This window comes from Phoxinus phoxinus (genome assembly GCF_949152265.1).
Source record: "Phoxinus phoxinus genome assembly, chromosome: 2".
In the NCBI taxonomy this organism is placed as follows: Eukaryota; Metazoa; Chordata; class Actinopteri; order Cypriniformes; family Leuciscidae; genus Phoxinus; species Phoxinus phoxinus.
The window spans coordinates 38,619,797-38,731,084 of record NC_136877.1 but is presented as its reverse complement, the minus strand read 5'-3'; the positions used below and the strand labels follow the sequence as shown (position 1 = coordinate 38,731,084).

The following is a 111,288-nucleotide window of genomic DNA, read 5'->3' as shown; positions in this document are numbered from 1 at the left end:
ACAGATTACGGTTTTCACAAGGCATAAATACAAACTAATTGTGGTTATAAACTAGCGTGTTTGGAACCATGACAGCAAACAAAACAAAGACACCATCGTCCCATAATGAGTGCATGATAAAAATATATTTTCCATGTTCCATTGTGTAATTTAGTCATATGCCAGTCCCATCCCTCTTATAAAAAAAATATTTTTCTGTGTCACTTTTGCTGTACATTCAAATAGTAAGTAAATTTGTCTAAAAAAATTAATTCTCCTGACCATAGATCTTCTCAGTACTTTAGATGAATGGCTACGCTATTTTTAATTTTGTCATTTCATATGAATATCACCATTTGGGAGATTTTGTCTGCTGAAACAGTTTTGAGGTTAACTGATCTAATTTTGTGTCTCTGAAAATAGTGATCTATGACATTGTATTTTTGTCTATTTTATAATGGGGATTTGTGGACATATCAATGTTTTTGTGGAGTAAAAGTTATAGTTTTTATTTTGAAGTGAAAAGGTAAAATTAGACCTTTGGGTAAGATGACAGTTTTACATTAACGTTACTTTAAATTATATATAATATTATGAATTATATAAAAATGTTGATGTCAAATTTATTTCTAGAGCACAGTTTAAAACAACTGAAAGTTGACCAAAGTGCTTTTGAACAACATTCAAAACAAACCAAAACAGTAAAAGAGAATATAGCTGCAAGTAGCGATGACGGGCCCAATCCCTGGCACCACCGTCTCCCCGTTGGCTTTAGGACAACTGTGCACTGCGGTCAATGTGCATTTAAAGCGGGTAAATGTAAAAGAATTACATCAAGCCACATTTACTGCAGCAGCTGGTGCCTCTATGATCACGAACCACAACAGCCACATCAATGAGATCTTTTCAATTTCTGTGAATTTCATGTCATAGGATGTTATACTGGTGAAACTCTAAAAATTAGAATATCGTGCAAAAGTTCATTTATTTCAGTAATTCAACTTAAAAGGTGAAACTAATATATTATAAAGACTCATTACATGCAAAGTGAGATATTTCAAGCCTTTGTGTGAGATATTTTGAGCGTAATGAACCCACCAGCAAGGGTAGTGAGAGTGGAGTAGCTTCGGACAGTAAAAGGGGCCTTTCACAATTTCTACACATCCTCATCCACTTCCGGGAAGAAAGGCACTGGGGCAGAACGTGGCTGTGAAATGCCCGCCGCACCCAGGAACCAATCATTTAATCACGAGTGCTCAGGACAAGATGGAGGGTTCCACCCGAGTTCAATGCCTGTGGCGGCCCGGGCAAGCATGGCCGTCAACTCTGAATCCAATTCAGAGTGAGCGACCATCCCAGAATGGGGAAGCTCAGCTTCATCTTCCTCTCCTGAGGAAAATAGCCCACTCTAATATGCAGCTATCTACGTCTGATCCTCATCCGAAGAACCGAAATGACATGCTGGGTCCACCACAGGAAGGACACGCGCCATCATCCGGCAGCTCGGCGGCACATGGCATGCTAGAGGAGTGAGTGGTCAGAGTGGGGACTGGCCAGGCGGAAGAGCTCCCACTGTAACCCTCAAGTCTCCCAGAGTGTTAACTATATACAGCCTACCACATATATATAACCAGAGTCGTGACCGCAATGCCAACACGGTCATCCATCCATCACAACTCAGAGGTGATTGGGCCTCCCGAATGAGACCCCATTTGCCAGTCTTCGAGGTAATGTTGAGCGTGACTGACAGATAGGGAACTTATAGTATGTAAAGCAGACCATTGTTCTTAAAACATTAAAATTGTGAGAGGAAATAAAAACTTTAGCATGTGCTTGAATCAATCATATATAATAATAAATGAAACAGAAATAACTTGTATTTGAGTAATATTTACTGAAAACATTGCTGTTTAATTTCTCCCCATTTTTTTAAAACTCTAATTATCCCTTTTCAGAACATTTTTGTCAGTCTCTCTCTCTCTCTCTGTATGCACTGTATATATCTATTGCTGTTACTTTAAATTATATTTATCCATTGAAATTGAACATTTAATCATTTGGATTTATTGGGGAATGAAAGAAAAAAAAGCAACCCTAACAATTATACTGAAGGTGCTTTGAAGGTTATTTTCAAAATCATTTTAACATTCTCTTGGCATTTTGTGGAAATTGTGCTTGTTTCAGTTGATGCATTTTATATAAAAATATTGTATCAGCTAAACTTTGAAGAGCATAATGGAGAAATTAAAAAAGCACACTTACAGTAGTTTCACATTCTCCGTAAGAAGCCACAAACGGCAAGCTAAAGCTGATTAGAGCCCATAGTTACAAATTCACAATATGCATATAGTATAAGAAGCTAACCTATTTGTAGTTTTTGAATATCTTACTTTTGTTTTGCCTAAAATGCCAAATCAAACACGCATTTGCCTTAATAATTTATTATTTTGCTGTAACAAGAATGTGTTGTGTAACAGCTGTGTTCCTTCAGTCAGCCATCATATCCAAAACATGAAAGTTTTTCACAGCGTTATGATGGGCTAGTCAGGGAATATCCACCAGTTTGTGTAATATCAGTTTATTATAAAATTATGTTGGGAAATATGTAGCAACGTGAAATGGTTAGAGGAAGAAATAAGTCTTTAATTTTTTATCAGTGTTTTATGATCTGTACAATCCCTCTCTCACAGTGGACTATGATACACAATTAAAGCTTTCAGAATGTGTGACTAATATCTAAACCATGTACTTGGGTCAGTAAATCACATTGAGTTGGACATTTGAAAGTGCACAAGCTGAGATGTTAGAGGCTACACCTGTTAAAGACTGAGGCTCCAGTGTATTATTTTTCATGTGTTTGGATACTGGCATCATTTGGGGAAATGATTGGGATAAGCTACACATCTTCATTCATTTTGATCCTGAGTCTGTCTCTCGTTTCAGGTAGGGAGAAAAATATACATCAAATTGTCACACTTAGTGTGTCACTTTCTTTTTTCTTTTATTTTCCTTTGTTACCCATGTCCTTGGTTTCTTTCATTTTCCAGCTCTTTGTTGGTTTTTGATTCATTGGGACACCTGTTCATTTTTGAGTTCCTAGTCCCTCAGTTCATTGTCCGGTATTGTTTGTGCCATGCAGGCAAACATGTTGTGTTTGCACCCATATGGATATCTGTTTTGCCTTATTTAACAAAACCATGCTGCTGTTTTGAAATACTTTGACTTAAAACATTACACAAATATAAATCATTGAGTTTATAAAAATATAAATAGTCTGGCCGAAAGAGATAAAGATTGAAATTCGAATTATTGTTTCAGACAAATGAGAGAATAAATTAGAACATTAGTAACAATTAAAAAAATCTATTCATATTTGCTGGCTTTGAAGACCTGCAAAAAGTTGCCCAGCATTAGTTATATCAAAGAAAATCTTGAATACAAAGTGAATTCTAATTCTCATGATGTAACAACAGAACACAGTGTGCTGTGCACGTTTTTAAAAGGCTAGTAATATTTGGCACTAAATGTTTTGTCTGTCAGATCTGTTGTTAAATACAAAAACAGTAGAAATTCTGTAAAAATATAATTTAATACAAATAAAATCTTGATATAAATTTGGATGAACCAATTAAAAGGACCAAACGTTTTGTTGATCTCATACATTGATTCATCCAGAAACAAGACTGCATGGTCCTGAAAGGGTGTTTAAAAGGAAATAAAGTCTGTCTGTTAAAAACAAATGTGTAGGCATACCATATGCATACTCTCAGTCAAATACAGGTGCTGGTCATAAAATTAGAAATTTATTTCAAGAATTCAACTTAACAGGTGAAACTAATATAGACTCATTACATGCAAAGTGAGATATTTCAAGCCTTTATTTGTTGTAATTTTGATGATTATGGCTTACAGCTTATGAAACCCACGAAATCAAAATCCCAGAAAATTAGAATATTACATGAAATCACACAGTAATTACACAGTAATACCATGGTCATTGAACCAGGTTTTGGTTCTTTTGGCAGTGTGGGCAGGTGCAAATCCTTCTGGAAAATGAAGGAAGCATGAAGTGCTCTGAAAATGTCCTGGTAGACAGCTGCGTTGACTCTGGATTTAATAAAGCACAGTGGACCAAAGTCCTCTTTTCTGATGAGAGCAAATTTTGCTTGATCATGCGAAAACGGATTTCCCCTCGGAGAAAAAAACACTTGGTCCTGAGCCACCACTGCAGGGGTCTCCAGTACAGAAGGCCAAACGTAATTACGTTGGACACAGCTGCCATGAGACCCAACAGTCTGAAACTGTTCCACAGTGAGTGAGTGGCCTAATAGAAGAACCCGATACTGGTATGCTTCGCCCCGTGAAAGCAAACCTCAGGAACCTCCTGTGATGAGGATGGATAAGTAATGCCTGTTTCAGATTACACGATTTTAGCCCGATTTTGGCACGATTCGTTTGACGTAGGGTGTCGTGGGGATTCGTAAACGACAACGGGCGTCGGGACGCAAGATTTGATCGTTTCATCTCGTATAGTGTGTCATAGTGTGCGACAACCTACACCGCGTCTATGATGCCTCACGACATCACGACAAAAAGACTAGTATGTTCGATTTTTTTTCCCGGTCCTCCACGACGAGAGTGAGTGAGTGAGCGAGAGAGAGTGTGTGCTAGTGAGTGAGTGAGTGTGTGCTAGGCTATTTCGCGGGACACGAGGGAGATAACTTACTATTATTATACTAGGTGAATAAATATTGATTTTATATTAGATGTCTTTATTGCTAATAGGCTTTATAAAAATGTTATAAAAAAAGTCTATGACGGCGCTGACCGGCGCTGTGAATGTCACTAATAATATAAAACGCATTTTAACAGCACAGGTCTATTCAATTTAAATAATTAAGTGAAAATAATAATCCAATCGCTAAAAAGCACATCTCCAAATAAGCACATAAATTCCATTAGGAAAGACTAGACAGATTAAATGCGTTCTTACCGGATTCAGTAGCCTATATTTGTGTGTCTTTTCCATGCATACACAGCAATCTCCTTTTTTATGGTCACCTGTAACTGGTTTTAACCATGTATATTTTTTCTCCCATTTCTTATCATAAGTACAAAGATGCTTTTTCTTCTCGGGAGCTCCGGATAGATCCATTTTCTGTTGCAGATTTAATTTTTTTCCTCAGTGTTTGTTTTCCCGCTCTGGCTTCTTCTAACATTTTTATTGTAGAATTGTAATTTAAAAGGACGATGAAATAAAATGATGCATCACAATTAAAATGCGGGACACTGCTTATGACTTGCGGGACAAAGCTTCAAACTTCGGGACTGTCCCTCACCCTAGTGTGTGTGTGTGTGTGTACGTGTGAGTGAGTGAGTGCGTGTGTATATGACATATAGCCTACTATACAGTGGTGTAGTCTAGTTTTTTGTAGTGAGTATACTGTGACTGCCCCCACCTCGAGACAGCCCTACCCCTCCACGTGCACGAGCAAAACAGAGGGAAGGGGTAAGTGAGGGGGTAAGGGGTAGAATTGGGATTGGCCTTAAGTGTTATCAACATGTCAATTTATTATAAGCAACACAAGACTTTAACAGCCAATGAAATTTACAGATGAGGAGACTGGACTGATTTTCTACATTTAGCCTTAGATGTTATATGAATATGGTCCCTGAAGCACAGGTTTTATCAGCTGACAATAAAAAAATAAAAATAAAACATTATAGGCACAAATACAAATTTACTTTTAGAAATGGTGCTTTTGAAAGAAAATTGTGTCATTGTTTTGGCAAGTTTACTGTTTAAATTAAAACATGTATGAAAACTTGTGTGATATTCCTTTTTAAAATAAGTTTTAATAGATTTCATCATTATTATAATTTACAGTACATTTTACTGTGCAATTTCTTTCATAATTTCTTTGAGTTTATACCGAACTTTTATTTTGACAGGTTGTCGTAAAGACATTACAGTTTCTGTGTGTGTATGATACTAATGAATGGCGATAGTTTTATCAAATGAAATGGTGAAATTCTCATGAAGTGACTCTCATAGCAGCTCTGTGATGAAGTTCATATGTGTCATGTGTAGCCTACATCATGTCCTCACACATAGCTACAGTGAAGCGCTGACACAAGCACATGCTTGCTTCAGTGTGTGTGTGTAGTAGTAGAGCACACATTGAGCGCTCATTCCCAGAGACGCGTTGAACAACTGCAGTCTCTTTGAGTTTTTAATATTCACGCGATTTGATCTGTGTCCATTGCAAACACAGGCGCGGTGAATTTATGAATGAAAGTGTGAAAGTTCTGTCACAAAACGAAGTTGTTACGTATCCTCACGCTTTTTTTAGTGGGTATACGGAAATACTTGGCATTTCCTAGTGGGTATACGGCGTATACCTGCGTATCACGTAGACTACACCACTGCTACTATAGTATATGTGCGAGTGAATGTCTGCGTGTGAGACGGCACGCGATGACTGGTCAGAAAGCAACGTGTAGTCTGACATGTTTCTTGTCCACGACACGACAAGATTTTCGAAGTCAAAATCGTGTAATCTGACACAGTGACTATCGTAACAGACAAAAAAAATGTGTAATCTGAACCAGGCATAAGCGTCCTTAAAGTCTATTGTGACAGACCAGTCCTCGGGCTAAATCTGTGACACAATCATATTAGGGTAAGCATACTTTGAACATGAGATTCTGAAACCTGCTGTTTAATTTACGCAGGTCTAGAATAGGACGAAACCCTTCATCCTCTTTCGGAACAATGAAGTAACGGCTGTAAAACCCTGACTGTCTGCCGGGAGGAGGAACCCCTTCTATAGTTCCTTTTGCAGAAGTGTCAGTACTTCATGCTCCATAACCAGAGCCTGGATTTATCCCACCCGAAATAAAACGAGGGTAGGGAACAACACAACGTTTGAATTCTTGTTTCTCCATAATATATATATATATATATATATATATATATATCTAGATACTGAGACAGACAACAATAAATTGACAGGAACAGTAATACAGATAGCGCTTGCTGAAGGCAACAGAAGCTAGCGCGGTCTGATCTCAAGGGTGCTTTATAGCTTCCTGGTCGATGACGTCACCCACCTATGACGTCTCATTTTTCAATTGGACTGATTATACACGTGCCTCACGACGCAATCACACCAATCGACGCAGCTCGAGTTCCCTTGAAAGGGAAACATAAGTGGTCAGACAAAACAGAAGCGTAAATAAGAAAGCTGAACTTCTTTGAACTTGACAGTGTATCGCAGCGCTCATGCGTGAGACAGCGCAAATGTCATGTCATTTGGTGTTCTAATTACGTTTGTTAATTGACTGGACAATTGAGAGCATGATCATCATGGTCCACATTTACATATGCACAGAATGAAACCCAAACCCCAAATTGTGACAATTAACTGTACATTTTCTTTATTCAATATAAAAAAATAGATTTCAAATTCAAATAGAAAAAATATATACCTCTTAGGGAAAAAATAGAACCCTAGGCTTCTTCTTGACTTTATTTTGACTTTATTTCTTGACTTTAACAGCTAGTACAACAGGGATTTCCGGTGGAACTTCAGGAGATCCTGCTACAACTACAGTCGACACCACTTACACACCAGATATTTCAACAACTATTGAAATCACAGCAACCAGTGAAACTTCAAATACAGCAGAAACCTCTAAAACTCCAGATGAAAGTACAACAGGGATTTCCGGTGGAACTTCAGGAGATCCTGCTACAACTACAGTCGACACCACTCACACACCAGATATTTTAACAACTATTGAAATCACAGCAACCAGTGAAACTTTAAGTACAGCAGAAACCTCTAAAACTCCAGATGAAAGTACAACAGGGATTTCTGGTGGAACTTCAGGAGATCCTGCTACAACTACAGTCGACACCACTCATACACCAGATATTTTAACAACTATTGAAATCACAGCAACCAGTGAAACTTCAAGAACAGCAGAAACCTCTAAAACTCCAGATGAAAGTACAACAGGGATTTCCGGTGGAACTTCAGGAGATCCTGCAACAACTACAGTCGACACCACTCACACACCAGATATTTCAACAACTATTGAAATCAAAGCAACCAGTGAAACTTCAAGTACAGCAGAAACCTCTAAAACTCCAGATGAAAGTACAACAGGGATTTCCGGTGGAACTTCAGGAGATCCTGCAACAACTACAGTCGACACCACTCACACACCAGATATTTCAACAACTATTGAAATCAAAGCAACCAGTGAAACTTCAAGTACAGCAGAAACCTCTAAAACTCCAGATGAAAGTACAACAGGGATTTCCGGTGGAACTTCAGGAGATCCTGCAACAACTACAGTCGACACCACTCACACACCAGATATTTCAACAACTATTGAAATCAAAGCAACCAGTGAAACTTCAAGTACAGCAGAAACCTCTAAAACTCCAGATGAAAGTACAACAGGGATTTCCAGTGGAACTTCAGGAGATCCTGCTACAACTACAGTCGACACCACTCACACACCAGATATTTCAACAACTATTGAAATCACAGCAACCAGTGAAACTTCAAATACAGCAGAAACCTCTAAAACTCCAGATGAAAGTACAACAGGGATTTCCAGTGGAACTTCAGGAGATCCTGCTACAACTACAGTCGACACCACTCACACACCAGATATTTCAACAACTATTGAAATCACAGCAACCAGTGAAACTTCAAATACAGCAGAAACCTCTAAAACTCCAGATGAAAGTACAACAGGGATTTCCAGTGGAACTTCAGGAGATCCTGCTACAACTACAGTCGACACCACTCACACACCAGATATTTCAACAACTATTGAAATCACAGCAACCAGTGAAACTTCAAATACAGCAGAAACCTCTAAAACTCCAGATGAAAGTACAACAGGGATTTCCAGTGGAACTTCAGGAGATCCTGCTACAACTACAGTCGACACCACTCACACACCAGATATTTCAACAACTATTGAAATCACAGCAACCAGTGAAATTTCAAATACAGCAGAAACCTCTAAAACTCCAGATGAAAGTACAACAGGGATTTCCAGAGGAACTTCAGGAGATCCTGCTACAACTACAATCGACACCACTCACACACCAGATATTTTAACAACTATTGAAATCACAGCAACCAGTGAAACTTCAAGTACAGCAAAAACCTCTAAAACTCCAGATGAAAGTACAACAGGGATTTCCGGTGGAACTTCAGGAGATCCTGCTACAACTACAGTCGACACCACTAACACACCAGATATTTTAACAACTATTGAAATCACAGCAACCAGTGAAACTTCAAGTACAGCAGAAACTTCTAAAACTCCAGATGAAAGTACAACAGGGATTTCCAGTGGAACTTCAGGAGATCCTGCTACAACTACAGTCGACACCACTAACACACCAGATATTTTAACAACTATTGAAATCACAGCAACCAGTGAAACTTCAAATACAGCAGAAACCTCTAAAACTCCAGATGAAAGTACAACAGGGATTTCCGGTGGAACTTCAGGAGATCCTGCTACAACTACAGTCGACACCACTCATACACCAGATATTTCAACAACTATTGAAATCAAAGCAACCAGTGAAACTTCAAGTACAGCAGAAACCTCTAAAACTCCAGATGAAAGTACAACAGGGATTTCCGGTGGAACTTCAGGAGATCCTGCTACAACTACAGTCGACACCACTCACACACCAGATATTTCAACAACTATTGAAATCACAGCAACCAGTGAAACTTCAAATACAGCAGAAACCTCTAAAACTCCAGATGAAAGTACAACAGGGATTTCCAGTGGAACTTCAGGAGATCCTGCTACAACTACAGTCGACACCACTCACACACCAGATATTTCAACAACTATTGAAATCACAGCAACCAGTGAAACTTCAAATACAGCAGAAACTTCTAAAACTCAAGATGAAAGTACAACAGGGATTTCCGGTGGAACTTCAGGAGATCCTGCTACAACTACAGTCGACACCACTCACACACCAGATATTTTAACAACTATTGAAATCACAGCAACCAGTGAAACTTCAAGTACAGCAAAAACCTCTAAAACTCCAGATGAAAGTACAACAGGGATTTCTGGTGTAACTTCAGGAGATCCTGCTACAACTACAGTTGACACCACTCATACACCAGATATTTCAACAACTATTGAAATCACAGCAACCAGTGAAACTTCAAGTACAGCAGAAACCTCTAAAACTCCAGATGAAAGTACAACAGGGATTTCCGGTGGAACTTCAGGAGGTCCTGCTACAACTACAGTCGACACCACTAACACACCAGATATTTTAACAACTATTGAAATCACAGCAACCAGTGAAACTTCAAGTACAGCAGAAACCTCTAAATTTCCAGATGAAAGTACAACAGGGATTTCCGGTGGAACTTCAGGAGATCCTGATACAACTACAGTCGACACCACTAACACACCAGATATTTTAACAACTATTGAAATCACAGCAACCAGTGAAACTTCAAGTACAGCAGAAACCTCTAAATTTCCAGATGAAAGTACAACAGGGATTTCCGGTGGAACTTCAGGAGATCCTGATACAACTACAGTCGACACCACTAACACACCAGATATTTTAACAACTATTGAAATCACAGCAACCAGTGAAACTTCAAGTACAGCAGAAACCTCTAAATTTCCAGATGAAAGTACAACAGGGATTTCCGGTGGAACTTCAGGAGATCCTGATACAACTACAGTCGACACCACTAACACACCAGATATTTTAACAACTATTGAAATCACAGCAACCAGTGAAACTTCAAGTACAGCAGAAACCTCTAAAACTCCAGATGAAAGTACAACAGGGATTTCTGGTGGAACTTCAGGAGATCCTGATACAACTACAGTCGACACCACTCCCACACCAGATATTTTAACAACTATTGAAATCACAGCAACCAGTGATACTTCAAGTACAGCAGAAACCTCTAAAACTCCAGATGAAAGTACAACAGGGATTTCTGGTGGAACTTCAGGAGATCCTGCTACAACTACAGTCGACACCACTCACACACCAGATATTTTAACAACTATTGAAATCACAGCAACCAGTGAAACTTCAAGTACAGCAGAAACCTCTAAAACTCCAGATGAAAGTACAACAGGGATTTCCGGTGGAACTTCAGGAGATCCTGCTACAACTGCAGTCGACACCACTCACACACCAGATATTTTAACAACTATTGAAATCACAGCAACCAGTGAAACTTCAAATACGGCGGAAACCTCTAAAACTCCAGATGAAAGTACAACAGGGATTTCCGGTGGAACTTCAGGAGATCCTGCTACAACTACAGTAGACACCACTAACACACCAGATATTTTAACAACTATTGAAATCACAGCAACCAGTGAAACTTCAAGTACAGCAGAAACCTCTAAAACTCCAGATGAAAGTACAACAGGGATTTCCGGTGGAACTTCAGGAGATCCTGCTACAACTACAGTCGACACCACTAACACACCAGATATTTTAACAACTATTGAAATCACAGCAACCAGTGAAACTTCAAGTACAGCAGAAACCTCTAAAACTCCAGATGAAAGTACAACAGGGATTTCTGGTGGAACTTCAGGAGATCCTGCTACAACTACAGTCGACACCACTAACACACCAGATATTTTAACAACTATTGAAATCACAGCAACCAGTGAAACTTCAAGTACAGCAGAAACCTCTAAAACTCCAGATGAAAGTACAACAGGGATTTCTGGTGGAACTTCAGGAGATCCTGCTACAACTACAGTCGACACCACTCACACACCAGATATTTTAACAACTATTGAAATCACAGCAACCAGTGAAACTTCAAATACAGCAGAAACCTCTAAAACTCCAGATGAAAGTACAACAGGGATTTCTGGTGGTACTTCAGGAGATCCTGCAACAACTACAGTCGACACCACTCACACACCAGATATTTCAACAACTATTGAAATCACAGCAACCAGTGAAACTTCAAGTACAGCAGAAACCTCTAAAACTCCAGATGAAAGTACAACAGGGATTTCTGGTGGTACTTCAGGAGATCCTGCAACAACTACAGTCGACACCACTCACACACCAGATATTTCAACAACTATTGAAATCACAGCAACCAGTGAAACTTCAAGTACAGCAGAAACCTCTAAAACTCCAGATGAAAGTACAACAGGGATTTCCGGTGGAACTTCAGGAGATCCTGCTACAACTACAGTAGACACCACTCACACACCAGATATTTCAACAACTACTGAAATCACAGCAACCAGTGAAACTTCAAGTACAGCAGAAACCTCTAAAACTCCAGATGAAAGTACAACAGGGATTTCCGGTGGAACTTCAGGAGATCCTGCTACAACTACAGTAGACACCACTCACACACCAGATATTTCAACAACTACTGAAATCACAGCAACCAGTGAAACTTCAAGTACAGCAGAAACCTCTAAAACTCCAGATGAAAGTACAACAGGGATTTCCGGTGGAACTTCAGGAGATCCTGCTACAACTACAGTCGACACCACTAACACACCAGATATTTTAACAACTATTGAAATCACAGCAACCAGTGAAACTTCAAGTACAGCAGAAACCTCTAAAACTCCAGATGAAAGTACAACAGGGATTTCTGGTGGAACTTCAGGAGATCCTGCTACAACTACAGTCGACACCACTCACACACCAGATATTTTAACAACTATTGAAATCACAGCAACCAGTGAAACTTCAAATACAGCAGAAACCTCTAAAACTCCAGATGAAAGTACAACAGGGATTTCTGGTGGTACTTCAGGAGATCCTGCAACAACTACAGTCGACACCACTCACACACCAGATATTTCAACAACTATTGAAATCACAGCAACCAGTGAAACTTCAAGTACAGCAGAAACCTCTAAAACTCCAGATGAAAGTACAACAGGGATTTCCGGTGGAACTTCAGGAGATCCTGCTACAACTACAGTAGACACCACTCACACACCAGATATTTCAACAACTACTGAAATCACAGCAACCAGTGAAACTTCAAGTACAGCAGAAACCTCTAAAACTCCAGATGAAAGTACAACAGGGATTTCCGGTGGAACTTCAGGAGATCCTGCTACAACTACAGTCGACACCACTCACACACCAGATATTTCAACAACTATTGAAATCACAGCAACCAGTGAAACTTCAAGTAGAGCAGAAACCTCTAAAACTCCAGATGAAAGTACAACAGGGATTTCCGGTGGAACTTCAGGAGATCCTGCTACAACTACAGTCGACACCACTCACACACCAGATATTTTAACAACTATTGAAATCACAGCAACCAGTGAAACTTCAAGTAGAGCAGAAACCTCTAAAACTCCAGATGAAAGTACAACAGGGATTTCCGGTGGAACTTCAGGAGATCCTGCTACAACTACAGTCGACACCACTCACACACCAGATATTTCAACAACTATTGAAATCACAGCAACCAGTGAAACTTCAAGTACAGCAGAAACCTCTAAAACTCCAGATGAAAGTACAACAGGGATTTCCGGTGGAACTTCAGGAGATCCTGCTACAACTACAGTCGACACCACTCACACACCAGATATTTCAACAACTATTGAAATCACAGCAACCAGTGAAACTTCAAATACAGCAGAAACCTCTAAAACTCCAGATGAAAGTACAACAGGGATTTCTGGTGGTACTTCAGGAGATCCTGCAACAACTACAGTCGACACCACTCACACACCAGATATTTCAACAACTATTGAAATCACAGCAACCAGTGAAACTTCAAGTACAGCAGAAACCTCTAAAACTCCAGATGAAAGTACAACAGGGATTTCCGGTGGAACTTCAGGAGATCCTGCTACAACTACAGTCGACACCACTCACACACCAGATATTTTAACAACTATTGAAATCACAGCAACCAGTGAAACTTCAAATACAGCAGAAACCTCTAAAACTCCAGATGAAAGTACAACAGGGATTTCTGGTGGTACTTCAGGAGATCCTGCAACAACTACAGTCGACACCACTCACACACCAGATATTTCAACAACTATTGAAATCACAGCAACCAGTGAAACTTCAAGTACAGCAGAAACCTCTAAAACTCCAGATGAAAGTACAACAGGGATTTCTGGTGGTACTTCAGGAGATCCTGCAACAACTACAGTCGACACCACTCACACACCAGATATTTCAACAACTATTGAAATCACAGCAACCAGTGAAACTTCAAGTACAGCAGAAACCTCTAAAACTCCAGATGAAAGTACAACAGGGATTTCTGGTGGTACTTCAGGAGATCCTGCAACAACTACAGTCGACACCACTCACACACCAGATATTTCAACAACTATTGAAATCACAGCAACCAGTGAAACTTCAAATACAGCAGAAACCTCTAAAACTCCAGATGAAAGTACAACAGGGATTTCTGGTGGAACTTCAGGAGATCCTGCTACAACTACAGTCGACACCACTTACACACCAGATATATCAACAACTATTGAAATCACAGCAACCAGTGAAACTTCAAATACAGCAGAAACCTCTAAAACTCCAGATGAAAGTACAACAGGGATTTCTGGTGGAACTTCAGGAGATCCTGCTACAACTACAGTCGACACCACTCACACACCAGATATTTCAACAACTATTGAAATCACAGCAACCAGTGAAACTTCAAATACAGTAGAAAGTACAACAGGGATTTCTGGTGTAACTTCAGGAGATCCTGCTACAACTACAGTCGACACCACTCATACACCAGATATTTCAACAACTATTGAAATCACAGCAACCAGTGAAACTTCAAATACAGTAGAAAGTACAACAGGGATTTCTGGTGGAACTTCAGGAGATCCTGCTACAACTACAGTCGACACCACTCACACACCAGATATTTCAACAACTATTGAAATCACAGCAACCAGTGAAACTTCAAATACAGCAGAAACCTCTAAAACTCCAGATGAAAGTACAACAGGGATTTCTGGTGGAACTTCAGGAGATCCTGCTACAACTACAGTCGACACCACTCATACACCAGATATTTCAACAACTATTGAAATCACAGCAACCAGTGAAACTTCAAATACAGCAGAAACCTCTAAAACTCCAGATGAAAGTACAACAGGGATTTCCGGTGGAACTTCAGGAGATCCTGCAACAACTACAGTCGACACCACTCACACACCAGATATTTCAACAACTATTGAAATCACAGCAACCAGTGAAACTTCAAATACAGCAGAAACCTCTAAAACTCCAGATGAAAGTACAACAGGGATTTCTGGTGGAACTTCAGGAGATCCTGCTACAACTACAGTCGACACCACTCATACACCAGATATTTCAACAACTATTGAAATCACAGCAACCAGTGAAACTTCAAGAACAGCAGAAACCTCTAAAACTCCAGATGAAAGTACAACAGGGATTTCCGGTGGAACTTCAGGAGATCCTGCAACAACTACAGTCGACACCACTCATACACCAGATATTTCAACAACTATTGAAATCACAGCAACCAGTGAAACTTCAAATACAGCAGAAACCTCTAAAACTCCAGATGAAAGTACAACAGGGATTTCTGGTGGAACTTCAGGAGATCCTGCTACAACTACAGTCGACACCACTCATACACCAGATATTTCAACAACTATTGAAATCACAGCAACCAGTGAAACTTCAAATACAGTAGAAAGTACAACAGGGATTTCTGGTGTAACTTCAGGAGATCCTACTACAGCTATGACAGATCCTGCTAAAACAACAGATGATTCCACCATTACAGCATATATAGCGACAACAACAGGTACAATTACGACTTCAACTACTAAGGATGACACATCTACGGATAATACTGCCACAACTACAGGAGATGTCACCTCTACTTCTGCTAGTGTCACAACTACAGGAGTTATTGCTACAGGAGACACCAAATCCACACCAAATCCTGCCTCAACTACAGCTAATGTCACAACTCCAAAAGATCCTGTTATAACTACCGTTAATGTAACAACAACAACAATATCTACTCCGTCAACGACTAAAACCACAACCGCCAAACCTATTATATGTGAACATGGTGGAACTCCACTTGACAACAACCTGGCTTGTAGGTGTCCGATTGGTTATACGGGGAGATTATGCAGTAATGTTAACAATGAAATTGAAGTCAAAGGTTTGTGAAAAAAAGTCTATCAAATATAACAAATAAATGATTGTATGATTATTAACCTTTATCTCACACATGTAAGTGGGCTTGACATGCCAATTTCTTTGGAATTATTTTGCAACAATGTCATCTTCAGAATGAAAATTCTTGCAGTTGTTTTTCAAGTAAGATTGGTCTCATTAATGTGGTGTATTAAAATTTCTTCAAAGCTGAATGAAGCTGCGGCTTAATAAAACCATAGCTTGAATTAGCTTTTTTGTAATTGCATAGAAACCTAGTCACAAAACAATGGCATCTCAACTACATGAGATGGGCAGGATGCCCTTTTTAGTTTTAATTAGTTGTTACATTTTATACTTGTACTTTCTGTAAATTTTACAAACTGTTTTCTGAAAGTCCTATACTACTTTGTTTTCTTAAAATGTCCTCTATTTTTATTTCAGAGGACATTGAAAGGACAGTTCAAGTTGCGCTGGACGTGGAAGAAGTGTTTACTACTGATTATGAAAACTCATCATCTACTAAATATAAAGTTTTTGTTACAAAATTCAAAGAACAGGTAGATATTGTGGATTAGATGCCCCCCCCCCCCCTCCTCCAATTTTAAAATAACATATAACTTAAAGGTATAGTTCACAAAAATATGAAAATTCTGTCATCATTTACTCAACCTAAAGTTGTTTCAAACCTCTATGAATTTATATTTCTGCTGAACACAAAAGAATAAATTTTGAAGAATATGGGTTACCAAACATTTGATGGATCCCATTGATAATAATAATTTATAAAATAATAATAATTCCTTAATACTATGGAAGTCAATGGGGCCCATCAACTGTTTGGTTACCAACATTCTTAAAAATATGTTATTTTGTGTTCAGCAGAAGAAAGAAATGCATACAGGTTTGGAACAACTTGAGGGCGAGTAAATAATGACAGAATTTTATTTTTTGGGTGAACTATCCCAGTTTAAGTAAAGGCCTTAGTCTAAATTGTAACAGCACAATTACTTATTTTTGCTGAGTTGACACAAGGAAAGTTATTAACATTAAAATTTCTACAATTCTGCCCTCTATTCATTTTTCTTGCAAATGTGCTTTATCACTTACATATTATTACCCATAAATTTGGGGAGTGGATCTAACTGCATATATTTACAAAAAATCAGCTTGGGACCAGTTGGTGAAAAGTAATTGCAGTGAAGTTAATTTAAGTGAAAAAGTGAAGTTAACTCTGAGAAAAGCTATAGCTTTTAATCATTTGTTTGCAGATGCCTCTTTGTTTCATACGTTGTTACCTATGCAGTAGGCTAACATATATTTTTTTAAAGTTACATAAGTATCTAAAACTTTCACAAACTATTTTGAACAGTGGAGGTAATTTTTTTACAACTTGAAATATAACAGATACATTTTCATTCTATTATAGGTTAACCCCTTTTATTCCCGTATATCGAATTTTGTGAGTGTGGATAACATAATTATAAGGTAATTCATCTACTTTGATAGCACAAGCTATTTTGTAATTATATTTATGCCCTTATAATGTACGACTTTGTCTTATTGCATTTTTTCTTTTGTCCTTTCAAAGTCCTGGTGGACTGATAACACAAAATAGGCATAGAGGAAAAAGAAGCTTGCCTTTGAAGGCAGATCAACGAAGGTAACAATGCAAAATGTAATAAACCAAACATGTATAATAACTTGATTTATTGTTATGTATTATATCCACAATTAAAAAATAAACTTAATTATACAGCTTGAAAACACAAAAAACAAACAATTTAAGGACGGATTTTATATTTTTGTCTATCTCTCTCTCTCTCTCTCTCTCTCTCTCTTTAAATCATATGGCTAGTCTGAAAGTTAAGCATGATGCTATTTTTATCATTAAAAACGAGGGAAATGCAGCCAATGCTTATGAAGAAATATTTAAAGAGGTGGATAAGGTTCTCGAAGAATTACAAAACAGTTCAGGTAGGTTGTCATGCATTTCCTCCCTTTATATATTCTGAAGTTATTAGATGCATTGTTAATATATGTTTGTCCTTTTTTCTATTGTAGGAAACATAACTGATACCTCTTCATCAAAGTCTGAAATCAATGGTGAGTTTTCAGTAAACGTATTGTTCTAGGGGCAAGAAGAATAGTGCTATTTATATAGGCTACTGTTAATCAGTTCTGTCATTTCATTGAATTGCGAGTCTAGGCAAAAAACAAAAATCTTATTTTTTAAGTACTGAGTGAACTACTGAAATAACTGAAATGCGTTTTAATGTGTAATGTTTGATGTTGAAATATTCAAAACATTCTGCATGTTTTCAATCACAGTTCTGCAAAAACTTAAAGTTTACACAAATAACTTTCAACTGGCCACTGCATTGTATTTTAGAGATAAAGCACAAATGCATAAATCAGAAAAAGGGCACAATACATTATCAATGAGAATTCACATTTTTTAATAATTGAATTGTTACTAGAAACCAAGACACTACTTAGAAAAAGTCAAAAAAGGTTCTAAAAGGTTTCAGTGAACAAAGGAGAGAATTGGGAGGTAAGCTATACAGAGAGACCAACAAATAATTTGGGGATGCCAAAAAAAATTAATAAAAATACAGTAGCATATATTTTCTATTAAAATCAGGCAATTGATTATACTTTTATTTATTTACTTTTATTGTATTTATAATTTATTTTGACTGTCTCTTTATTTCCACGGCCAAAGAGGTGTGTCTTAAGGCTACACAAAATCTTACTGAAGCCTTCCGAAAGCATTTTGTTCCTGTTCTGTCGGAGGGCAAAGTGACTGCATGTGTGACTGCATGCAATAACAATCATCCTGAACCAAAACTGTGTATGAACAAAGGCACCTGTGCAGTTGATGAACAAGGTCCAACCTGCCAGTACGTACTATCATAACTATATTTAATTATTTATCTATATAGTGGTGGTGGTTAAAAGATTGGACATCTGTCCCCGAGTTTGATTATAGAAATAGAAATATATGCTTAAATTGGTGTGTAAGCAATATCAAAAGTTTGAATCCTTCTGATAGGATGAAATATTTCATGTGATCAAGATCAATGATTGGTGCAAGACCAGTCTAAAGAACTGGAATGATCTAAATGAAACAAAAGCAATTACAAAGCAATAGTAACAAATATGCACAGATGTCTTTATGAAAATTGAAAAGGACTTATAATGCATCTTTGCTCTAGTTGCCACCAAACTGAAGTTAAGTGGTACTTGGGAGAGGACTGCAGTCTCCAGGTGCTCAAGGTTGGATTATATGCCGGATTGGGAACAGTGGCAGCCATTGTAGTAATAACTATAGCATTCCTGACAGCTTATCTCGTGATAACCAAACGGACGGTGAAAAGGTAAGCTATTGCATGAAACTTCAGAACTGTTCAGTTTAGCAATATTTTTGGAATATCCAGTCTGAGTCGCACTCAGGGGCGATTCTAGGATTTAGATTTTAGGGGGGCTCAGCCAATGAGTTTTTTTTTTTTTTTTTTTTTTTTTTTTTACAATAAGTTACACTTTAGTTTAGGGTCTACTGCTTACAATTAACTAGTTTTATTAACATGCATATGACAGGGTTTTATAATCACTGAGGTCCCGAATGTAAGGTAGGCTAGTTAGGGGGGTTCGGGGGCTCCCCCGAGAAAATTGCATTTAAAATGCTTAAAATGCTATGTGCATTTTAAGATGTTTTTAAGGCCAAAAAATTGGACAGGTTGAAAACCATGTCAGTGGGCAGCTGATCATTTTTCTCTCCTCATCAGCATCACACTCTTTTTCTCTTTGTTTTTCTCTTGCCCTGGCTCTTCCCCTCCTAAAGCTGAGCTTTGGGCCGTAGACCGGGCTTTATAATCAAGGAGGTCCTAAATTTGAGGTTGTTAGGGGGTTCGATTTTTTTTATTTATCTGATATGTGCAGTTCAAGACATTTGAAGGCCAAAAAAAAAAAGGGATAAGAAATGGCTTTCAAACAATAGCGGACAGAGTAGCCTATATCATTTGTCAATACCTGCCCTCTCCTCATCTCCATCACTCTTTCTTTTTCTCTCAGTCTCCTCATCTTGCCCTGTCTCTTCCCCTCCTAAAGCTGAGCTTTTTTAATTTACTGAAGGCTACAAATTGTATTATATTCATTCTCAACATGTACAGATTCATTATTAATCTTGTGCCTTACATGTTGAAAACAGCTTTGTTAATGTTTCTTGTCCCCTCACAATGACAATAAACTAATTATTAGGCCTACATTACATGAGTCACGGCCTATTTTCAGATCAAAATGTTTATTAGTTTGCCTGATTATTTTTGTCATTCGTTTAACATTTATGACCTTAAAAATGTTCAAATATGAAATGTTTAGTTTAGCTACTTACATCTTATCTCGCACTTGACCGTAAGCGTCGAGTCGCTCTGCTAAAATTCGCGCTCAGCAGCTTCTGACTGTGAACATAAAGCACGCCTATTTTGATTTGATTGGTTATCTCAAATATTCTGACATTGACGAGCAGTGACAGACCAATGAGGCTCAGATGAACACACACACACAACACCCTGTCATCTGTTTCTGACGTGATGTTTCGCTCGGCGCCGCCGCGCCGCTGCGGATAAAGATGAAGAACGCGCTGAATCTGATTATAACAAGACTAAAGCGAACACGAATTTGTGTAGTAGCCTACACAAATTTTTAGGGGGGCTAGGCAGAAGTTTAGTGGGGCTGAAGCCAATTTTCAAATACTATTTGTTTATTTAGCGGTATTTATCGTGTAGCTGAGGGCTACAATCCTGTCATTAAATCTGTGGACTGTTCAAAACTTTCTGACGGTCATTCTAAAAATCTGGGATATGCAATCTCTCAGGTTTAATGAAAACAGCATATTTTCCAAATGTGTATTGGAAAAAAGACGGTGTTCTTATGTTTTTTTTGTCTTCTTGTCCATAACTCTATTTCTTTGACTTACAGGAATAAAGACATTAAGCAAGAGCTAGTGAAAGAATGGTTAAATGATGACTTTGAGTGGCCACCACAAAAGAAAACATCAGGTACCAAAAAAATAACTGAACATTTGAATCATTCACCAAATTATTGTTGTGCACAATTAATTAGTGTTAACAGTAGTGTTATCTCAGAAAAAAAAAAGTTACATAAAACACATGGTATTAACCTGAATTGATAGGTAAACATTCATTTATTCATTCCCAATCTGTTTGGTATTTCAGATACAGAATTTTTTGCTACTAGCAAAAAATAGAGCAACTCAAAAAGAAAGGCGCAGTCTTTTCTGGGCAGTTCGAATGCATGCATTATGGGAAATAATATTAGCGAGTGTACATTATTTGCACACCATAAATCACTCATTTACACCCATAAACTATGGAGAATTAAAGACTTAGATCTCTACACCTCTACAAATATATGTTTTCATTTTGCCTTCCTGTGCAATAAGAGCACTGTAGTCTGATCTAAAATAAACTTACGTTGTGTATAGACCCCCGTTTGAGTATAAATGTAATTTTTTAACAAGTCTCTGATTAGTCAACATACCTTTTTGTATTTCCAGCTGGCACGTATGATAATCCAGAATACTCACAGAGGCAGGACAGTTTAGGAAGAACAGATTTCTCTGCGGATCGATTCTACACCCAGAATGTATCACCTGATCCTGTTCCTCTCCGCTATCTTCAGAGAAATCAGCCTGTGAGTACTGACAGGATACACAGATAGACATGTATCAGCATATGTTGTTCATACAAACAGTCAGTATAAAGTAAACAAATTTAAAACTACTATTTGCAGCCATAGGGTTGATAAAGGATACATTTTAATTTATGACTCCTTTTACTGCACAACTGCATGATGTCCAGAAGGTATACCTGTTACAAACAGCCAGTGATTTTTCTTGCACTGTTTTTTCTTTCTTTCTGTAAGGATTGTAGCATCATTATCATTGTTTTTAGAAAATTCCTCATTATGTCTTTTGCTCTTAACAGCTGAAAATGGACAGACCTCAGATCCGGTCATCATTTGAAATTTAAGTGGGATATTCTAAATGCATGGAATTTAACACAAGTAGGACGGCTCTGTTTGACATATTTAATATATTTGTTGCTTTGATGCTTTAAAAATATCCAGTCTTGATGTATTAATCTCAATTCAGTCGTTAAAAGAGTTCTATTTATACCATAAAATTTTGTTTTACAATTGTGCATATTTTCTGTATCTCAGATGTGTGACAAACATTGTCCGAACATAGTGTTTTATTACATGATGAAGAGAAGCAGTGAAACTTCAGAAATGCTCTGCTACCCTTCAGATATGTTATTAAAATAACGAAGGTGGCAAAATAAGAATGTAGTGTAGAACTATATAATTTTACAGGTTTTACTTTGTTAGTGCTCCTTCAGGTGTCCTTATGTTTTATTATTGTTGTTCATTATGACATTGCATTAATAGGAATTGGTTTGTAAATAACATATTAACCACAAATTATTTATTATCATTACACTCCACAAATTATTTATTATCATTATACTGCACGCGTTTGTAAATTAACACTTGCTTATGTTAAAATAAATAAATATCTATATTCTCAATTGGTTTAGGTGTCTTGTTTTTTTTAACCTAATCGAATACATGAACAACAACATTATATTCTTGAGCTATTGTGTACTGAGCAATAAGAAAACATCAAATAGAGATTTAAACATTAAGATTTTGAACACATCATGAGCTAACAGAGTATCTTCATTAGTTATTTGTACTTTTCAATGTTTTCCAATTTACAGACATGCAACACCCCTTTTTCTTCCGAAAGCACTGTTCATAGGGCTTTCTTACTCTACATTCCACCACTCAATCTAGTCCTTTCGGTTTACATTATTTTCTATTCCCCAGCCTATAATGTTTTGCATGTGAGTTTCTTTATCTCAGATATTTCATCAGCAGCCAGTCAAACAATGTGAGGGATGGTGAGTTATACAGGCCAATGTGGGAGCGGAACAGATAAGATAAGAGCTTTAATATCCTTTTATAACATTGCAAATAACATCACTTAACTTGATGTGACCTCTGTTGCAATGGAACTCATAGGTCATTGTATAACCATATTACTCACCCGTGTATTGATGCTTAAAGGTCATTCTTTATTAGGGGTCCATGCACCAAAGTATTGTGTTCTGTTTTACCAATTATTCTTTTTCTGGCCAAAAAGCATCAGAGACTGTAAGTCATAGAGATCTCAAACTTGGTCAGCTGGTTCCAAATCCTCCCATTACTCAGCTACCCCCACACACATCCATCCAACATTAAGTTGCACTATAATATGCAGATTGGCATTTTGGTCTGGAAGAGATTGTTTCTAAAAAATATATTAAAAAAAGGGTTGTTCTCATTTGAAGAAAGATTGTCATATATATCTAGGATGGCATGAGGGTGAGTAATGACAATTGAAATGATTTTTTTTTAAAACACTAAATTAAGACGTTTAATATACAATAATACAGTGATAACCACAGCTCGCACAATGAGGAGATGAATGGAAGAATGACTAGATGAACAAACACTGCTTAGTTAACTAAAACTAGACATTGTACATATTTTTCTTCCTTAAGAAATGACATCTCTTAACTGACAATTTTTTATTTGCATTGCATTCAAAATGAGAAAAGTATACACTGTTGTTGTTTTTTAGCAAATGAAAACTCAAGAACACTAGTGGTGATAATACTGAAAATATACAAACTGCAATAAATGGTTGTTTACATTCACAACAATTTGAAGATGTAGACACTTTAAATATTCAATGTTACATTTATATCTTGTGTTTTATGTCTTGGATATTTATTTATATAAGAAATGTATTTTAACAGAATCATTAACTCAAATGTAGTGAAATAATAGGAATACTTTATACACACACATTTCCCAAACAAAACAAAAGAACAAATCTGAACCTGTAGAAAAGTGAAACATAAGACCCACACAGGGTGTTACTTAGGCTCAGCTGAATTCTGAAGGGGTTCAGATAAGCATATCATTTCTCAGAATCCAGAGACAGTCTTTTCAGCAAGGTTACTGGAACTAACAATGGATTGAGAGGACAGGTGCCAGCCGTAGCCCAGTCTTTGTCCTTTGCTGGTTCTGTGACAGACTCAGTGGAGGATCCAGCAGTAGTCCTAAGTTTCTGTGTTAATACAGTAGAATCAGCTACATTCGCACATGGGGCGTTTGAAGAAGAAGCCGTTTTGGAGAGCTGCGAGTGTAACTGGAGGAGGTGATGTTGAAGTTCCTTGCAGTCCAGTAAGGGGAGCTCCTCAGGCAAACACATCAGCAAATCCAACAGCACTGCACTCTCTGAGGACATATCAGATAGAATGTGCAAAAATATGAGGAAAAATAAAGCTCTTTTCACATATGTATCACCTAGTTCACCTGGTTCACCTAGAATTAAAATTCTGTCATTATTTAATTATCCTCATGTCGTTCCCACATGATCGGCTGACTGACTTTTATGAAAGTCAATGGGGTTCAAAAACAACATTGATCCTCATTGACTTTCATTCTAATCTTTTTAAAGACAAAATAAAGGATGAGACTTTTTAAACTGTGTTTAAGTTGATCTAACTTCCACATTCCAGGGACAGTGTGTAAAATGGCCACGAAGAGTATCATTTATTCCACTTTTTAATATCATAATAGAATATTATACGTAAAATGTATCATAATAATACATACCCATAGAAGTAAGGGCTGAATTGCCAGTTGTAGAGCCAACGCCACTTAAATATTTATAAATCTTGTCAAAATTCATAACACACTTCAGCATTCTTGGTTTGGATAATAAGTTATCGTGATCTAACAGTCCCAATCTAACTGGATTGTGACTATTTGTGGAAACTGATGGTGACACTGGATCAGTGGAAACAGGACTGGACACTGTTGATTCTGCTTCTGATTGTAGTAGGCTTGGGCTTCTTGTCATCTGCGAGGATGTTGGTGTTTCAGGTGTGTTAGGCACTACAGGCGAACTGCTTGGTGCATTATCCAATTTGCCAATATGGTCAACAGCATTAGAACTAGAGTCAGGCTGGATAAGAGATGCAGCTGAGGTAGTGAAAACGCCAGGATTTGGGCTCATGCTCGAGGCGGAAGGCCGAGAGGGGGTTTTAGGGGACTGAACTGGGTAAAGTCTGGAGAAAGCAGGTGTTTGGCTGGTGAGGTGTGGAGGTTCAGAGTGCATCAGGCCACAGGGCTCTGTGGCAGCAATAACAAGCATCTGATGACAGAGTACAAAATAAATAAAAATTGTTAACATTTGATCTGCTTTACGGTGATAAAAGGCAATAAAGCAGTAAAATACAGTATACGGTTTGTCATAAATAAGAGTCATAAGAGATTGATCATTGACAGAAGAATCCATTGCTGAACTTCAATGTGCATCAATGTAACACACCTGCGTGTATCATTGTAGTTCAAAAGTATCATAAGTAACACAACCTTATTGTCAAATATAAACATTATCCATCATTAGCCATCTTGCAATGTTTTCTAATGACTTCGACGTCACACCGCTGTCGTCATCTGTTTAGGCGCAGGCCAGAGGCGAGCTATATCAGATACACCGATGTGATTGGTGCAGCTCGGCTACAAGGGCATAGTTAATGAGTGTCATCACTCAATGCCAGAGTGACTAGCTGAGCAAATTTAAATTGTGCTCTCGTGAGAACTCTGGATTTCCAGGGTAGGTGTCAGGTGCATTTCCACATTGAAATGTCAAATACAGACCTGGGAAAAGGCAGAGGAAATAGTCTTCTCATGGGATCTGGAGATTTTCTGAACCAGCTCTGCCCAGATTTCAATGGGAACCTTAGTCTTGTGATACTCCCTCCTCTGACTCTGAACCTGAAGATAAACCTTCTGCAGCATACGTGACTTCAGGGACTTTATCAGGTCTTCAATCTGAAACCAAGCAGTAATTGCATTACAATGGACATGTGCATGTTCATCCGGCTTAATCTGTTTTGGGTGATGGCAATGAGTTTACCTCTTTGAGAGAACGTTGGGGAACTTTCTTTTGAAGCTCAGTCAGATCTAACTCCGCTTCAAAATTATTCTGTAGTTTCAAAGCTTGCAAAAAGCTCTGTAGATCTTTGCGAGCCCATCCTTTGTAGAATGATTTGTCTCTCACTGTCGGGTTTTGCTCAATGCTCTTAAAAAGAAAGCGTGACGGTTCCGTTCGCTGACGAAATGGAGGTTTCATAGTTGCTCATTAGATAAAGTTATGTCCAATGTACCTTAAAATTGCCTGCTGAATAAAAAAGAAAATGTTCACATTTAATATTTAAAAACTTCCCAGTAAGCTGAATCTTTGTTCAGGTGCACAAAATAATGGGAAAGCAACATTTTATATTAATATAGCCACAAGTGGCAATCATCAGAAAATTAACAATTAAATGTATCTTATGATGTGGTTTTTATAGCAAAATCCATATTGAATCTTTACTGAAGTTAGGGTCTGATCATATGTGTGGAGCATTTGTGGACCCATATTCAACATTTAAATTTAAAAGGATGACACAGGACAATTTCAAATTAATGTGAAGATACCTTCTGTGCTTAGAGCCCTAAATATCAATGGCTTATTTATTTTTTAAACCATAACTTACATTCCTTTAAGAAAGACTTGAAGAGGAAACTTTCAATTTCAACAAGAAAAGCTTTGTTTTCAAAGATTCTATGTGGTACAAATTCTCTTACAAATGAATCTAGGTGTGTCTGATTATTGTTGTTGGTCAGGCACACCTGGATTAATCAGTTTGTCCAATAATGGCAGACAAGAAACAAAGGAGCTGGCTAAAGTTCAGGAAGTAAGTTAAGTTATTGGAGCTGTACATAAAGCCCATTGAAGTAATTACAGGAATGTGTATAAACATCAAAACAGGCTACAAATGCAGCAGCAATGCCCCAATAACCTCACACCGAATATTTTCTATCTCTGTAAAGTACGCCAAAATGCTGAAAACGTGTTGTCTCTAAGAGCATTCCTAAAGCCACTGCTTATTATCTATCTAAATGGCTTTCACACCACATGACATATTTTCAATAAGTAAGCTGTAGGGCAGCGCTTGACCAACGGACTATTTATTCACTTCATTTACACAGCTTTAAGGAAGGACTGCACGGTAACTATCATATAAAATGACTTACAATAAGCTAGATGGAAAGTCAAAAGATTAGAAACTTCCGTCACTTACTAGCTTGTCACAACCATAGACTGTAAAAAAAAAAATAGGTCACAACACAAGTCCAGCGGGTTTCGGTAGGGGCAGAGCCAGAGCTATTAGGGGTGACGTAAGTACCCGTATCTCACTACGAGCCACTAAGAGGCTCAAAAACCACGAAGCTGAAATGCGTTTTCACATGTCCGATTGCAAAGGCTGTTCCCGTTTATTATGTCTAACGTTACTTCAATATACACGTTACATATGTATATATTAAAATTCAATGAGTAAAAAGATTATTGTAAAAGACTAAGTGGTCGTTAGCACTCACTTTCGTTTATTCTTAGCAGATAAGGGCAGGCCTACAGAGTTTGCACCACTTGTCATTCGTGAAACACACCACTAGAGACCGCTCAAACTTTTCACACGAAAACGAATTTCTCACTGCAGTAATTTTAATATACTATGCACTTTAAATACCGGTATATTATCACACTCGGTCGGTATTTGTCTAAACCTGTTATAGTGACAAACATTTTTGAATTTTTTTTTTTTTGCAAACCTTGGAACCTAAAAGCAATATATCTTATTCTGTATTTTTTTAGTCTAGAGAAATATCGTTCCACCAACAATAGTATCAGTAAGTTGAATATTAATGGAGCTATCTCTGAAGATCATCGTAAAATATCAGAGTTTTGTTCAAAATTTTATAAAGACTTGTATATCTCAATTTAGTCCAACTGCATCTGATAATTTTTTTAACTCCCTTTCAGTGAAGATGATAAGCGAAGAGGATAGAGAGCACTGTGACATCATGACATGCCTATATCACTTGAAGAAGTACAGCAAGCTATAAACAAACTAAAAAATAACAAATCGCCTGGGTGTGATGGGCTATCCTCCGAATTTTATAAATCTTTTATCGCTGAACTGTCCCCTTTTTTATTGAAAGTTTTCATAGAATCTGTTGAAAATGAAGGCCTTCCCACCTCTCTGACCCAAGGAATAACAGTCCTAATTCCTAAACCAAACAAGGACAAATTATTTTTAGATAATTGGCGCCCAATTTGTCCTAGCTCTCTTATTGGCTAGAAGATTACGGTCTGTTCTGGACTCCATCATAGACGAAACACAATCAGGCTTCATGAACAAAAGGCATATAGGAAATAACATTAGGCTCATTTTAGATATTTTAGATTACCCAGAATTGGTAGAGGAGGGTGGGCTTATGCTGTTTGTAGATTTATACAAAGCATTTGACACTGTTGAACATCCATTCATTTTACAGTCCCTTAAAAAATTCGGTTTTGGTGAGTTTTTTCCCTCAGCTATTAAAAGTCTATAACAATAGTAATAGCTCAATTAGACTAACAGGTGGTATGTCTCCCAGGTTCAATGTCTCTAGAGGCATCCGACAAGGGTGCCCGGCTTCGCCTTACCTCTTCATATTGGTAGCCCAGCTTTTGTCTGATCATATTAAATCAAGTGAGATAAACGGCATCAATATAGTAGGTAGAGAGCTTATTATATCTCAACTGGCGGACGATACCACTCTTTTTCTTAGAGATGAAAATCAAGTCTCTGTTGCAATAAATACCATAGAAAATTTTTCCATGGCCTCTGGCTTATGGCTGAATATCAATAAGTGTGAAATCATGGCTATTAAGGACTGCACGAAATCTTCCATATGTAGTATCCCAGTCAAATGTGAACTTGTTCACTTAGGTATCACAATTACCAAGGACCAACAAAAAATGACTTTATTGAACTTCAACCCTATTATTCAAAGAACCAGAAAAAAGCTGAACCAGTGGCGGTTACAGGATCTCTCCCTCAGAGGCAGAACCCTGTCTAAGGCAGAAGGTTTATTACGGTTAACATATCCAGCTCTATCTCTGTATGTGGACAAAAAACATATTACTGAGATTGACAAGCTACTTTTTAACTTCTTATGGAAAAATAGAACTCATCATGTCTGTTCTAACAAATGACTATGAAAAGGGTGGATTAAACTTTATCGATTTCTGTACTCTTAATAATACTTTTAAAGTAAATTGGTTGAAACATTTCTTTAAAAACCCTAATTCCATTTGGAATGTCATACCATGTCACATTCTGTCAAAACTGGGTGGGTTGAGCTATTTCTTAACCTGTAATTATAATATTGATAAGGTCCCGATAAAAATGGCATCCTTTCACCGCCAGGCCTTCCTTTCATGGTCTCTTGTTTTCAAACACAACTTTTCACCCAACAAATATTACATATGGAACAACAAAGACATACTGTTTAAACACAAATCTTTATTTATTGATTACTGGTTTAATAATAACATTATTTTTGTTGACCAATTATTTAACAGAGATGGTTGTCTTTACTTTTATAATGAGTTTCTAGAAGAATACAAAATTCCTGTGTCTCCTGGAGATTATGGCAAAGTTTTTGGAGCAATCTCTTCTGGTGTCTGCATGTTATATAGAGCTCAACCAAGATTGGACACACAACAACTAACTTTGTTATCGCTGACTGACACTTCAGTTGGTAAGATTTGTTTTTTTTTGTAACAATGGTAAGAACAATAAACTAATTAGATCCCTGTTCAAAACAGATATTATCACAGTCCCATATGTGGTTCCATACTGGAATAAATTTGTGCAAAACATTGACTGGAAGAAGGTCTGGCTCTTACCCAACCGATATTTGCTGACCAATAAAATTAGAGAAATATAATTTAAAATAATTCATAAGTTTTACCCGTCTAATGATCATATTGTTAAAAAATGTAAAAAAGACATTGATGTAATGTGCACTTTCTGCTCTATGAGTATTGAAACAGTTACCCATTTGTTTTGGGACTGCCCTTTTGTCCAAAGTTTCTGGTTTGACATTTGTAATTTTATTGCAGAGAAAATTGAGAAAGATTTCAAGTTGTTTTGGAAGGATGTTCTTTTTGGCCTTTATGATCTCAACAGAACTAAGACTAGGCCTAATGAAACTTTCATTATTAATCTCATTATTCTCTTGGCAAAATTTTACATTCATAAATGTAAGTTTACGCATTCCAAAACATCTTTTATCGCTTTTAACATTGAGGTCAAGCAATATGTTAACACGATTAAGTTTTCTCTTAATCAAAAGGCAACAAAAACTGTGAATGTGTGTAAATAATTTGATATTTTTTTGTAAATCCGTACTTCCCCTGGCAAATGTGATGATGTGAGTCTTTTGTTTATGTTTTGTTTATGTTAAAACACCTGCAATTTTGGAAACTGCACAATATGTTATTGTTATAATGGGAATGAACGTTCCTGTAAACTGTGCAATTGTTGAAAAAAAAAGAAAAGAAAAAAAGAACACTTCCGGGAATTTTAACCGTTCTTGCCATTATGCAAATTTGTGTATTGGGACAGTACTTGGGCCACAAAAGATGACGTTTCACAAGAACACAAGAACACAAGTACAGACGAGAACACAGATTGAGAAAGGCCCACTGACGCCACATATGACATTATAGGCCTACTCAGTTCCGCCTAAACGTAGAATGCTTGTCATGAGACTGAGCTTTAAATGGTATTTGCATTACGGCTGCTGCTAGCCGTAGCCTACATTCAAAAATATTGGCAGCGGTGGGATTCGAACCGACGCCCCCGAAGAGACTGGAGCCTTAATCTACCTACGAAGAGCCTTTTCTAAAAATGAGTTTCAGTACTTCCTCACTTCGTATCGCCTTTTAATTATTGTCCATTTTTTTTCTTTTGTCATTAACAATTAAATTATGCCCGTTGTTAATATTGACCACAAATGTAATCATATTTCACATGTATATCGTTTTTGTGAACACCAAAAGCACTGAGGTCACCTTCCACTGGTTCCCTTTTTCCTTTATTTGTCTATGCTGGCCATTTCTTTATTCATATTTTTCGTGTGTGCACTATAACCAGATTCTGGTATCAGCACCATGGTTTAAACCACATTTAACTAAACACAGCTCCATGTCACTGTGTTCAATTTCGATAGTAATATTAAAATACCCAGCATAGCTGAATAGGCTACGGGCCGGTGTTCTGACGGAACACCATACCCATCAGAATGGGATACCTTCGGTTAATGCGCATGCGCAGCAGTGGAATTAGTGGAATTGCGCATGCGTTAAATTTAAACCATCATTTCAGCATACCAGATTACAAGCGGTAAGTGTTGGTGTATTATATCGCATATTATATACACATTACCTAATTGCATTTGTATTAAACCAGGGGCCATCAAAACAGCATACCCCTTTATAAACTGTATTTTTTATTAATATACCCCTTTATAAACTGTATTTGTATTAAGCCAGGGGCCATCAAAACAGCATACCCTTTTATAAACTGTATTTTTATTAATATACCCCTTTATAGACCCTTTGCAAACACGTGACCACGACCACGTGACGACGCCATGATGGACGGCAAAATATCTGGACGCACAGGCTAAACAGTAGTAGACGAGCGGGAAATTTTATTAATTTTAAACAGTATTAAAAAGATACCACTACACTTTATGGCTTCTTCTATTGATGACATTACAGTGCCGTTATCGGTAGAGGTAGGGCATCTGGTTGGTGTTCACAAAGAGCGGTATTTGGAGAAGTTGGAGATAGCAGGTTTGGATAGCGACCCTTAAGTTCTTCCACTTAGGTAAAGTTGGTTTTATATTCGCATATTCGCACATTCGCGGACTTCCGCGTTCAATAACTCGTGAACTAAACGTTGTTGCTACACAAAACACCTATCACATATAACTACACATATAACACCAGAAGCTACAACCTATTTTTCCTCAAAACGATCTTTCCTTCGCAGTGGACAAAATACATTGATCTCTATGCGCAGGCTTCTAAGAAGGGACCATCTGCAAAGTGCAAACCTGAAGGAAAGCTCGTTTTGAGGAAGAATAAAATATTGAAACAATGTTATTTGTGTAGGAACAATATTCAACTCACGAGATATTGAATATCTCAGTGAATATCTGAATATAAAACCAAATTTACCCAAGGTTCAGACTGGATCATGACCTTCAGTACCACATACGTGGACAGCGCCACGAACATAGTCAAGTTTTCAAAAAAAAAAGTTGCCAAATAGGGTAAACATAGTTTTAGGTTTGATATTTGATGCGTATTCACCTAGACTGCTTTAGTTTACTTTTGTGTATTCTACATACAGTACGCAAATATTTTTATGTAAAACTTACAGTAATTCACCAAATGGATTTTTTTCATGTTCCAAAGGTTGTAGTACTTTCCTAGTGACCAGATTGACTTACTACAGGTCAAATTGTGACAACAACTCCCTTACTGTACGTACAATTGACAATTAAGTTTATGAAAAAATTATTGTGATTCGCTGTAAGTATTTTTTCGTGTTTCAAAGGTTGTAGTACTTTCCTAGTGACCAGACTGACTTACTACAGGTCAAATTGTGACAATACCACAATACTGTACGTACAATTGACAAATATGTTTATGAAAAAATTACTGTAATTCGTTGTAAGTATTTTTTCGTGTTTCAAAGGTTGTAGTACTTTCCTAGTGACCAGACTGACTTACTACAGGTCAAATTGTGACAATACCACCCTTACTGTACGTACAATTGACAAATATGTTTATGAAAAAATTACTGTAATTCGCTGTAAGTATTTTTTCGCGTTTCAAAGGTTGTAGTACTTTCCTAGTGACCAAGACTGACTTACTACAGTGACATTTTGACAATACCACCCTTACTGTACGTACAATTGTCAAATATGTTTATGAAAAATTACTGTAATTCACCTAAAGTATTTTTTCGTGTTCCTAAGGGCGTAGTGCTTTCCTAATGACCTGACTGACTAACTACAGGTGAAATTTTGCCAATAACTCCCTTACTGTACATACAGTGCACAAACACTCAGGCTAACCATAAGCTACATTAGCATTAAGCTAATTTAGCTTGCTAATCTGGTTAACATGCTTTTGTGTTCTCATTCTTGCAGTGAAGCCTCTCCTCGGCAGTTTAGTAAGACAGTGTCAACTGAGTGGCACAAGCTGCTAAACCATGTATCACGAGCCCCGAACCATTCCGGTCGTGGGTTCGAATCCTGTGTGGCACATGCCCAGACCGCAAGAGGTACTGTGGCCTTAAGTGGTGGAAAAGTTGCTTCTTTTCCAGATATGGTGTCTATATGTGAAGGAACTCAATAAATACCAACATGCAGCAAATGTATATAAAAAATTATAATTTTTAGTTTTTTCTCACTTGAAGTATGGACCTTATGCACAAAAACACAACTTCCCAGTGGCGCAATGAGATGAGAGTCAGGCATTTGACCCAGAGATAGTGGGTTCAAGCCCGTGTGGAACGACTTTATAAAATTGTGTGTAATGTTGTGTCATATCGATTCCTTTATTATTTAACATCGTACTAATCTTTCTTCCTCTTGGCTTAGAAATAAGTTTGTCTTGTTCATTATGTGTTCATTCTCATCTGAACTTCTGTTCATTTTGAGTTAATTTTCACCTGTACTTCTGAACCAGCTGTTTTTTCATGTATGTTCAATTTCTGCTGTTTTTACTCTTCCTGCTCTTGCTACTGCTTCAGGGGCTTGGCCCCGTATCGCTGCTTGCAGCTATATTTCCACTTGTTCCTTAACCTGTAACCAAGAATACTAACACACACAGATACAGTTTCTTCAAGATTGGATTTGGCCAGGCTTTAACAATAAACAGGAGAGTATTCTCAAAACATCAAGATAACATGTTCTTTCTCTCACACTTTAAATCAACTGTAAAGTAAAGACTTTAACTAAGAAATGGTCTCTCAACTATAGACTTCAATGACCCCTGCTGAGACCATTGCTATCAGGGTACCCTAGTAAAGCAGATGGATGTAGTAACACCTGTTAAAGAAGTCCATATTTAATCTCTGGAAGCCGGGCTAAATGAGCAAGCACTGTTACTGCATTCCTGGCATGGGCCAGACCCTTCAGTCACCCTCAGATATCAAATACAGACATTTAAAGGATACATTAAATAACATTTTCGATAATCACACTGGTAATTTCTATAACAAAGTAAAATCTCATAAGCCTAGAGAAGTCATTCAACTCATTTGATATTTAGAAGGAAAAATATTGATTAATACCTTGATTAAAATCACTCATTAGAATCCAGAATCCACTTCTTCGGGACTTCATAACAAAAACTAAACTTGAATCATTACAATAAGGGTGTTGCTTATTTATAATGTTGAAAATATGCTTAAGCTAAAATCTTTACCGTTATTTTAATCAATGAAATAAATGTGTTGTACAAGGAACAGCAGTTCTAATACTTACTTTTATCTAAAACATTTATCAAAATGAATTGAGTAGAGTGATCACTAGGAACATACTGTAACCTTTGGAACATGGAACAAGCTGAAATTACAGTAATTTTTTCATAATAATATGTATGTACTGTACTTACAGTAAGGTCGATATTGGCAATATTTAAACTGTAGTAAGTCAGTCTAATCACTAGAAAAGTACTACAACCTTTGGAATATATAAAAAAACATTATAGGTGAATTACAGTTTATTACATAAACATATGTAATAAACATGTAATAATGTGTATTACATAAACATATTTGATGATTGTACAGTAAGGGAGGTATTGTCAAAATGTCACCTGTAGTAAGTCAGTCGGGTCACTAGGAAAGTACTACAACCTTTGGAACATGAAAAAATACTTACAGTGAATTACAGTAATTTTTTCATAAACTTATTTGTCAATTGTACGTACAGTAAGGGTGGTATTGTCACAATTTGACCTGTAGTAAGTCAGTCTGGTCACTAGGAAAGTACTACAACCTTTGAAACACAAAAAAATACTTACAGTGAATTACAGTAATTTTTTCATAAACTTATTTGTCAATTGTACATACAGTAAGGGTGGTATTGTCAAAATGTCACCTGTAGTAAGTCAGTCGGGTCACTAGGAAAGTACTACAACCTTTGGAACATGAAAAAATACTTACGGTGAATTACAGTAATTCTTTCATAAACATATTTGATAATTGTACGTACAGTAAGCGAGGTATTGTCACAATTTCACCTGTAGTAAGTCAGTCCTTTCACTAGAAAAGTACTACAACCTTTGGAATATTAAAATAAAATCACTATAGGTGAATTACAGTTTATTTCACAAACATATGCAATAAAAATATGTAATAATATATGTAATAATATGTTTATTACATAAACATATTTGATAATTGTACAGTAAGGGAGGTATTGTCAAAATGTCCCCTGTAGTAAGTCAGTCTGGTCTGTAGGAAAGCACTACAGCCTTTTGAACACGAAAAAAAACTTACTGTGAATTACTGTAATTTTTAAAAAAACATATTTGTCAACTGTACGTACAGTAAGGGAGTTTTTGTAAAAAATCTCACCTGTAGTAAGTCAGACTGGTTACTGGGAACATGCTACAACCTTCGGATAGTAAAAAATCCCTTTGGTGAATTAATGTAATTTTATTCTAAAAAGTACTTATGTACATTATGTACAGTGAGGCAGGTTTCCTAAATACAATCATTATAATGCACTTTTTATTGTTGCTAAAGTACAATCAATAGCATTAGAACACATAATGTGAGAGATATTTGCTGGTACATCTGTAGTTTGCAAAAATGTAGTTGTCTGTTTGCACACAATGAAAAAAAAGACAACTTTTTAGACGGTCCCTATCTTGTTTACCGCACTACATTGGACATTCAGTGAACATTCGCAAGTTTGTATGCCATTAAAACAATACTTGCCCATTTTGATCGATTGTGGAAAATGTTGTAGTTCACCATCCTTGTCCTAAAGATCATATAGCTGCTTTTATTTTGCAAAAATATGCTTTATTGCATATGTTATTGAGACACTTTTTAAGCAAAAAAGTGTGAATGTGCGAATATAAAACCAACTTTACCTAAGTTCTTCTTCCTCCCTCAATTTTCACGGACCTAATTAAATCGCCGAGTCTGCCCGACTTCAGCCCACACGATTTGTACCACTATGTGGTAAACGGGGTATCCCCATACACTGGTTCTGATCTTAAAGCTTTTAAAAGTCTGGATGCTTACCAGTTCTTTGTAGCTGGCTGGGTTACAGGTACGCGATGCTACGCTAACGGCGCGGGGAGGTACCTCATAATGGCAAAGGTAAGACTTCAATCGATGGTTTATTTTTTTATTAACATCTATTCTTTACTTAAGTGAAGATTTATATAGCTAACACGTAACTTAGCCTATGATTTTAGAGGACATAGTCGGCCGTGGCTTTTTAATGACGCCTGGACGCATCCCAGCTCTGGGAAGTGCCGTCATTAATTATCGATCACACGTCAATCCATGCAGTAAATCACGGAGTGTCTGTAATCAATAGTAACCACATAATTGTAACATCTATCCATCTTCTTATCTGTGATTATATTCGCTGTAGCCTGTGTTAAGATTCTACCAGTTAAAATCAGCGTAGTGATTAAGATGTAAATTATCCACAAGGTGCATTTATGGTGTCACTGCAGCAGTAAACAATAACATTCATGTAAAAAATAATGTATTTATGCCACTTTCTGTAATTGTAGGTGCATCATAGCCAGTAAATCACGGAGTGTCTGTAATCAGTAGTAACCACATATAATTGTAACATCTAGCCATCTTCTTATCTGTGATTATATTTGCTGTAGCCTGTTAAGATTTGACTAGTTAAACACAGCATAGTGATTAAAGGGATAGTTCACTTTAAAATTAAAATTCTGTCATCATTTACTCACCCTCAAGTTGTTTCAAACCTGTATTAATTTATTTCTTCTGCTGAACCAAACAGTAGACTGTAGTACCCATTGACTTCCATAGTATTTTTTTTTTCCTACTATGGAAGTCAATGGGTACAGTCTACTGTTTGGTGTTACTGACATTCTTCAAAATATCTTCCTTTGTGTTCAGCAGAAGAAATAAATTAATACAGGTTTGAAACAACTTGAGGGTGAGTAAATTATGACAGAATTTTAATTTTAAAGTGAACTATCCCTTTAAGATGTATTCACTAGGGGCATTTATGGTGTCACTGGAGCAGTAAAAAATAACATTCATGTAAAAATAAAATAATGTATTTATGCCACTTTCTGTAATTGTAGGTGCATCATAGCCAGTCACTCTCTGAAACCCAACTACAACCATGGGTATCTTTGAAGAAGGATGGGACAGTCTTGTGCGGCCACTGTACATGTAAAGCTGGCCTGGGAGAGGTGTGCTCCCACGTAACAGCTCTGCTGTACGCAATAGACTCTGCTGTTAAACATCTGGAAGACAAAAGCTGCACTGATGGGCCCAGACAGTGGGGACTTGCTCCTTTGAAAGCGGGCAAGGCTTTGTACAAAGAGGGATCGGGAATTGATTTCTCAAATCCTGCCAAAAAGCGTTGTGGTGTAAACAACCAAAGCCATTCAGGTTGTCCATCTGGGAAAAAAGTGGGTGTGTCTGCAGCAGCTATAGAACAATTCTACAAGGCTCTGGATAATGCATCTCCAAACCCTTCAGAGAAGAGTGGCATCCTACGCATATTGCCGCACTACTGTAAACAGTTTCAACCAAAGGTGGTGTCTCTGGGTCTACCACAGCCCCTGACTGAGTTATACAGTGCCCAGAACCGGAAGCTGTCTGCCTCGGACCTTGAGAAAAAATGTGATGCCGTATTCAATGATATGGAAGTCACACCAGACCAGGTATAGTCATCCCTCTTAATCTCATACGACCAAAATGTGCTTGAAGGTGTCATGTCATTAATTTCATCTTCTATAATTTACAATGTTGTAGGCAGTAAAAGTTGAGGAAGAGACACGACAACAGGGAAAGTCAAGGCTATGGTTTGACATGAGGGCTGGTAGGGTGACGGCATCTAGGTTCAAGTCAGCTGCAAGGACAGACCCTACAAATCCTTCCAAATCCCTAATTAGGCAGATCTGTTACCCTGACCTATGCAGATTTTCAACAGTTGCAACCAGGCATGTGACATAATGACACAAACATACAGTTTCTGTTTTGAATTTCACCATAGTGTAAGTGAGTAAAGAAATTAGATGTGCTTTGAAATGTTATGTTTCAACTATGGAAATGTATGCAATACATGTTGTGTTCTAAGGTAGAAGGCCCCTGCTTTTTAAAAAAACCCATCAAAGAAACAAACACAAGACAAAGAAATGTATTTATCATTGGAATATTTATTAGTCAATATTACAAATTATCAACATTATTACAAACATGAAGACAGAGTGCATCCCTCAATCTCTTTAAGTGCCCTTATCTATTTTTATTCACAGGTGTATGGTGGAGGTCCTTTGCCTAGTTATTCCTAATCTTCCTTTTAAATGGTTCCTGTTGTATTTCATTTACACCTTTTTAAAGAGATATTCACTTTAAAATGAAAATTCTGTCATCATATACTCACTCTCCAGTTGTTTCAAACCTGTAAGAATTTTTCTTCTGCTGAACACAAAGGAAGATATTTTGAAGAATGTCAGTAACCAAACAGTTAACTGGTCCCATTGACTTCCATAGTATTTTTTATTCTACTATGAAGTCAATGGGACCAGTTAACTGTTTGGTTACTGACATTCTTCAAAAAATCTTCCTTTGTGTTCAGCAGAAGAAAAATTCTTACAGGTTTGAAACAACTGGAGAGTGAGTATATGATGACAGAATTTTCATTTTAAAGTGAATATCTCTTTAAACTACTCCTGTGATATCTGTGATAGAATATGATACAAGAGAATATTATGTGCTATTAAGATTAGGCCAATTTTGGGTACTGACATATATAGTACTTATAGTTTTAAAGGAAATGGGAGAACAAATCCAATGAAAAGGGCACTCAAAGAGTTACGATGATTTAACATTATTTTTCTAATTTTCAGATGGGGATGTGAACATGAACAAAAAGCCAGAGAGACGTATGAGGCTTACGCTGCACAACAGCATCAGGACCTAAGTGTTCGTGATGCCGGTCTCCACATTGATACCTCCCGTCCCTACCTTGGAGCATCTCCAGATGCCTTGCTGTCCTGCTCCTGCTGTGGCGATGGTATTTTGGAAATCAAGTGCCCACACTGTGCCAAAGACACCGGAGTCCTCAGTGCCACTGAAAAGAAACATTTCTGCATTGAGAACACAGATGGTACACATGCACTTAAAAGAGATCATCAGTACTACTACCAGGTGCAAGCCCAGCTGTTTGTGACGAGGCGGAAGTTTTGTGACTTCATGGTGTGGTCTACATCCAATTTTTTCGTACAGAGAATTTTGCCTGATGCTGACTTTTTTACAGAAGCAGTGCAGAATGTCGAAGCCTTCTATAGGTCAGCCATTTTATCTGAGTTATTGGCTAAGACGTATACATGCCCAGATAGACTGCTGTCAGACAAAACACAGTCCACCGACTCACAAGAATTGGAGTAGTAGGGAGTTGTTCAAAACATAAAGTGAATTTACTAGAATTGTTGGGTCTTTGTAAATGATATGATTATAAAATTATATATTATATGTGGTCTAGACCTACTCTATTTGTAAAGTGTCTCGAGATTACTCTTGTTATGATTTGATACTATAAATAAAATTGAATTGAATTATTTAGTAAGAATTGCCAGTGCGTTATTCTACATACATTTAATATCCTTTTATAAAGGACAACAACACTGTCAAAAGTTTAAGGGCTGGTTTATTTTACAAAAACATCTTTCAGCACATTTATAAAAGCCAACCTAAATTACATAATGTACACTCATATACAACTTTTATAACGTTTATCCTGCATGTATTAATTAAATACAAAGTGTGAATGTGTTGGGGAACTGACACAAGACAATTTTAAGATGTTTATAACAGCAGAGTGACAGCTTAATTTTGGTGAAACCGTGTGATATAGACAGAATACTGACTAAATAGGAGACGTTGATAAATGCTCTACTTTTCCCGGTGTTTAATACTAAAGCACAAGCCGATGGTTACATCTCAATCAAAAAGATGACCCCTCTGCAAATTCATCAATCATACAGGTGAAACTTAAACTAGAATATCATACAAAGTGAGATATTTCAAGCCTTTATTTGCTATAATTTTGATGATAATGGCTTACAGCTTATGAAAACCTTTTCACAATATTCTAATTTTGAATTTGGGGTTTTCATAAACTGTAAGCCATAATCATCAAAATTATAGCACATAAAGGCTTGACATATCTCACTTTGCATGTAATGAGTCTATATAATATATTAGTTTCACCTTTTAAGGTGAATTACTGAAATAAATGAACTTTTGCACGCTATTCAAATTTTTCAAGTTTCACCTGTATATGTTTGTTGTTCAAGAGACCGATGATGAGATGCCATGCATGGCAAAGGCCGTCACCAGGACCCACTGAACACACCATCTTACATTACACAGCCACTAGCCTGATACATAACTTTTTTGTTTACGTTGCCTCTAACTTAAGTTTATGAGCATCAGAGAAGCAGACATTTAAGTGGCACCAAAATCTGGGTTGTTATTTGTGTCAGATATACAGATGACACTGTTTAGAGACGGGTGATCAGTGTGAATGGGTAGACAGCACAGCCCTATCACGCTAGCTGGTAGCCTACTTGCTTATTACAGAGGTTACTCATGTTACAAATGACAATTTGACTGGGTCTCCATCTGGACATGGATGACGGTATGGTATTACACAAATTAAGTACATGTAACTGGGAAATACATTAATCTTACCTTGTAAGAAATGCTCGCTGCAAATCCTGGAGTAACTTAACGTTACTTGGAGGGCTGCCAGTCCTTTCGGCTGATAGCAGCAACCCATCGCTGCCTTCTCTCACCATCAAATGGCACTCGATAAAAAGATACATTGGCTTTACCTGGCCTATTAGCACAGCCCACTGCACAACACGAAATAACCATTTTTTTTACACGTTTTACGTTTTTAGACACAAACACGTACTCGTTTGGCTTGCCGTCCGTCTACAGAATAGCTCTTCCGCCGTCCGTCATGGCGTTCAGAATTCGCGCGAGTAGAGCGTGACGTCACGTGCAAAGGGTCTATAAACTGTATTATTATTAAACCAGGGGCCATCAAAGAAGCATACCCTTCACAAACACTGGTATGCAGTTTTGACAAAGTAGGCTAAATTGACAGACCCCGCTATAAAACTCAACTTCCGGTATGCTATTCTGACAAAGTATGCTACATCGACAGAACACCGGCATTCTTGATATGCCTGCATTATTTTTAAGATGAAATCCTCCACGTGAGCATTGTAAACGTATCCAAATTAAAACCCAAAAGAAAAGGTAGACAGATAGGCTATAATACGTCTATAAACCGAGAATTAAGAAAGATAAATGAAATGCAAAAGGAAGCATGAAAAAATGGTAACCTGTGCTTGGTAAAGATGTAGGCCTAAAGAGGTTTGTCAGGAAGATCGGAATCATCGGATCAATTCTGTGGTGATTATGAACTCTGCTGGTGATTGCGTGACATGATTTTAGTGGATGTAGTTTTTTTTCTGCAAAAAACGGAGAGATACCAAGACGTTTTAATGATTGATCGGATAAAACAAATTAAATGAATGTGTATATGCTTTGACTGTTTTTGGATATTTTATTATTTATTATTTTTATACTTTCTTTATTATTTAAAAGGGAGAATGGAAATTGTGTCATATAATTTCAGATAAGTTGTTATAGCCTATTTTACTGACAAACACTATTGAGTAAAAAAACAAACAAACTATCCAACCCGATCTCACGGCAATTCGTACGAATTTTACGAGGTGGCTAATTCGTACCAATTCATACGGGTCAAATATGGACAAACCCAACCGTTGGGTTAAATTTTTAAATTACATTTTTAACCCAACGTTTGGGTTTGTCCATATTTGACCCAAAATTGGGTTGAAACAACCCAGCATTTTTTAGAGTGTACGAATGTACGAATACTGTAACATGTCTGATGAATTTACATGCATTACAATTTACTGTAAATGTAATAGTAATAGTATACATCCACCACACTTACCGGTTTTCTTGGCAAAAAGTTTGGATGATAGAATTGACAGTTGATCTTTTTAGATTTGGATCAACTAATCTGGCAGCCTCTGCCATAGTAAGGCCTCGTTTCACCACATGATCAACGATGATGGGCCGGACTTCATTAGAGACAACAGTTCTGCCTCCCTCTCTCTAATGACCAACCATGAGACCTCTCTGTTGGTGCCCATGCCCACCTCCCAGACCTCTCTGTTGGTGCCCATGCCCACCTCCCTGACCTCTCTGTTGGTGCCCATGCCCACCTCCCTGACCTCTCTGTTGGTGCCCATGCCCACCTCCCTGACCTCTCTGTTGGTGCCCATGCCCACCTCTCTGACCTCTCTGTTGGTGCCCATGCCCACCTCTCTGTTGGTGCTCATGCCCACCTCTCGGACCTCTCTGTTGGTGCCCATGCCCACCTCCCTGACCTCTCTGTTGGTGCCCATGCCCACCTCTCTGACCTCTCTGTTGGTGCCCATGCCCACCTCTCTGACCTCTCTGTTGGTGCCCATGCCCACCTCCCTGACCTCTCTGTTGGTGCCCATGCCCACCTCTCTGACCTCTCTGTTGGTGCCCATGCCCACCTCTCTGACCTCTCTGTTGGTGCCCATGCCCACCTCCCTGACCTCTCTGTTGGTGCCCATGCCCACCTCCCTGACCTCTCTGTTGGTGCCCATGCCCACCTCCCTGCACAGCAAAATCTCCAGTGTTGAAATCCTGGTGTTAAAGAGTCCTAGAGTAAAGAGTTACTTTTCTGGTGTTGAATTAACACTGCTAGTGTAAACCGCACCCTCTGGCTGGTGAAAATATGTAGAGTTAAATCTATAACACCGAGAGAGTGTAATTAGTTACATCCGGGACATTTACGCGCTGGGCGCGACGAAACGAACTGAAACTTTTTTCAAAGACGCCATTTTCTTTGACTCGCGCCGCAAGGCATATAAGGAGGGACAACGCAGATATAATATCATATTAAGTGTTTATGTATGCATTTTATATCATTTTATTACATCATATTGTTTTATAACAATATTTATGTGCTGTGCACGGCTAAACCGCTCTCAGAAAGGCATTTCCGTCGACGCGCGATGAGGAGCAGACGAGGATGAGGTTGCTTTTACACAGGGAAACGACGAAAGTACGTGTTTTGTCTAATCTACAATATGTATTTTTTTAACATATTGATTTATAGCGATATTTAAATGCTCTGCGCGCTGAACCGAGCCGAAACTTTTCTCAAAGGCGACATCTTTGGCTCAATACGGAGCTGACGACGACGAGGATTGCTTGTAACATTAACAGGGAAAACTCCGAAAGTAAGTGTTTTTAACCAAATTTAAAACATGTATTTCATGGCATTATATTGTTTTATAACGATATTTATATGATGTGCGCGCCTAAACCTTTCTCACAGACTAGGCCCGTTACATCTTTGACTCGTGACGCAGTGCAGACACGGAGTTTGCATTTAACAGTGAAAACACAAAGTAAGTGTTTTAACTCATTTACAATACGTATTTCATAATGATATTTTTTATGACAATATTTGTGATGTGCAAATATCATAATGTATTTATCCTCAAACTATCTTTTACTCTCGTTTGCCAGCACACCTATCTTAACTGAAAACAGAACCTCAACTCCACAAACTTCGGACCAACAACGCACGGGAAATTGCCACTTTATTTCCTTATTTAGAGGTTCACGTTTTTTTAAATGGGTAAGTAATTCTTTCAGATTCAATATTTATGCAAAATGTATTTGTCAGATTAAATTTAGGTTGATGTTTGGATAAGCTTTCACGTTTAAATGTATTGATTTAGCTATTTGTGTTTGCTAGGAGCATTTCTATGATGCACCTACCAGGCTTGGTGTATACTAGAACCTAGTGAAGGTAAGATTTAACACAACATATGAGAGAATCATGTGCATAAAGGTAAAAAAATAATCATTGTTTTGTTGCCATTTGGTATAACTAGATTTTTTTGTTTCATGACACTCATTTTGAATTTGTCAAATTACTTTACAAAAGTAAAGGCCATTGCACACTGAGTCCGAAATTTTCGTATATGTGTTTTTTCGTCAAAGAAAATTTGTCAAAGCACCATTCAAACTGCTTGTTACGGATGCGAAAAACGCAGAAAATCAAACCCGTTTAGATTTTTTTAATGACGGATGAAAGTTTCGGAGGCAGTGTGCAAGCGTGATTGACATAACGTGAGGTCGTATTTATTTTTTAACTTGTGGAAATTTTGGATTTCTTAATTCTTTTTTTCTTTTCTTTTTACTTAAAACGAATTTTCAAGCCAATTGTTTTCATGATTTGACAGGTAGATGTTTTCTTGCTTTTTAATTTTAGACTCAACTGATTGGGAAATCCCTGCCCATCACCTGCCCCCAACATCACAAAGCCACCAGAAGGAACAAAGATTCTTCCGGCAGCTGACCATTTAGTGAGATTTCGTAATGTGCGTGTCTTAATTTATTCCTAAAGGGTTATTTCACCCAAAAATGGAAATTATGTCATTAATTACTTACCCTCATCTCGTTCCAAACATGTAAGACTTTCTTTCATCTTCACAATACAAATGAAGATATTTTTAATGAAATCTGAAAGCTTCCTGTCCCTCCATTGACAGTCCACGCAACTACCACTTTCAAGCCCCAGAAAGGTATAAACGTATATCATTAAAGTACTCCATGTGATGCCAGTGTTTTAATATCAATTTGACTATGCAAGTGCTGTGTTTGCAGCAATAAAACATTTACCACTTAATTTATAAAATATTAATTTCCAACATGCGTTCATGAGAACATTACAACTCGTGCATGTTGTTGACGTGAGAGCAGATGTTAAGTAAGCGTGCATTGAAGATTAATAATTTGTAAATAAAGTTGAGTTTTTTTGTTTGTTTTTCGTGCAAACAAAGCACTCTTGTTGCTTCGTAATAAAAAAAATTGAGGTTAAACTTGAGTCACATGGATTACTTATGATTTCTTTTATACCTTTCTGTGGCTTTGGAATTTATAGTTGAAAAGGCTGTTGATGAAGGGACAGAAATCTCTTAGATTTTATAAAAAATATCTTCATTAATTGTTCTGAAGATGAGCAAAACTCTTACTGGTTTGGAACAACATGAGGGTGAATAATTTGACAGAATTTTCTTTTCTTTTTTGTTGAATTAAGTATTTTATTTACTTGGAAAAAAGTAAATTCAAGTCTTAATCTAACCAAAATAGTTTCTTGTTTGAGTCACAAAAGTCTAAGATGATTTAACTTTTTCCACCATAAACTTGTATTTATAAAACACAAGTATTAATTGTAATTGGTCTGGTTTTGTGTTGTGTAGGGAACCAGCACTCCAGGATATTTTGATAAAGTTGGATCTGCACGGCCTTTCCTGCTCTGTGAAACAACTATATATGCACTGAACTTTACTGTTAGCAACTGGACACAACTGATCCACTCATATCCTGCAACTGTTGTTCATCCGCTGAATGTTGTGTTGACTCAAGTACTGCTGTACTGTTGCAAAGTCGAAGGTACTCAACTTCACAGGACTTGCATTCACTGACATGTACAGGACTTGAAATATTACAGAGATACAGACAATTTGATGAGCAGCTTTCACATAATCATGATGACAGAAATGCCTTTATTGTGCCTTCATAATTTATTTTAAAAGTTAACCTATGATGTAAAGGGGCTTGTTCGTTAATAAAAAAAACTAGTTTGTTAAAACAACTGTTTGCATTTTGCCTTTTTTTAACCTTACAATGAAATGAATTCTACTATGTTCCCAGACTAAGGTTACAATTTAACTTTCTGGATTGTTTTGATGTGCATTCAATGTTAGGTTAAATTATTTGCTTTTATACTCAATTTGAGTCCCATTTAACACTCCTGAAATGTATATATGACTCCCTCCATTTTGGAGTTAAAATAACACTTTTGAAAGTGTGAAATATATACATTACTCACGGAATACATTTGAACACTGTAAGTGTTCAAATGTACTCCATGAGTGATGTATATATTTCACACTTTCAAAAGTGTTATTTTTAAACACTGTAAGTGTTCAAATGTACTCCACGAGTAATGTATATATTTCACACTTTCAAAAGTGTTGTTTTAACTCCAAAATGGAGGGAGTCATATATACATTTCAGGAGTGTTAAATGGGACTCAAATTGAGTTAAATGTACACTGGCGTTTTTGCTGTGTGACCTCTCTGTTTGTGCCCATGCCCACCTCCCTGACCTCTCTGTTGGTGCCCATGCTCACCTCTCTGACGGAGCCCTTAATTGTCCACAAGCTCTTTCTATTCCTTGCTGTCTATCCATGTTGAAAGAAATTGCTAGTGTTTACACCCCCACTTATAGTGACCAATTGTGGTTACCACTATGTTAATTAGCAATAATGAGTATTCATCATGTGTGGTTACACGTAATTTATGTGTTCGTACAAACACACATTTTATTTCTGTAGTTCTCAAAATCCATATACTGTATATTGCTGAAATGAAAATCTATAGGTTTACCAAATGGTTCAGTGATTAACCATTAAGATCAGTTGGATTAAGGGTTGGTCAAATGTATTTACGCAAATCAGATGAGAAGCATATCAAAAGTATTGTGAGCATTGCATTGTGAAAGACAATTACTTCATATGAAAGGTATTTCTTTGATGACACACTGATTAGGTGTGGTGAAAAAGTGAATGTGTCATTTTGTGCGTTGTTCTTAGTCAATTGAACATGTGATCTGTTTTGAGTTTTGTACCAACAGTTGTTAGGTTTTACCACATACTTGCGATAATAGTACCAAAGCGAATAAAAAAAACTGTTACAAAAATAAGAAGCAAGAGTTCAGCTAAATGTTTCATTGTGCCAGCCTACTTTAAAATGATTAAAATGTACATACAATTTAAATGTAGCCTAATGTACAAGTATATGATCAGGTATATAAATATTTTATTATGATATACGCATGCTACTATAGGCCAGTAAATGCAACACTCAGTTTTGTTCATATATAAAATATGTTGGATTCTTTTGTAAAAGCCGGCTATTCGGCCCAAATCTCCGGCCTACAGGCCTATATCCCTCTTAGCACTGCTGTGCTGGAAATGTCTGAGAGAAAAGCAAATGTCTTTGTTGGTTGGAAATAATCTTGGATTATTTCCAACCTTACACTTTCTATCTGCCTAAAGGGACCTTGGCCTGAAAAAGGTCACCAATTTCGATACTTGTCCGAACACCTGTGCACCATCTCTTTTGTATATTCAAAGCACATTTACTCTGACCTCTCTGTTGGTGCCCATGCCCACCTCTCTGACCTCTCTGTTGGTGCTCATGCCCACCTCTCTGACCTCTCTGTTGGTGCTCATGCCCACCTCTCTCTGTTGGTGCTCATGCCCACCTCTCGGACCTCTCTGTTGGTGCCCATGCCCACCTCCCTGACCTCTCTGTTGGTGCCCATGCCCACCTCTCTGACCTCTCTGTTGGTGCTCATGCCCACCTCTCTGACCTCTCTGTTGGTGCTCATGCCCACCTCTCTGACCTCTCTGTTGGTGCCCATGCCCACCTCTCTGACCTCTCTGTTGGTGCTCATGCCCACCTCTCTGACCTCTCTGTTGGTGCTCATGCCCACCTCTCTGACCTCTCTGTTGGTGCCCATGCCCACCTCTCTGACCTCTCTGTTGGTGCTCATGCCCACCTCTCTGACCTCTCTGTTGGTGCTCATGCCCACCTCTCTGACCTCTCTGTTGGTGCTCATGCCCACCTCTCTGACCTCTCTGTTGGTGCTCATGCCCACCTCTCTGACCTCTCTATTGGTGCTCATGCCCACCTCTCTGTTGGTGCTCATGAGTCATGCCCACCTCTCGGACCTCTCTGTTGGTGCCCATGCCCACCTCCCTGACCTCTCTGTTGGTGCTCATGCCCACCTCTCGGACCTCTCTGTTGGTGCCCATGCCCACCTCCCTGACCTCTCTGTTGGTGCTCATGCCCACCTCTCGGACCTCTCTGTTGGTGCCCATGCCCACCTCCCTGACCTCTCTGTTGGTGCCCATGCCCACCTCTCTGACCTCTCTGTTGGTGCCCATGCCCACCTCTCTGACCTCTCTGTTGGTGCCCATGCCCACCTCCCTGACCTCTCTGTTGGTGCCCATGCCCACCTCCCTGACCTCTCTGTTGGTGCCCATGCCCACCTCTCGGACCTCTCTGTTGGTGCCCATGCCCACCTCCCTGACCTCTCTGTTGGTGCCCATGCCCACCTCCCTGACCTCTCTGTTGGTGCCCATGCCCACCTCTCTGACCTCTCTGTTGGTGCCCATGCCCACCTCTCTGACCTCTCTGTTGGTGCCCATGCCCACCTCCCTGACCTCTCTGTTGGTGCCCATGCCCACCTCTCTGACCTCTCTGTTGTTGCCCATGCCCACCTCTCGGACCTCTCTGTTGGTGCCCATGCCCACCTCCCTGACCTCTCTGTTGGTGCCCATGCCCACCTCCCTGACCTCTCTGTTGGTGCCCATGCCCACCTCCCTGACCTCTCTGTTGGTGCCCATGCCCACCTCTCTGTTGTTGCCCATGCCCACCTCCCTGACCTCTCTGTTGGTGCCCATGCCCACCTCTCTGACCTCTCTGTTGGTGCCCATGCCCACCTCCCTGACCTCTCTGTTGGTGCCCATGCCCACCTCCCTGACCTCTCTGTTGGTGCCCATGCCCACCTCTCTGACCTCTCTGTTGGTGCCCATGCCCACCTCCCTGACCTCTCTGTTGGTGCCCATGCCCACCTCCCTGACCTCTCTGTTGGTGCCCATGCTCACCTCTCTGACGGAGCCCTTAATTGTCCACAAGCTCTTTCTATTCCTTGCTGTCTATCCATGTTGAAAGAAATTGCTAGTGTTTACACCCCCACTTATAGTGACCAATTGTGGTTACCACTATGTTAATTAGCAATAATGAGTATTCATCATGTGTGGTTACACGTAATTTATGTGTTCGTACAAACACACATTTTATTTCTGTAGTTCTCAAAATCCATATACTGTATATTGCTGAAATGAAAATCTATAGGTTTACCAAATGGTTCAGTGATTAACCATTAAGATCAGTTGGATTAAGGGTTGGTCAAATGTATTTACACAAATCAGATGAGAAGCATATCAAAAGTATTGTGAGCATTGCATTGTGAAAGACAATTACTTTATATGAAAGGTATTTCTTTGATGACACACTGATTAGGTGTGGTGAAAAAGTGAATGTGTCATTTTGTGCGTTGTACTTAGTCAATTGAACATGTGATCTGTTTTGAGTTTTGTACCAACAGTTGTTAGGTTTTACCACATACTTGCGATAATAGTACCAAAGCGAATAAAAAAAACTGTTACAAAAATAAGAAGCAAGAGTTCAGCTAAATGTTTCATTGTACGCGCCTACTTTAAAATTATTAAAATGTACATACAATTTAAATGTAGCCTAATGTACAAGTATATGATCAGGTATATAAATATTTTATTATGATATACGCCTGCTACTATAGGCCAGTAAATGCAACACTCAGTTTTGTTCATTTATAAAATATGTAGGATTCTTTCTATCTGCCTAAAGGGACCTTGGCCTGAAAAAGGTCACCAATTTCGATACTTGTCCGAACACCTGTGCACCATCTCTTTTGTATATGCAAAGCACATTTACTCAAATTCAGCTGTGTATGTACAGTATCTATTTAAGTTGCAAAAACCAAGGGGAGCAAAGCATGCACTGAGTCAACAGAACAGCACTCTAGTGTTCGGACGCATTGGGAGTGAGGGTGAGAGGCAGAGGGAGAGAGAAGAGAGAGGTCGATCATGATTGGGTGATGGTTTAGGGGGTTGGCATACCTCTCTGCTCCTTACTGGGGGATGGGGATGTGGATGGGAATTATGGGAGGGGCTTCACAGTGACCTCATACTTCATATATTGTAAGCCTGAACCGGCATTACCTAAAAATTCTTCCTTTAATCTAACCGCAGTGCAACGAAATCTTACATCTATTCAACATCTGCCAATCTGACCTCTGTATTCTTCACCGGTCCGACGCACGACGTAGAGGTAAGTGAAATGCTCCTCTGTGTCGGCTAGAAAGGATTTTGCTCGTGCCGCCTATGCATGGCAAGGGCTCGGCGCGGTCGAACAGTCATTGTACTTGGATTTTTTTACGTCTTCAAATTGTCATGAACATCACGCATTTGCTGTATTGTCCTTCTCACCCTTTTATTAAGTCTCACGGCTATTTTGCACGGGCCAAATTAATACATCGTAGAGCCGACAAGGCAATGAATGAAATGTAAAGAATTCGCCGGGAACCCCGCAGTATAGGTTTTGTTATATGTTGGCATTCATGTCGAGCAGCCTATTTTCGTGTGGTCTCTATGCGTGCGACGTTTTTCAATTTATGCCGGATGCCTGGACGGAATTTGTGGAAAATGGAAATGTATCGAATAAACCAGTTATAATATTAACAATGGAACTGTTTCGTTTATAGATGATAGGAACTCCTGTCTAATGTCTCCCCGCTTGACATGTCAAAACGTTATGTAGGCTAAAATGCACAACAATATCGATGTATTATTTATTTATATTAGAATTTACAATATAAACATTATATGAATGTATATAGACCTACTATTGCACCATTAGAGTGAGATCTAATAGCAAGATTTTGTGTTAGATCATTGCTTTAATTTCTGTTTCGAGTGGGGGCGGGGCGAATCAATAGGGTCGGATTGCAGTGATGCTGCTGAGAACACGACACGGCTTTCACTTGAAAAGATGCTGAATGCATCCATCGTTACATATATAATCATATATCTGTTGTATTTATATAATAGGCCTATTTATTGAAATGTTAATTGCTGACTTTGTTTTTTGATAATTCTAAATCTAATGTTAGTCAGTCGAATGTAGGCCGATTCTTGGTTAACCGATGCAGTGCTTATGTCCTGTTCGTGTTTTGTAGTTCTTGCTGGTGAAGTCGGCAGGCTCATATCATAGTTATTTTCCACTGGCACGTGAATGCCCATGCTGACGCACCATAGCCTTCCTCCAGTGTACATGACATAACCGCGAGAAGTAGGAGAGACATATGGCATGCCCTATTATTAATGGACATGGTGTGCAGGCAAGCTGCTGCAGTGGTGCAAGGCATGTACCAGTGTCATGCTTAGCCCATTTTATCATGCTACTTTTGATTTTTGATTTTGCTCCACATACCGCAATACTGCATTTAATGAGCTATTTTAAGTTCACTGCACACGCGCCCACACACACACACACACACACACACACACACACACACACACACACACACACACACACACACACACACACACACACACACACACACACACACACACACACACACACCTAAGAGAGATATGTGGGGTTTTTTAAATACATTTTTATCTGTCAAGAATAATGTTTCAAGCATGCAAGTTGTTTTTGTTCATTATAACATTGTCAAGAATGACTAATGAATAAAGTGATAATTCACCCACAAATAAAAATGCTGTCATTCTTTACTCACCCTCATGTTGTTCCAAATCTATTATGTTGTATTGTTATTTTTTTCCCATGGAACGCAATAGATATATTTTTTTAAAGAATCTTTACACAGGTGTTCTCCATTCATTTATAGTGACCATGGGTGTCATGCTCCAAAAAAGGACAAACCCCTCCATATAAATAGTCCCTATGCCTTGTGTCATATGATAGCTTTGTGTGTGGTTGGTTACCCCTAACCCTAACCATGGCATGTTGCACCAGGTTTGAAGTCAAAAAGCAGATGGTTCTAACATGTCTTATTGTATGCAATGCGCCAAAAATAGCAGGATGGAGAATAAAATTTAAGGAGTAAAATCCAAAATTTTGTTCTATTCCTCGCACAAATAACTGAAATGGCTCTGAATATAGCGCACAAATAATAAGGACTGTTGTTTTTTAGGTCTTTTTGGAATTTGACACTATTTGGTTACTATGAACTTGCATTGTATAAAAAAGAACTGTGTGAAAATTCTTCTGAATTACTCCTTTTGTGCTCCACAGAACAAAAGAACACATAAGGAACGGCATGAGGGAGAATAAATTGTGACAAAATTGTTTTGAGTGAACTTTCTGTTAAATTATTCTTCTCTGTACTCTAACTATTGTCACCTTTATCTTCACGTATTCATACAGAGCTTGCTGTGTTGATTCCACTTTGTTATCACGTTCACCATGTGACACGACAGAACTTGCCACTGACCTAAATATGTGTTCAATATGTGTTCCATAATAAAATATCGACAGTAAATGTCAATTTGCTTTTATGCTGACATGAGACGCCAAAATGACACTGCATAAAGAAAGAGAGCAATTAAAACACAAAAGCATTGCGAATGAACTCATTTAGGAGTATGTCTTTTGTTCATCTTGTATCGACGGATTCGTATTTAACACTGATGTGTTAGTTCATTTCTAAATCTATTACACATTTTCTTACTGAATTGTATTGCAGGCATTTAAAATGGAAATGTTATGAAAGGCACATTATTTTTCAAGGTTATCCGCTCCCATAATCTGGTCTAATGAATTATGACAAATATGGGAGAGGAAGCAACAGAATGAATGTTTTGTCATTAAGACGGGAATTTAAAAGAGATGAAATTAATTGCTATCTTGTATGATGCATGAGAATGGATGATGAATAGTTCATCTAGTCCAGAATTATTTACCATTCTAATATTTTTTTTATTCACATTATGTATGATGCTCAGATTAATCTATAATGATCTTATATTTAAAGCAAAGTGCTGATAAACAGAAATTTTTTTTAGTGATGCACCGAAATGAAAATTCTGGGCCGAAACCGATACCGAAAATTTAGGATGCACTTGGCCGAAAACCGAAACCGAAAATTTAGGATGCACTTGGCCGAAAACCGAAACTGAAGCCGAAAATGGCTTCTTTTAAAAACTTTAATATATATTTATTTATATTGCTTAATTTTTAATGGATCTGAAATGAAAAATCACAAACCAATAGAATAATCATCAAACTTTTATTACCACTAACAGTTACATAACAAAACCTTAAATATTTTATATTACATGCGCTTCATGAGGCACACGATAATGCCTCTCTCTCTCCCTCTCTGCCGTGCACGCGCTACACGGTTTGGAGCACAGTCTCTGTCTCGCGGGCGCGCTCGCTCTAGATTCCGGAGATTTTAACTAATTCGCGGGCATCAGTGAGCCGCTATCAATATGCGGGAGACTCCATAGACAGTCCCGGAACTTCCGGGAGACTTGGGATGTCTGTATTTCTATACTGAAATAATATCGGCATTATAATTATTGATTTTTCATGACGCATTTTTTTGGTGCCCTCTCAGCTCATGCGCGTGGTGGGAGCGGCGGCGCTGGTTGTCCTCATCTAAAACTTTAAAATACTTCCATACCGCTGACATGCTCAATCTTTGCAGACGCGTGCAAACAGCTCGACCGTGAGTGAAATCTGCTTGAGCACGGAGGGGAGGGGTGGGGTGTGTGACGAGTGACAGCTCAACCGTAATTGAAACTGGGAGGGGCGCGGTTGACATTTTCGGCTGGCTTTTTTATTTCGGTCCGAAACCGATAATGCCATTTTCGGCGACCGAAATTTCGGTGCACCCCTAAAATTTTTTTTCTTTGAATAGGATTTTTTCTGCTCAGATTATGTAAATGTGCCACAATACGCTTGTAGAGAGAACATAATGCTGTAACGTTCCTTGTAGATTACACTTTCATTTATGTCCTTATGACCTTCTCAGTATGCCAACCTCCTTTTGTCTTGATAATATTTTTTCCCCATAAATTACATAAACATATCTTAAATTTTTCCCCTTGCATGATTGTTTTGCATTTGACCTAATTGTGATTCTTGAATGAAAAAAAAAAACTAGTTAATAGGCCCTATGCACAGCTGCACTACTTCCTGAATTTAAGCAGGGTTTTTTGTTTCCTGTCTGCCAGGATTGGCCAAACTGATTAATCCAGGTGTGTCTGACCAACAACAATAATCAGACACACCTGGATTAATCAGTTTGGCCAATCCTGGCAGACAGGAAACAAAGGACCCTGCTTAAGTTCAGGAAGCAGTGCAGCTGTGCATAGGGCCTATAGGCAGACACATCTGACCTTTGTTATATTTAATTAATATGATGTTGAGATGTAAAACCTATTGAGGACCTTAGCCCAAACGTGTGACTTTTTTTCATTTTCAGCTTTCTTTTCCATTTAATTTTTAACAGGTGGCAAGTGTTTGCCTGACTACAGTAGTGAAAATAAACTATAATGGGTACAATCTCAATCAAACTGAAGCTCACAGAAGCCCATTATTTGGCAGTGCCAAATTGTTGGTCAGGTCAGACACTACATCATACTAGTATGCATCAAATCAATTGTCTTTGTTAAAGGTTGTAGGAGCATGCATCTATAAAACTAAGCAGTATGCAATAAACTCATGAGAGCCCACTTGACCATAACAGTATCACGGCTTGAATAGAAAGTGAGAGCAGGGGTTAACTGGGTTAGTTGTGTTAATTTAAGTATGTAGTCCTAACAGACACTTATTCAAACCAATGCACAGTACATTTATTAAAAAGATAATACCTGGAATAACGTGGTTATGCTACAGCCCACTGATCACTCCTTGCAATGTTTGAACTTAGAGCCTTTTGACATTACCAGCCCAGATCTATAACAGCACTGGGGCCCGTGAAAATTCTCACAGTAGAGCAACACCAACGTCATGGTTCCCAGGGAATGCGTCAATTGATAAAATGTATACTCTGAATACAATGTAAGTAGCTTTGGATAAAAGACTGAAAACAAAGGGCAGATTCAAATATTCTGCTCAGTGTCTCTGAAGAAGTTGTTTATCTGTGCAGTCAGATTCCAGTACTCCATGGAGCAGTCAGTTGTAAAACATACAGAGAGCTTTATTTGTAGAATACATTTACATAGTCTTTCTCGACCGGGTCCTCATGATCTACTCAACAATGTGATTGTTTTCTTGACTTCATACTTTATGCTTGCGGGTAAAATATGTGTATGATGTTATACTTTTTTTCACATTCATCCTCTCCTTCAATGTGATGTAATTGTAATAACTCTGCCTGAGGCAACTTTAAAGTCTAACCCATGGAGAGATGACAAGTCGAGCACTATGATATAACAGCAGATAAGGACTTTTTTGCAATTGTATAACACATCTCATTGAAAGATGTCATGCACTATAACTAGATGTTCACAGACACTAATTAACACATTGGTGCTAAAGTCCATTGAGAAGTTATATATTTCATGCATCTTCAAAAGAACTAAATAATTAAAAAGAAATCACAATTGTTTGGAACTCATTAACGGACCGTTATGCAGCCTCACAGATTGCACTAACCTGATGGAATTTGCTAATTGGTGCTTTGATATTTTTTTGTTCTCTTATTTACAGAGATAAATTCATTTGGGGTTAATGAGGGTTACCTAGACTGACCGAGCATGAGTTAGGTTAGGGAATCTAGGGAAACACATTGATCCGGCCCAATGGAAATATCAGACATCTGTTGAGTTTAAGCGAACTATCCCATTTCAAATTGAAGGGCAAATGAAAGACTAAGAGAGACAGTCACATGGAAATTTGGAAATCGAAAATTGCATAGCAATTGGCAAATGAACCATGAGTGAATAGTTTTTGTCACAGCATCACAAAGTGCTGTCCCATACATGTTTGCCAAACCCAAATAAGCTTTCAGACATGAAGGGTTTTCCCATTACAGTAGTGCATCAATGGAAAAGTACCAGGGCTTTCTCAACCGGTAAGGGCCCAAGGGGGTGCAAACAATGTTTGCTCTGTGACTTGTTCGCAGTGTTGTTCCCACTGCACGGATTTTCTGCCTTTCAATCCCTGACACTCACCACCCATATATGCGTGCCTGCACACATCTGCCTACCCATCCGCTCCACCTTCCCCTGGATGTCTCACGCCATTATTTCCCAAGTCCTTTCAAAAAATGTGTTTATTTTCCACTGGGAACCAGGGCAATGCTGCTCAGTGAGAATTAAAAAAGGGATTAAGGGTTCTGGCAATAGGAGGTGGACATGTCTGTGTATGTGCGTTGGCTGAGGGGCGTCTGTCTCGCATTTGGGCACGGTTACAAGCTGCCGCTATTGATGCCAACCTGCTGGCGTGTTGGCAAGGGAAGATAAACACTGCGACATGAAGCATAAACCTTGCACTGTACTGAGCTGATAAGGACCCTCACATGATTTTTTTTTGTAAAGTTCAATCTTGACATCCTTGAAATGTAAAATGCAGGAAATAAAATTTGCAAAGGGACAAAATATTGAATGTCACATGGAACCTCTTTTTGGGTCACAGATCATAACGTGATTCTCAAGTAGAAATCTCATTGTAAATCTCTTTCCATGATTGACTGTGTCTACAGCTCTAAGGATGAAGATTGAAAACGGCCTGCCTTGCTCTCAGCTCCCCGAGGCCCCTCCTCAGACCGGCCTACAGTTTACGGTGGCGACGGAAGAGGACTTTGATGACATCATGGCCATGAGCAAGGATATCTATGGTGGCCTGGACTATCTGCCCTCCCGCTATCAAGCCTGGCTGCAAGAGACCAACCGCACTGTCATTTTGGCTCGCAAGCAAGGCAAAGTGGTAAGAAAGCGGATATGGAGAGATTTTCTGCAGTGCGTGTTACACCCTCATTCCTTCAAAGGGATAGTTCACCCAAAATGAAAATGATTTATCCATCCCCATGTCATTCCAATCTCACATGACTTTCTTTTTTGGGGGAAACATGTAAGGAACATACAGGATATTTGAATAAAACCATAATACCTTCTGCTAAAACATCCAGGCAAAAGTAATAACAACAATTATAATAATTGGTCTAACTTGTATTTTTCATTTATAATTAAATGTTTTAATTAGAGTTAATTATAAAAAATAAAAAACATTTTTATATTTGTATTACTATTGTATTAATACAATACAATACTTTTTAATATAATTTATATTTATATATATATTATTTTCTTTACTTTCAAGGGTAAACCATCCAGCTTTTTTTTTATGCAGAAAAGACCTTTTAGTTTCTATGTTTAGTTGAGAACAGGTTGATAATTACAACTCGAAAGGCTAAAAACGTCTGTCCACAAACATTGTGTCTTCTGAAGCCAAACAGTGATACTTTTTTTTTTTTTTAAAGGTACCCTATCTAACTTTTGTGGTTAAAAAACAAAACTACATGCATTTTGCGGAAGAACATTGTTTTGGTTGTGCTTTGACTCTGCATGACTGTGCGGATGATTTTGGTTACTAAAACTAAAAAAGAGAACGATTATCCTACTGCTCAAACATTCACTACAGGTTTAAGAGATATAACCAGTTAAGATGGAAAGGATCTCAAGCTGGCTAGCTGAAGATGTTACTGTAGCTATACACATTAATAGACATGGTACTTCCTTGAAAATAAATTCCAGCACAACGCTACAACAATCCATATTGAAATGACCCTTCACAGTAATGCTTTACAATAAACTCTGTTAGAGAGCTACATATGGCAATTTATCTGTTCAGTAAAATACCTTATTCAACTGCTGAGTTACAAAAAAAGGCATTTCCGCATCGCTTTTACATTTCAAATCCCTCAGTTCTCGCCATCTCCAAAAAGCCAAGCAAATGTTGATTCTGGTTTTATTACGAGCTCTTTCACGCTCTCTATTTGCCAACAGACTCTCCATCAGACTCAGCTTTTTTTAAAACGGTGATTCCCCGGAGGTTCGAGATTTAACAATCTCCTTGTCAACCTTTTTTGTTCTTTGTGACAACTATCCTATGCCAGTCCTACACCATACGCATATAAAAGTAGCCGTAGTAACTTTTCCCTATTTACGGATATAAGGAGACAAGAACGGGCGAGTGACGTTGGTACGCAATTTCCTGTGAAAACCATCCCTCCCGGTCTAAAATATAAACACTTACAATAGGCTATAGTAAATCATTATTTAAATTGTGTTTATTTTAATAGTTACAAAGTGTACCTTTAAATTTATTTATGCACTGAAAATTAAACAGCTTGACAGACCCAGCCTCATTCATTCATATTATATGGAAAAGACTGACCAAGACATTATTCAAAATATACCTTTTGTGTTCCATGAATGAAAGAAAGTCATGTAGGTTTAGAACAAAATACAGGTGAGTAATTTATTTTTTTAAACTATCCCTTTCCTGTATTGTAGATATAACTTAGGTCTGCTTTTTATGCAACTACATTTTCCAGATTGCACTGGAGTCAGCGTGTGTTATTGATGATGGTGAGACCATGCTGGTGGAAGGGCTTCGTGTTGCCCCACAGGAGAGGGGGAAAGGTGTGGCAGGGGTTCTTCTTCGGTTTTGCTCTCAATTGGTTAAGTCCAAGTTCCCTGATGTTAAAGTCAGCAGATTGACAAGAGATGACCAACTGGGACCAAAAGACTTCCAGAAATACCGCCTCATCACCAAACAGGTAAGAACCATTTACATTAAAATATAAACATTTTGTTTAGGTAAGGTTTTATCTTGAATAAAACCAGCTAAAGCCACATTGTCTCCATTCTGTCACCAAATTCAAACGTGAAGGGAATCCTCCTGGTGCGCTTCCGTGCTGAAGACCTAAAATTACGCCTTGCTGATCTTGGGCCTAATATCACTATATCAGGGGAGAGTCTGTCCACCACAAACATCCCAGTCCGTTTGGAGCCAGCAGAGGTGCACCAGCTCTTCTTAAGCGATGTTCTAATGCAGGGTGTCCTTCCCAATGCTACCATCGTTCAAGATTGGCAGCCCTTCAAGCCTCTGTCTAGCAACATGGACATCCTGCTGAAGAAGGACATTGATTGGATGGTTGATGATGCCAGGCGCCCAACCATGGCCAGCTTGTGCACCTTCCCGTTCCATGTGCCAATCGGTGATGACTGGTACTACCTCAACATCGACATGTTTGGTAAAGACCTGACACTGGCCATACAACAGCTGTTGTGCCACCTGAGGCGCCACACTGGCACTCTGAAGGGTTACGTCATGTGTCAGGTGTTCCAGGAGCCCGCGCTGTGGAAGCCGATGGCCGAATTCTTTAGGGAGACCCTTAAAGTGGAGCTGGTGAAAGAGTACACAGAGCAGTGTGTTGTGGAGTCTGATGTCGTTTAGTCAAGGAGCCTCAGAAACAACTTCCTTTAAAAATTAGACACCAAACTTGCATAATGAGAGGAAACATCTCCTTCAAATATGGCACCTAAAAAAACACCTAAAATATCTACTTTAAAGGGACAAAAAAAAAATCAGTTCTATTCCGCTTAATGAAAATGCTCTCATAGGACTTAATTTATTTTAACAGCAATTAATTAATTAAAATAAAATGCATGTAAGTGAACAAACTAGAATAAATGTGGTAGATGCTTGTTTAGGTTACTTAATTTATTTCCATATGCAGTACTGTAAACAGTGGCGCTGACAGGACAGGGACTGGAAAAGAGGGAGCAGTTCCAGATTATATAAAATTAGGGACCCAAATTGTTCCAGGCCCTTTCATTTCTGTTAGCATCGCTGACAGTGAAAGCATATTTACTCATGCTGAGTTGAAAAGAAAACTGCACAATCTTTAGGGCACTTTATGAAAAAAAAAAAATGGGATCTCACTTTAGTGTCTGTTGCTTTTTCAGAATGTGGCACTGTAGCTGCTAGAGTATTTAGAGGGGGGAAAAAACAAGAACAACATTTCTTTTTTTAAAGGGACTTTATGACAGGCTACCCATATGCAAATCAAAATGGTTTTTAGTTTTAATTAACTTGAAATGACTAACATTACCACATTGGGAAAATGTAAACCTTTCCGATTTGCTCGTCGAAAAAATGGCCTTTAATAATATTTCCTCTAAAAGTACTTTGCAGTGCTTTAAACTCTGTATCAAATGGTAAATGTCTGGCTGAGAACTTGCTTATACACTTAGATTACAGTCTCAAGTTTTTGCTTTAAGTACTTGAACCTAAAATTAATTTCTATCAGTATTTGTTAACTAACTGTAGATTTAAAGTGCAATTTCAATTACCGTATAATACACTGGAATATTGCTAGAAGTACATTCAGGTAGATACGATTAATAACTAAAAATGAAACGGACAAGTACAATTGTTTTTTTTATTCAAAATTTATTTAAAATTATTATAAACTGACTGATTGGATCACATTTAAATACAAAATGCAGAAAATATAACTTTCTTAAATAGTTCATTAAAAATCATTCAGTTATAATTTAATGTAGGCATCACTATGTAGTGATTTTGTTACATTTTACATATGATTCAGAAGAAACGTGATCTTAAGGAATTTTCTCCACATTAAGCTCTCCAATGAAAAAAAAAAAACACACTTCTGCGATTCACCCATGGAATCATGAAAACAAAACCTCATATTCTGGACAATTGGAAATCTGAGCAAGACAAGTAACAGCCACTCATCTCAATGAAGATTTTTATTTTTTTAAAGTTGACAGACAGACACAATTTATCCGGTGGAAAAGAATGGATGGAATCACCAGTGCTCCTTTTTCTAATGAAGATAAGGACACATCATCTCCTTCTATTGGCCTTGTCTTGGAAGAAAGAGAAGCGAAATATTGCCAACACAGATCAAGAAAAACAGAAAAAAAGCCTTCAGACCCACATTTAGTTCTTTTGCCCCAAACCCAGATTGCAGCATGCTCTTTTCCTGAAGAACTTTGCCAGAATGAGAGACACACAGTCCACACTAGCAAATGCATCGCTGTTTGTTTATCAAATGGCAAATTTTCTGGCACTAATCGAAAGGTCAAATGAAACAAATGTTCTATTAATTTATAACTTAATATATATGTAAAAAATATAATATAATATAACTTACAGTTTCAGTCCTCACAGAGTCCACTCCTATTTTCAGGCAGATCTGAAAGTCAATCTGTATCCACTAAACTGAAACCCTGAATTTCTTTACTCTTATTTACTAATTATGTCTGGCTTGACTTGATTTGGTGGACTTATTTTGTATCCTTGTATATGAACTCTCAACATCCACTGATGAAAAGGAGGCCACGTCTCCTCCATTTGGACAGCTGCATGTGGGACTTGTATTGCGGTCAGTATACAGGCAACCTTTTTGATTCTGAAAGTTAAGGCATTTTGAAGATTATTAACTGCATTTCAAATGTCAGTTTATTGCATTTGTATAGGTGTACATACATATACACATTTATGTGGTGATTTGAAAGGGAATTTTTGATCAAAATCTTTCGTTGCTGAAATCTCGAAATCCTTCATGTCTGCTATGTGCTTTCAGAGATAATGGTCAAACTCAATTTAAAAATATGTGATCGAGAAGCACAAGGAACATTAATGCTTCAGTTTCCCATGGAAATGAAATTTTCTCAACTCAAAACAGTGAATATTGGCCTTTAAAAAGCTACAAATTATGTTAGAGTCAAGCATCCTTGATATGCTATTTTTAATTGGCCTTTTTCTCCTCTCTAAAGCACTCGTCATATTTAGACATGATCGATTAGAGACCCAAAATGTGTACGGTTTGTGTTTTCTCTTGTACATAGTGCAGTGTATTTAGATTTAAGTGTTATGTATTATGTCAGTTTACCCTAGGCTACGTCTACATTAATCCGGATAGATTTGAAAACGTAGTTTTCGCTTCAAAACGTTCTCCATCCACACTTAACGTTTTCCAAAAGTTTCTCATCCACACTGAAACGTCGGAAAACTCTAATTTCACCTTGCAATGCATGCGCAAACCCTCATAAAAGTTCACTAAGGTGATACAGACAGAACAAGACATAATCAAGTTATCACGCAATTCTTCTGGCAGGATCCTTTTATTTAGCTAAATATCTCACCATTCACTGATGCGTCCAAGTCGCACTCACTCACCATTATGTGTTTGGTCTAAAACGCAACTGCTCTCATGTTTTGCCACAGGACAGCAAATGCGAGTGAATGTTCTGTCATCTTTGCAGGACTGTGGATATGAAGAGTGTGCAAAGTAACATATTTTAGCAGCAGTGTGAAAGGGAATGGCACATAACAGGCACAATATCGGTATAAACATGAATATCTATTGGTACAATATGCGTCACATGATTAAACATGCGTCATTGTTTTCAAATACCTCTGGTTTCACAGTCCACAAACAACAAGAGAACAGCGTTTTCAAGTGTGTCCAGTTTGGAGAGCATTCTCAAAAAGCTTCGTCTTTGTTGCTAAAAACGCCATTACAGTGTGGACGGGCCAAAACGGAGAGAAAAAAAGAGATGCGTTTTCAAACGAAAACATATTAGTGTGGACAAGGCCTTAGTGGTTCGGTCACTTGCCTCTATATTTAGCTGTTACTTTCTTTTGTCATTTTTATCTGTGAGACATTTGCTAATCCAGTAATCACTAAAGAATATTTCTCTTTTGTTGTTGTTTTGATCTTTCAGCTCCATCTTTTAGCACTTTTGATGTCTAATTGCCTTTCCAAGTATTTGTGAATTGTGCAGGAGGTTGTAACTCTATATTTTACACAGGTCCCAGTGTCAGGGCAATGAGACTATAAAAGGTTAGAGGCATGTGACCACCTGATGGTGCCGAGATGTAAAGGATACGTTGCCCCTTGTTTTGCTGGCACACGTGTAGTGAACTTTAAACCTATTTCTTTCAATTATGAAGTGGCTTTTCACTTTCTTTTTCTGGAATGGAAAAATAAGAGGGAGATGAGGGATGAAGCTGCGGCTATGCTAGGAATAGGTGGCGAGGAGAGGACATGTGATCCAGATCATGTTACCACTCTAAAAATGAGTAAACATTCATTTTGTATTGTGCAGATGATCTTTAGCAAGAGAGGCGATCAGGCCTTGCATTTGTAATTTATTTAGGAAGACAGTAACTGTAGTAGACAGACCACCCTGACCAGCATATCTGGTATTTCCCCAAGCTCTGGTTTGTTAGACTCAGCACTAAAGTAATACTTCGAGTGCTAAGACATACAAAGCAAATGTATACATAGGCACTTGTTATCCTGTATGACTGTGGGCCAGTTAAAGTTTCAGGGCTCGTCTCCGAGTAAGTGAAACTGGATAGCGAAAGTGTCATCTTGCGTAGAACAAGGGTTCACCCCAGACTCCCTTTACCTTCCACCTGATCCCCATCAGCTTGACACATGGAAATAGTGAGCAGGAGAGGTTAAAGTAAGAAGATTCAAGGCTTTAAGCCTCATCATATAAATGCCCAGTCCTTTGCCACACTGCTCAATACCTATTCCTGGTTTTTGTTGTCTATTTCAGGATGGTATCTTTTATTTGTCATTTTCCTGACTGCTCTGTAATGTAATGTAATGAAGGGCTTTACGTGTATTAGAATCAGCTGTGTATTGTATGATTTTGTGAACGAAAACGAGAGGAAAACCACCGGGGAGATTAGTTTTTATTCCAAGTCATTATTCAAAACTGAAAACTTAACTGAAAGCCTTATGCAGGTGATATCAGTTGAATTGATGATTTGCACTACCAGAGCTTCAACTCTGCTTCTCCCGTTGTTGTTTTCCATAGAAGAAAAAAAACATATACTGTGTCTATACACAGATGCTTCTGAAATGGCTAAATCACACAGGTATTTTCACCTGTAGTGCACTAAGCTATTTTGTTACATTTGATCTATAAAATCGCATTCATTTGGAGGTAAAAATGCAACTAGATCCCGATGCAAATGGTATTTTATCTCATGCCATGTCAGAATCATCCAACTCCGATTGGATTAACCATTCATCTAGCTGTTCTGATGTGCTGCACTTTATACTGTAGATATGTAGATATTCCAAAGCACAGTGGGGTTTCTTCATAAAACATCAGTGTGTGTTGCTGTAACAGTCATGGTCATTCAGTGGATAACACTATATTTTTTTGTAATCGAATAGGAGCGTAGGCCTATCTGCATAACATTTTTAAATTCAAGGATATTTTTATGTGTGTGCTCCTCACTTGATAGGCTATCCATAGAAGTAATAAAGCTCCTACTTAATGACCATGGTCTGAATAAACCACACTGTACCTGTCTGAAACCGCTGATGGACATATTTACCACTATCAGCAAAGCAGGGACCATAATTTCTACAGACCTCAAAAAGTTGGTGGTTTGAATGTCCATGTCATCCATTCTCTTGATGCAGCAGTGGCTGTTGAGTTTGTTTTCACGCAAGTCTTCCCATTAGCCCTAAAAACAAACTGGGTGTCATGTTTTGTGTGTTTGTGCAATTGGAATACCTATGATGGGAAACTAATGCTTATGGTTGAGATTTTTAAAAAGAAAAAGAAAAAAGAACTCATGGCCAACTGTCAATCAAGAGGGTGTATACAGTTTCAATGCTATAGAGGCATTTTGATTATGATAATTGTTTTCCTTTTTTTTTAAAGATTTCTTTTTTTTGATCACCCAATATGACTGCTTATTCTCAAGCAGTGATGTGACAACTAATGGAAAAGTATTTTAGTATTTTGTTACCTGTTTCTTTTTTCAGAGATTGTGAGAGATGCAGAACTATTTTAAATACAGTAATTTTTTAAAAACCTTATAATCCATGAGAGGTTTTTGAAATGTGCATGTTGTGTGAGTGGGTGGGGAAGGGCTTTACAACGAGCATGAAACTAGATTTACACTGAGCACAAAGACCCTGTAATGACATTCAGAAACTGTCAAATTGAAATCGATGATAACGGACAAATTATTGGTGGAAGTTTAGACAGGGTATTTAAAAATGGTATGGGTAAAACTTTCTTTTCCCCCCTTTTTTTAGCCATGATATACTTTTTTTTTGTTTTTTAGAATTGATAGCCTATACTTCGTTGTGTATAGAAGGATTTAAAAATCTGATCACGGATCAATTTGTTCCTACTCTTTTTGCTAGCGATATTTTATTGTAACTGTGTGCATCTCTATATACGTATTTCTTTGTAGACTTAACAAATAGCTCAGCTTGAATATCTTAACATACAATATATAAGAAATGTATCCAAAACTAGAAACTGTCACTTCTTAAAATCATTACAGCAAAGGTCATAATGTGTAAACTGTAGGCAGTGGTTTAAACTGTACTTGCTATATTTTTTGTTAGTATTGCTATTTTATATTGTTTTTATTTGTAGTTTTTTTTTCCTTTTCTTTTTTTAGATGACAGATTTACAGGTCTAGATCAATGTTAAATTCGAGTACGAATCCTGGCTGTTATGTTATAAGACATGTGCAAAATTAACTTCATTCCCTATTTAACTCATTTAACATACATTCCCTATTATTTTAAAAACAAGAGTATAAATTTGCCTTTACTAAATGCTAAATGTACCAACGAATGTGAGTAGTAACTTGTAAATGGATGGATGATCCAGAAGCAGATTAAAGTGTGACTATAGGCAGATGGTATGAAGGGACCTTATCTTACTTACTAGTAGCGGATATGCCAATGGCCATGAAACTAGTCTATGTGCTCTATCGTATATTGTTACATTAAATGACAATGAAATGTGTATGTTTATAATGTATAGGACAAATTTACTGCACGTAAGTTTTTGTTTACCTCTAACATTGAACAAAATGTAAATTTATGTAAAAATCTAGAACGTCTAAGGTCCGAGCTATGTCTCTGCTGTCAAGTGTGATGAGTAATTCTATTTACAACTTCCCAAAGATCACATGTTGAATGCAGTAGAAAACCAGGTGAAAATACGACTGTCATGTTTCCATATTCTGCCATTTAAAAAAAGCCCAAAACCATAAGATCAATACGGTGTCTTTGACAAGACCCCAAATGTTGGAATTCTGTACATTTTCCATTGAGATACATATTGGACTTTTTGGAGCTCAGTTTTTATGACTGCAATATGTGATTGAAAACAAACAGTGTCACTGCAGTCTTTTCTTGGTTAATGTCACCCTTTTTGTTGTGTTTTTGTATTGCTTTACCTTGTGCATAATCCTTTAACATTTTTAACCTTTTAACTAGTGCTTATGTTGTCAGAGTGTTTGTCATTACCATTGTAACAACGTAACCGTAATGAGCTCTATCTTTAATGGCAACAGATGTAATGCAGTAATTCCTTTGCAAGAGTGAAAATATGGCAGATAACAAATGGCTTTATATGAAGACTTGTGACTAATATTGTTGATCAAATGCATTTGTAAAAGGACTGGTGAGGTTTTAGCCACTTGCTGTAGTTGCAATGCAGTATCAGAATGAACAAAATGTATCTAAATAGCATAGTTTAGATGTTATTCGCTAAGTGATGTTTTGAATTGATGTATTAGAATAAGTGTTTTATTTTCCAAATTGTTAATCAAAACTTAGTGTTAGAGATATTTGTGTGTGTGTGTGTTTACCTAACTGTATATTGTGCTATTTAGCAATAAACAAACAAACAAAAGAAAAAAGAAAAAAAAGAGAGAAAAAAAAGAAAAAATATACCTAAAACAACCCTTAAACAAACAAGGCATAGAATGAATTTGAAAATGTTAAGAAGAAACCCCCACAGGAAGTGAATGTTGATGCCAGTGTTAAATGGCAGTTAATCTGAAAAAAATGGGAGCCTACATTAGGTTTTTTTATATATGCATAACGATGTGTATTAACAGAAGCTCAGCAGATGCTTTCAAGGTGACCTACAGTTCAACACAGAACACAAATCACATTACAGAGAAATACCAGGACAAGCAGCTGACAATACACAATGCTTGCCAAGCTAGGCCTTAGTCACCAAGAAGAAACTCCTTACAACTGCAAGTATAATAAAACCCTGCTTGCTAATTACTTTAACTCTTAGCCAGGATGCTTGGAATGAGGGCAACTAATTATGTTTGTTGTTTGTAAAGCGTTTAAATTTCTTTCCACAAGGATGGGGTTTTTAATTCTTTGATGAGCTGTTATTATTGATGGACTCATAAGCCAACACTTGCAAAATGTGCAGTACTGCACAGTGACAGTATATTAACCATCCCAAAATAGGGCTGTGTCTTCGGGCCCACTATTATCCATAAAAACGATTGCACCATTATATTATAGAGAACACATGGACTGGCTTGGTAAGCAACAAACATGCAAACATCCACACCGAAGAGGGCTATAGAATGGGATAGCGTAAGATAAGTGAAACAAAAGCAGTGCTACGATAGTCGAGGAAGGATATATATATACACACACACATATATATAAGGCAATGACAAATGGAGAACGTGACAAGCTTCTTTGCTGAACTATGCTGACACGAGGAGCAGCTGTCACTGCAGCCTCACATTATTGACCTCTATTTTACTACTGCGCTAGATTACAATAGTGTTTTATGGATGAGCATTTTTTTAATAAACACACTTAGGAAAATGTGAATGTCTCAAATGTTTGGTAAAAATGGTGGCAGACAGAACATGAGAGGTGGACAGCTGCTAAAGATGGGTTTGAAGAATTAAACTCACGCCACCTGTTCTTGGATTACAGAGAACATTTCAGAAATTCATTGCACTCCAATTCAGATAAGTAAATCAGAGGCAAGATTAAATAAAATGAGTCTAGAGTTTGACATCAGAACTCAATTAATTCCTAATATTTTTTTGGCTCACCCTACTTGGTTGCTTTTGGAAGAGGGACATATTTAAGAGTAAATGAACAGTAAGCAGCATTATTTAATCGCATGATTAATTTAGGTAATTTTATGATGACAAGGAGAAGAGAAATTATATTTGACTTGGTTTCCGAATTAAGTGCGTCAGCCTAAAAAATCATGGCGAGAGTTGGGATTAAAGTTGAATGCTGGAAAAAAAATTCTGTTTTTATAGTTGGAATTCAGGTTCTAAAATGAATGGGGGCTTTGGGCAAAAATGACACCAACGTGAACAAAATGTCCCCCAAATTCAATATATGTTGGCAAAAAAATGCCCCTGCACAATTAAGCTAGATCTATTGAAATTAATAAAATGTGTCGATTTCGGCATTCGACATTTACAATGGATTTGTTGCGTCAAATATTTTTTATGCATGGGGTGCAGCGTTGAACATTATAACCAATCACACAGTTTTTTTTTTGTGTAAATACATGTAGATGAGCAGCATTAAAAGCCTGATGTTGAAAAATATTTGATTGGTAACAGTCTATATAGTATTGTGATTGATTGAACTGGTTACATTTAAGTATTTGACATAAAAAAACAACAACACAGGTATATTTAATGAGGTAATTGAAAAAAAATACTACAAACGTAAACTGACCCATTTGGAATTATATTGAATGTTTGCTCCAAAACATTAATAAGGTGTTCAAATCAAAATAAAATCATCATATTTGACCTTCATAATACTAAATGAGGTGGGATTATGTGGTTGCAAAAAGGATGTGATATGAAATGGTACTGCATGTACTAAAAACATTAAACCATTCTAGAAAAAAAAAGAGAGAGAGAGAGAGAGAGAGAGAGAGACGAGGTCCTTTGTGAGTTATATAATAGCAATGGCCTAGACAGCGTCAGAGTGGAATTTACCCAAACTCTATTTCTTGCTATGCAGAGCTACAGAGGGGGATGGGAAAGCACAGTGTTGCAGTGTAATAAAATGCAGTGAGGTCAGCCTGTGTGTTAAAGTGGGGGTGGGGGTTCAGGGTATAAAACCCCATTGGGATATTGAAAGTAAGACTGGGGTTAAAGGAGAAGAGGTGGGGGGAAACTGGATCGGGCACACAAGCTGGCTTCATCTTTCTCCTCAGTACACAAACCAAACACATGCTATTGTATTCCAGGAGACAGAATATAGAAAAGCAGGGTGATGGATATGGTGTTACATAGATGCATTATGCAACACATCCCCTGTGAACGGTTATAAACACACACACACACACACACACACACACACACACACACACACACTTATTATTTATTTGTAATATTTATACATATTATATATCATATTTTTTATACTTATTCATATGCATGTATAAATGTGTGTGTGTTTGTGTGTGTGTGTGTGTGTGTGTGTGTGTGCGCGTGTCAGGTTGCATAAATTATATTTACAGCAACATATCCACAGTAAATAGTGTTAGCTAGCACATGATCACATGCCACACACAGAGCGCTGAAACCTCTGTATGTACACCTGTCCATCTGACAGATGGGAATGGGGGAGGGGTGGAGAGAGAGAGAGAGAGAGAGAGAGAGAGAAAGACAGTAGGAGAGAAAATGGGTCAGAGGAAGAAGCAGAGGATACAGAAAAAGAACACACGTGTAATACAAATAGAAACGGAAAATAATCAAGCAGACAGAATTTAAGAACAAAGCCACAAAGTTAATTAGATGTTATTTTAAGCTCATACACTACAATACAACACAATCTTGATCAGATGAATCACATTACATCATTTTTGTAAATGACAACAATATCAGCGTGCTAAAAACATCAGTGCGAATGTGTCTGTGTAAGTGTGTACCTCAGTCTTGCCTCTAGAAATCTAGATTTTCCTGGTTTAGTCTCAACTCTAATAACAGTCTGAGGCAGGGTTTGTGTGAAAGCAGGGTTCGAAATAAATTCTGCAAGAAGAATCTTACCATGGTATAGACAATCACGTTTCAATTTTTTTTCTTTTTTCGAAAGCTCTGAATAGTCTTTAAGGGGAGCAGATGTCAATGGCTCATAAATAACTCAAATGGATTTGTTGGTCAGAGCAGGGCAGATGTTTATGTGTAAATGTGTATGTGTGTCTATATGTGTGTGAGAAAATGGAAGAGAGAGAGAGCAACAGAGCACATGGTGTGGACAGAGTGTAAATTAGGACTAACGCCATTAATAGGAGGAAAGGGAAGGTGGTTTTATAGAAAGAGGACAGTGTGACCTACACACTCACAAAATGACCTGCTAAGAGAATTGCTTTTCTTGCAATTTAGCTTGGTCTAAACTTCTTATGAACTTAGCCTTAGTTAAATTAGGACATTTAGTTTAGACACAAAGTAGTTTTTTTAAAACGTGCCTTAAAACCACATAACTGATGTGCATCTTGAGACAAAACAATAGCACTGATAAGATATATCAGAAGTTGCTTTCAGTGAAAACAGCTCAAACATGTATTTTAGTCTGGGACTAGCTTAAGCCTCATCTGTGAAACCGGGGGTTATACGTATAGGTGAGCAAGCAAGACTTTTTAAGTGGCTTCTAAAGTGCAATGTGCAAATAAAGTCTTCATCTGAATAATATTAATAATAATGGAAGATGTCATATTTAACAGATACACAATATTTTTAATTGGTTACAACAAACTAGGAAATGAACGCACTCAGTTGTCACGGCCGTGGTTGCAGGTATTTATGAGGAAACTGATCTAATCGCAGCAGCAATGATTTACTTCACCAAAAAAAAAAAAACATTTAGGGAAAATTACCCGGCACAGAACAACCGGGTATATGCAACGAGAAGAGACAAAGCACTGAAAGAACTTTAAACTTAAATACAAGACCAAACGACAGGTGCACTGATAATCAAACTCTATGAAAACCCATGGGAACATCGAAACACAGGAAACTAAACAAAACCCACCCAACCAGACATGAAACACAGATGATCCCATACATCAGTGAGTCTGGGCTTTTTGTTTAAAAGTGAATCATAGTAATAATAGAGAATTTAATGATATTAATGATAATATTAAATTATAGTAAAAGTAAAAATGAACATCTTTATGGTTTGGTGGCAATGTACTTCCAGTCTTACAGATGGGGGGAGGGGGGGCATAAGACAAAAACTGGTTGGCAAACACTGCTCTAGAACGTCAGCACAGCCATAGCTTGACATTTATGTGTGTGCGTGTGTCTGGTCATCTCAACTGTCACCTTGTAGTAAAATTCTTTAACTTCCTGTCTGGGCAATATATATTATGTTTAAGTATGGCATTATTTCAATGTGGATTAAAGCTGCCCTGAGAATGGAAGTTGAATCACTTGCCACTTGATTTGTTTCCATTATTTTGTCTCTCTCTTGCAGTTTCCATTCAATGATTCCATTTCCTCTAGATGATTTTTTTCTTCCATTTTCTAGTGCAATTTTTTTTCATTTGGTGAGCATGACTTTACTTGCAGTTTTTGCATATTAATTTTTACATTAGATAATACACTAGCCTTATACTTTTAAACATTTTCATAAAATTTCATTTGAGTGCCGTTTCTGGGTCGAAAGACATGCTTGGTGGAAACTCCCACGTTCACTAAGCATCATTTCCTTCTTAGAGACATCAAACATCTGAGTTGGCAATAAAAGTAAAAAAAAAAAGAAAAAGAGAGGAAAAAAGAAAGAAAGAACAAAGCGAATTCAAAATGGTTGATGGTAAGATATACAGGTCTAGTGTGAAGTCAGTATAACAACACGCTAACAAAAAAAATCAGACGAAGTAGGAAACAGGCGGAAGAGAAAGTCAGTGTTGGTTAAGTGCGTCAACCATGAACAGCAACTTTCTTAGTGCTCTTCTCATACTTGGCTTCCTGGAATCAGGTAAGTGAATATAGTGTTATTAGTTTGAACAGAGGATGACACATTTATTTATACATTCGACCGGTTAAAGTCAAATATACAAATATGATTGTATGGTAAATGAGGCTATCATGTATCAAATATTTTCAGATATTTATAACACACTAATGCTGACACAACACCTTCACAGCACTTTCACTGACAGCCACTCTTTCAGTATTATACCCTTCAATGAATGGGTTGCTTTTGAAGCATATTTCATTTTCATTCTATGATTTACTTGTAGAATTTACATTATTGATTTATTTATCACGATTTGATTTTGCATTTATTATTTTATTATTATTATTATAAAAGATTAATAAATGTAATAGAGCGAGTTAATTTTTTTGTTTCTAAACACAGCTTGTATTGTGGTTTCAACATTCGTCATAAACTTGTCTCTCTAAAACATTGTTTAGGGCAATACATATATTGCGGTAGGCCTATATAAACCACTTCTGAAACTAAATATAAAACAAACACCTCCATTGTGGCTTCAAAAAGCCATTGCATTATTTTTATTAGTAAATAAGTTTACAAATAATAAAGCTTTACTGGATAGGAAGATTAACTAAATAATCCATTAAAAAAAAAGTTAATTTTATTTATAGCCTATATATTTACACACCTTTTTTTTTGGGGTCAGTAACAACTACACCTGTCACGATAACAAAATTTGTGCTGACGATACAATTAATAATGATTAAAGATTTCATTGTTTTGTTACTACAGTGTAAGCCTAATTTGTATATATAATAAAAATATAATAATATAGGCCCATATGATTTACTTGTAATGTTGTGAAATTGAATAATATGTGACCCTGGATCACAAAACCAGTCACAAGTAGCACGGGTATATTTGGCAATAGCCAACAACAATACATTGTATATGGGTCAAAATGATTGATTTTTCTTTTATGCCAAAAAATCATTAGGATGTTAAGTAAAGATCATGTTTCATGAAGATATTTTGTTAATTTCCTACCGTAAATATAAAACATTTCTTTTTGTGAGTGAACGCAGCACAATCACGAACATAAATGGACAACTTTAAAGGCCGATTTTCTCAATGTTTCGATTTTTTTGCACCCTCAGATTCCAGATTTTAAAATAGTCGTATCTTGACCAAATATTGTCCTATCCTATAACAAACCATAAATCAATATAAAAGCCTATTTATTCAGCTTTCATATGATGTTCATAAAGAATTGACTCACGTGACTGGTTTTGTGGTCCAGGGTCATATATCTCCACATATCTTATAAGTATTTATATAATTATTTATAATATAAATATAATATAATATAATGCAGTCTGGTTAAACACACAAGCCTTCATTTCATATGAAGGAAGACCTTTGTCAACTTTATAATAGCTTCTCTCTACATTTGATGGCATTTCTTTAAGCGCTTAAATTTGCTTTATTTGGATGGCACAAATGTAATTGAAATTTAAACTGCACAGTTATTGTGGTTATCTCAAATAATTGTGATTCATCATACGATTAATTAATAATCGTGACAGGCTTAGTAACAACACTAAACTCTATTTTTCTGAATGTAAGCATTTAGCCTTTTACTAAGCATTCATTCTCAGTCTAAGACAGTGATCCTTATAATCTCTGCATGTTTTTCATTGGTGTTCTTTAACAGGCAAATCAAACAGTGATGTTTCTATCAGTCACAGTCGTGATGGAGATGGTCAGAACATTACCTGTGTCCTCTCAGGGGACGAAAATATGACACAAATCAACTGGGAGATGCTAAGAGGCCCTAATCGCACCAAACTGGGCACGTATCATCCATATTTTGGAACTTACATAAATGGTGAATATGAGACTACAGTGAAGATACAGAAAAAAACCTCTCCATGTCAATCATCATCCCTTCTCATTGAAGTAGCGTCAAATGAGAGTGTGCACATCTGTTGTGCGTTCATAACATTTCCTTCTGGTAAACTGGAGCAGTGTACTGATATCAGTAAGAAAGATGACAGTATCAACCCGTCTACGATAAAAGGTAATGCTTGCCCATGTGGTCCTACACATACTCTGCCAATAAATTTGAGATTTTTTATTTCATTATGATATTTTCGTCATAGATTTTACTTACATGGAGCAAAAACCAAAGCTGGGATTACTTGGACGTTTGGGTGCAATTATCATTGGAACGATTCTTTCCCTTTTTATCCTGACCATCCTATTCTACTTATGCAGAAATAACAACTGCAGAAGGTATAGAGATCACATCTTACAGAGGTTTACGCAAAAACAATGAAGACTAATATTTATAAACATATACATTAAAGATCAAAACATATAGCAAAAAGCTGCACATAAAACGAGATTTGAGAGTAATTTTAATGGGAAATTTGACCTTGCAGGAGGAAGTCTTATGAAATACGAACACACCAGACAGACTCGCCGTCTGAGGTAAGAATTTAAAGCTATAAAGAAAACAATGAATAAATAATTAGAGATAAAGTTTCGGTCGTTAAGAAGGTGAGTGAGGTTAATAATTAACTATTCTTCTAAACAGTCATTCTAAACATGCAAACATTAAGGGGCTCATTCGTTACAGTTCCAGAATTATAAATGCTAAATGTGACTATTCACAAAAAGCATATCAACAGCAGTCACAGTTGAAATGCTCACAGAGCAATCTTGAATTTGCAGTGCAAAAGTGTAAAAAAGTGGAGTGCAGTGCACTGAATTTTAACTGTGATTACAGTACATTAAAGGTATCAGTTTCCTGTTATTTTCTAAGGAACTGCATGATGCATGGTTGCGGTTAAATTTTGAGTGCTGCTCTGCATGACCAATTCCCACGACCCTTGTTTTCGGCAACATCGATATATTCTTCATATTGTTTTACCCTTTTTTAATAACAATAATAAAACCATCCTAAAAATGTAAATCTCTTACTTTAGACACATGCAGAAGAATCAGATGATGCACCAACTTCTCAAAGTTCTCCAAATGGCTTTGACCCCTCAAAACTGTATGCCAAGATCAAAAAAGACCTTTTCTATGGCCGGCTGTGGAAGTCTTACCAAGGCCAACCCAAAGCATGGACACAAGGTACAATGACTGATCAAGGACATGTTTATCACCTGTTAGGACAGAGTCCCTTACCAAAGAGAAATGTAGAGGGCAGCCCCTTGAGGCCAGATACAACTGAATGATTATTTCAGCAGTTGATATTCATATCAAGAGAAACCTAATCATATTTGTGTAATTCTAATGTATTGCATATTAAAAATTATTTCAGATTTAGAAACATGCATGTTTTTATAACTGAATAATCTCATGAATCTTTTACGGTTACAATAGGCTATAAATACAATCTAACATAACATTCACATCTTGTCTTTGCCACAAGTCCAAATATCACATTCATAATGCCTAAGTATCTTATTGTTCATCAAGTCATGCTAAAAGTGTATTTTACTTACATCAAAGAGTCATTTTACTATTTAATACCTTTTAATACTTTGGTAAATGGTAAACTCTGAAATACCTTGAATGATTTGTTAAATAAAGAATCTCCCCTCCCCTACAAATCTATTCTTTTCTTTCTATAAATGCCAAGTCTAACTATTATGATAAGTGATAGACTATATATTACATAGGACAAGGAAATGTTATGCACTTCCGTTATCTAGATGTTGTACTGGTTTTATACTTCCTGCCCGTGGTTGTAAGTTTCCATAACATTACATCCTCTGAGTATAAACTCTTTTTTAGATATGCCTCAAGACTGCAATATCACCTTGTACCCACTGGGTGGGGCTGCGATACTGTTTTTGAAAAGGAAATGGCTGAGGCTAATTATTATTTAATTATATTTTTATTTACTTAAAACGTCTTAAAGAATATATCTGTGCCCACTGTATCGAATGTTGGATAATTATTGACACATGATTAACGATGCCAACAAAACAAAAGAAAGAGGTTCAACTTCAGACTGTATAAAGGTTGGATATTTTAAACACAAAGGCCTGGTTTCACCATAGACAATATATAAGAGGGTTTCACAGACAATAGTTAAGCCAGTATTAGGCCTTGGTTAAATTAGTAATTTAAAGTAGCTTCTATAAACGCCTACCTTAGAATTATTTTTTTTACTGGTGTGCATCTTGAGACAAAACAATGGCACTGACATATTTTAAGATATGTCGGTCCAAGTTGCTTTCAGTTAAAAAAGCTCAAACATGTGTTTAGTCTGGAACTAGGCTTAAGCCTTATCTATGAAACCGGCAACACAAGTTTAACAAGCCTGCAAGAGTAAAGTCCACGTTCGTCCGGGGAGGAATGTCATATTGTCTTCTGGAACACATCGTCAAAATCACACGACTGTCGTCGATAGGCTACTTCACGCGGTAAGTCCTGCAGACTGAGAGTCGTTTACCATCAAATACTACATTACTGAAGAAATCTTCTGCTCGGCTTTTGGTGTATCGCTTGTAAACTTAGATCAGTAATGCTTTGCTTAGGCTATGTTTTTGAAAGTAGGGTGTAGTTGCACTTTTATCAGTGCTAATCATTGTTGGGGGAAATGCACAAGTAAATTTGAGTTACGTAGTCAGATTACTTTTTCAAGTAACTAGTAAAGTAACGCATTACTTTTAAAATTTACAACAAAATATCTGAGTTACTTTTTCAAATAAGTAAAGCAAGTTACTTTGTTTTCCCATTTATTGACTAGCTCTCATGTCCTCATGAGACAAATCAAAGTGCAGAGGCTGTGTGTGTGTGTGTGTGTGTGTGTGTGTGTGAACATGATGTTTATTGTAGTTGTAGACTCATCTCACTTGCACAAAAAAAATATTAAATATTCCTCAAAATGAATAAAATCAGTGAAATGCAGAATCAGAATACTATGAAAACCTCCAATAACTTAATATGTTAATAAAACATACATTTTTATGCATTTAATCTCACTTTATTGACCAATGTACTTGCTTTTGACCTTCGATGATTCCGTTAAATTAGCAAAAATGACTATAGATACAGTAGATAGAAAGGTTTGCTTTCCTCTACTGTACACATTTCCTTCAGCCTGAGGATTATTATTTCACTTTTGGTGTGAAAGGCCAGAAAGGGTCTTTACATTTCCCCAAAAAACTTTTGTGTTATAAAAAAAACAAGCCCAGCCCAGGTGGGGAAAAAAAGTAACGCAAAAGTAACACATTACTTTTCTAAAAAAGTAACTAAGTAATGCAATAGTTACTTTTTAAGGGAGTAACACAATATTGTAATGCATTACTTTTAAAAAATAACTTTCCCCAACACTGGTGCTAATAGGCCTAAGTGGTTATAGTGATCACATGATCATAGCATGTCCACTCTCTTCTTAGTAGACAGTAATCCAGAATGATATTAGGTTTTTGCTTAATTATAATGTTATCCACACTTAGCAGTTGTGGTGTTTGAATCATAAGTTGCTTAATACACTTCGTCTGCTAAATAGGCTAAGTAGATTGTATCTACTTTAGATTGCATATTTAATCATTACAATCAATTTAAATAAGGCATTTTAGACTTTTATTGTTGTTTTAATCTGTTTTTATTTGTATGAGACTAGACTAGACACACAAAATATACTGTGTTTTACAGTCCACGGTTAACCCCCTGCAGAAGTAACAATGGATTCACACTGTGTGGGTGAAAGTGATGGACTGATCTTCTGTCTGGCCAGACCAGAAGATTACGATGACGTGATGGCCATATCACAAGACATATATGGTGGCAATGACTACCTTCCACATCGCTATCACTCCTGGATGACTGAGCCAGGGAGAGTGGTTATTATAGCACGGAGAGATAGGAAGCTGGTAAGCGATACACGAGTAAAAAGGTTTGACAGACAGACCTCATGTGTTTTCTGATATTATATAGCTTTAACCTCAGCCAGAAGCCATGAGAAAATATTAAATAGCCTACCGTTGTTGAATTGTAGGTTATTTTTCCTCAAAGCCTAGACACACAATATAGGCTTACATTATATTATATTATAAAAAAGAAATGAACTGTTACCAAAGCTTATTTATTTCGTAATCTAAACCTGAATGTTACTGAGGGACATGTTATATCAACATTTAACATCTGTGTTTTTTTTAAATCACTAACCGCTATAGGAAAAATGATAATGGTTAAAGAATGTGCTGAAGTGTCTACTGATCAATACAATGCTTGCAGTTCTCAAGGAAGACAACATTTTAACTTGAGGCTGAAATTAACCACATCAATGCCTGTGTTCTCTGCTGTGCACATATTGATTGACTCATATACTTGTACTCTGGATATGACATTTCTGGACAGCTTCGCTCTTCATATAGGCCTACTCTAGTCTAGGGCATTAAAATAAGGCCAACACAACTGTAATTGTTTGATATTAGCATTACAAAACTATTATATTGTGCTATTACACAACACCAGTGAACCTTTGCTGGTGGCATGCATTTTGAGGAGCATTTTTGCAATTAGCAGATTACAGTTTTTCTCAATCGATTTGACACATGTCTCCAAACTCCAAACTCTTAACTTAGCCAAACAGTTCAACTTTACTGCATAATGAAGCGCTGAATTTTTATCTGGTAAATGCTATCATCAAAACAGTGTTCTCTATTGATTTTATAAAATATTCAGCTATAGACACAGGTATTTAAATTTTTTAGCCTAAAATAATTATTACTATGTGCCTTTAGGTGGCGCTGGAGTCAGGCCTGGTGGTTGATGGAGGTGAAACTGTGATAGTTGAGGGATTAAGAGTGTGTCCGAATGAAAGGGGCTGTGGTCTGGCTGGAGTGATCCAGACATTTGTTGATGGCTACATAAAGAAGGTCTACCCCAATGTGAAGACCAAACGCCTCACCAGAGGAGATGACCCAGGGCCCGAAAAACTGCGCAAGTTCACACTGCAGGCCAGACGGGTGAGTTAAATTGATGCAACTTGAAAAGTGAAACATATTTCACAAGTCACCTTGGTAACACTTTATATTACGACCCGCAAACAACTGCGTAAGTAAACCGAAATTACGGTGTACATTTCTGTAATTATAGTGTACTTCCGTGTAGGTATAAGGGAACAAAAAATAAGTTTTGGGTAATAAAGGGGTAACAAGCAGATATACAACCTGCAAAGAACTTCGTAAGTAAACCGAAATTACAATGTACGTTTCTGTAATTATAGGCTAGTGTACTTCTGTGTAGGTATAAGGGAACAATATGTTAAGTTTTGGTAATAAAGGGGTAACAAGCAGATATACAAGCAAATTATTTATAATGTAATTATTTTAAAACTAACAGGTACCTATTCTGTTAATATATTCCAGGCAAAAATTGTACGTCTGTTGTAGGCTATATAAAAGTTATCATCACATTTCTGCCAAAATATGTTCCTGTGCAATGTAGTTACAGGGTAATTTTGACATCTGTGGATTGTAAATTAAACTTATATATATAACTTATAACTTACCACGGGTAACAAATACTACTTACAATACGAAACAACACTATTTGCACAGTAATTACAGAGAAAGGTACTCTTATTAAGAAAAAAAAATAAAAAATAACGTTTTAATACACAGTATATTGCCCTGACATTTAAGTGTCATTGCAATACAATGTGATAAGGTAAGTACTAAGTACTACATGGTACGTTCTAAATTAAAATCATAGCAGAAACTATTTTTTTGGGGCTTTAGTTTAGTAAGAAAAGCCAATAAATTTAAATATAGCCATATATATAGGCCTATATATACACATAAGTTTAATTTACAACCCACAGATGTCAAAATTACCCTGTAACTATACATTGCACAAGAACATATTTTGGCAGAAATGTGATAAAAACTTTTATATACAACAGACCTACAATTTTTGCCTGGAATATATTAACAGAATAGGTACCTGTTTTAAAATAATTACATTATAAATAATTTGCTTGTATATCTGGTTGTACCCATTTATTACCCAAAACGTAACATATTGTTCCCTTATACCTACACGGAAGTACACTATAATTACAGAAACGTACACCGTAATTTCGGTTTACTTACGAAGTTCTTTGCAGGTTGTATATCTGCTTGTTACCCCTTTATTACCCAAAACTTAATTTTTGTTCCCTTATACCTACACGGAAGTACACTATAATTACAGAAACGTACACCGTAATTTCGGTTTACTTACGCAGTTGTTTGCGGGTCGTAATAAAAAGTGTTACCAAATTATTCAAAGTTCTGCTGTAAAGCAGCTCTAAAAATAATATAGTGTCATTACTCATCTGAAATCAGTGTTCATTCAGTTCGAAGTTCAATAACTGTGTAAAGTTCATATGGAATGAGTTCAATTCGCCTTTGGCTAAGCCACGCCCTAGAATGTAGATTGACCAATCACAGCGCAGCCAAGAACGAGCTCCCACAGAGGGTCCGACACTTTTTCACGGCGCTCCATTGACTTCAATGCAGGCGGCTCATATTTATGGTCTCGGCAGGCTATTACGTCGTCGTTTTATCAAAAATATGGTGAAACGTTGTGCCTGGGGCATTTGTAACACAGAATCAGATACGCGTTTCCCAAGTCAAGTCAAGTCAAGTCACCTTTATTTATATAGCGCTTTTTACAATACAGATTGTATCAAAGCAGCTTCACAGTGATAACATGAAAATAATACAAAAAACAATTTCATCATCGTCCACCTTTAAGGCAGATCTATAATATTGTTGAATATTAAATGTCCCCAACTAAGCAAGCCAGAAGGTAAGGCAACAGCGGCAAGGAACCAAAACTCCATCAGGTGACAGAATGGAGAAAAAAACCTTGGGAGAACCCAGGCTCAGTCGGGGGCCAGTTCTCCTCTGGCCAATGAGTGAACAGTGTATGATTATGATTCAGGAGCATTACAGGTCAGGTTGGATATGATATCATGTTGTTCCCAGAGAGGTTGGAGGGGGTGTCCGTTTTTTACCCTTCCCAAAACCGAAGTTAAATACTGTTAAGTGTCGTCTTTGGATTAAACTGTGTGGACGTCCTCACAGTCAGCGAAACCCCTCAAGATCAACAAGCTCACTTTTGCTCTAAGATACATTTAGCTTTTAACCTTACTGTGAAGTTATACTAGTTAGACAGTTTTATGCTGTTTAGGTTATGATTTCGGTTCTCTGCCCTAATTGTTGATACGCTAGCACACGCTGCTAATAAATACAACTTTATACTCGCGTAGTCCGTTTGCTTTGTAAATAATAACGATTATAGAAGTGAATAGAGACCTACCCAGCTTTCTTAGTCCCAGCCTCCGTCTCGATTAGGATATGCTGTGGTTCATTTTTTGACTGTGACCGTTATGCTTTTGCCTCTATTTGGATGCCTTGTTGTTGCTTGCGTTTCACCGGTATGTCTTGAATATAGCCTTCGAACTATAGAGCCCCTTTTGCCTACTTCTATCGGACATTTTATTTGCTACTTTATAAAAGTTTGATAAAATTTCAGCAGGAAGAGCTGTCACAGCATAAGCCATGTTGATACCAAACCAGAGCTCAGATGAAGTTGTCGGAGGTAGCAACAGTAACTAAGGGGGGCGGAGCTTAGCCAAAGGTGAAATTCAGCTATAAAGACATCCCTGTTTTGTTTTCAGATCAGCTTTATAGCTGAATTTTAAGTTATGTAAACTTTATTTAATGTTTTATGAACAAACATTAATTAACGATGAACAATAGTATTGTTAGGTCATGATATCTAATGCATTAACTATGTTAACAAATTGAACCTTATTGCAAAAGGTTACAAAATGACAATAAGTAAAAAACATGTTGCAGCAACCCTTATCAATCATACTTTCCTTTTAATATGTTCTAAATCAGTTGCAAAAGTAAATTTAGACCTCATTGTTTGATAATCAAAATGGTCAGTAATCTGCATTTCTTATATCTTTTGATATTGTTGTTCTTAGATGAATTATGCACTTCACTAAATGTCTTCTTTCTTCTTGACTCTCTCTCACCCCCTTTTGATCCTTACCAGAGCCACATTTATCAGTTTTCTCTTTCTGTCTTTTAAAACAGGCTATTCTCTCTCTGTTTGGGAATTCTGAGGGTTTTGATAGCTTTGTCTCAGGTCTGAAGGAAAAACTGCTTGCGTCAGATGGGTCCAACAGCAGCCGTCCTTTAGTGTCAGTAAAGGACTCGGGTGCTCTTAAGGCCCTTCTCTTGGATTCAGACCTGCCTCCCAGACTTCAGCTTCCAGGGAATGCTATCATCCAGGACTGGCAGCCCTTGAAACTCATGGAGAGTAACCTTCACATCTTGGCAAGGCGAAACTTGACGTGGTTTGTAGAAGATGGTGTGAAACCTCTGTTCATGAGCCTCCACACACCTCTCTATCCTATTCCATTTAACGGAGGGTCTCTACGTTTTAATATCGACCTGTACGGGACTGACACTTCTTTAGCAAAGAAGGCATTAACAGCTCACCTGGACAGTGTGATAAGTGAGATTCAAGGAGTAGTTGTGGTTCATATTTATATGCATCAGAATCTATGGGACGATTTAAAGCAGTTTTGTGATGGCCATGACACAGTGAAGCAGCTCCAGGATTACTGGAAGCAGCTGTTATTGGAAAGAGAGTTCTAATGATATCTTTAGAGGATAAAGAAAAAATTATGATTGATTTTGTATTGGCCATAATGGAGTTGTCAGCTTTGTTTAAACAAAGCATTTGTTCAGCACGTTAAATCGGTTAGTCAAGTTATTATAACAATATTGTAGCACTGTTTGACATTTGTGCCTGAGTGAAACAAGGCAAACAAACTCGGTGAACTCATCACAATAACAGGTGCTGATGTCAGAAATATGAGGCATGTACTAGTTCCTCCATGCCTCATGAGTAAAGGATGATTTAAGAATTTAATGTTTAAAATGAAAAGTACTTCAAACTGATTGTTTGAAGCATCTCTAATATTAATGAATTAAAAGAATGGCTTTGTGACATTTATAATACACTACCATTGGTACATTTTTTTAATGTTTTTGAAATTGAAGTCTCATAAAATCAAAACAGTAATAGTGTGAAATGTTATTACAATTTAATATATATATATATATATATATATATATATATATATACATTCAACTGTATATGTTTGTATCTTACACTACTATAAAAATACAATTTTATAAAACTGTATAAAAAATAACTTCAAAATTAATAAAAAAGAAAAAAAAAGAAAAAAGGAAAGTCTCTCACTTTATGTACGATACATTACAGCAGTTAGGCAACTGATATTGGCAGAAAACTGACCAGAAAAAAGAATGTTAACACTGTGGAAAATCAGCCTCTTTTTCCACTAGGGTGTTTTGTAATTGCCTTTCATGATGGGAAAGCGGACGAGGAGTCCTTGGAGAAAATATGTGACGTCTGAGAAACAGGCAACAGTGTAATGGATGTTCTGAGAATCTATCCATCAGCAAATTATTCTTCTCCTCTCACCATCTCTGCCCCCCCCCCCCCCCCCCCGCCCCTCCCTCCCTCTCTCTCTCTTTCTCCATCACCATCACATTCTTTCCTGTTGCTACTCTTTCCTTTGTAACACACACTCTTTACTTTGCAACCATGATTTATATCTTTCCGGCACACTAACCCCTTCCACCATTCTCACTATTCCACCTCTGTCCTTTCGTTTCTCCTCCTCCATTAGTTTCACGTCACTCTTGCTCTGCTGAAGCACTTGCCTTGTCGTTACACTCATTTTCCAGTTCTGTCTCTCAAATAATGTCCATCTGTTCCTCGTATTCCAGACCTTATTACAGAGCGTCTCATGACAGAGCAGATCACTTTCTCCCTCCCTCTTTTCACGAGCACACATGAAAACAAGAAACCCATCCAAACACAATTTCCACCCTCAACTTCATTAAATGGAGACATCTTGTGATCTCTCAAAATTTTACATCAGAGGTTTACACTATTTCATGCATGCTGTCATTAAAAACTTATTTGACATTTCTTTAATCAGATTTCTAACTTTGTCACATTCATACTGACACATCCTTTCTGACATGCATTACATTTGAACATGGACCGTGTGAGACTGAATTATTAACATATGAGAAAGGCTCAGTCATAATTTCACAACTGCGTCACTGATTAACTCATTAGCTAATCAGTCACAAACCGGTTGGTATTCAGTGAAGAAAACATTTCAGTATGTTGGTGAAAAGAGCAGAAGATAGGAATGAAAACTGCCCTAAATTAGTTAAAGTACTTAAATTCAGATAGTCAGCATACCTAATGTGTCATCACTGTGATTTCAATCATATTTATACAGCTAAACTCTTGGCTAACAGTTTTCAAAATGTTTTAATTGTACAACATTTTTACTCTGATCTGTAATGATGAATGTTAACACTGACAGTTAACACTGTTCAGCACTTTTACAATTAATTTACATTAGCTAAATTTATTTTGTATTTTTTTGTATGTATTTATTGATATACTGTGTTTTAAATGTATTTAATATGATGTTTATTTAATATTTTTAAATATGTTTGTATTGTCTTCAAAACTTATTTAAAATGATACAAAAACTTAAGCTAGCAATAACCAGAAGTGTGTGATGACTTTTTTTTTTAAGTTGATGCTCAGACTTCCAGCATTTTGAGCCAGTTTTCCAGACACAGATTAAAGGCCAGGACTGAGATTGGGACTGCTATAACTGACAGTGAAATTTAATCTTGGATTTGACATAATCTGCGTCTGAGAAGCAGTCCTTTGTGTGTATTTTACTATCAGGCACAGAGCAGACAGGTTTAAAATAGGCCTCTTTCGTGAAGCTTTTATGAATGAAATTCAGTTCACTAAGCATCCAACATGCTGAGGAAAACATGCATTATCCTGTGGTCCCAATATATAAGAATATGTGATGCAAAATAAAAGATTTACTCTGTATTGTGCAGCACACAGCAGAAAATACTGACTAAAATACAAAATACTAAAACCCACTAAAAAGAAAATATAAGGGAAATGAAAGATAGATAGATATATATATATATATATATTTTTGGTATTAGAATATTTTTTTTTATATTATTTTGCACACATATAAACAACTTTAAATTAATTTGCCTCAATGTCAGTCATAGTTATAGACCTTGTGTTAAATAAGATCACTGATTGCTTTATTACTATCTCTCTGGACTGAAGGATCTGCAAGTCCAAAGTAATCCTCTCTCTCTTTCTCTTCTTCAACAGCACAAATACAAACCAAAAATACGTTTGAACTGCAGATGGTCAGTGGCAGGGTAATGTCTAATAATGATGGCAGGATAATAATCTGTATACATGTTATACAGTGAATCACAGTAATAATTCTGTTAGACTAAATTGAATTTTATGGGTCATAATTGTCCTTGGGGGAATTTCATTAATTCACTTTATTCCTGCGGATCTTTAATTCTCCTCTCAGTGTCTGTGTCTTTGCACATGAATGAGGGTTGCAGCAATGCAGATAGTGAATCCATAAAAATAAGACTGGAACTGATGCCTAAAGTTTCTCCAGTAGAAAAGACTGCAGTTCCATGTTTCAACAAAGGTAGGCAGCACTGAGCTTCCTGTCGTGTTCATAATGAAATCCAGCTCTGTCAGTCAGACTGGGAAAAGCAGGGGTGGGTGTATGTGAGTACGGACACAGTTCTACGAAGCGCTTTTGCTGGTGAAGATTCGAGTAAAAGAGATTTTAACTTTTTTAAATATGTGCAAGCAATGCAGTTTAAAACCTCTGGAAGTACAAAGGGCAAGACTCAGCTCTCCCCTGATTTGAGTTAGGCTACATGATTTGCCTTCTATAGAATGACCCAATGCTTTATGAGGTTTCTTGCTCTCATTTTCTCTTTTTTTCCCCCACTTCCTGGCACTTGTATTTGACCTAGCCATATGACGCATCTCATAAATGGAAGAGAAAGACAGAGCGCAGGTTGCTGCTGGAGCAGATCATTATTATCATGATGATGACGATAAGACACTGTGTTAAATTTGGACTTCACTGAGCTTCCGCTGTAGATTATCCTAATTTTACCCCCCTGTGGGCCACTATCAGTGTGTGCGGGTCTGCAAAGTTAGTCATGGGCTAAAGGCCTAAAGAAGCGATTACCTGAAAACGAGGTACTTCTTTCAAATTTTGCCAAATAAATGACACATTCAGATATATTTAATGTGCCTTTGGCATTGTAATGATTGTACTACAGCAAAGGCATTTAAAATACTGTGAAATTGAGGGTGACAGAGGTCATTTAAAACAATTTTGTGCCACAGAGGCTGTTCAGAGACGCTCTATGAAACAGATATTTAAAAGTGTTAAAAAACTATACTGTGATGATGATCAATTTGTTTGACAATTATGTAGCCCTAATTACAGTTCTGTCATGATAACTCTCGGAGTGTTTGGCATGCTAATGGAAATGACAATGTTGATATGTTTGATCTTGGCAGAATCTGCTACGCTGCTGCTGTTATTGTTGCTGCTGCAGAGCCAGAGCAAGTACGGGACTTGCTACTGCTGATAAATATAGGCTATGTATACACGACATGCCGCTGTAATGCCGAGTTCACATGCACGTTATATTTCAAAGTAGTCGGGTCACTGTTCTTTTCGCACTGCACAACTATCTGAGGTAACATTCAGTTGCTGCTGTTTGCACACTGCACGATGGATCTGCGACAGGGGTTTTCACACTGCATGACTTTACAAAAGATCATGTGTGCGTGAGACCGGTGTTCTCGCGCGAGACTGAAATTGTTATTAAAAATGATAGCCTGCAAGAAGATTTGCGATCCAAATTGTCTGTGCACTGATTTGCAGCGAAAAGGAGAAAAAAATTGGTGGAGGAAATGGTTGGGGAGACGAGACGAGGGGAGCAAGGATGTGTTCTGCAAAGAGAGTTGGGGGTAAATAAATAATTTTGCAATGTGCTGCTGTTGCTGCTGGTCAAACAAATGTTTGTGCTCTGTTTCTGTTTGATATTTTGTAAATATATCTATCAAAATACTGATATTCTTGTCTATAACTCCTCCCGGAACATCCTGCCGTCCTTTATTGCTCTCTCATTGGCTGTAGTTTTCAGTCAGAACACATTCATTTTGAATCGCCTGCAGATATTTAGCATGTCAAATATCTCACGGGCGTCAGGGATTCGTCGCCGATTCTCTTAGATAGTGTCTTTGATAATTCACACTGCGTGATTGTCACTCACGTGAACGAGCACCAATTTGCCTATGATTTCGGGCTCCCAAATAATCTCCCAATCTTCGGCGAGCGAAAATCTGGCCAAAAATCATTCAGTGTGAACTCAGCATAAGACATGCTACTGCTGTACAATTAGGTGTACATGAATTACCCTTAGCAGATCTATACAAGTGGAGCTGGGGAAGGGGGAGGGTTTCTGAAAGCACACTGCAACTGCTACAGCCAATGATGACCACGAATTTGAAGGTTAAGCAAGCTCATTGGCTACTGATACAGTAGGAGAGAATGATGTAATTGCAAGAGCATATTGAGTTAAGGATCAGTCAATGCCATCTAGAGTTCTATGACAGAACTTTTTTTACTTGTATTGAGCAAATTTCAGATACAAATAGTTTAAATATTTTCATACAAAATTATTCTACTAGAAAAACTGTTACTGTACTATTGTACTGTATTATGATGAATTTTATTTATAATATTAAATATTAGATTTATTACAGGAGCACAGGAGACTTTTTTACTGAAACTATTCTTTTCCAGCTCATGCTTAAATTAGAATATATTGACATTTTAGATTTCAAATATTAGATTTAAATTTAGATTTAAATACTAAATATGAGATTTATTATGTTACAAGAGCATACTGAAACTATTATTTTCCAGCGCATGCTTAAAATAGAATATATTGAAATTAGTTTTAACTATTTTATTATCCAAGAAAATATGCACCATTTTGCTTATGAATGGCTATAATTTTTGGGGGGAGTTTGCCATTATAAAAGCATCAAACCAACTGAAATAACAAAATAATATTGTTAGAGTGGATGATTTATCAGATTTCCACGGTTATTAAATTGTTCTTTTTACTTGCAGATTAGTGTCTCTCCTTAATGAGTAAACAAACTCACGTCACAGATAGGCAAACTTTATTCCACTTTGGTTTTGTTTCCAGATGCCAAATACAGCATTTAAGAGCAGCTATTAATTTACTCTAATAACCCCCTCATCGTGACTCAGCCTCCCAATGAATGTCCAAATGTCTTCCTCAACCTGTTGACTCAGATCCGATTGTCCGAGCAGCAAAGCCCTCTAGTAATTATACAATGTTGCACGGACACATCATACAAAACAATACAGCCATCAGTGTAGCTTTACTTAAATTTCAGTTTAGTGCTTCACAATTAGTCTGCTGCTTGAAGACAGAGGACAGGCTTTAATTGATAAACATTGGGACAAAATTATACAGAAGCAACCATGATGCCATGCAGTTCTTAATCACAGGAAATAAGCATACAGTAGGAATGGAGGATGATGAGTGCCATTACGCCCAGAGCATGCTGGGTAAAGAAGCAGCTATTAGAGAAACATTAAATTAGCGTAATTCTCACTCACAAAGGAACAGTCTAGAATGTGTGTGATGTAGTCACATCAAAATCAAATCAAAATTAGGAGGGAATGAGTCAAATTAAAGTGCTTAAAATGGCAATCGGCTGGTTCTGTTGTCAAAAACTTTCGAAGCACTGTTATGAAACATAGTAAATAAAAAATTGTATTGCAATAATACTTCACAACTCTTTCTTACTGTATTTTTTATCAGATAAATGCAGCCTTTGTGAGAATATAGAGTAGAACAGAAGACAAAATATTTATCTACAGCATCAGCTGTAAGTTGGGCTACTCACACACACTTCTAAGTATGAGGTAAAAATTGTTCCTTTATTCTAAATGAATAGATTATGATCCACAAAAAAATTTATTCGAAAATAAATATATTGATATCTACAAATATATGTTAGGAGTTTCACAAAAAATGAATTAAATTCACAAATAAATAAAAGTAGATTTGCACACACAAAAAAAAACATTCACAAATGTTTGTCAGAAACGCAACTCTGGCAGACTGTACACATTTGTAAATCGCTTCCTGTAACGTTACATTCATGGATCAACGCACGCAACGCAGGAATAATTCCCATCTAGCGGTGAAATTGTATTTTGCATTCAAACGAATAGTGCTCTCTAGCTCCTCGCTTTTTCAAATGCGTGTTGCGACTACGGTAGCCGTTATGTACCAAGACGCTATGACAACAATAGCCCTTCGTCGAGTTTAACTATAGCCTACGTTACATGTGCTACTGTTATGCTGCCTAATGTTATATAATTAATTACACAACCAATCAATGAAAAAAAAAAGCTTGTAATTTAGACCGTAACATTGACTTACCCGTCGAGAAGAAAGCAGGCAACTTCAGAGTCTCTTTCAAAGTCTTTCTTCTTCATTAGCTGCTAGCTCTTTCCAACTGGGTAAAGCTATCCAGTTACCCTCGGTTTTTTATTATTATTTCCTTTTAAATTCAATTTGAGCATTTCTCCTGTGGCTCTGCATAAGTATGATCCTGATTTATGAAGTACCGTGCAGTGCAACCTTTCAAATTTACCGGGGCAGTGACACCCCCATACGCCTCTCTCATTGTCCGCTTCAGGGTTAACGTTAGGTGTCAGTCACGTGACGCTGGCTCTGGACGAAAATGCGTTGTGAAAACGCGATGAGGTAGCCTAGTGCTTTTTGTCCCTCTCTCTGCTATTATAGTTTTTCAAGATGGAGGAATGCCATGGAAGCCTCTACTGTCTATGGGAAGCCTCCGTGGACTGGAGTTGCCTGTCCCATGTAAATAAAGATAAGAAATTCTTCGTGTACGAGCCGAGGATAAGTCGGATCATTGGGAGAGGTAATTGTACACCATTGAGTACATATTTATGAATAAAGACATTGATTTTAGTTAATAAAATACTTAAAAAAACTACACATTGTCCCTTTAAAGCTGCAATAGTTATTATTTTTTATTCTTACATGCAAGTATATTGTTTAGCATGATCTAAAAAAACAACAACTGCTTTTTGTCTCAGCCTATATAACGGTTAAAGGCAAGAGGTGATCATGAATTTGCAATAGTTGGGCCTAGGCTCCCCTTAAAGGGACACTAAGTAGGAATTACTCCCATCTAGTGGTGAATTCGTATTTTGCATCCAAACTAATTTTGCTCTCCAGCGCCTTGCTTTTTCAAATGCGCATTGCATCTACGGTAGGCGATATGTACCAAAAAGCTTTGACAGGATGTCTTCTAATAGCACTTCGTCGAGGGGGGGTGTTTTGAAACATTGTTATTCATAAAAATAAATCATGAGAACATGAACTTCATCACTGCATGTGCAGGAATTGTAAAATCTTTTTTTCTTATTAACTGAAGTAGCCTAACGCAATATTTTTACTCTAATAGCTTATCTTTCCCCACACATATGAACTGTGATCATGCAATATTGTTAACTTTACATCGCGATGCTGAGCTACAGTGAAATGATAGAAAAGACATTATCTGTGATAGCAATTCGACTCATTCGCACAAACTGGAGTGGAATGAGGCTTGCGTCTACCGAGCCTCGCTAAACACCGCGCCGCAGGACCTCTAGACGCGCATAAACGCATCTGTACATTGAAATCACTCGCGCCAGACGCTCAAGAGTGAGTGAGTAATCATTTTAAAATAAAATTTACTTTAATCAAACCACGGATCCGTGATAAGTTTTGTGATCCGTCTGTTAGCACTATGATCACTTTGAGGGGAGGATAAATTTATCCCCACCGGGGATAAAAATAATTAAGCAGATACATTGACCAGAAAGGGGGAAATCCCACGCATTTTACGTTCTATTTTTGACTTTTTTGGCGACGATGTTTTCTTCTCCTGTGGCGCGGCATATGTATGGTCCATAATAACAATGCAATCCAGACTTTTAAACTTGCCGGTGCAGTTTCAAGCGCCTCTCACTGCTCTGCACCTGCGTTTCTGCTGGTTTCGGCTGGCTCTGAACGAAAACGCGTTGTGGAAACGTGTTGGCTTAGTACTTTTTGTCCCTTTCTGCTATTATAGTTTTGCAAGATGGCGGAACTACATGGAAGCCTCCGTGGACCTACCCGTCCCATGTATATAAAGATAATTAATTCTTCATTTATAAGGATAAGTCAGATAATTGGCCGATGTATTTGTACACCATTGAGGACATATTTATGAATAAAAATATTGATTTTAGATAATAAAATACCTAAAAAGATACTTAGTGTCCCTTTAACTGTGAAAACATCAAATTCTGCTTAAGAGTTTAAATCTAAATTGAAATCTTTTTTTTTTTTTTTACTTTGGCTTTTTAAACTTTCTATGTTAAAGCGGCAGTCCGTAGGTTTCCCTCTTTGTCGCCATCTCTGTTCGAAATCTGCAATTGCAGTTATTCGCAGAATTATCAACTTTACGTAGGTTGTGCCTCGGCATGGCACAGCATGGATGAATCCAATGTTTTGAGGAGAATGTGCGACTGTACGTCATCGCGCCGGTGTGGATACTGTCATTCAGAATCACAGATTCTACTTTTGGGAAGTAAGACCAACATAAGAATTTTCACCGGAAAATATCATCTGAACAAATAACATACACTTTTGTTCTGACCAACTAAAGGGAGAAAGTATTGCAGTAAATCGCGCTGATTAATGTTAACATCAGCATTGCGTGACTACATTTATTGTGTATTAGGGCTATCTGTAGTTCAGTTTCCATTTCTGTGCAGTCTAATTTCTAATTGTCATACCAACAAATTAATGTTCCTCAGAACTGGTTCTCTTTGAAATACAAACACACGTATATCTGTAATCAGATGCATATTTAAAACTGGAATATAATAAAAAATGTACCTTTCAAAAGCCTTTCTGATATTTATCCTTGTTTTCGCATGTCCCGGTTGCAGTCTCTTTTTTTTCTGTAGCCACTCCGAAGTCCAAAGTCTTTTGCATTTTACAACGGGTGAATCTCCAGTTGTCACTGGTGATTGTCATTTGAACCTTTCTGGATCCGCCATCAAATTGATAAGTTTAATTATATCAAGTGCTGTGAGAAAATGCTATAAATCTCCACCTTCAACATCCTCACACGCAATATAGCCTACTAGCCGAGACACCTTCTTTATGTGTACAGATGTGACGTAATGACACCAAGACATGCTTGAATTTCCCGCAGAAATCCACCAGTACCACTGGAATTAAAAACATTATTACAAGCTTACCGTTTTGAATCAAGCTAAGGCACTCCAATAATAATTACTCCGCCCAAGTAGCAGTGCTTCGCCTTCTGAGAATATAGTTCCCAGTATGTATACGGTTAGAAGATGGCTGTGTCTCAAGTGACCTTGTTATTTGTACACGCTGTGACTATACAAATCACAACATGTAAATAGGAAAATGTTGGTGTTAGGCCTATTTTGTCACTTATGGGAGCAGTATGCTAGCTGGAGCCATTTACCTCCAGTCTTTGTGCTAAGCTAGGCTAGCGGTGGGTGCGTCAGACAGTTACAGCACACACAGAAATTAAAAGGGTATGCATGGACTTATCTAACTCTGGGGGATACAGTGAATAAGCTCTTTTCCCAAAAAGTCCCAAGAGGCCGGAGGAATCTTGGGTTTGCCTTAAATTAAGCACAAAAATAAAACGAAACAATGTGTCTGCCTCAAATGTTACACACACTACTTTCCCTGAAATCTGTTACCCCGACTATAAACAGGCCCACACACGGAGCTGACACATAAAGCTCATTCACACTCTCTCTCTAGTGCTGCATAGTCCATAAAACAGTGGATCAGACACCCACCGACCATGAGAAAAACAGTATGGCAAAAGAGTAGTATGTCTGAATTCATTGTATTTAAAAAACAGTAGGTGAAATGTACCCGGATGACCTATACGCCTACCCGAGATTCTGGAGTGTGCGTTCTAATTTGGTGGACACTTTACTAGAGGAAAGTAGTTAATTTTGTTTGAAATATTATTTTATATTTATCTAAAAAAAGGTAGTTAATTTTATTTTAAATATTATTTTATATTTATTAAAAAAAAAATTAATTTTAGTTTTAATATTTTATATTTATAAAAAATTGTTTGTGAAATATTAAGTTTATTTTGATCTTTGTTTAATTAAACTATTTGTTTGTTTGTTCATTTAGCACTTATGATCTTGCAGTCAAATTTGATTTTCCCTTATATTCACACATGCCTTTTCACTAATTGATCCTTTTCTGTTTCACTTTTCTACTCTAGTCTCCACATCTGTTCATGGTCTAGTAGTGAGCGAACAAGACTGCAGGCATTAAACCTCATTACTGGGAAGAGAGAAAGAGCAAGACAGAGACAGACGCATACAGAGAACAAAAAGAGGGACAGCTTGAGAAATGAGAGGAGAACAAAATGAAGAGGGGCGACAGAGACTATTTAAGACAAGAAGCAGGTGAAAAAGTAAAAGAGAAAGGACTGATGGAGAAAGATCAACAGGAAGAAAAGCGAGTCTTTGTCAGTTAAAGATGTTTAGTCCCCCTGTAGTCAATAATGGTATCCCTTAAAACTAATCTTTGATCACCAAAATGACAGCTTGAATGTAACTCTACAACCTTGCTTCATTTAGTATACATACATATACATTCATTTTATGAATATGCAAATGAGCCCCACCTCCACTCACTCGCACCAGCTCAGAGATCCACTTGCTCAACTTTACTGAGGTAAACGCTGCCCAATGCTATGCTCTTTACAATGTCTGACACATAACAGTAGTTAATATGATTAGCCTTTTGCTTGACTTTGTTATCAGACAGCTAATAATGTGTTGTTAATGTTACACAAACCATGTTCCCATTCGCCATTTCTGAGTCAGACAACTGCCTTGTTAAATCACCAGAACAACTCAGAACATCAGTGGAGAAAGGCATATAGTTCATCAAAACATCGTAATATACATCATACACCCGATATACTAAATCTACCCGATTTTTCATATCAACAGAAAAATATACTGGGATAACCTGGCTTCTCTCGCGACTCCCCTGTTAATGATATGCTAAAGCACGTGGGCACGTTGGTGTGATTGGTTACAAGTTTGTGATGTCAGACGCGTTTTTGAGACTGTCTTTGGTTCACCGCAGTTTTACGGAGAAAATACTCAGCAATGGTGTTGACTTATGAATTGGCACATGGTTTGTCTTGTCTCATAGCACATTAAAGCACCACATGGACATATAAACACTTGATTTTCACCAGGGGGACTTTAATATTGCTCCTCAAGAGTGAAAGATGTGAGTAAAGGCTTTTTGACCCTCAGTAAAAGTGATAAAGTCAAGTCACCTTTATTTATATTTAATAAACAGGTAAATAACAGAATCAATAATGCAACCTTCATCAAATATTAGACAAATTCTAATTCTGCTGTAAAAAAATACATTGGTGCATTAATCAGCTCAAGTCAGGTTAGTGTTGGTTCATTTCAGTTCAATAATGGTACAGTTAATCAATTATAGAACAAGCCATAAGCAGATCTATAAAGACAATAGTGGCGTTATTCAGCTCGAGTTTTGTTCTCATCCGATAGAATCAGTGTAGTCAATAGAGGAACATATACAGGTGCTGGTCATATAATTAGAATATCATGAAAAAGTTGATTTAATTCTTGAATTCCATTCAATAAGTGAAACTTGTATATTATATTCATTCATTACGCATAGACTGATATATTTCAAATGTTAATTTTTTTCATTTAGATGATTATAACTGACAACTAATGAAAATCCCAAATTCAGTATCTCAGAAAATCAGAATATTACTTAAGACCAATACAAAAAAAGGATTTTTAGAAATACTTGCCAACTGAAAAGTATGAGCATGTACAACACTCGTGTTGGCGTGGCATGGAGTCGATCAGTCTGTGGCACTGCTCAGGTGTTATGAGAGCCCAGGTTGCTCTCATAGTGGCCTTCAGCTCTTCTGCATTGTTGGGTCTGGCGTATCATATCATCCTCTTCACAATACCCCATAGATTTTCTATAGGGTTAAGGTCAGGCGAATTTGCTGGCCAATTGATACCATGGTCCTTAAACCAAGTACTGATAGCTTTGGCATTGTGTGCAGGTGCAAGTCCTGTTGGAAAATGAAATCTGCATCTCCATAAAGTTGGTCAGCAGCAGGAAGCATGAAGTGCTCCAAAACTTCCTGGTAGACGGCTGCGTTGACCTTGGACCTCAGAAAACACAGTGGACCAACACCAGCAGATGACATGGCACCCCAAACCATCACTCACTGTGGAAACTTTACACTGGACTTCAAGCAACGTGGATTGTGTGCCTCTCCTCTCTTCCTGCAGACTCTGGGACCTTGATTTCCAAATGAGATGCAAAATTTGCTCTCATCAGAAAAGAGGACTTTGGTCCACTGTGCTTTATTAAATCCAGAACATTTTCAGAGCACTTCATGCTTCCTTCATTTTCCAGAAGGATTTGCACCTGCCCACACTGCCAAAAGAACCAAAACCTGGTTCAAAGACCATGGTATTACTGTGTAATTACTGTGTGATTTCATGTAATATTCAAATTTTCTGGGATTTTGATTTTGTGGGTTTCATAAACTGCAATTCCACAATCATCAAAATTATAACAAATAAAGGCTTGAAATATCTCACTTTGCATGTAATAAGTCTATATAATATATTAGTCTCACCTGTTAAGTTGAATTCTTGAATTAAATAAACTTTTTGATGGTATTCTAATTATATGACCAGCACCTGTATTGCTAACCAGTCTCTGTGTGGCTGAAACACTGACACACACACACACACACACACACACACACAAAATCTGTTTCATCACAAATCAAATTCACCAATGCAGATTGCATTAAAGATGGCTGATTGCAGGCTTCAGCAAAAGGTTCATCAGATGACAAACTCACTATCAAACCATCTGCTAAAACTCCACCTCATTTTGCAATTCTTTCCAGACATCTACAGTTTGTCCACCTCATTTGTCACGGCTTTGCCCCAAATGCATCACCATGAGAAAAAGTCTACTGCTGAGAAAGGACTGTTCTAAAAGGGTTGGGTATCAGATGAAGCACACCACCTGTACAAGTAAGACTAGCTCAGTCATGTCACCAAAAACCTCTGGCAATTTACCACCCTGCGATTTGTTCTGTTTTAAACACAAAGCCATTTTGATCCATCTGCTAATGCGACACCCTTTAGTTGAGTTTAGGGTTTAGTCATTTACCATCCACTGTGTGTCCCTTGATAAGCACTATTTCTTTTTTAAGCCTGACGACCAAATGTGCATCATTAATCCTGCCTTCCTCTCCGGTTGCACTGATTAAATCCGCTACATGTTGGCAGCAACAGGCTCTTGTAAGGTGCAATGTGACAGTAATTGAGATTATGATGATGCACTTCTTCATCATGCTGTCATTATTAATCATGTAAGTGCTTGTTGCGTTAGCATGGTGTCGGTCGCGGGATCCACTCAGAGAAAAACAAACAGGGAGCGTCACTGTCACTGCAACAAGCTGTTCTTTCAGCTGGTCCAATAGCAGTTTACTCATATAACAGAGGTAGCAGCCAATGCGATGTGCGTCTCTCGCGCACACTGTCAGAACGAGCATGAGCAACAGCAGCATACAGAGACAGCAAAATGCCCTCGAAACGAACCATGCAATCTCATCCACTTCTAAAAGCATACCACATACAAAAAAATCTAAAAGCATACACACACTCAAACACAAAAGGAGCAGCAGTTTATTTATAGGCTATTAAGTTTGGAGTCTGTATTTTAAATGTTTTTTTGAAAGAAGTCTCTTGTGCTAACCAAGGCTGTTAAAAATACAGCAAAAACTGTAAAATGGTAATGTTTAATTATTTTAATATATCTAAAAAAAAAAGTAGTTTATTTCTGAGATGGAACATTTTCAGCAGCCATTACTTAAGTCTTAATTGTCACATGATCCTTCAGAAATCATTCTAATATGCTGATTTGGTTCTCAAGACACATTTCTTATCAAAAACAACAACAAAAGAATAGCAGTTATTTGAAGCAAAGATCATTATAAAAACACCCTACACATATTTCATATTATATACAGTATATCTAAATATATACCTGTGGCATTTTAGTGTGTAGTTTGAAATAAATTAAAATAAATATATATATATATATTTGAAAATGATTTGATAATTATTCATTAATTAACAGCACCATTGTTTCCAAAGGCCTCATGAAAGCATCTATTAGCATGATAGCAGATATAATTCATGTGCCTCTCTTAACATGTTCTGATACATTGGCACCACCGAGGACGCTCTCACCTCATCAGTAATGATTTGTTTTGGGACTACATCTGTCCACGCTAGTGACCTGATCAGGAGGTGTGCAGATAAAATCATGCCTATAACCTTCCCTCCTCACCACCTTCCATTTGAGCACCGCCTTATAACAATCAGTTCAAGTCAACAAATGGCACGGTGTTTTTGAATCTGCCGCGGAGCTCACTAACAATTCGTTTTGTATGCATCTGTGAAATGTGCAATTTTGCTAATGTTTTAATGATTATAGATTTTATAAATGCAGATCTATCTTTGCATAGTTTCATTGTTTTATTCATGCATTGCACTTTATGGCTTTAGCGGTCCGTATTAACACTGATTATGGTTACCTAACAGGCGAATATGAAGAAATAATTAGACCTATAGGGGCTACACGTGCTTGTTTGTTCACTGGCAGTCTTTTTCTCAATATGGCCGATGTCTGTTTGTGCAAAAAAGAGCATGTTTAACCTTTTTCTGTCAATCTCCACATCTGTCCATTGATTATGCATGTGTGTGTATCACTACAGTGCGTATAAATTGGCAGGCCATAATTAAATGCACAGACCTCTCCACTATCTCCACCTCCAGCACCGCGCCAGTGACGCACGAGCCAGCAGCAGGAGAGTGAGTCATACAGCCCCCGGGGAGCCGCACCCCTCCTTCCTCGATTTTTCTCTGCCTCTCTCTCCTTCTCATTCATTCCTTTTGCTCTCATTTTTTTCCTTGTCATTTTTCTCTGTTGTCATTTTACTCACTTTAGCATTCGGCGTATCGCTAAATACTCTCATTTATTCATCATCCTGCTTTTTTTCTGTTGTTTGTGCCTTGTAGTTCTGCTCACTCTGACTTGCTTCCTCTGACATACACACGCATCAGTTGTTTGTATAGCGTTTATCACAAATAATACATATTGTTTCAAAGCAGCTATACAGAAAATGCTTTTCAATGTTACAATTAGGAAGTATTCTAGTTTTTTGTGTGTTAAAGTAATGTCCATATGACAGTAATGTACAGATAAGATAATACATTATGTGGTTAACGTCCTTTCTTCAGTTAAAGGTGCAGTAAGCGATTTCTGAGAAACGCTGGATCGTACAGACTGCCAAAACACACTTGTAGCAATCAGCAATAAGGGGTGTATACACTCATTAGGGGGAGGAGCCTGTGTTGCATAGTGTGTTCGTGAATTTGGGGGCGGAGATATCAAGATAGGTGTTTGTTGATTTCAAATATCAACAGCATCTTTCTGAAATCGCTTACTGCACATTTAAGCAGATGCAATGTATGTGTTAGTCCCAGCTTGTGCCCGTAATAATTGCAATAAGGATAACATACTCTTATAAATAAATAAATAAATTTATATACAGAAAATATACTTGTTTTCTGCCATGACATTCCCAGCATCCAAATATGCTAGGTGAAAAATAGTACATGAGCAGAATAGTATGTCCAAATTCATAAAAAAAAAATACCCGGATGACCTACTACTTCCTGCCAGTTTCAATCCGATGGACACTTTACTATCCCTTAGAGCTAAGGCCACAGGAGAGGATTTGTAAATGGCAGTGAAGTGATGCAACTGATGCTGGTCACATGACAGTGACAACATGGCTAATATAGTAGGCCTATGTCCGAATTTCCTTCATACATATGTAGAGTGTACTTTTTAACAGTCGTAAAGTTAGTTTCAAACCAAATGTAGTACTATACAGTAGCCTAAGTATGCAATTTCAGATGCAGCAATTGACCGTTCGCAAAGACCCGCCCCCTATTTACTGTTGCTATATGTCCGACAAGCCACGCCGCTCTCTCTCACGCCCCACCATGTTCTCACACAGTGAAAAAGAAATTGCGGAGCAGAGAGGACACTCACAACGCGCTGACAGACAGGACAGACCAGGTTACTTTTGATATTAAACAGTCTCAACTTTCAAATTTGGTCATTTTTTTACGAAATTTAGACAATACATACCGTTTTGAGCTCTTTAATGTGTCGTGACAGATCGCTGTAAAGCCTCAGTTAAAGATGCTTGTGAACCGATCATCTATTCCTTCTAGTTAATTTATAGCATCAAATAAACATGAATGAACATAATAAGGAATGTTGTTTTAACCGCGGAAAGACGTCAGTACACTCCGTTTTTCAAGTTCAAATCAAGTTCAAGTTAATCTACTCTCCTGACTGCTTTTTCGGACAAAATGGCGGATTCGGCAGATGGTGGATTATGATTGGTCAGATCGCCTGTAATACAATGTGCAGTTCAAAATACATGTAAAACACCTGTGAAAAATCAATACGCAAAATGATATTAACACAGTTCATTGGGCCCTATTTTTACAGACTTTTCTGAGTGAAAACATACCCAATGCCAAACCAGAGAAGCATCTCTCCAGCCTCAATGAAAAAGTCAGAGGGAGTCCCGTTGTACTGACAAGCCCCAGGATCTCCTGCCAACTCTTCTAGGTCTTTCATATTGACTATTCAGGAGCAAGGCAAGCGTATTTTCCAGCATCACATAAACGTAACCCGTCCTCGCAGCTCAGTAAGAATCACTGACATCCTATTGATGGTTGATGTGGCAATATGCAGGGTGAGAAGTATGTCCAGGGGTGTGATATCAACAGATGACACACCATCTGTAGGCTAAAGGTAATGGCGAGATCAAGCACATGGCTGCACACATTGGCTGCCGCAGAGTCTTTAAAATGCTCATTAATCATTTCAGATTTAATTAATAAAATTCCATGAAGCAATATTAATATGACAGATGTGTGGACTGTCCTAACAGAGTCTTAAGGTGTGAGTGAGTTTATGTGTGTAAAAGGGCTTGTGAGATGACATTGAAAAACTGTGTAGACAGTCTTAAGAACTGCAGTGGTTCTCTCTCTCTCTCTCTCTCTCTCTCTCTCTCTCTCTCTCTCTCTCTCTTTCTTTTTTCTCTCTCTCCCCGCCCACACATGTGCAGTGGGGGGTAAAAGTGTGTGGGAGTGAGTCCGGTTCCAAACAAGGCGGTAAATCGTCAGGTCCAATAACATCAGCTCTATAGCACTACAACAAAACCACAGAAAGAGAGAGAGGAAGAGGTAGAGAATGAGCGAGGGGCTGGAGTCATCAGACTAATGCGCATTAAGATTATAGGGGATCTGAAATTAAAATAGTAAAGAAATCTGCATTTTATATTTTTCTTTTCTGTTTTAAATGATAGGCTTTTCTTAATGTGAAAAAAAAGTATAATCTGAATTTTTTCCACTATAAAGAACCTTTTGTGGATTGGAAAGGTTCTAGATATTAAAGGTTTTTCATGGAACCATAGATGTCAATAAAGATTTTTTATTTTAAAAGTCACAGTAAAACAGACATGGCTACAGATCTGTTCTCTTTTTTAAAGCAACTTCACTGTGATAAATGGGAAAGCAACAATGATTGATGCAAACTTTTCTTCCATATTGTGATTTACCAAGTGTATGACATTATCGAAAAGGAAAAGGATGTAGGGTGGGGACTTGGTTCTATGGATTGGTTGTTTGGACTTTATGATGTGGGTTTTGCACTCAAAAGCAGAGGAAGATGAATGCGAGTTTGCAGGGGTGAGGTTTCAGCTGACTTCGTTTTCACCGGCAGGTCAAGTTATGACATTTTGATCAAACATTACAAGGAAAATCTCTTTTAAAATTACACCTATCGACGGACGAATTTGTAACAATAAAATAACATGCATTTAGAACATGCATTCTTGCAGATTCAGACTGCAGTCAGTGAATAGCAGATTCACTGACTGACTGGGTGTGAAGATCTGCATTTGTAGAGAGTGCGAGCGTCTATATATTTGCCCCTGCCCGCATTATTTATCTTTTCACCAAATTACACTTAACTTTTCATTCATCTCCTTTACTCCTCCTCTGTCTCCCCATCTTTCTCTCTGTGCTTCCGTCACACCCCACAGAGCCCCCTTCTCCCCTTTCATCATTCTCCTCTTCCTCCCAGAACACTTTCAATTTCAGGCCCCTCCATTTTTTCCTCTGTTTACATTCACAATACATCATTTTTTTCAATCAATGCTAAAAACGTGGACCTCAGACTCAGATAAAGCAAGCTAATCTTACAGGGATAAAGCCCAGAATAAAAGTCAATAGAGTTTATCATTGCATTGTACAGAAATTGGCTTTAAATGTCAAAATCATTTCTACATTTGATGTAACAAAATGCAAAGGTGATGAAAGTGGCCTCCGAGATTTAGAAATCAAAGACGTAAGCTAAAAATAGAGTGTTTTATTAAGATAAGTGTGAGCTTAAATTTTTTTTAAGTGACAGCTGTTGAAACATAGAGAGAAACTTCTATCTTTTTATTTTATTTAAATATGTGAAATCGAAAAGAAATGGAACAATGTTAAATCCTTAGTTTTCTATCACTTTGCTTTAATCCATCTAAAAAGCGAATATAAACTTTCCAAAGTGATCATCCTCTGTTGCCATGCTTACATTTAACTGACATTACTTCAAATATTGTTTGTGTATTAGGATATGCACATTGTTTCAATGTCTCACTACACTGTAAATCTACTGTTCTGCTGTAGAGCAATATGTATACATCAATATCAATGACACTAATAAGGGCACTCGGTCTGAAGCCTCAAGGGGAACAAATGAATCATTCAGCATGTTTTTACCCTCCTTGATACTGTAGCTGCCTTTGTCTGGTTCAGTCCCTATCTGCTTCTAGCTGTCAAAACATCAGTGCTAAAAGAGTATTCAAATGGTGCACCGGGACCCCAGACGTGTCCAACGATATTCTGTAAGCCATGTTTTTCATCTTTCAACATTAATATCATGTAGGCCATTCATCAAAACCATGGATGCTTATAAATCACATCAGGCTGTGATTTTTCACTCTAAATTGAATCTGCAAGGAGGTAGTAAATGGCTTGCTATTTCCAAGTCAAGTAGCCATACAGGAAATATAAACAGCTTCATAAGTGTCCGGATGCACAAAGCACTGAAGTGCATTGTAAATATCAGTTTGTCAAATTATTATATTAGAAAAAAAAGGTTACAAATAATATGTTCCTATTCACAGTGTTTTTCTATATGATACTCTTCAAAAGAAAAAATAGAAAGAAGAATTATCAATTTAGTGGGAAAGAAGTTTTCATGTGGAATCCAAATGAAAACTGTTTCAGCTGTTCAAGTATGATAAACACCACAACAATGTTTATTTGTACGATGAGAACATATAAAGACTATATGCTCAGCTGCTGTAAAATCTTCAGAAGATGGATCTCACTCCCTCCCATAGGTTGTGGCCTGCTGCCCAGCTCTAAAGCAGTTACATAAGCACTGCCAAACACTGAATATTTCATTTATATGAGCACTGACTAACCAAAGTCTTTGACTTTTAAAAAAACATACAAACCCCTCATAACAAAAGGTTTACTATAACATTTGAACAGCTTTGCCCATATAATTAATGAATGAATCTTTAAAAAGCACCAAGTGTCAGATTGTATATATCCAGATTGCATATTTTTGCAGTGTTAGTCTGAATCACATCATCCATGAGTGTGTCACATTGCTGGTAGTTTTAGAGAAAAGTTATTATTGCATTTTAAAGATCATTTAGTGTGGACTTACAGCTGTTGGCTCACTCTAACAATCTAAAAAGATAATGCACATCTGCATATATGCAAATATCACCACTGATGTGTACTGTAAATGGATCTGCATGTGTCACTTCATTGGCAATTTTTCCCAAAATTGGTACAATATTATTTATTCCCATAGCCGAGCACAAATGTGCAACCATCCACAAAGCACACATTAAAACCATGACATTAGCTTCATTGAAACGCAGCAATTGACTTTTGATTATTAGGAGTAAAATATTATCATCATGATCATATAAGACTGTGATAACATGAAATGACATATCATGACTAACTAGGTGTTTTCAAGTTATTTTTTAAGCTTGCCCGAATTATTAGGGGCCAAGCACTGAAAGTGCGGAGGCACCTATTGTTTTTGTTGGCGTTCTTATTATTATTAGGGGCCAAGCACTGAAGGTGCGGGCACCTATTGTATCTGTTCCCGTTCTTATTCTGCTTCTTTTTCTTTTTCTTTTTCTTTTTCTTTTTTTTCTTCCGACTGGGCGTCTATGGCAGCCTATAGAACCGTTTGCGGGAAACTTATGAAAATTGGCAGAGTGATAGAGGACAGCCTGAACTATCACCATAGCAAATTTGGAGTCTCCAACTTATTCCCTCTAGCGCCACCAGCTGTCCAAAGTTTCACTCATGTTTATGCTAATAACTTTTGAACCACAAGGGCTAGAAACAAAATTCTTTTTTCCTCTGATTCCTGAGCTCATTACGATTTGACTGCACCCTATGACGTCATTTTCCGTCATAAAAGTTTTCCCGCCATTTTGAATTTTCCGAAAAACCTACTTTTGCGAACTCGTCCTAGGCCGTTGCTCCGAATTTCACGAAAAATGAACCAGATCATCTCCAGACCTTGACGACCAAAAGTTATGGAATTCAAGGGCTAGAAACAAAATTCTTTTTTCCTCTGATTCCTGAGCTCATTACGATTTGACTGCACCCTATGACGTCATTTTCCGTCATAAAAGTGATGTTTTTTGGTATGCCATGCACAAAATGGCCCTAAGGGACAGAAATCCCTGAAATAGTGACACATCACCCCTGTTTCTGTGGCAGCCCTATACAGATAATGAAAAAGAGAGACATATGCAAGTGGATTTTAAATGCATTTTTTTAATGCAAATTTATTTGCGTGTTTATTTCAAAATATGTATATATAGCCTAGCCATATATAGAGAGCATTTTTATTAGGGGCCAAGCACTGAAGGTGCGGGCACCTATTGTATCTGTTCCCGTTCTTCTTCTTCTTCTTTTTCTTTTTTTTCTTCCGACTGGGCGTCTATGGCAGCCTATAGAACCGTTTGCGGGAAACTTATACAAATTGGCACAGTGATAGAGGACAGCCTGAACTATCACCATAGCAAATTTGGAGTCTCCAACTCATTCCCTCTAGCGCCACCAGCTGTCCAAAGTTTCACTCATGTTTATGCTAATAACTTTTGAACCACAAGGGCTAGAAACAAAATTCTTTTTTCCTCTGATTCCTGAGCTCATGACGATTCGGCTGCACCCTATGACGTCATTTTCCGTCATAATAGTTTTCCCGCCATTTTGAATTTTCCGAAAAACCTACTTTTTCGAACTCCTCCTAGGCCGTTGCTCCGAATTTCACGAAAAATGAACCAGATCATCTCCAGACCTTGACGACCAAAAGTTATGGAATTCAAGTTGATTTGAATTACCGTTCTCGAATACCGCGCAAATAAATTTTACGTAGCGCTTGCGAAAACAGACGTAAGGCCGTATCTCCACAACGCTTTATCGGATTCAGACCAAATTTGGTACATGTCATACCAAGCATGACTTGAGGCTACATGCTGCGTTTCGGCACAGCGCCACCTACTGGTCCGGAGATATGAAGAATTTATGTTTTTGCTTATAACTTCTGAACGGTTTGTCCAAAAATCACAAAAGTGGTCTCGTTAGATTCAGGGCGTCGTGCTGAGTTGACTGATATCCAATTTTCCCATATCGGCCATTTTGGCTGTCGGCCATTTTGAATTATGTGCTAAAATGCTGTATTTTATGAACGCATGAACGTATCGTTACGAAACTCAGTATGGGTCATCAGTACAACGCCCTAAAGGTACTCAAAAATTTATGAGACACCGCCACCTTTTGGTCAAAAGTTATAATGAAATTTCCAAAAATGCTAATAACTTTTGAATAAATTTGCCTATATTAATGACACTGATCTCAATAGATTCCTTGGGTTATGCTGAAAACATAGATACCAATTTTGCCATAGTCAGCCAAACTTCCTGTCCGCCATCTTTATTTTCTTTTAAAACCTACTTTTTCGAACTCCTCCTAGACCGAAGGTCCGATTTTCACCAAAATCGGATCGTGTCATCTCCAGACCGTGCCGAGTAAAAGTTATGGATTTCGTGTCGATAGACAAAACCGTTTTCGTATACCGCAGTGGCAAAGTTGAGGCATGATGCCAAAATGACTATTCAGGCTTTATATCTGCAATGCCTTGACATATTGACACCAAACTTTGTAAGTGTCATTGTCACTTCACTCTGACCACATCACATCAGTTTCGTAACTGCGCCACCTATTGGTCGAAAGTGATAATCATATTTTTAGTTAATGTATGTGATTTTTCAACCATTTTGCCAAAATTCATCTTTAAATGTCTTCAATTGCTCCTTGCTGCAGTTGGTCTTTCACTTCCAGCCACTTTGGCATGTCTTGTCGTCTTGCTTGCGCTTGGCCCCGGTGATTGCTGCTTGCAGCTATATTTAGGGGCCAAGCACTGAAGGTGCGGGCACCTATTGTATCTGTTCCCGTTCTTATTCTTCTTTTTTTTCTTTTTCTTCCGACTGGGCGTCTATGGCAGCCTATAGAACCGTTTGCGGGAAACTTATGAAAATTGGCACAGTGATAGAGGACAGCCTGAACTATCACCATAGCAAATTTGGAGTCTCCAACTCATTCCCTCTAGCGCCACCAGCTGTCCAAATTTTCACTCATGTTTATGCTAATAACTTTTGAACCACAAGGGCTAGAAACAAAATTCTTTTTTCCTCTGATTCCTGAGCTCACGACGATTCGATTGCACCCTATGACGTCATTTTCCGTCATAATAGTTTTCCCGCCATTTTGAATTTTCCAAAAAACCTACTTTTTCGAACTCCTCCTAGGCCGTTGCTCCGAATTTCACGAAAATTGAACCAGATCAACTCCAGACCATGACGACAAAAAGTTATGGAATTCAAGTTGATTCGAATTACCGTTCTCGAATACCGCGCAAATAAATTTTATGTAGCGCTTGCAAAAACAGACGTAAGGCCGTATCTCCACAACGCTTTATCGGATTCAGACCAAATTTGGTACATGTCATCACAAGCATGACCTGAGGCTACATGCTGCGTTTCGGCGCAGCGCCACCTACTGGTCCGGAGATATGAAGAATTTATATTTTTGCTTATAACTTCTGAACGGTTTGTCCAAAAATCACAAAAGTGGTCTCGTTAGATTCAGGGCATCGTGCTGAGTCGACTGATATCCAATTTTCCCATATCGGCCATTTTGGCTGTCGGCCATTTTGAATTATGTGCTAAAATGCTGTATTTTATGAACGCATGAACGTATCGTTACGAAACTCAGTATGGGTCATCAGTACAACGCCCTAAAAGTACTCAAAAATTTATGAGACAGCGCCACCTTTTGGTCAAAAGTTATAATGAAATTTCCAAAAATGCTAATAACTTTTGAATAAATTTGCCTATAGTAATGACACTGATCTCAATAGATTCCTTGGGTTATGCTGAAAACATAGATACCAATTTTGCCATAGTCAATCAAAGTTCCTGTCCGCCATCTTTATTTTCTTTTAAAACCTACTTTTTCGAACTCCTCCTAGACCGAACGTCCGATTTTCACCAAAATCGGATCGTGTCATCTCCAGACTGTGCCGAGTAAAAGTTATGGATTTCGTGTCGATAGACAAAACCGTTTTCGTATACCGCAGTGGCAAAGTTGAGGCATGATGCCAAAATGACTATTCAGGCTTTATATCTGCAATGCCTTGACATATTGACACCAAACTTTGTATGTGTCATTGTCACTTCACTCTGACCACATCACATCAGTTTCGTAACTGCGCCACCTATTGGTCGAAAGTGATAATCATATTTTTAGTTATTGTATGTGATTTTTCAACCATTTTGCCAAAATTCATCTTCAAATGTCTTTAATTGCTCCTTGCTGCAGTGGGTCTCACACTCCCAGCCACTTTGGCATGTCTTGTCGTCTTGCTTGCGCTTGGCCCCGGTGATTGCTGCTTGCAGCTATATTTAGGGGCCAAGCACTGAAGGTGCGGGCACCTATTGTATCTGTTCCCGTTCTTATTCTTCTTTTTAGGGGCCAAGCACTGAAGGTGCGGGCACCTATTGTATCTGTTCCCGTTCTTATTCTTCTTTTTCTTTTTCTTTTTCTTTTTCTTCTTCCGACTGGGCGTCTATGGCAGCCTATAGAACCGTTTGCGGGAAACTTATGAAAATTGGCACAGTGATAGAGGACAGCCTGAACTATCACCATAGCAAATTTGGAGTCTCCAACTCATTCCCTCTAGCGCCACCAGCTGTCCAAAGTTTCACTCATGTTTATGCTAATAACTTTTGAACCACAAGGGCTAGAAACAAAATTCTTTTTTCCTCTGATTCCTGAGCTCACGACGATTCGACTGCACCCTATGACGTCATTTTCCGTCATAATAGTTTTCCCGCCATTTTGAATTTTACGAAAAACCTACTTTTTCGAACTCCTCCTAGGCCGTTGCTCCGAATTTCACGAAAAAGTAACCAGATCATCTACAGACCTTGACGACCAAAAGTTATGGAATTCAAGTTGATTCGAATTACCGTTCTCGAATACCGCGCAAATAAATTTTACGTAGCGCTTGCAAAAACAGACGTAAGGCCGTATCTCCACAACGCTTTATCGGATTCAGACCAAATTTGGTACATGTCATCACAAGCATGACCTGAGGCTACATGCTGCGTTTCGGCGCAGCGCCACCTACTGGCCCGGAGATATGAATAATTTATGTTTTTGCTTATAACTTCTGAACGGTTTGTCCAAAAATCACAAAAGTGGTCTCGTTAGATTCAGGGCGTCGTGCTGAGTCGACTGATATCCAATTTTTCCATATCGGCTATTTTGGCTGTCGGCCATTTTGAATTATGTGCTAAAATGCTGTATTTTATGAACACATGAACGAATCGTTACGAAACTCAGTATGAGTCATCAGTACAACGCCCTAAAGGTACTCAAAAATTTATGAGACAGCGCCACCTTTTGGTCAAAACTTATAATGAAATTTCCAAAAATGCTAATAACTTTTGAATAAATTTGCCTATAGTAATGACACTGATCTCAATAGATTCCTTGGGTTATGCTGAAAACATAGATACCAATTTTGCCATAGTCAGCCAAACTTCCTGTCCGCCATATTTATTTTCTTTTAAAACCTACTTTTTCGAACTCCTCCTAGACCGAACGTCCGATTTTCACCAAAATCGGATCGTGTCATCTCCAGACCATGCCGAGTAAAAGTTATGGATTTCGTGTCGATAGACGAAACCGTTTTCGTATACCGCAGTGGCAAAGTTGAGGCATGATGCCAAAATGACTATTCAGGCTTTAATATATGCAATGCCTTGACATATTGACACCAAACTTTGTATGTGTCATTGTCACTTCACTCTGACCACATCACATCAGTTTCGTAACTGCGCCACCTATTGGTCGAAAGTGATAATCATATTTTTAGTTATTGTATGTGATTTTTCAACCATTTTGCCAAAATTCATCTTTAAATGTCTTCAATTGCTCCTTGCTGCAGTTGGTCTCTCACTTCCAGCCACTTTGGCATGTCTTGTCGTCTTGCTTGCGCTTGGCCCCGGTGATTGCTGCTTGCAGCTATATTTATTATTATTATTCTGCTTCTTCCGACTGGGCGTCTATGGCAGCCCATAGAAGCGTATGCGGGAAAGTTGTTCCGGTTTGACATTCTGATAGAGGACATTCCCAACAGTAATTGCACCAATTTTGGTGTCTCTAACTCATTCCCTCTAGCGCCACCACCTGTCCAAAGTTTCACTTATATTATGCTAATAACTTTTAAACCGTAAGGCCTATCAACAAAATTCTTTTTTCCTCTGATTCCTGAGCTCACGACGATTCGACTGGACCCTATGACGTCATTTTCCGTCATAAAAATATGGCCGCAATTTTGAATTGTCCAAAAAAACTTCTTTTGCGAACTCGTCCTAGACGGTTTGTCCGATTTGCACCAAAATTGCACCAGATCATCTTCAGGCTGTGGGGACAAAAAGTTATGGAATTCAAGTTGATTCGTCAAACCGTTTTCGATAAACGCGCAAACAAATTTTACGTAGCGCTTGCGAAAACAGACATAAGGCTGTATCTCCGCATCGCTTAATCGTATTCAAACCAAACTTCCTACATGTCATCACAAGCATGACTTGAGGCTACATGCTGCGTTTCGGCGCAGCGCCACCTACTGGTCTGGAGATATGAAAAAAGGCTATTTTTGCTTATAACTTCTGAACGGTTTGTCCAAAAATCACAAAAGTGGTCTCGATAGATTCAGGGCGTCATGTTGAGTTGACTGATATCCAATTTTTCCATATCGGCCATTTTGGCTGTCGGCCATTTTGAATTATGTGCTAAAATGCTGTATTTTATGAACGCATGAACGTATCGTTACGAAACTCAGTATGGGTCATCAGTACAAAGCCCTAAAGGTACTCAAAAGATTATGAGACAGCGCCACCTTTTGGTCAAAAGTTATAATGAAATTTCCAAAAATGCTAATAACTTTTGAATAAATTTGCCTATAGTAATGACACTGATCTCAATAGATTCCTTGGGTCATGCTGAAAACATAGATACCAATTTTGCCATAGTCAGCCAAACTTCCTGTCCGCCATCTTTATTTTCTTTTAAAACCTACTTTTTCGAACTCCTCCTAGACCGAACGTCCGATTTTCACCAAAATCGGATCGTGTCATCTCCAGACTGTGCCGAGTAAAAGTTATGGATTTCGTGTCGATAGACAAAACCGTTTTCGTATACCGCAGTGGCAAAGTTGAGGCATGATGCCAAAATGACTATTCAGGCTTTATATCTGCAATGCCTTGACATATTGACACCAAACTTTGTATGTGTCATTGTCACTTCACTCTGACCACATCACATCAGTTTCGTAACTGCCAAGCACTGAAGGTGCGGGCACCTATTGTATCTGTTCCCGTTCTTCTTCTTCTTCTTTTTCTTTTTTTTCTTCCGACTGGGCGTCTATGGCAGCCTATAGAACCGTTTGCGGGAAACTTATACAAATTGGCACAGTGATAGAGGACAGCCTGAACTATCACCATAGCAAATTTGGAGTCTCCAACTCATTCCCTCTAGCGCCACCAGCTGTCCAAACTTTCACTCATGTTTATGCTAATAACTTTTGAACCACAAGGGCTAGAAACAAAATTCCTTTTTCCTCTGATTCCTGAGCTCACGACGATTCGACTGCACCCTATGACGTCATTTTCCGTCATAATAGTTTTTCCGCCATTTTGAATTTGACGAAAAACCTACTTTTTCGAACTCCTCCTAGGCCGTTGCTCCAAATTTCACGAAAAATGAACCAGATCATCTCCAGACCTTGACGACCAAAAGTTATGGAATTCAAGTTGATTCGAATTACCGTTCTCGAATACCGCGCAAATAAATTTTACGTAGCGCTTGCGAAAACAGACGTAAGGCCGTATCTCCACTACGCTTTATCGGATTCAGACCAAATTTGGTACATGTCATCACAAGCATGACCTGAGGCTACATGCTGCGTTTCGGCGCAGCGCCACCTACTGGTCCGGAGATATGAAGAATTTATGTTTTTGCCTATAACTTCTGAACGGTTTGTCCAAAAATCACAAAAGTGATCTCGTTAG

The 111,288-nt window shown here is 37.7% G+C and overlaps 5 protein-coding genes and 2 long non-coding RNA genes across 15 annotated transcripts; 6 read left to right on the top strand and 1 right to left on the bottom strand.

Moving 5' to 3' along the window:
* The first annotated feature begins 18,938 nt into the window (after positions 1-18,938).
* On the top strand, positions 18,939-22,818 carry LOC306994580 (mucin-17). Its single transcript, XM_079605175.1, has 5 exons — positions 18,939-19,107; positions 19,423-19,584; positions 21,185-21,264; positions 21,783-21,919; positions 22,213-22,818. Exons 1-5 carry the CDS (start codon positions 19,061-19,063, stop codon positions 22,255-22,257), a joined length of 471 nt encoding a protein of 156 aa, XP_079461301.1. The 5' UTR covers positions 18,939-19,060; the 3' UTR covers positions 22,258-22,818.
* Positions 22,819-23,458: 640 nt separating this feature from the next.
* Positions 23,459-89,818, bottom strand: snapc2 (small nuclear RNA activating complex, polypeptide 2). Of its 5 annotated transcripts, none has more exons than XM_079605165.1 (5): positions 27,475-27,684; positions 26,265-26,528; positions 26,006-26,179; positions 24,956-25,496; positions 23,459-24,574 (listed from the first exon to the last, which is right to left on the bottom strand). In XM_079605165.1, exons 2-5 carry the CDS (start codon positions 26,478-26,480, stop codon positions 24,255-24,257), a joined length of 1,251 nt encoding a protein of 416 aa, XP_079461291.1. In that variant the 5' UTR covers positions 26,481-26,528; positions 27,475-27,684; the 3' UTR covers positions 23,459-24,254. The 5 variants fall into 5 exon arrangements, with proteins under 5 accessions (XP_079461291.1, XP_079461295.1, XP_079461294.1 ...); XM_079605169.1 differs by lacking the exon at positions 27,475-27,684 and adding an exon at positions 89,667-89,818 and having other exon boundaries at positions 23,685-24,574; XM_079605168.1 differs by lacking the exon at positions 27,475-27,684 and adding an exon at positions 41,907-42,030 and having other exon boundaries at positions 23,685-24,574; positions 26,265-26,525.
* LOC306994576 (uncharacterized protein) lies at positions 36,220-40,258 on the top strand. Its single transcript, XM_079605164.1, has 4 exons — positions 36,220-36,645; positions 37,623-38,210; positions 38,302-38,489; positions 39,399-40,258. Exons 1-4 carry the CDS (start codon positions 36,637-36,639, stop codon positions 39,937-39,939), a joined length of 1,326 nt encoding a protein of 441 aa, XP_079461290.1. The 5' UTR covers positions 36,220-36,636; the 3' UTR covers positions 39,940-40,258.
* On the top strand, positions 43,358-46,296 carry LOC306990831. 2 transcript variants are annotated; one of them, XR_013795948.1, is made up of 6 exons: positions 43,358-43,874; positions 43,973-44,045; positions 44,167-44,278; positions 44,399-44,452; positions 44,918-45,026; positions 45,909-46,296. It is a non-coding gene; the product is annotated as an uncharacterized lncRNA (long non-coding RNA). The 2 variants fall into 2 exon arrangements; XR_013795949.1 differs by lacking the exon at positions 45,909-46,296 and having other exon boundaries at positions 43,360-43,696; positions 43,801-43,874; positions 44,918-44,979.
* On the top strand, positions 50,327-75,762 carry nat16 (N-acetyltransferase 16). Of its 4 annotated transcripts, XM_079605173.1 has the most exons (8): positions 50,430-50,654; positions 57,067-57,290; positions 58,921-59,145; positions 61,736-61,785; positions 73,862-74,227; positions 74,310-74,442; positions 74,592-74,640; positions 75,138-75,389. In XM_079605173.1, the coding sequence occupies exons 2-5, from the start codon at positions 57,075-57,077 to the stop codon at positions 73,875-73,877; spliced, it is 507 nt and encodes a 168-aa protein (XP_079461299.1). In that variant the 5' UTR covers positions 50,430-50,654; positions 57,067-57,074; the 3' UTR covers positions 73,878-74,227; positions 74,310-74,442; positions 74,592-74,640; positions 75,138-75,389. The 4 variants fall into 4 exon arrangements, with proteins under 4 accessions (XP_079461296.1, XP_079461299.1, XP_079461297.1 ...); XM_079605170.1 differs by lacking the exons at positions 74,310-74,442; positions 74,592-74,640; positions 75,138-75,389 and having other exon boundaries at positions 50,327-50,654; positions 59,259-61,785; positions 73,862-73,958; XM_079605171.1 differs by lacking the exons at positions 50,430-50,654; positions 57,067-57,290; positions 58,921-59,145 and having other exon boundaries at positions 59,160-61,785; positions 75,138-75,762.
* nat16l (N-acetyltransferase 16, like) lies at positions 76,517-82,857 on the top strand. Its single transcript, XM_079605174.1, has 4 exons — positions 76,517-76,589; positions 77,827-78,044; positions 78,918-79,142; positions 82,272-82,857. The coding sequence occupies exons 2-4, from the start codon at positions 77,856-77,858 to the stop codon at positions 82,836-82,838; spliced, it is 981 nt and encodes a 326-aa protein (XP_079461300.1). The 5' UTR covers positions 76,517-76,589; positions 77,827-77,855; the 3' UTR covers positions 82,839-82,857.
* A 213-nt stretch (positions 89,819-90,031) lies between the features above and the next one.
* Positions 90,032-100,786, top strand: LOC306994581. Its single transcript, XR_013796704.1, has 5 exons — positions 90,032-90,171; positions 93,580-94,037; positions 96,301-96,430; positions 98,182-98,278; positions 99,996-100,786. It is a non-coding gene; the product is annotated as an uncharacterized lncRNA (long non-coding RNA).
* The last annotated feature ends 10,502 nt before the right edge of the window (positions 100,787-111,288 follow it).

What these genes read in the sequence shown, in the direction of transcription:
- LOC306994580 (XM_079605175.1), top strand. Translation starts at nt 19,061, where the DNA reads ATGAACAAAGGCACCTGTGCAGTTGATGAACAAGGTCCAACCTGCCA. An exon ending in ACCAAACGGACGGTGAAAAG is followed by an intron (nt 19,585 to 21,184) that starts GTAAGCTATTGC and finishes TTTGACTTACAG; the next exon opens with GAATAAAGACATTAAGCAAG. An exon ending in ACCACAAAAGAAAACATCAG is followed by an intron (nt 21,265 to 21,782) that starts GTACCAAAAAAA and finishes TTGTATTTCCAG; the next exon opens with CTGGCACGTATGATAATCCA.
- snapc2 (XM_079605169.1), bottom strand. Translation starts at nt 26,480, where the DNA reads ATGAAACCTCCATTTCGTCAGCGAACGGAACCGTCACGCTTTCTTTTT. An exon ending in TTTCCTCTGCCTTTTCCCAG is followed by an intron (nt 25,497 to 26,005) that starts GTCTGTATTTGA and finishes CTCTGTCATCAG; the next exon opens with ATGCTTGTTATTGCTGCCAC. An exon ending in TTCAGCCCTTACTTCTATGG is followed by an intron (nt 24,575 to 24,955) that starts GTATGTATTATT and finishes ATATGTCCTCAG; the next exon opens with AGAGTGCAGTGCTGTTGGAT.
- LOC306994576 (XM_079605164.1), top strand. An exon ending in TGGAAGTCACACCAGACCAG is followed by an intron (nt 38,211 to 38,301) that starts GTATAGTCATCC and finishes ACAATGTTGTAG; the next exon opens with GCAGTAAAAGTTGAGGAAGA. An exon ending in TTTTCAACAGTTGCAACCAG is followed by an intron (nt 38,490 to 39,398) that starts GCATGTGACATA and finishes TCTAATTTTCAG; the next exon opens with ATGGGGATGTGAACATGAAC.
- nat16 (XM_079605170.1), top strand. Translation starts at nt 57,075, where the DNA reads ATGAAGATTGAAAACGGCCTGCCTTGCTCTCAGCTCCCCGAGGCCCCT. An exon ending in CTCGCAAGCAAGGCAAAGTG is followed by an intron (nt 57,291 to 58,920) that starts GTAAGAAAGCGG and finishes TACATTTTCCAG; the next exon opens with ATTGCACTGGAGTCAGCGTG. An exon ending in ACCGCCTCATCACCAAACAG is followed by an intron (nt 59,146 to 59,258) that starts GTAAGAACCATT and finishes TCAAACGTGAAG; the next exon opens with GGAATCCTCCTGGTGCGCTT.
- nat16l (XM_079605174.1), top strand. Translation starts at nt 77,856, where the DNA reads ATGGATTCACACTGTGTGGGTGAAAGTGATGGACTGATCTTCTGTCTG. An exon ending in CACGGAGAGATAGGAAGCTG is followed by an intron (nt 78,045 to 78,917) that starts GTAAGCGATACA and finishes ATGTGCCTTTAG; the next exon opens with GTGGCGCTGGAGTCAGGCCT. An exon ending in TCACACTGCAGGCCAGACGG is followed by an intron (nt 79,143 to 82,271) that starts GTGAGTTAAATT and finishes CTTTTAAAACAG; the next exon opens with GCTATTCTCTCTCTGTTTGG.